The sequence below is a fragment of the Lagenorhynchus albirostris genome, chromosome 13 (assembly GCF_949774975.1).
Source record: "Lagenorhynchus albirostris chromosome 13, mLagAlb1.1, whole genome shotgun sequence".
NCBI classification, from domain to species: Eukaryota; Metazoa; Chordata; class Mammalia; order Artiodactyla; family Delphinidae; genus Lagenorhynchus; species Lagenorhynchus albirostris.
Genome location: NC_083107.1, coordinates 54,138,614 through 54,282,792, shown reverse-complemented (window position 1 = coordinate 54,282,792; position 144,179 = coordinate 54,138,614). Strand labels below are relative to the sequence as shown.

Below are 144,179 nucleotides of genomic sequence, written 5' to 3'. Positions count from 1 at the left end.
CAGTTCAGTTAACCAAAGGTGTTTGGTCTGGAGAAAAGAGGACTGGACGAGTGCCTTAAAAGAGCTGCTGTTGTTGGAGGACTGCTTTGGAGAAAGAGGAATAGATGTCTTCTGTCTTTTTTTTTTTTTTTTTTTGGCTGTACTGCACGGCTTGCAGGATCTTTTCTCTGACCAGGGATTGAACCCGGGGCCACGGAGTGAAAGCACCAAGTCCTAACTACTGGACCACCAAGGAAGTCCCAGATGTCTTCTATCTGAGATGGCTATAGAATTTGTAGATGTCTATAGAATTAGGAAATGTCAGTGCAAGCTTCAGGGAGGCCAGTTCCAGCTCAATACAAAGGAAGAACGCTATGGTTCAACTATAAAATGTGCTGCCTTTCAAAAGAGAATTTCCCAATGCTGGGAATACCCAAACAGAAATTGAATGAACCCTTTCCACCTGTACTCCTGCAATAACCTCCCAACTGGTCTCCAAACTTCCATTCTGCTTCTGAAGAGTCCATTTTCTTCACAGTCATCAAAGCAATTTTTTTCAAATCTAATTACTCTCTTTCTTAAAACTTTCCAAGGGCTTTCATTTTCACTTAGAATAAAATCCAAATTTGAGACTTTGGCCTTCAAGGCCCTAAATAATCTGGCCATGCTTTCCCCTACAGTTCATCTCAAATTAATCTTCTCTTCACCATCTAGGGGACTTTGCACTTCCTGATATCTCTGTCTGTTAGGCTTATTCCACCAAATCTTTGCAAGGCCAACTCTTCATCATTCAGGTCTCTTCTCAAATATTACCTCCTCCCAGAAGCCTTCCATGACCACTCTATCTAAAATGCCACCACTCCTACGCATATACAGACCATTTCTATTGCTTTATTTTCTTCATAGTACTTACTACTACCTGAAGTTACAAGAACTTGTTTATTTGCATATTATCTGTCTCCCCTAGTAATAAATTCCATGAAGGCAGCAACTTTAATCTGTTTTGTCCACTGTTTTAATTCTCAATTCCCAAAACAGTACCTGGCACATATCAGGTGCTTAATAAATATTTGATGAATAAACAAATGAGTTATTTAAAAAACATTTGTCAGTGATGTTCTAAAAGGTATGTATACTTTTAACAGCAGCAAGTGGACTACCTGTCATCTTAAGTAAATTCTATATCCAAATGACAAGCTAGTCCTGACACTGAAGAACCTTTGGTCCCTTTGCTAAGTAAGAGGTCAATACAGCAATGAAATGTGAAAATCCACTTAACAGAAAATGGTAATAAAAATGGACACAGTTAGAAAAGCATTGACAAGGTTAAGAATCTGAAAAGTGAAATGATTAGATCAAGGGGAATATCACTGGGGATCACTTCCTAGGTAAGTCACCAATATACAAAGCTTAGAAGGAATAGAGATAGACAACTGGGGAGGCTATTCTCTGGTGAATGGTGAGCAAATCTGCCCCGGGATTTGATCCTGGAACCCTCAAGACTGCACAAAGAGGTCTGGTGCTTATGCGTGCTCAATGGATGCCTAAACGTTTGTCCTGAAGAACTGGGCCTCCCAATAGCGGAAAATCCCGTGCCCACCTTAAGGTACTGCTTAAGTGGCCAGAAGATGCTCAGTAAATTGTACTCCTCCTGGGTCCCACTGGCTGCTTCCCTTCTGATTGCTGCTTACTCCCATCTACAACTTTCTGGCTGACTCCCACAAACATTATCTGGGCAATTTCCCAACCACGTGGAGACCGGGGAATGACAGGTAAAACAAAAGTGGTTAAAGTGCTATCTCCATGGAGACCTAAGCGACCGGAAATCAGTTTCAAGACCGTCAAATTCTCGCGTAACTGAAGGACGGGAATTGGTGAATATCGCCTGGCGGCCCTAGCAAAGTGGCCGAGCCGAATGGTGGAGAGTCGAACGCTACCGCGGATGGGACAAGCAGGACGCCTGGGAGCCAAACCTCGTTCCCGTGAGAGTCCGAGAAGAGTCGCAGCCCTCAGGACGAGTCCCGGAAGCTGGTCTAGTTCTACGGTGTCTCCGTGGCTCACAGCGTGGTCTGTAGTCGACTACCGGGTCGAGGCGACGGGAGGGAAGGAAGAGGACCTGGAGGGAGAATCATCGCGAGAATTGAGCCAATGAACTCCTCCAATCAGGAGTCCAGAGGGGTGGTGATGTCACCGGAGAACCGGTGTTAGTGAGTTTGGTCAGACCCTACTTTAAAGGGTGCGCGCGGTACCTCACTTGAACCGCTAGGGCGAACCCTGCCCGCCTCCTTACCGTTAGGTAAGCTTTGACAGTGGCCTCCACACCCCTGAGTCCCTGGGAAGCACTTTTGCCTTAACCCAGACGTTCCACCTTCTCCCTCTCAGCTTTCTCAGCGCAGAGACAGGGAGAAAACTGCCTCCGGGCCTTTAGAATCAGGAGCCAGATGACTTTAGAGCCTGTGAGAGGGGGTAGGGGATGGAACGGGCAGTCAACTGAAGCCACAGTAAGAATTTTGACTAAGATGCGAAGTACGGAAATGAACTAACGTATGCCACAGTACAGGTATTCATTCAGCAAACAGTTAATGAATGCTATTGTCGGAGCTGTTACCAGGCTCTATCCTTGAAAGTTATCCTATTTAGGGTATATATATTATGCAGAAAACCAAATTATCAGATGGCTCGGCCCTTTAAAAATACATAAAATAAGTAGGTGCCAACCTCTACACTAGGAGCTGGGACGGAGGTAAGATCAAGAAATAGACACGGAGGTTATGTTCAAGTGCAATTAATTTGGGAAATACAGAGAAACATTCCAGTTCCCCAAACCTTTAGTCAGATTGATGATTTTAAGTTTTTAATCATTACTTTTCTGAATTTTATCTCACCTTCGTTTGTTTTTCTTTGTAGTTTTATCACCTGTGTATGTATCACTAAACAGATCTTATTTTGTTTGATTTTGAGCTTTGTATGTGGAATCGTTTGTTTTCTCCAGGACTTTGCTTCTCAGCATTGCTTTTGGCATCCACAGAAAAGCAGATCTGTGTAGTTCTTTCATTCACTGTTGTATAGTATTCCATTGTTTAATATACCACATTTATCCATTCTAGTCCTGTGGAGATTTGGATTGTTTCCAGCTTTTGCACTAACAATACTGCTGTGAAATGTCTTTAACATGTCAGCTGATGAGTGTGTGTAGAACTTCCTCTACAGCAATTTTTTTCTAATTTTGACTGGGACTGATAGTAAGAAATACATTGTACCTTAAACCAAGTACACCTAAGTGCTCACACATATATAACTGAAACAAAACTTCCTTGAAATATTTGTTATTCTACAAGAGCTATGTGCTCTGATATGGTAAAATACACATAACAAAATTTACCATCTTAACCATCGTTTTTTTAAAAAAAGGAGAAGAAAGAAACAACAGGCTCAAGGTGGAGCCACTAGCCCCCAGGACAGCAGACCAAGATTTAATGGCAGTTTCAGCCTGTCTCAAGAACAGAATTTCTGGAATTGCTTATCAGCACTAGAGAAGTAATCTTACCTGAAACAATCCTTTTTTTTCCTTTACTCATAACTTCTTTGTCTCACCCCATTTCTATAAAAGCTTTCCATTTTGTACCACTGAAGGAGTGCCTTCCTATTTACTAGATGGGATGCTGCCTGGTTCATAAATCATTGAATAAAGCCAATTAGATCTTCACATTTACTTGGTTGAATTTTGTTCTTTAACACCATTTTTAAGTGTTTTCCTTTTTTAAATATATGTTTCAGTCTCACTGAAGTAACTTCGTAACGATCAATGGATTACAACCCTTTTTAAATTTTGGCCCAACCATTTGAAAGTAAGGGGCATTTGAGAGTAAGACGTTGTGAGTCTTCCCCCCACAAAATGAGAGCATGAGCTAGGAGGCAAACACACACAATTAACATGTATGTGCAAAGGTGGTAACTGCCATAGAAAAAATGGGGAATAGAAGAGAGTGAGGGGGAGATCTGTTGCCATTTTAAATAGAGTGGTCAGGGTAGGCCTCCTGGAGTAAGGATTTGCGAGAGATGTGGATACCCTGAGGAAGAGCATTCCATGTGGAGGGAACAGCCACTGCAGAGGTGTGTCAGGGCAGGAGCTTGGTGAGGAAGAACAGCAAGGAGGCCAGTGTGGCTAGAGCCAAGCCAGCAAAGGTATAGGTTATAGGGAATGAAACAAGGGAGTTTCAATTATGTAAAGCCTTACAAGGACTTTTACTGTAAGTGAAATGGGGAGTCATTTTGAGCAGAAGAGTGATAGGATTAATCTGCATTTCAAAAGAGTCCCTGGAGCTACTTTGTTGAGACTAAGACTTTAGTGGAAGTGGGAAGACTTCCCACTTCAATGAGTGAAGAGGCTATTGCTATAAACTAAGCAGGCAAGATGCTGGTGGCTCAGACCAGGAAGGTAGCAGTGGAAAGTGTGAAGGGTGGACAAATTCAGGATATGATTTGGAAGTAAGCCAACAGGATTTTCTGAAGGATGGGATATGGAGTATGAGGAAAAGAGTCAAAGATGATTCCAAGATTTCTGACCTGAGCAACTGGAAGGATGAAGTTGCCATTCATAGAGTGATCAGGGCAAAAGTTTGCTTGGAGTGGATTTGAATGAGTTTAAAAGAGACTGGGAGGAAAGGAATTGACAGTGACAAGATCAAGCAGCGACAATGGCGGTATAGTACACAGTGGCAAATAAATGGAATGGTAACTCCTAGGGGAAATAGAGGCAAGAGAAAGTTCAGGTTTTAAAGACTGAAAGAGTAACGTGTTTGGAAAAGAGCTTTTTTTTTGGAGTCAACTTGCACCACCAAATTGAGACCACTTTAAATTCTCTGCTTGGGTCTTTTCAGAACACAGCATGAATTTGGGCCATGAACCTTTTTTTAAGTAGCTGTATATTTTATTTGTAAAAATGTAGTCCAAGGGAATTTTTAAAGAATCAGTAATCCTTGATATATAAAAGTATAAAAGAAAACACTTAAATGGCATCTTATGGTAAAAGTGGACTACATAAAATCATGAAAAGTAATCAGTATATCTGTGTTTTGTTAAGTGTAGTTTTACTTTAAATATGTACCTGTTAAAGCAGCATTTTCCCTTCAAGTAGGGAAGGGAATTTTTTTATAGTTATTTAATAACACATTTTCACACATAATGATTTTTTTAAGTTCTTTTACATTTGAAAGGATGTTTGAATAATTAAAATTTCACCTTTTAAAACCACAAAAAAGGGATTTAATTGCCTACTCATTTAATACTTGTTCATAAACTTCACTCCAATCACAGGTATCTACTATAATAGGTATTGTTTTCCATAACTGAAAATCTCAATGGAGTCTGTCAGTCTCAGAGTCACCCTTACATTTTAAAAAACACACTTTATGAGAATAATCTGCCAGTAGTGTATGGTGATTTACATAATTAAGGAATCCCTCCTAATAAGCCCTATTTAATAGCTTCATGTCTAAAATGAAATCCAAAAGCATATACTATAGTATGAATATGAATATTTTATTGTTTGTTAATATAAGATGATATTTTCTGGCCAGGAGTCTCTCATGAGGTTGCAGTCATCCAAAGGCTTAACTAAGGGTGGAGGATCCATTTCCAAGATGACTTAACTCAGTGGTGCTTGTTGTTTACAAAAGGCCTTAGTTCCTCCCCATGTGGGCCTCTCCCCCAGGCTGCTTGAGCTTTCTCACAACATGGTAGCTGGCCTTCCCCAGAAAGAGCAAGGTAGAAGCTTCAATGGCTTTTATGGCCTAGCCACAGAAGTCCCACACCATGTCAACAATATCGCATTGATTACAAAGTTCAGTCCTATTCATTGTGAGAGGGGACTACACCAACCCATAAATGCCAGGAGGCCAGTATAGTTGGGGGGCCACTTTGGAGGCTAGCTACCACAGTCTATAACACATCTACAAATTTCTCTTGATACTTAAAATGTACTAACTAATAGATCACAACTAAGGAATGATTTGTTTACGAGTTGTTTGATTATAATTTCCACAGTATATCTTAAGGAAACACTAATGCTCATGTGTTCTTACAAACTTATTTGCCTTTAATGACATACATTTTCATAGAAGACAGCCACAGAATTTAAACATAAAACTAGGTTTACTAGATGCACGAGGATCCGTGGGGCCTGAGACTGGGTTTCAACCTGGCTTCCCAGGATGTTGGTAGCCTTCATACCAGACTGGCTGAGAGGCAGGGCAGAAGTCAATCAAAATGATCCAGTGGGTCCTAGAGGAGAATGACCAGCTGATCTGCTGTATCATGGAGTATCAGAACAAAGGCCAGGCAAATGAGTGCACCCAGTACCAGCATGTGTTACACAGAAATTTCATTTATTTGGCTACTATCACAGATGCCAGCCCAACCATTGCTTCAAAAGCAATGGAATAATCTTCCAGTTGACTGTTGTGAGAAGTCATTGAATGTAATTCATTTCCTATGAAGTAGAATCTTTACCATCTTAACTGCTTAAAACATGAATGAAACTTCTGTGACTCTCAAAAATGTGAAGAAAGCTACTAAGTTAACTGTATTCTCAATGTAAATATTTATTTTAATAATTAAGCAGATTCCCTAAAAAAACAAAAATAAAAAAAAGGTTTGTTATGAATGAGGCACATTTTAGATGTTCTTCAAACTTTCTTTTTTTATTTTATTTTGATTTAAAAAATTTTTATTTTTGGCTGCGTTGGGTCTTAGTTGCTGCGTGCGGGCTTTCTCTAGTTGCAGAGAGCAGGGGGCTACTCTTTGTTGCGGTGCACAGGCTTCTCATTGAGATGGCTTCTCTTGTTGTAGAGCATGGGCTCTAGGCGTGCGAGCTTCAGTAGTTGTGGCTTGTGGGCTTAGTTGCTCCGTGGCCTGTGGGATCTTTCAGGACCAGGGATCAAACCTGTGTCCCCTGCATTGGCAGGCGGATTCTTAACCACTGGGCCACCAGGGAAGTCCCAAACTTTTCCTTTCTAAAGAACTCTGATCTTATCCCTTCCCTACTTAAAAGCACATGATGGCGCTCTTTTATGTATTCTTTCTTTCCTTCACCAAACACCAGCCTCCAACTTGTGGGACCTTCTCAGTATTCCCTGAAAGCACTGATCTTTCATGCACTGTGCTCTCTGCTTGGAAGGTTTTTCTTGCTTTTTATTTTTCTCTTTAAGATTTTTTTTTTTTGGATGTGGACCATTTTTTAAAGTCTTTATTGAATTTGTTACAATATTGCTTCTGTTTTATGTTTTGGTTTTTTGGCTGGGAGGCATGTGGTATCTTAGCTCCCTGACCAGGGAGGGATAGAACCTGCACCCCCTGCACTGGAAGGCAAAGTCTTAACCACTGGACCGCCAGGGAAGTCCCTCAGAAGGTCTTTCTTATTCCCACCCGCAAAACTTCCTCACACTTGAAGATACATCTCACATGTCACCTCCTCAGTGAAACCTGACAAGAAATTCTTGTTTTTACTGCCAGTAGTTTTGTCTCAGCATTGTCACTTTGTCTCAGCATTGTCACTTTGTTGGGACATGCTAGTTATTTGTATGCTTGTCAGTCTTCCTATTAACTTCTGAACTTTTCCAAGACAGGAGCCATCTTTAGGTCCTTATTGACTAGTACAGTGCCTAGCGTGAGTAACTCAGCAAATATACTTGTTGGGTTAGGATAATAGACCATCAAGTTCTTTTCCAGTGTTAATGTGCAATGATGCTTACCTTACCACTATGTGGCAGCAAACTACAGAATTACTTCCACCTTTCAATAAGGAGTTCAGCCAGGATGAATGTTCACCAGACAATGGTTTTCCTGGAAGTAGAATTACAGGAGACCCTCACTTTCCATGTTGTTTATTTCTGCACCATTTGAATGATAGCATATTTTTTCATGTGGAATATAGAATTCATCCAGAAAAATACATAAAACAAATATTTACAAATAGATTTTAGCTTATTGACTTCTACCCAAAGTGAGATAGAATAGCTTGTCAGCTCAGTTTAAATGCTATATTTATTATGAAGCATAACATTCAAATAGAAAATTACTTTGTTTATGAAAATTGCTCAATATTATGTTTTTAAAATTCATAGTGCTGCTTATACTTTTTACAAAATAATCAAATATTTAAACTTTAAAAGAAAATTTCAGTGAGTAACTTAAAAATTAAGTCATAAGGAAAATAGTTATAAAATAATATGACCCAGAAATATTAGAACAGCAAATCATATATACATTATGTTTACAACTTGATAAAAAAATGTGGATACTGTGAATAAGAGTTGGAAAATAATGTGTTTTGAAAAGCAGTTAATCAGGCTGGTAACATTATGAGTGAACTTTTTTTCTTCTTAAACTTTAGTGTAACACTAGTTTAATAGAGTTTTCTTTTAAGGCTTGTTTTTGTAGGTTGTAGAGTTGCTAATTGGAACACCCTCAAATTACTGAAAAGTTAATATTTTTTACCAGCTGAATTTTATTATTGTCATTTTGAAGAAAGGTAGCAATTGTGTTGGGCACAGATGGGAAAACACAAAAATTTTAAATACATAGCATCATCTTTGATTAAAATGCTTTTGAAAAGAAAATATATTTTTTTAATTCTTGTTGCAAAAAGCAGTCTTATTTCCCCCACATTATTCTGCCACCCCAAAACATCTATCATTTGGGAGCCCATGTATGGACTATATCTGAGAAAGACCAATGAGGAAGATTTGCATCACCCAGTCCATATGGCAATCCCAATTCTCAGTCCTCTCCAGAGGAGGGGACTTGTAGATACCTACCACTGTTTCTTTGGGACATCTGGAGAAGAAATCTCTAGCACAGGAAGAGATGGAAAGTTTAATATAAATTTTAGAGAGTAGGACTCTGCTGGGTCCTGCAAGGGAAGAAAACAAAGTTTGTAAAATATAGAATCTCTTGGAAAAGGTAAAGATTGTGTTAAGTTTGTTTTCCTTTTTTAAGTATAGTTGATTTACAATATTGTGTTAGTTTCAAAAGTAAAGCAAAGTGATTGATTCAGTTATATATATTCTTTTCCATTATAGGTTATTACAAGATATTGAATATAGTTCCCTGTGCTATACAGTAAGTCCTTGTTGTTTATTTTATATATAGTGGTGTGCATCTGTTAATCCCACACTCCTAATTTATCCCTCCCCCCCTTCCCCTTTGGTAACCATAAGTATGTTTTATTTGTCTGTGAGTCTGTTTCTGTTTTGTAAATAAGTTCATTTGTATTTTTTTTAGATTCCACGTATAAGTGATATCATATAATATTTGTCTTAGTCTGACTTACTTCACTTAGTTTGATATTCTCTAGGTCCATCCATGTTGCTGCAAATGGCAATATTTCATTTTTCATTGCTGAGTAATATGTTCCATTGTGTGTGTATCCTGAGTAATATTCTATTCCCCATACACACACATACACCATGTCTTCTTTATCCATTCATCTGTCGATAGACACTTAGGTTGCTTTCACGTTTTGGCTATTGTAAATAGTGCTACTACAAACATTGAGGGATATATGCCCACGAGTGGGAATTCTGGATCATATGGTAGCTCTATCTTTAGGTTTTTAAGGAACCTCCATAGTGGCTGCACCAGTTTATTATTTGCACACTTTTTTTTTTTTTTTTGCGGTATGTGGGCCTCTCACTGTTGTGGCCTCTCCCATTGCGGAGCACAGGCTCCGGACGCACAGTATTTCAGTACCCCCAAATACTCTTTTTCAACTGCTCTACTTGTCATAAAAGGTACTTAAATGGCATAGTCATGAAAGGTACTTAAATGGATTTAAAAGATGACTAGGAGGCCCAATGGACAGAACTCAGTGACTAATTGAGTATAGTAATAAGTGAAAGACAGGAATCGGGGATGATTTCTAGGATTTTGTTTGGAGTGAAGACACTCCTAGTGGTCCTAGGCCTCTGGCAGGACTGAGTCGAGATCCAGCAGAGTAGCTGCTTGGAGCATTTTGGGGTGTGAGTAAACATAGTTAACACTCTTGCCCCTTTCAGGAAAAACCCAATTCACTTCCGTAGGCACTTTTGTTAGAAAGACTACAAAAAGGGCCATTCAACTTTATTTTAAATATCACACAAAAATCGTATCTTCTTTCAACTGAATGCTCCACCCTAGTGTCTCATGGTACCAGCTCTCCAGCAGCACACTAATTTCAGAGCTTACAGCCTACTTTTCCTGGGGTTACTTTGTCAGAGCTTCTGCCTACTTTGGGCAGAATTGGCTTAGAACTGGGTGAGGCTCTGCCTGCCTGAGAGAGGAGGGACTTGAGCCAGGAGGGACCAGGGAATGTTAGCTCTGGCAGATGGTAACAATAAAGGCCAGTGTTAATGGGGCACTCACCACAAGTCACACCTCTTCTCAGCCCTTCACAGAGGTCAGCTCACTTAATCCTCACACAAATGTATGAGCTAATTACTGTCTCCATTTTGCAAATGAGAAAACTGATTTTTCTAGAGGTTAAGAGAAAGGATTTGAGTCAGAGACCCAAGTGTGAAGCTTTACCACTCACTGACTAGTAAACTAAGCTCTTTCGGCCTCAGTTTTCTCATCTTTTAAAAATGGCTGTAATAATAGCTACTTTGCTACATTTTTGTGAGAATTAAATGAGATAGCACATGGTAAGTGCCTATCAGGGCTTCTGGAACAGAATACATGCACAATAAATGGTCTATTATTTTTCCCATTCATACTTGACTCTCAACCACAAGCCCTCTTGGGCTCACTGCCCCTCACTTAATTTTCAGTACTTCCTATGATAGGCTGAATAAAGGCTCCCCAAATATGCCCATGTGGTAATCCTCGGACCTGTGAGTGTGTTATCTTACATGGTAAAAGGGACTTAGCAGATGTGATTAAACACATTTTGAGATGAGATTATCCTGTATTATCCAGGTGAGTCCAGTCACAAGGGTCTTCATGAGAGGGAGGAGGATTGAAGTCAGAAAAAGATATGATAACAGAAGCAGGGTTTGGCGTGATCTGTTCTGAAGATGGAGGAAAGAGCCACGAGCCAAGGAATGCAGGCAGCCTCTAGAAACTGGAAAAGACAGGAACACAGCCCTGCTGACACCTTGATTTTTAACTCCATAAGACCCATTTCAGGCTTCTGACGTCCAGAACTATAAAAAAATTTTTAAGTGTGTGTTGTTTTAAGCTACCAAGTGTGTAGTGTTTGTTACAGCAACAATAAGAAACTAATACACTCCCTAACTGAAAAAGAAGAGTGTGGACACCAAGCTGCACACCTCCATTGACCTCAGTGTCAAAGCCAGACCAGCTCCAGGGTATTCACCTGGCAGGCTGCCCTCAGCCCCTTAGCTCAGACAGCCTTAGCGCTGGTGAAACTAAACCCTGTGTAGCTAGGATTTTTGTGTGGTGCTTTTTTTCTATTCTTTTTTTAATTTAAAGAATAGAAATTAAATATTTTTTTTTCATTACGCGGGCCTCTCACTGTTGTGGCCTCTCCCGTTGCGAAGCACAGGCTCCAGACGCACAGGCTCAGCGGCCATGGCTCACGGGCGCAGCCACTCCGCGGCATGTGGGATCTTCCCGGACCGGGGCACGAACCTCTGTCCCCTGCATCGGCAGGCGGACTCTCAACCACTGCACCACCAGGGAAGCCCTAAAGAATAGATTTTGAGGAGAGAAAAAACATGGGGCAGAGAAGTATGGAATAGAAAACGAATACAAATGCAAGCTGTTTTGCTAGTTGCTTTTTTTTTTTTTTTTTTTTTTTTTTGCGGTACGCGGGCCTCTCACTGTTGTGGCTTCTCCCGTTGCGGGGCACAGGCTCCGGACGCCGCAGGCTCAGCGGCCATGGCTCACGGGCCCAGCCGCTCCGCGGCATGTGGGATCTTCCCGGACCGGGACACGAACCTGTGTGCCGTGCATTAGCAGGCAGACTCTCAACCACTGCGCCACCAGGGAAGCCCTGCTAGTTGCTTTTTAACCACAACAAACTAGTACCGACAGCACCAGTACAAAAGATCACAGTAAAGGTTCAAAGATCAAGGTGTTCTCTTAGCAAGGCTGAAAGATTCAGTCTCTGGTCTTTGGAATTTAGGCTGCAGTCCCTATCTGTGGGTAGATCCCTGGGTGCCCGGCACAATCCACGTTTTCAGTCGGATTTGAACAGAAGAATGGCCACTTGGCCCAGAGGTAGAAGTGGATGCGGTGTTGGGTATCCTGTGTCACGTGAGTACCGAAGTTCCTCCCCCTCCACGCAGCGCCAGGTGGGGGTGTACTTCTTAGCAGACTCCTTGCGGTTTGGGGCCGCAGTGCCCTCCTCTAGGTCGTACTTCTCCGGCCCCCAGTACCGCACTCCACTGAGTCCTGCGGCATCTCCTCGGCACCGCCGCATTTTTCATCACGGCCTTCCGGTCGCAGGTGGTTCCTACAGGGCCAGGTCTGGCAGACAGCTGCGGTCTCCTACGGGAGACCTAGCGGGCACATGTAAGCCTGAACCAAGCTCTCGTGGCTTGGCTGGCGCTAGCCTCTGCCTATGCCTGGACTTTGGTGTGGAAATGGGTAAATTCGGGCAGTGAGGGTCCATCCCATAGCATTGTGAAAAATTTGTGCAAACCCAGCTACTTCTTCCTGGTCTGGTAGCCCACACAAGCAAGAAGGGCAGGAGTTGAGGATTCCTGGAAGAAATAAACCATGCACCGCAGCATGCAGGAAACATTTGTGCTGTTCTAGGAAGGGAGCATACCTCAGAGGACGCTACAAGAGGAGGAGTAACTGCACAGCCCAGGAGTCTGGCTTAGACTAGCTCCTCACCCTAGAAGCCAGGCAAAGTCCCTCCACCTCCTACAGGACGCCATCCTGGCCCCCCATACTCAGAGCTCTCCTGGACTAGGGAGGAACACATGTGGTCCCTTCAACCAGACCCCTTCCCTCAACCCCAGTCATTTTCATTTGTTCCTTAACCACAGACCTTTAAAGCAGGCAGGGCTGGGATTCTCATTTTACTGATGGAGAAGCATATTCAAATGGAACAAATGGCCAATGTGCAGTGGTTCAGATGCTTAGTCCAGGGCTCTTTCCATTATATTTGAAACCCTCCTTTTTATATGCAAATGAGGCCAAGTGTGTCGGTGACACTTTCCTACAAAATGAAACAATGCCGTAATAACAAGGTCTTGGGGAATTAATGGTACTAAATGGGTAATTTGGGTTTAATGTTAAATCCTGGAGTGGGTGACCCAGGGCCAGAAAGAGTGGCTTTCTGCGTGTCACCTCTGCCATCTGGTGACCAAATGACAATATAACTAAAACAACTGTGTATTGATACTGTCATCATAGAAAAGTCACGCATGACCCAGAAGCTGAGTGAATGATTTGAGTGTGAGCTCTGACTTTTAGGGCCTGAGATGATAAAAATAAAATGTTAAGTCTACAAATAAAGGTCAGAGTTTTCCACAATTATTTCTGCTCAGGGTGAGGAACCTCATAGTTTACAATGGAAGAACCCCTTCATCCATTTAGTCAACGAATATTTATTAAACATTATCTTAAGTCAGTTCCTAAGGAAACAGATTCTAGGCAGAGATTTGCATAAAGGAGGGTTACTGGGGAGTACTCTTGAGAACAACTTTTGTAAGGACTTGAGGGAAACAGAACTGGTCAGAAAGGGTGGAAAGGGGATGAATTTGCTACAGAGGCCTTAGCCAATCCTACTGAGAGCTCTGGCGTTGCCTTGGCAAGGGACAGAGCCTCTGTCCTGCATGAACCAGGTATTGGATCAGGTAATGAGCCATCGCAGCTGAGACTAGCCACATCTGAGGGAATGAATGCCTTGGTGGTAAAGTGGAGATCTGGGCAGCACGTCGCAGCATCCACTACAGACCCCCCTACTATGTTGTGTGCACTGTGCCATGGTCTAGTGGTATGATATTGAACAAGACAACATCTCTGCCTTCAGAGGTACCCACAGGTGTATAGTTAAAGAATAAACAAACAAATGTTGTAGAAAATTATCTTGTAACTAGAAAATGTATCCCATAAACTTAACAAAGAAAAATCCTTGCCTTTTATTGATGGCAATAAAAAGTTTGAAAATATTTAGGGTGAAAAGTGAATTCACTCTCTGCTGATATAAAAATTGAAGAAGAAAAAAAAGTCACCCAGGAACAGTTCTAGAGAAACTTGCCTAGTAAATGTAACTGAAGAAGCTGGAAATTACTTTGGTGTTTGTCTGTAATGGACTGTGGATCCCTTCAGCTCTACCCAAGAATAGGCAATGGGGCTTTATTTCTTTCCTGGGGCCTTCAAGTTGTCTTAGCTATTGGAAAAGAGGGCTGCCTTTGCAAGTGGGGATGTGCTGGCTACTGATACTGATTCTGCTCTGTCCACCTGGTGCCCCTGACGCAATCCCATTGTCCCAGCCATCCTCTCCCCTACGTCCCCTTTGTCCCTCCCTTTCTCCCACTTGAGGAATTTTTTATTTCGTCTCAGAGGAAAGCACTTGGACTTGCCGGTTATCCCAGCCTGTTACTTATAGCATGACAATGAACTCTATACCTTGTGCTCTTTAGGGCTTAAAAATTTGAAATACACAAAACTATTTCTCTGCCATGGGTTTCAGAAAAATCATGTGGGACTTAAAAAGCCAAAAATTGCCTTCTTTTTCCTCTGGTTGAGCTGTGGTGTCCATTCCCTGAAGCAGGAGGGGTGGAATTGTCCTAGAGGTTTGGGTAGGGCAGAGGACAATAATAGAGGTACCTGTTGACCATTCTAAACTCTCTCTATTCAGAGCTTCAGATGCTGGCCTTCAAATGAACATCTCTATTTGGATGCCCTGCCTCAAACTCCTATCTGTTTTTGCTTTACTTCTAACTAACTAGCTCCTTCCCCCGAATTCTCCATATAACTTGTGCCCTAAACAAGTGAAAACTCTGAGAATCTTTCTTTCCCTTGAACTCCACTCCCTCCCAGCTGACTAATCACCAAGTTCTAGATAGTTCCATATTTTCTATCATTGTCCCAATTCAAGACACTGCTAACAACCTCCTTACCCTGGCACCATTGACATTTTGGACCAAATAATTTCTTGTGAAGCTGTCCTGTGCATTGTAGGATGTTTAGAAGCATCCCTGGTCACTACCCACTAGATGTCAGTAGCACACCTTTGTCGTGAGAAAAATGTCTCCGGACTAGTACTGTGTTGGGCCGTGTTGGGCCATGTTGTAGCCTGAGGCAAAAGGAAAAATCTGTGCCCTATATACAGTTATCAAAATGTCCTCATATTTTGAACCACGTGGAACAAGTTAATGAAAGTCCTACAACAGCAAGAAGACTGAATTTCTTCTATGCTAATGTAAAATTTGAAGGAAAACAAAAAGACATCCAGAAACCATTCCAGAGAAACTTTGCAGGGCCCAGTACAAACTAAAACTACAGGGCCCCTTCTTTAAAAATTATAAAGAATTTCAAGACAGTGACAGCAGAGCAGTAAACCAATTGGGGGGCCCCTCTAAGTGTGGGGTCCTTCTGCATGTGGGGCCGTGTTCAACTGCACAAGTCTCACACCCTTGAAGCCAGGCCTGAACACCACATTACCCAATTCACCTGCTGGGAAATGTGACAGTTATGTGGGCCCTGGGAACCCCAAGCAGATTGGAAACAACCGTTCCCATTGCACAATAACACAGGGCCCTAAAACACAACATTGTGAATTTTTGGCATTCATTTAAATTTTTTCAAAATGTTACATTAACATATTATCTTGGTTACTGAGGATTTTGGCACCCTCTTAAATTTTGCACCCGAGGTGAATTCCTTCTTAATCTGAGCCCCGCTCCAGACTTTGTCAAATGTTCCTGCTGATTTAGAGCAGTGATTCTCAAACTTTGGCCTGGATCAAAATCACCTGGAGGACTTGTTGAAACACAGACTGGTGGGCCCCAATCCCAGAGTTTCTGATTCAGTAGGTCTGGAGTAGGGCCTGAGAATTTGCATTTCTTAGTCCTCAGGTAAAGCTGAAGCTAGTCCAGGGCACACTGAGAACCACTGCTTTAGAGCCATCCTCCATGTCATGCCAGTGAGAATGATATTTCAAAAATACAAGGCACTTCTCTGCTTAAAAAGTGGTCCCCATGTCCTATAGAGTACAATAGATGCTACTTGGCATGGCATATATTACTCCTATGGACCCCCTATTGTGCCCCCCGCATGATGCTCTAGTAATATGGAACTGGATAACTCTTATTAAACATCCCTTAACACTCAAATCAGCTGTCATCATCTTTAGAAACCTTTTTTAGGCCTCTATATTGAGTTAGGTGTCTTTTATTTGTCTTCTCATTGAACACTGAGTATAGCTCTCTATTAGCATTGAACTTGGTACAAAAGTCTACCACATCAGAGAGCAGAATCCTGGAGGACTGGGATTATCTTTATTCCTCTAGTCCCTGCTATAGTCTGTTGCAAACAAGTGCTCCAATAGCATCTAAAGAGCTGAGCTGGACTCACCCAAATGCCATTCTATTATAGCGGAGTAAAACAAAGAAAAAGACTATGACCTCATGTGACAGCTATAGATTTAAGTACACAAGGGGAGCACAGCTGAGTCTCAAGAGTCTTGAGGTTTAAGAGTCTGGCAGACAGTTTTCCAAATATCTATAAGAGTCGAATGCTTCTTTAATGGAATATTAACCCTTAATGTGTAACTGGTGACCTTTAGATCCTACTGATAGTAATATCCGTATAAGCTATGAAAGACAACAGCTAGGGAAGAAAAACTTGAAGCATTGGTTAGAACCAGTAAGAAATGCAGTCAGAAAGAAAGAGCAACAGAATAGAATGATCTAGGATAACGTGGATAGGAAAAAAAGAGCACAAGAGAAAAAATTCTTAGATTCAAAGGAAAAGTTTTTTTTTCACTAAAAGGTAATTTTTATAATGTTAAAATTCTTCAATAATATCTATTACTTTGAAAATATTTCAAGAAATCATTTGGCTTCATTGCTTTAAAATAAGTTTGAAGAATCATTTTATGGTTCTTTTATGATCAACACTAAACTTCAAAGTACAGAGCTACCATATGAATCAGTTTAAGTGAAGTTTGTTTGGATAGTTGGCTCCTGAGGTCATGGAAAAATGATGGGAAAATGAAATTCACAGCACCGCAAAGGAAAGAGTGCTCTGCAATCCGCCATGGAAAATGTTAGATGTCTTTTGGGACAAAGTAAACCAAAATTCTGACTTAAAGGTATTGCCATCAAACTTAAAGAAAGGAAGCCACATGGCAGTGCTTCAAATCCAGTAATACCTCTGAGAAAAATGTATTTGTAGTATAATTCCAATATACTGATTTCCATCATACACCTTTGGTGTTTTCCACACGTTTTTAGATACACATATTTTTGTTAGGGAAACTTGAATATAACCTACCTCATTTGAAATCATGACTGTACGTTCATGGAATAAGACTGTGGTGAATACAGAGGTCCTGCTTCAAGGAAGGACTTGCTACCCAGGCTGCTCGGAATTCAGTGACCAGACAGCTTCCAGCTGTCACTCCCATCAGGGTTTCCCTAAACCGTTTGCCATATCCAAGCTCACACCCTTCCATCTGAGTATTGATCAACTGATGGTGTTCTTAATATACTTGTGGTCACTGTGGAAAAACTCTGACTGGGGTCATGTGTGCTGTCAAACTCTCCATGGCGTTTCCTGAGCCTTAGGGGAGGCTACATTGCAGTTCTTGCTCCAGTCCTACATCCTCCCCTTCCAGCCAGAAGTTGGTCCCTAATATCGTGCACATCAAGCCCCGTCTCAGCTTCTGCTTTCATAAAACTAATTGGAGACAAATATTAATAAACTTATGGAATAAGACACATTTGTGGTTCTTCACCTCCTTTATTACTCAAGCAAGAGCTAGAAGATAGATAGATAAAATAGATAAAATCTATGTCTATATTTATATTAGTTTTTACTTTGCAGTCATTATTTTCTTGATGTAGGAAAGTCCTGGGATTTTCTAGTCATTGTCTTCTCCAAGTACTACTAGAATCAAGAAATTACATACAGAATCAGTACTAATTATTCATTCAACAAACATTTAGCGAGTGCCTACTCTCTGCCAGCCTCTTGGAGTTCCTAATGCCTAAGGATACAAAGTATATAAGACATATTTTCTGTTCTCTAGGGAATTCCATCTAGTGTTGAAGAAAAATATTGGTAAGGGCTAGAACCGAGGAAACACTGATTATAGGGATGGGACAAAGAAGCAAGTGACTGCATCAGCTTTTGTGAGGCAGGAGAAGCCACATAGCAAAAGGTTTTTCAGGATGTAAAGGTGATTAAGCTATAAACAGGGTGGCATTCCAGCCTTTCCCAGCACAGGGAACAACATGATGTAAGACATGACACAAATCGGTGCCTCTGGGGAGGGTAAATCTTTAATCTGACAACAGCCTCTCTCACTGTTCAACCTTTCTGGAGACCAATCTCTGCGTGAAACACTCTTGACTCTACTAATATTTCACTTGGAGTAACTCCTTGTCCTTCACGTCTTTGTTAGGATATTACTTCCACCAGGAATTCTTCCTTGATTCCCTTAAAGTTGGCTAGATGAGTCTGCTGTACAGTTCAGTGTCTAGTACTTCCACTATTGCAGCATTTATTACACCGTGCTCTAATTGTCAATTTACTTGTCAGTTTGCCTCTGAGTGGACCATAACCTCCTTGAAGGCTATCACTCGAGGTTAGTCACCTCGAAGTCTAGTCATTGTTCATCACCAGATCTCAACATACTGCCTGAAAGATAAAAGGTATTGTTTGTTTGATGAATAAATGAGAGAAGCTAAGTGCAATGGACTTAGGAAGGCGTACTTTCTTTATTGAATAAACACTTATTTGTGCCCATCAAGTGCCTACATCTCTAGGCACTGAAAATAACAAGAATGAAAAGAACAAAGAACCTCATGGAGCTTACATTCTAGTGGGGGAAGACAGACAGTAGACAAACTGCTATAAATATAAAGCAGGATGGGGAAGGAGAAGTTTGTTATTTCATATAGGGTGGTCAGGGAAGACCTCGTTCTTAAGGTTATATTTGAGAAAAGTCCCAAGGAAATGAGGGAATGAACTATAAATATTTGGCAAATAAGATATGCATTGGAAACATCATCAGCAATACTTCTTAAAATTACCCCATGAATGTTGGTTCTACATCATGGCTAATTTCTCTCAGCTATTTTGGGTAATGTCATGAAGGATTTTTGTTAAATTCTGACTTTTATTGTGGCTATCTCTTTAGGTACTAGCAAAACATCTCAAGGTTCTTTATTTCACAGTGCATTTTGCAAGGATTCCTGTAATGGTCAGGAAACTTCTTTGTTTCTAAAGCCTTTTAAAATCATAGACTAACCCAAACAATACCCACTATTTGTACAAATGTTTTATCTTTTATTACCTGGCACTGGGCAAGAGCAATTAATATGGCCATTGGAACTGATTTAATTTCCGTGAGAAGCTTAAATTTCAAGGGAAAATTCAAGACTGTGCTAAACTAGCCTGCTTGGCAATTTTTAGTTTTTCTTTTTAAGGATGAGCCACCACAATTAAATCAGGGGTACTCAAGAGAGTCTCTGTAAGGTCCATAAGGGATGTGGAGAGTTCCCTGATAGGGGTTAAGTAATCACAGGGTTCTCCTTTTTTCAGGTAAAGGAAGGAAGTGACTGTGTTTGTGTTGTAGTGATATGGGAGGAGAAATACAACAATATTTTATAAAGATTAGGTGACCAGCTGAAAAGGGATGAGCATTTTCTATCAATAGCAGAGTCTATATAGCACAGGAACCATCAAGGTTAGTGAAAACCTTAAAACAAAATCAGTTAACGTTTTCACACATTTTACTATTGCTGTCATACTTTTGGACAAGGTAGCTATGTTTTGGCTACTCAGTGAAATGCTGAAATGAGCAATAGGCCTCTGAAGATTACCATGTATTTGCATTAATACCACTAGTATTTATTCAGATTCTGTATGAACAAAAATGGAAATAGGAATTGTGGATCTAGAATCCTGGAAGACACATTTTTGCGGTACGCGGGCCTCTCACTGTTGTGGCCTCTCCCGTTGCGGAGCACTGTCTCCAGGCGCGCAAGCTCAGCGGCCATGGCTCATGGGCCTAGCCGCTCCGCAGCATGTGGGATCTTCCCGGACCGGGGCACGAACCCATATCCCTTGCATCGGCAGGCGGACTCTCAACCACTGCGCCACCAGGGAAGCCCTGGAAGACACATTTTGATAGGCAGTTATTGTACCAGTCTTTGTGCTTGTACGTGAGCATGTCATTTTTTTCCTTAAACTTGAAAAGTATCCAATCATAGAAAGTATTTTTATTTAAGAAATATATTTTACTTAAGTATAACTTGCATTAGAAGATAAACTCTCTTTTTATTGTCAGTTTTTTTTAAATTCTAAGTTTGTTAAACAAAAGAACTCATACAGGTTTTTTTTTTTTAATTAAGTAATTATTTATGGCTGCGTTGGGTCTTTGTTGCTGTGCACGGGCTTTCTCTAGTAGCCGTGAGCGGGGGCTACTCTTTGTTGCGGTGCGCGGGCTTATTGTGGTGGCTTCTCTTTGTTACGGAGCACAGGCTCTAGGCACACGGGCTGTAGTAGTTGTGGCATGCAGGCTCAATAGCTGTGGATTGCAGGCCACATGATCTTCCCAGACCATGATCTTCCCGGACCAGGGCTCGAACCTGTGTCCCCTGCATTGGCAGGTGGATTCTTAACCACTGCGCCACCACGGAAGTCCCCAGGTTTTTAATTAACTAAAATTTGGACAATTTTAGACAAACCTAATCATTCCTATTTTCCTTTCTTTTACTGAGGGATGGAGCAAATCTTTGTGCTACCTACGAGTCATTTTAGGGAACTGAAAGATAGCTCAGGCGTAAAAGGCATTTTAACAGTTCTATTATTCTGAATTTGAGGCCTGAATTTAGGAAAGGCAACATTGAGAGTGATTAAAGAGGCAGATTCATAAATATCTAAAGACAAAACAACTTGCAGCGAAGTTCTAAAAACATAGCAATAAACAACAATGGTTGATAGGAATTCAACTTTTTTTCAAAAGTAAAGACTCTTGAAAAATGATTTAAAACTGTGTCAAGAAGTACCAAAAGTTAGCAAAATAATTTTCTGATCTCCACTGATCTGTACATAAAATAACATTAATTTTATAGAAAAAAGATCCAAATTCTATTTTTACTCCCTATGTGTATTATTCATGTAACAATTTGCAGTAAAGGACTTATTTTTTCTTTTTAAGATTTTTTTTTAATGTGGACCATTGTTAAAGTCTTTATTGAATTTGTTACAATATTGCTTCTGCTTTTTTATGTTTTGGTTTTTATTTTGGTCCCAAGGCATGTGGGATCTTAGCTCCCCAACCAGGGATTGAACCTGCACCTCCTGCATTGGAAGGTGAAGTCTTAACCACTGGACCACCAGGGAAGTACCTAAAGGACTTATTGAGATGCATTAATATGTACTCAATCCCACATACTTAAACAGATATATAAATATTAAAATAGATCTTAATTTGAAGTCTTTATAGTTTTAAAATATAACTTAGTAGTAGAGTAGATAAAACAATTTATATAGCATAGTAAATTTGCCATCTGAACAAACTATAACTTTCTTAATAAAAAACAAAAAATCATATGTATTATCATTGTATATATATTTGTATTTAAAAATATTTTTGTATGTAGTGTAATTAAACAATTATATTAATTGCCATATTTAACCAAGGTAACCAACTTTACTTTCCTCAGACACAAAAGAAAACTAGAAAATTGAAAAACAAAATCTGTTTTTATCCTTTAGCATTTATTTCATATAATTCTAACAAATCTGAGGAGGCAAAAATAACTAAGTTGTGGGTGTGTGAGTAATATCATTTAAATGTATTTGCAAATTTTGTTTATCTATTGTCAATTTAAGTAATAAGGTAACTTAAAATTTTGTTTAGTGACCAATTTTTGTGTTTCTTTTTTTAGGAACTGTCTCTGCATCCAAAGATTTTTTATTAATTAACTTAGTCATTTGTCTAAGGTTTTAAAGTTAAAGATCTGGAAATCATAATTTAGCTAACACATTAAATCCTTATGATTTGTAACACTGTACAAACTTCATAAAACTAAACCCTTTGAACAGACATTGATCATCATTCCAATTAGCTGAATACGATTTTACATGTATAATTTTTTACTTAAAACAAGTTATGGAAACAGTGGCAATTTATTTAATTCATAAAACCAACGTGGGAAATTTAAGATATTTGAATCACAAGAAATGTGATTAAATGGTCTTAACTGACTTTATTTTTATAGGGTAAACTAATTTTTAAAGACTCAATCACAACAAAAATTCTTCTTTTAACTTAAAGTTGAAGGCTTTTCTTCCTATAGTATAGATGTTATGCAGGCTAATATGTAAATATACTCTTTAGTGTCAATAAAAAGAAACATGGTTTAATAACTTTTTTTTTCTTTTAGATCTTTTTGACCGCTTACCTGGACTATACTCCTAGAGTGGGCACATAACAACTGATGCGTCTTTTAAATTAATTCATCTTTAAAGTTTCCCAAGAGAAGGAAAAAGAGAGGAAAAGAAACAGAAAAAATGTGAGGGAGCTGTCATCAGATAAATACAAAAAACATTTTTTAAAAAAGCTAATTATGTTCCCTCAGTAAGGAGGGGAAGAAAGGTTAGATACAGAAAAATAAATGTGATGTATATACACATACAAGACAGTGATGTGCAGTTGGTTTTGACAGAACTTGATTCCTTGAAAATTTCTATCCAGCTATAAATGAGAACATCAGATATCATTAATCTGTAAGTTACAAAAAAAGGGGGGGATATTTCTTAAGCTAGACAAACTTTTAGACAAACAAGACAATCTTCTTAAGAAAGTTTCTTCTTTTTTTTTTGTTCTGAGGCACTTCTCAAATGAACAACCTTGTTCACGTCAAAAGTTCCCTTGATTGGCCACCACATTCCAAACTGTCCCTCGTGAAACTGTGCCAGTTAGAAAGTCAAGTGTACAAGTTTGTATATAAAGAGAAAACAGGAAGGCAGCAGGTGTTTAGTCTGGAAGAGGTGCAGTTTTATACCGAGAAAAGCCCCGAGAATGGAATGCTCCGTAAGGACGGTGCTTGGCTAACTGTCCCCGGAGCTTGGCCAAAGGCCAACTGTAGCTAATCCAGAGCTGAACAGAGTCTCCTGATTCACTGCAGGTGAAATTAAACACAGCAGTTCTCAGGGAAACAAAGACAAGACTGAGGAAGAAGTCCTGATAAGGTCTGTAAAGGTGACCCATGGAAAAGTTCATTTAAACTTTTTAAGCTGGTCTGTGGAGAACTTTGAACTCCTTAGCCCTCGAGGCTTGCTCAGGATGAACTTACAGATTTCTTCTCCCTACAAATATGAAACTGTTCTTTTAAAAAGCTAATTCTGTTCTCTCTGCGAGGGAAGAAAGTTTAGATCCTCTCCCTGTAGAGTTTTCCTTTTACAAACAACATTCAAAATGCTTGTCAAGCAGAAGCAGGTGTTGGCTAGAAAATAATTTTGCCAAAGAGCAACACAAAACTGGTTAGGTTTTTAAAAAAAATCTTAAGGGATCTTATTCCTATGAAAACAAAATAAACCCAACACTGAAGGGCTTCAGTGAAATACTGAAGCTCAATTTAGTATGTGCAGGTAGAGACACAGGGCTCTCAGATACACTCAGGATTACTGGGTTGAGGGTCCTTTGCGTGGTGCTGAGGGCTTCCTTGGTGGAACATCTACTTAAGTCAACTCCCTACAGCCAGAGACCACCAGGAACATACTTGTAGTTAAACAAGTTGGGTTTATTGCAGCTAAGATGGACACATACTATGGGGAACCATGATGTTTCAGCAAGTGGGTGTAAAGAGGTAAAAGTAAGTGGGTATAAAACAAATGAGGCAAAATATATAAGTAAAGTGATAATAGGTAAAGTCCATATGAGTTTTCTCTGTACAGTTTTTATTCCTGCAACTCTTCTTTATGTCTGGAATTATTTCTAAAGTAAAAACTTAAAGAAAATAATAAATCTACTTAGGCTTCAATCACGTGTGTGTATACATATATACTGAAAGCTAAATTTAACTAGATGTCAGCTAGGCCCTCTCAGTCTGTATCGATTTGACCCAGTCTCCTCTCCTTGCAGCCCAATCCCCCACTTCACCCAATTCCATAGCTGGGGAAGAATTAAGGCACACTGAAGATTTTTGTGATTTCTCTGGAGGCTGATATCCTTATGGTCACTTTGCCTCTGGGCTCCTGTTTTTCTGTTGTGTTTCTGTCCTACGTGTCAGATGTGAAATTTGGTCCCATCCTCTTACTTATGCAAAGCATTTATGAGCCTTGCAGGCATTGCAAAAGTTTTGAGTCTCCTGAGAGAAGCCACATCATGCATCATAGAGCAAATAACCTAAAATCACACAGTAGACTTCCTGTTCTTAAAAAGCCTTCGGCCACACCATCCCCTGGGATTTCTCATTGCCCCTTTACCCTATGCTGTGCCAGCTCTCTGCCATTGTGCCATCTGCCTTCTTCGTCCCTCTCTTTTCTTTTCTCTCTCAGGAGCAAAACCAAGTTCCTCTCATTTTCATATTACTACTTTCCTAGACCTGACACTTTTGCCTTTGTAGGCTCCTTCCTCAGGAAAAACACATTGAAAGTGATATTTTACCACTGTGTTGGTATGAAAATGAATGTATTAATACTGTGTGTTAAAACATTTCTTTGACCACAAAGTTCATTTTTTCTTTGGATTTTAAAGTTAAAATATTTTCATGGGGCTTGCCTGGTGGCGCAGTGGTTGGGAGTCCGCTTGCCGACGCAGGGGACTTGGGTTCGTTGCCCCCATCCGGGAGGATCCCACATGCCATGGAGCGGCTGGGCCCATGAGCCATGGCCGCTGAGCCTGCGCGTCCGGAGCCTGTGCTCCACAACGGGAGAGGCCACAACAGTGAGAGGCCCGCGTACCACACACACAAAAAAATAATAAATAAATATTTTCATGGGCCATTAAAGGTATTGTGGACACTGAGCACTGTGTCTATTTTGCCTCATGGATAAGTTGGCCTGAAGGAAACTAGAAAAAATAGATACTGTGTTAATGATACAAATTATAAATATTATGATATCACCAAAGTCTGATGTTGTGGTGCTCTTGATATGAAATTTATGAATGTGAATAGCAAATATATATTTTAATTTTCGGTGCTACCATACGTGTAGGTCATAGGGCAGAGACTGTCCATGCCCTACCCATATGCCTAAGTGCAAACAACAAAAGAAAAAACTGATAAACTGGACTCTGTCTAAATTAATTTTTTTTTCTTCAAAGGACATCTTCCAGAAAGTGAGACGACAACCCACAGAATTGGAGAAAATATTTGCAAATCCTATATCTGGTAAGGGACTTGTATCTAGAATATAAACCTTATGATTCAATAATAAAAAGACAAATAACTCAATTGAAAAATGGGCAAAAGACTTGAATAGATATTTCTCCAAAGGAGATATACAAATGACCAAAAAGCACATGAGAAGAGGTTCAACATCATTAGTCATTAGAGAAATGCAAATCAAAAAGGCAATGAGATACTACTTTAGCCATTAGGATGGCTATAATCAAAAAGATAAATAATAACAAGCGTTGGTGATGATATAGAGAGAGTGGGACCCTCAGTCACTGCTGGTGGGAATGTAAAATTGTGCAGTCACTTTGCAAAACAGTCTGGCAGTTCCTTAAAAGGTTAAACATAAAGTTACCATATGACCCAGCAACTCCAATGCCAAGAGTTGCTGCAATTCTTCCAATAGAATTGAATACCTAAGTCCACACTAAAACTTGTACACAAATGTTCATAGCAGCATTATTCCTAATAGCCAAAAAGTAGAAACAACCCAAGTGTCCATCACCAGGTGAATGGATAAACAAAAGGTAATGTATCCAACTCAATGGAATAGTATTTATCCATAAAAAGGAATGAATTGCTGATACATTCTATAACATAGGTAAATCTTAAAAACATTATGGTAAGTGAAAAAGGCCAGTCACAAAAGATAACATATTGTATTGTTCCATTTATATGAAATGCCCAGAATAGGCAAATCTATAGGAGCAGAGAGTGGATTAGTAGTTGCCTAGGTCTGGTGTGGAGGAGGGATTGGAAGGTGATGGCTAAAGTATATTGAGGCTCTTTTTGGATTGATGAAAATGTTCTAGAATTGATTATGGTGATGGTTACACAAATCTGTGAATATACCTGAAACCACTGAATTGTACACTTTCGATAGGTAAATTGTACAGTATGTGAATTGTATCTCAATAAAACTGTTATTAAAAAGTCTTCCAGGGACTTCCCTGGTGGTCCAGTGGTAAAGAGTCCGCCTTACAATGCAGAGGACGTGGGTTCCATCCCTGGTCAGGTAACTAAGATCCCACATGCCGCAGGGCAACTAAGTCCACGTGGCACAACTACTGAGCTCGTGCCTCAACTAGAGAACGCACGTGCTGCAAACTACAGAGCCCACACACTCTGGAACCCTCATGCCACAACTACAGAGCCCACATGCCCTGGAGCCTGCTCGCCACAACTAGAGAAGAGAAACCCACACGCCACAACTAGAGAGAAGCCCACGCACCGCAACGAAAGATCTTGCATGTCTCAATGAAGATCCCTTTTGCCACAACTAAGACCTGATGCAGCCAAAAATAAATTAAACAAATAAAAATTTTAAAAACAGGGCTTCCCTGGTGGCGCAGCGGTTGAGAGTCCGCCTGCCGATGCAGAGGACACGGGTTCGTGCCCCAGTCCGGGAAGATCCCACATGCCGCGGAGCGGCTGGGCCCATGAGCCATGGCCGCTGAGCCTGCGCGTCCGGAACCTGTGTTCCGCAACGGGAGAGGCCACAACAGTGAGAGGCCTGCGTACCGCAAAAAAAAAAAATTTTTTTAATAAAAATAAAAAAGTCTTCCAAAAGGTTATTATATTAGGGAAACATGAAAATATTGAAACAGTTATGTTGTTTTTTATACTAGTGAAAAATTGGAAATAAGCTAATTGTATAATAATAAGAGAATGGTTAAATAAATTGGGGTAAAATCTTATGGTAGAGTATTAACCAGTCCTTAAAAATGTTTTCAAATAACACATAATGACGAAGAAAATGCTCACAAAAGAATAGATATATGTATATGTACAACTGAATCACTTTGCCGTATACCTGAAACTAACACAACATTTAAAATCAACTATACTCCAATATAAAATAAGAATTTTAAAAAAGATAAAATGCTCACAAAATCTTAAGCGTAAAAGATTAAAAAGTATAAATTCAGCATAATCTTATAAGGGACTATCATTACGGGAAAAGTTTGATGATGAGAGAAAAAAGAAAAAGACTGATGATGGATGGTGGGTAATTTTAGTTTTCTTTTTTATATCTTTTTATATTTTCCAAAGAAAATTAATTTATGTTGCTTTTATAATCAGGAAACAGTATAAGACAAAAGTGACTATGGGGAACTTTTAAAAAAAAGTTTCTGTATTGATTTGCATAAGTAACAGGGTAACACAGCACTAAAGATCAAAGTCCCGGTCCACCATATGAATTCGGTTAAGTAAAGGAAAAGACTTATTGAAAACAAGAATGCAGGTAATTACTTTGATTCAATTGTTGGTTCAAAATGCTGTTGCCAAGCCATCTCACATTATTTCAGCTAGGCTCAAAGCGAACCCACCTCTTGAATTCAGTGAGACACTGCCTCTCTTCTGTTTCTACATATAGCCCTCTCTCATTTTTACACTTCCCTTGCTCCATCTGCCCACTCCTTCTCACCTCAACTCTTAGGATTTTCCTGCTATGTATCTGCTATCCTTCAAATAAATGCTCCATGCAAGCTTCCAATACCCATCAAACACATTAGGCTTGTACTTCATTCAGTGGCAATCAAATACCTGTTCAGTCACCCTGCCAGGTTTTCTGAAACATCCATACTATATTCCATAGGCAATGATTTTACAGTTATCCCAAGGCACATAATAATGTCCTTATAATGTGTCTTTAATTGTCATTGTCAGGGGATGTTGTGGTCAGTTTTGCTGTGTTTTCTGTTCCTTTACTTCTGGCTTAAGCTGTCCCTTTATACACTGTAAAAAGAGAGGGAAAAGTTTTAGTTATTAGCTGTAGTGAGGATCTGGACCAGAATAGCTGCCTCTACCTGGTAGGTAATGAGCCCAAATACAGTAAATCCTCTGTTCACATTTAATGTTTTTTTATATGGTTTGGGTCACTGTTTTCCTGTGTGACTCTCATGTGTGGTGTCTTTTTCTTTTTTTTTTTTAAACTTCATGGGTCCTGACCAAGTCATTGCTGACTATCCCCCTCAATCTGTTTCAATGGTCTGCTTCTCCTTTCACTTGCCTTAAAATAAGTGATCCGCAAAGCTCTGCCCTAGCTCTTTTCTTTTTCCTCTGTGCATGCTTGTTCTCTCTGTGGCCTTACCAGTGCCCATTAAACTCTCACCTCCACCAGTCTTGGCCTTGGCCTGGCCTCACCTACAACCTGCTGCCCACACCAGTCTGTGATAGAGGGGGCCCAGCTCACCTGGTGAGGCTGCCTTCATTCAGCCCCAAAGGACTGAACAGGCTGTTATGCCCTGGGCACTGGGGACACACCAGACAGGTCATCTTCCTGTCCACCCCTCTAGGAGGGCCAGGTTGTTTGTCTGTCTCCCTGGTTCTAGGGACACTTTGGTGTCCAGAGTTTTCTGGTCTCCTGAGTTGCAGGTAAACAGCTTGGGGTGCCTGGGCCTATACCCCACTTTGTACTCTAGTCAGCCAGTAAGAGCTTGATCCTACAAGCCCTAATTCTTTTTCCCAATCTTCTTCTCCTTGTCTTTGTTATATTTCCCCAAGTGCGGGGACATGTACTTTCTGAACTGGGGTTTCCAATATCTCTGTTCCAGAAGCCATATGCTCATTCTAGTGGGGCCAGTGTCTCCTTTCCCCTTGTTTCTTTTTGGATTTTATGTGCAGTTGGATTAAAGAGCCAGACTCTTCTTTCCTAGTATTTACCCAGCTCCCTTATCCCTGCTTCCTTCAACCTCTCTGCTCCTGTTCCCAGTATGCCAAGTGGCTATATGGTCAGCAATCATTCTGCAATTTACAAAAATCTCCCTCTGTGCAGATTACCTTGAAATGTATACTCAAACCCAAGCCTTTGTCCTCAACTCAGTCTGACTAATTTCCTGCTGGCTCTCTCCTCCTGGATATTTCAAAGGCACTTCAGGTTGCACTCAGCTCATCCAAGCCAGATCTCATTCTTCTTCCACTAAACTAATTCCTTCTTCTCCTTGCTTCTCTACTTTGGTTAGTGGGACCATCATTTCCCAGTTACTCAGAGCCTCACGTCCCTATGCTCTAATCAGATTTCAGAACTTGAAGATTCAATTTCTTGAAAGAAATTGAGGTGCAGTAGAGATGACTGTGAAGCCAGAATTCCCAGTCCTGCTACTTAATGTCTGTACAACCTTGTGACAGTTATTTTAACTGTGTACCTCGATTGCCCCTTCTGTCAGATGGGAATAACAATTGTACCTATATCGTAGGACTCTCCTTAGATTGTATATGCTAAAGCACTTGGAACAGCTCCCTATGCATTGTAAGTGCCACATGTTTGTTTACTATTTTTATCTGTTCTACCCAGAATCTAATTCCCACCATGGCCTGCATTTCAATCTCACCATGAGCACCCTACTTCAGATGTTCATTGAACTGTTCTCTTAGCCTCCTAATTGTTCCTCCCTCTAGCTATTCTCTCCAGCACACTAGATAGAGCTTCCTAAAGCACAGCTTTTGTCCCCCATTGCTTTTTTCCATCACCACCACTCCCCAGCTGCCACCATTTCTCACCGGGCTAACTGAAATACGTTGAATCCACTCTTGCTCTTTTCTAATCCACTCTCCGTAACTTGCCACATCTGATCTTATCACGTCCCTGTTTAAAAAACTTGAGTGGATTCTTAGGGCTCTTGGAATAATGTCGTCACAGCCTTGCTACTCAAAGCACGTCCCTGGGACTTATGAGAAATGCAGACTCTTGGTCCCCAGCCCAGGCTTATTGAGTCTGAACATGCGTTTTAACAAGATCCCCACTGAAGTTTGAGAAGCCCTGTTTCTTCAAGGGCCCACACGGTCTGACCCCCTTTCTTCTGCAGCCTCGTCCTGCTCTACTTGTCCCCTTGCTCCATATGCCTCACTGTGCCTCTGCCTCACTGGCCTTCATTCAGTCTTTTCAATGTCTCAGGCTCCTCCTCATTGCAGGGCCTGGCACCTGTGGCTCCCATGACTTGGGATGCTCTTCTCATTATCTCTTTGCTCTTGCCTGGCTTCACACCTGAGCTCAACTGTCAACTAAGATAAATACTACCTTAAGGTAAATACAACTAAGGTAAATACTATGCGACAAAGGTATATAGTGCCATGAACATTCATGAGGGCTGGTCAGAGATATTTTCCAACTGCCCCTACTTAATATGAAAACATAAAATTCAGCATGTATTTTTTAAAGAGCAGCTCTATTGAGATATAATTCACATAACATACAATTCACTCATTTAAACTGTACCCGTCGATAGTCTCTAGTATATTCACAGAGTTGCACAATCATCACCACAAACTTTAGAATGTTTTCATTTCCCCCAAAGAAACCCCTCTCTCCTTGGCCATCACTCCTATCCTCCCCAGCCCCTCATAACCACTAATCTACTTTCTGTCTCTATAAATTTGCCTATTCTGCACATTTCATGTAAATGGGATTCCACAAAACGTGGTCTTTTATGACTGGTTTCTTTCACTTGGCATAATGTTTTCAAGGTTTATCCATGTTGTAGCATTTAAAGGTACTTTTCTTTTTATTGCTAAATAATATTCCACTGTTCATGTATTTTTCTTAGCACAACCAGAAACAGGATACCGTTCCACTGTGTTCTCCAGAGCCAAATTCAGTTTGTCATGTTTCTAGAAAAAGGTGACAGTAAGCAAATGTTGGCAGAGCCTTACAAGAGTGGCAGCCATGTTTAGAAAGCTTCTTTCCATGAGTGACTTTATTCACTCAGCTCTCTTAGTCTATTTAGTATTCTGACTCACAAACGGAAGTGATTCTATTTTGGCATTCTTTCTCTTTCTCCTGAACTAAGCTCTTTGGTCTCTACTGACTTGCTGTGTTAAATTTTGCAAGTTATTTAAACTTTGTTTATTTAACTCCTGTGTGCTCTATAAAATAAGCCCAGTCCAGCCTGCTTGTTTGCCAAAGCTGTTTGGAGACAGATTTTCATATGCTATGCATCATCAGCTCCCACAGAAGGCAAAAGGAATTTGATGTGTGGGGGTAGTCTGGGATCCAGTCCAAAACTAGTGCTCATCTGGAAGAAACATGGAAGCCTGATACTCACTTGCTGGCCTTTTAGTCTTATTCGTTTATTGCCTTCCCTCTGTGGAACTTTGTAAATCTTTATCTGCTTTGTGCTTTTTCTATATAAGGTGAGATAAGCTTAAGGGTAAAGAAAAAAAGATTGTACTGAAAAAAGCCTCCTGCACTTTCTATTGGCCAACTGTGAACCAATGGGAGTAATTTGTCTGACCTAGCTTTGTGACCTGGGGAAGGATTACCCATAACATTCAGAATTCTCTCTCTCTCTTTTTTTTTTAACCCTGGGATTGGCCTCTCCAGACCCCATCTTGGGATGTAAAATCCAATTATGTTAAAATTATCACTTACTTACTCATGCAATGCGCTGTGCTAGGTGCTGAGGAGGATACGAAAAGAAAGAAAACAAATCCCTGGTTTCAAAGAGCTCACAGTCTAATGGGGAGATAAGGAATGGTACACAAGGCAGAATGAGCTAAGTGCCAAGGGGAGAAAAAAACGTAAATGCTCAGGGAGCAGAAACAAGAGAAGGGATTACTGCTAGGTGGGGCGACAAGTATGGTTACAAGCAGAAGATGATTTGAGCTGTGTCTTAGAGGATAGTTAGAACTTTTAAAGGTGGGCATAGGAAATAGTAGGTAAATGTTCCAAATGGACTTCCCTGGGGTGGGGAAGTGCACAGCAACAGTCTCAGGTGTGTGACGGGCAGCTGTAAATAATAAACCTGACAAAAGTAGGTTGGAAGCTATGAATGCTACACTAAGGGATCTGTTCTTGGTAACTTAAGCAAAAGGAAGCCAATGAAGGTCTTTGTCAGGGTGTACATCAAAACCGCACTTAAGGACAGTTAACCTGGCGAGAGGTTGAAGGATAGACTGGTAAGAGGAGACACTTCAGGCTGGGAGACCAAACAGGAGGATGCCGAGTCGAGGCAGAGGGAATGGAAGGGAGGTGAGCGCTACAACAGGCTCTGAGCTCTAAGTGTGCCAAAGGCCAGGGATAGAGACTCCTGGACAGAACTCCCTCCTGGGATAGGGACTAGGAGTAGTCAACACCCACACCCCCAGGTGACGTCAGGAGGTCGACTGAGGTCTCTGATTGGCTACAACGGCCGCCAGTCCGGGGAGGAGGCGGTACCCTGTCCCCCGCCCGCTCCGGGCTTGGTGTGAAGCGGGCGCAGGCTGAGAGCCCCAGGAAACCCGCACCAGACGCACCCAGGACAAAGGGCGCTGCCCCCGGGGGCCAGCGCAGAGGTAGGCAGATGAGACTGGCCGGGAGCCGAAGGGCGACCCCAGAGACTCCGGTGCCCGGGGATCCCGGCCCCCTCTAGAGCGCGCCGTCCCGGGTGGGCGCGTCGCGCGGAGGATGGGGGCGGCGGGCTGATCCGGAGGGCCGGGACCCGGGGATGGAACGGGCTGGCACCGGACTCAACTCCGCGCCTCCCGCCGCAGCCTCCGCACTCCACGTCGCTCCCCTTGCTGCTAGCAGGACTGGGGTCTCGTCTGGGAGCGGTGGCCGGCGGCTCCTAGCCCACTGGTCTCCCGTGACATTTTGTTTGAAAAGTCGGGGCCCGGGTTTGTGGCGCGGCGCGGGCAGTCAGGGGGGCACACGAGGCTGCTGCGCGTCCCCGCGCTGAGTGGCCCACGCAGTTAGGGATGCTGCGGCTCGGCCTCCGCTTCTTGGGAGCCCCACTGTGATCTCGGGGGCGAAACTTCTCAAAACTTTAAAGAACCATTTTCTACACCTTGAGTTGCCAGAATGTCAAAGTGCCCTTAGGTGACCTACCATGAAACTGCGCTGTCCCTCAAGTTATTCGGCCACTTTTTAAAAGATGGAACATTTCAGCCAAAATTTTTGACGTGCGAAACGCAGTGGAAAGAGAGGTTGAAACAATAACGCTGGAAAAGTCCTAGTGCTGTGCTACCTGCAGGTCACTGCTTTCTTTGTGAAAATGCCAGTCGCAAGCCTCGACCACACAGCTGTGTGTGTCCCTGAGGAGCTATGGAGTGAGGAGCACGAGTTCTAAGCAGTGCTACTGAAGGGGAGGCTTTGCCCAAGTGGTGCTGGGTGGTGGTCGGGAGGTTGCTTAAACAAGGCAAGCCTCAGTGTGGTCAAGAAAGACATCTTCTCTGCTTTAGAAACACACACACCTCTCTCTCTCTCTGTCTGTCTCTCTGCCTCTGTCTCTGTCTCTGTCTCTGTCTCTGTCTCTCACCGGGCCAAGTTAAGCTGTTCCTTAAGAGGGGAGAATTAAAGAGTATGAGTGGCTACCTTGGGCTTCATCAGGGGAAGCCTAAGTAGATGAACTCTTTCTATTCTTTTTCTTTCCCTTTAGGGATTTGGAAGAGAAACAGGAAGTCAAAGATTCAGAGAAAAGAGCATTCATTCCACAATCGTGTCAGTAAATGTTTCCCAAAGTCATTGGGGTATTTGGGAAACCAAGACTTTTTCCTGTCGGCTGCAGTAAAATTAGATTACTTTCAAATTCAAAATGTAGAAATGCTGTTTATTTAGCAAGTGGTATAGCTCCCAAAGCTATATCATTAGGCTCTATAAAATCAGTGGTAATGGAAAAGGATGGTGGATATTGTTAAAAATTAGAAGCTTTACTCAAGATGATGCATTAACACAGCAGTTACTTTATATTAACTGAAATTACAGAATGAAATGAGGAAATCAGGTGTCTAGACCTCAGGATAGACCATTAGCTAACCAATCTGTAGTTTTGAATTTTTAAAATTATGACTCTAGTAACTGGGAATGCAGACATGAAATGCCAATAATGTTCTTAAGGTTTTGCTACTTCACTGTAAAAATATGTAATTAGTATAACTATAGAAATGAATAGGTGTGTTTAACAGAATTTATTTGATGTGTCATTTTCATAGCACAGTACTCTTGGTAAAATATATGTCTGATACTTGTCATATTTGAGATTAACAATTAACTCTAAATTGTTCGAGTTAATGGTGGAATTCTCAGCAGGGATAACCACAAACAATAGATTATTAATATACATCCACTTAAACTGTTACTTTTTCTTCACTCATTTGTAAATATATGCTCTTTATAATTAAGGTATAATTCACAAATGAAAGTTACCTTTTTTTTTTTTTTTTTTTTGGCGGTACGCGGCCTCTCACTGTTGTGGCCTCTCCCGTTGCGGAGCACAGGCTCCGGACGCGCAGGCTCAGCGGCCATGGCTCACAGGCCTAGCTGCTCTGCGGCATGTGGGATCTTCCCGGACCGGGGCACGAACCCGTGTCCTCTGCATTGGCAGGCGGACTCTCAACCACTGCGCCACCAGGGAAGCCCGAAAGTTACCTTTTTAAAGTGTACAGTGCAGTGGGTTTTGATATATTCACAAGATTGTGCAACCAACAGCACTAATTCTAGAATATTTTCATCACTTAAGAAAGAAACCCCAAACCCATTAGTAGTTGATCACCATTGCCCTCTCTTCACAGTTGTTGGCAACCACTAAGCTACTTTCTGTCTCTTGGGATTTGCCTGTTTTATATAAATGGAATCATACAGTATGTTGCCTTTTGTGTCTGGCTTCTTTCACTAGGCACTTAGGGTAATGTTTTCAAGGTTCATCCATTGTTGTAGCATGTATTAGTGCTTTATTCCTTTTTTTGTGGCTGAATAAGATTCCATTGTGTGGATATACCACATTTTGTTTATCCATTCATCTGATGATGGACACTTGGTTTGTTTCCACTTTTTGGCTGTTTGAATAATAATGCTGTTAACATTTGTGTACAAGTTTTGGTGTGGACTTAGGTATGCAGTTCTCTTGGGTATATACTTAACATTGGAGTTGCTGGGTCATATGGTAACTTTATGTTAAAACTTTTTTTTTTTTTAACATCTTCATTGGAGTATAATTGCTTTACAATGGTATGTTAGTTTCAGCTTCACAACAAAATGAATCAGTTATATATTATGTTAAAACTTTTGAGGAGCTGTTAAACTACTTTCCAAAGCAGCTGTACTATTTTTACATTCTCAACGGCAGTGCATAAGAGTTCAGATTTCTCTGCATCCTCACCAACGCTTGTTATTACATGTCTTTTTTATTATAACCATCCTATTTAGTATGCAGTGGGAAGTCATTGTGGTTTTGATTTTCATTTTCCCTTATAGCTAATGATGTTGAGCATTTTTTCTTGTGCTTATTGTCCATTTGTATATCTTCTTTAAAGAAATATCTCTTTAGATCCTTTGCCTACTTTTTTTTTTTTGCGGTACGCGGGCCTCTCACTGTTGTGGCCTCTCCCGTTGCGGAGCACAGGCTCCGGTCGCGCAGGCCCAGCGGCCATGGCTCACGGGCCCAGCCGCTCCGCGGCATGTGGGATCTTCCCGGACCGGGGCACGAACCTGCGTCCCCTGCATCGGCTGGCAGACTCTCAACCACTGCACCACCAGGGAAGCCCTCCTTTGCCTACTTTTTAACTGGATTTTTTATTGATGAGTTGTAAGAGTCCTTTATATAATCTGGATACATGTCCCTTATCAGATAATGTGATTGGTTAATATTTCTTCCCATACTGTGTGTTATCTTTTCACTTTCTTGATTGTGTCCTTTGAAGCACAAAAGTTTTTCTTTTTAGGTTAAATTTACCTATTTTTTCTTTGATTACTTATGCTTTAGATGTCATATGTAAGAAACTATCGTCTATTCAAGGTCACAAAGACTTATGCCGATTTAATCTACTATGAGTTTAGAGCTTAGGCTCTTACGTCTAGGTCTTTGATCCATTTGGGGTTAATTTTTGTGTATGGTATGCAGCCAGGGTCCAAATTCATTCTTTTGCGTGTGGATATCTAGTTGTCTAGCACCATTTATTTAAAAAAAAACATTCATTTCACCTTGTCAAAAATCAGTTCTCTCTAAATGTGAGGTTTTATTTATGTACTTTTTTTAATGGATTGAATAGCTCCCCCACCCGCCACCAAAAAGGATGTATTGCAGTCCTAACCCCTAGTATCTCAAAATATGATCTTATTTGGAAGTAGGGTTGTTACAGATATTTTTAATTGAAATATAGTTGATGTACAATGTTATGTTAATTTCAGGTATACTACATAATGATTTAATGTTTGCATACATTATGAAATGATCACCACGATAAGTCTAGTGACCATCTGTCCCCGTACAAAATTAGTACATTGACCATATTCCTTATACTGTATATTACATCCCTGTGACTTATTTATTATATAAGAGGTTTGTACCACTGGATCCCCTTCACCTATTTTGCCCCCCGTCCTTATTTCTTATTTCCTTATTTCTGTACATGTAATTTTATTCCACTGATCTATATATATGTCTATCTTTATGCCAGTACCACACAGTCTTGATTACTGTACCTTCGTAGTAATTTTTGAAATTGAGTGTGTGAGTCATAAAACTTTTTAAGATTGTTTTGGCTATTCTGGGTTCCCTGAATTTCCATATGAATTATTGGATCAGCTTGTCCGTTTCTGCAAAAAAATGCAGTTGGAATTTTGATAGGGATTGTATTAAATGTGTATATCCATTTGCAAGTGTTGCCATCCTCACAGTATTAAGTCTTTTAATCCATGAATGTGCGATGTCTTCCATTTATTTAGGTCTTCTTTAATTTCTTTCAATGATGTTTTGTAATTATTTTTTTTTCATCTTGATCAATGATGTTTTGTAGTTTTCAGAGTACAAATCTTATACTTCTTTTGTTAAATTTACTCCTAAGTATTTAATTCTTTTTGATGCTATTGTAAATGGAATATATTCTTGATTTCATTTCTGGAGTTTCCTTGCAAGTATAAAGTAAAACAATTGATTTTTGTATATTGATCTGGTTTCCTGAAACTTTGCTGAACTCAAATAGTTCTAATAGTTTTTTTTAATGGATTCCTTAGAATTTCCTATGAATAAGACCATGACATCTTAAAATAGAAATAGTTTTAGTTTTTCCTTTCCAATCTGTGCGCTTTCTATTTTATTTTCTGGCACTGGCCAGACCCTCCAGTATGACGTTGAATAGAAGTGGCGAGAGCAGACATCCTTATGTTGTTTCTGATCTTAGGCGGATCAGTCATTTACCATTAAGTGTGATATAAACTGTGGGCTTTCATGGATGCTCTTTATCAGGCTGAGGAAGTTCACTCCTATTGCTAGTTTGTTGAATGTTTTTATCATAAAAGGGTGTTAGATTTTGTTGAATGTTTTTTTCTGCGTCTGTTGAAATGATCATATGGTTTTTGTTTTTTATTCTGTTCATATGGTTCATTACACTGATTTTCATTTGTTGAAAAATATGTTTGTTATTTTTAAAACTGTAGAAATTTTACAGTAGAACATAAACAGGTTATTTTAAATGTAGTGCAAAAATTAACCAACATGAAATAGACTCTTCTTGTTGCTTAAGATAGAGGAGTGTCCCTATATTTCTGTGCAGTGATATGAATGGTTCAAGACTTAAGGATGTCCATTTCAGGACTGCTTTTTATTTTTAATATTTCATCTGTATTTTATTCCTTGTCCACTCTAAAGCTAATGAGGAAAGAAATGAAATAGCAGTAGAATTGAGAAAAAGTTTGTGACTGACAAACTACCTTATTTACTTCTAAATCATTAATAGAAAATGCTGATGTGAGTAATGAAAAAAAGGTCATTAACAAGGCTAATATCCTTAGGAAAAACTCATAAAACAGTGGGGTGGGGCTTCTGTGAAAACGAAGAAATGAAGAGAACAATTTTTAGCTCTACAATAAGTTTCCCTTAAATTATGGCTAGAATTTAGGAGCATCTGGAGTCTTTGAGATGGTTGGGGAACTCTTAATAAAGTTGTAGCCTTTGTAGAATAACTTTGCTTATATTTATTTCTAAATTATTGAGTGATAATGTAAGTATTAATGTGAAAGCTGATCTAAGCACAAATCAATATTTATGCTAGGAAAATAATCTTTTGCAGATTTAAAAAACTGGTATAGATTTAAGAAGGGGTTATATTACACTAAATATTGGGAAAATAAACTTGCTTAATACGTGAGGGAGACATGTTTTTGTAAAACAGAAGAACAGAATAATACGCTTCAACTGCAGTTCTATCCTGGGGTTCTGAGAGTTTGCTGTCACATATATGCTATGATTAGGACTTGGCTTCTCCTGAAGAGCCATTTCTAATGCAGATTTTGTCAGTTCATAGCAAGGGCAATTCAGAAATACATTATCAAGCCATTTATGAAAATGGTCTGATGAAACATTAACAGACATTTAAAACTACTTTTATGAATCCCAGAGCTAAAAATAATTGTGCTTCCAAAGTCAAGCAATAGTTTTTTGCACTTTAGAATTTCAAAACCAGTTCCCCTGCCTCTTGGCTTCCCCTTAACCGTGCTTCTCCCTAGGATTAATCTCCTCCAAAAGGAAGGTTAGCATCATGGAAAACACTGATCCAGATTTACTTAATGTAGGTGATTCTAAATTTCATGTTTATATGTTTTCTCTTCTTACACCAAATAAAAATTATCTAAACTTGTCCAGGGTCATAATACTTTGCCCAGTTAAATATGCCAAAGGATTTTTGGTTTGAAAGACAGCCTTAGGGAAGAGATATGGGGACATATGTATATGTATAACTGATTCACTTTGTTATAAAGCAGAAACTAACACACCATTGTAAAGCAATTGTACTCCGATAAAGATGAAAAAAAAAAAAAAAAGAAAGCCTGGACCTGGACAAATATAGGGTGGTGGTAAGTAATAATTATAAGTCTAAGCCATAATTGTAGCACTGATATGAAGTTTCTTTAGGTTATTCTATGATGCTACCAATTGAATCAAAACTGTAATAATTCTATAAGTTTAAGAACATGGTAAAATTATGAACTGACAGATTTAAAAAATCTTACCTCAGCTGTTGGGCAGAGCTAAAATAATGACAGTACTCTGTTTGTGTGGTGCTGTTATATTGTCCAAAGTATTGTTAAGAACAGCAGTATTTAATTTGTTCCTTACAACCTACCCATGAGACGAATGGTTTGTTATTGCCACATTCCCCCTTTTTTCTAGATTGGATAAGCTGAGACACGGAAAGTTTAAGTTAAACAGAAAGTTTATGTAACCCAGTTGGGCCTCCAACCCTGGCCTCTTGTCTCCCCTAAGTTCTTTCCATGAGCTATCACCAGTTCTGGAATTTATCTTAGAATTCAAAACTTACGTCTAGATATCGTTAGATGGTGACTAGAATATGTGTGTTCAATGATTTAATGAATTATCCTGAATGCTAACTGATATTATGCCATTTGAATGCTTTCTTTCCTTCCTAGAATAAATATGGCAGAGCTTTCTGAGACAGAAGGACCAGTAGATTGGAAAGAACGATGTGTAGCCCTGGAGTCCCAGCTCATGAAATTTAGAGTTCAAGCGAGCAAGATACGAGAGCTCTTAGCAGAGAAGGTAAGCTTTTCTCCCTCACCTTTGTTAGTAAACGTCAGCTATTTGGGGCCCATTTCATTTATATTAAATAATCTCAGTACTTTAGGCTAGGGAAAGCATTTTAAAAATAATGAATATAAATTAACGTTTTGTCAGGGATCTGAAGCTATATTTGGCATATTCTTTTGCCAGTTTTATTTTATTTTTTTAGATCTTTATTGAAGTATAATTGCTTCACAATACTGTTAGTTTCTGTTGTACACCAAAGTGAATCAGCCATGTACATACATATGACCCATATCCCCTCCCTCTTGAGCCTCCCTCCCATCCTCCCTATGCCACCCCTCTAGGTCATCACAGAGCACCAAGCTGATCTCCCTGTGCTATGCTGCTGCTTCCCACTAGCTATCTATTTTACATTTGGTAGTGTATATATGTTGATGCTACTCTCACTTGGCCCCAGCTTCCGCCTCCCATCCCGTGTCCTCAAGCCCATTCTCTATGTCTGCATCTTTATTCCTGCCCTGCAACTAGGTTCATCAGTACCTTTTTTTTTTTTTTTAGGATTCCATATATATATGTTAGCATATGGTATTTGTTTTTCTCTTTCTGACTTACTTCACTCTGTATGACAGACTCTAGGTCCATCCACCTCACTACAAATAACTCAATTTCGTTTCTTTTTATGGCTGAGTAATATTCCATTGTATATATGTGTCACATCTTCTTTATCCATTCATCTATTGATGGACATTTAGGTTGCTTCCATGTCCTGGCTATTGTAAATAGTGCTGCAATGAACATTGTGGTACACATCTCTTTTTGAACTATGCTTTTCTCAGGGTATTTTGCCAGTTTTAGAATGGATTGGACATTAAGACAAAAAACACTTCTTTGCAAATAGTAGTGGGCTATGTAAGAATTGTGTGTATTTGATGAATGTGGAGTTCATTCATTCCAGAGAGAACAGCTATGATTTACTTGATTTTACTAGAGTAGTGTGACAACATTTTGATCTACTAAACGTTTAGGAAAATCATCTTTAAAGTGATTATTGTTCATTCCCTGTTGATAGTAAAATGTGTTTATACTGTATTTGGAAGTATACACCTATTTAGGAATTTGTGTTGACTATGTATCATTAAGCTATAGAATTGAATTAATATAATTCTATGCTTCTTTTAATAGTTCCAATCATGTAATTAAAATTTCATTTATGTCATAGGATTTAAAAAAATATATGTGTATAAAACTGATAGATTAATTCGTTTGTTTATTCATTCAACAAATATTCATTGAGGACTGATTTTGTGCCAGACACTGTTCTTAATGCTACAGTTACATCTGTGAATGAGACTATGCATGTTCCTATTTCCAGAGAACTTGGATTCTAGACCTGCACTGTCCAATGTGGCAGGCACTAGCCTCAAGTGGCTGGTGAACACTGGAAATTAGGCTAGTTCAAATTGAGATGTGTTGGAAATGGAAAATACACACCGGATTTCAAAGATTTAGTATGAAAAAAAGAATGCGAAATACCTAAGCAATAATTGTATATTGATTACATGTTGAAATGATAATATTTTGGATATTAGATTAAATGGAAAATAGTAAAATTAATTTTACCTTTTTTAAACTTTTTAAATATGGGTACTAGAAAATTTTAAATTATATATGCAACTCACATTATATTTCTGTTGGACAGTGCTGTCTGGATGGATGGATAAATGGTATTAATGGTCATTCAGAACTGATCAGAAGAATTTATAGGTGGTTTCTTAAACTCTAGTCTGTATAATCCTTTTAGGGTGGAGAAAAATCCTTTTGGAGATTTTTAACATCTCCAAAAATTGTGTTAAATCTTACTTTCATTGCTAGCCAAGAGTCTCTTAGCACAGAAGAATTGTAATAAAATCCAGTAAAACATCGTTCGGTTTAACCTTTCATATGTATCATCATAAATTTTTGTGTATTAACAGCTGTTAGATGGAAAGATTAAAGTTATCCTACTCACTTTGGGCCATAGGGTGACCCAGTAATAGGATTTGTGGAATGAATCCCCAATATCAATTTTCTTTATTTATCACTATTAGAAATAAAAATTATAACTTGAAAAAAAATCCCAGTTTGAATATCTCCAAGTTGGAGAAGCTTATCCTAACTCAAAGTTAGTGACTCATGCTTTGTCTTTTGCTCCTCTCTCTATGAAAATCATTTCCCACATCAAAACTACAGTGAGGTATCACCTCACACCAGTGGGAATGGCCACCATCAAAAAATCTACAAACAATAAATGCTGAAGAGGGTGTGGAGAAAAGGGAACCCTCTTGCACTGTTGGTGGGAATGTAAATTGATACAGCCACTATGGAGAACAGTATGGAGGTTCCATAAAAAATGAAAAACAGAACTACCATGACCCAGCAATCCCACTACTGGGCATATACCCTGAGAAAACAATAATTCGAAAAGAGTCATGTACCACAATGTTCATTGCAGCACTATTTACAATAGCCAGGACATGGAAGCAACTTAAGTGTCCGTTGACAGACGAATGGATGAAAAAGATGTGGCACATATATACGATGGAATATTACTCAGCCATAAAAAGAAACAAAATTGAGTTATTTGTAGTGAGGTGGATGGACCTAGAGACTGTCATAGAGAGTGAAGTAAGTCAGAAAGAGAAAAACAAATACCACATGCTGACACATATATATGGAATTAAAAAAAAAAAAAGGTTCTGATGAACCTAGTGGCAGGACAGGAATAAAGACACAGATGTAGAGTATGGACTTGAGGACATGGGGAGGGGGAAGGGTAAGTTGGGATGAAGTGAGAGAGTGGCATGGACACATATACACTACCAAATGTAAAATAGCTAGCTAGTGGGAAGCAGCCGCATAGAACAGGGAGATCAGCTCGGTGCTTTGTGAACACCTAGAGGGGTGGCGTAGGGAGGATGGGAGGGAGATGCAAGAGGGAGGAGATATGGGGATATATGTATATGTATAGCTGATTCACTCTGTTATAAAGCAGAAACTAAAACACCATTGTAAAGCAATTATACTCCAATAAAGATGTTAAAAATATATATGTAGATAGATAGGCACAAATCCTTAGGTTATATGATGCCTACCTCTCAATAAAGCTGTTTCATGATTTAAAAAAAAAAAAAGAAGAGAAAAAAAATCATTTCCTGGGTTGTACTGTGATTTATCTGGTATTTTCCACAATCCCAATCCCGTATGCAATGATTTTGTCAATATCACCAATTATAACCTTGCCTCTAAACCTCACTGGACACTTCCTAGGTATCCCAGGTGCCTTAGCCTCTCAACAGTTGGCCCGCTGTCGACCACAGCCTCCTCAAAATTTTCTTGGTTCCGTTGACTACTTACTCTCTTGGTTTCATTATGGACATTGTAAGAAGTTATGCCTATTTGGGTTCCAATTAATTGACTTTTAAATTCTTAATTTAATGCCAACATTTTTTTTGTTCTTCAGAAGGCTTATCGTAACAAATTTCTTTATGAGTGCCCATTTTGTAAATTTTAAAAGTGTCGTTTTCTCTGTAAGTAAAATTGTAAATAGTTTTTTGGTGATTAATTTATGTTATTAAATTTTCTTTTTTGTCAGTGAATGAATATTCACAGAGGAATTATAGAGGAATTCACAGAAGAATATTATTTCAGAATTGCTGTTTTATTTGTGGTTTCTTATTCTCCTTCTCCTTCTCCTCCTTCTTCTTCTTCTTCTTTTTTGTCTTCCATAATTTGTATCTGTCTTAAATCCTTTGACAGATCTCAGAGATGGAATGATTCAGATGTGTTTCATACAGTGGAAAGAGGATAAGCATGCCAAATTTACTTATGGTTTCCCAGTAAATAAAGTCAACACCAAAATGGGAATAACACTTTTCATGATATTTTCTGTTATTTTCCACTATGAAATATTTTTCTCTGGATTAAAAATTATTTTTGGTACCCACCCATGTTTTAATAAAAATACCAAATATTGATTTATTATGTACTAAGCACTTTACAGATATGATTTATTAGGCTCTTATAACAATCTATGAATTAATAAGTTTTATTGTTCCCATTTTACAGATTAGGAAAATGATGCTTACCGTGTGCCAGGCAATGTTCTAAGTGCTTTATGTATATCAACTTTTTTTTTAAAATTATTTTTGGCTGTGTTGGGTCTTCAGTGCTGTCCGCAGGTTTTCTCTAGTTGCCTCTTCATTGCAGTGTGCGGGCTTCTCATTGTGGTGGCTTCTCTCATTGAGGAGCACAGGCTCTAGGCACGTGGGCTTCAGTAGTTGTGGCATGTGGGTTCAGTATTTGTGGCTTGGGCTCTAGAGTGCAGGCTCAGTAGGTGTGGCGCGCAGGCTTAGTTGGTCCGCGGCATGTGGGATCTTCCCGGACCAGGGCTCGAACCCGTGTCCCCTGCATTGGCAGGCGGATTCTTAACCACTGCGCCACCAGGGAAGCCCATATATTAACTTTTTAATCCTTATAACAGCCCTATGAGGTAGCTATTAATATTATTCATATTTACACAGGAGGAAACTAAGGCACATAAAAGTTATTTATTTCCCTTGCCTGAGTTCATGCTGAAGTGTAAGTGGTGGAGCCAAGATTTGAAAATAGGCATTTTGTTTTTAGAGCTTGAATGTTTAGCTGTCACCCTATATGGCATCTCTAATATAGTTTTGTTACCACATTCTTTGCTTTCTCTGATATTCTTACCTACTCACCTATTCTGTCTTCTCTGTTCAGCCACACAGCATGTAACTCCATCTCTGCTTGGCAGCACACGTCTGCATAAGTTAGGATGCATTTATGGATGTAGTAATAACAGTTTACATAATATTACGTATTTTTCAAAGCAAACCCTCTTGCATTGCTTCTGCGTGCCAACACGACTTGAGTCACCTGTTGCGTTCTAGAGGATAGTCTGGTCCCATCTGTAACCTTTAGTTTTGTGTGAGAACCAGTCTGCCCCAAGGCTTCTTCCTAATAGTTCTCCATACCTTCCCTCCAGATGGTTGCAGGCCTAAGTCTGAAGATTCTTGAGGGAATATTAATTTGATTCCTCAGCTCTTTGTCAGAAATTCTGTCCAACTTTTCCTTTCTGCTACAGTTCTTGTTCTTAGTTCTGTTTTCTTGGCACTGATTTGAGGCATCTAACACTAGGTGCTTAACTATGGTTCCTAAGCCTTGACTACAACCATTAGCTAGTTTCAACCCTACAGTAACTCTATGACATAACTATTATTACCCACAATCTACAGATGCTGACATTAAGACTGAGAGCATTTGAGTAGTAGGCCCAATATTACACAGCTAGCAAATAGCAGAGTTGGCATGAAACCTTAGCTCTTTCATGCTTTTTTTATGATGCAGCTAAAAGAGTGCATGGCACATAGAAGTAACTCATTATTATTTTCCTGTATCCTTCTGATTGGACACACTGGTTAAGTGTACAAGGAGATGACTTAAACTAATGTAATTATAGATTGATGGGAGACATCTTTCTGAATTTTTTTAGGAAAAATGTATGAGAGGATCTCAGAGTATTTTTATAATTCAAGATGGATTTCAATTATATATACATTGTATAGTTTGGGAGATGGATTAGGAGAATACATGGGATTTTTTTTAAACTATTTTTTTCACCTATTTGTTTTTTCCATTACAATTTCCAAGTAACTTCGAATATTGAAGCTTGTGAAGAAAAAGGCCTTATTGAAGTCTTGGGCAAGTCCTGCTGTAAGTGGGAGAGGTCTTTAGAGGAATTTAAGGAATGGTGTTGGAAATATCTCTAGTATGCCAAACATAAACGCTTTAGAGAAGCTGAGATTTAAGTAATTTTCCTACTTTACCGTATTACTAGTTCATTTTTGGAGTCAGGGAGGGAAAGGGAAAGTTTCTTTTTCAGTTGAAGTGAATGTTATTTCCTACAGGTTAGATTTTCAGTGAAAAGGAAAAGGTGAAAAATATGAATTTTCCCTTTGGGCATCAGCATGGACCACATAACCTAATGCTGCCTTTACCTGATACAGCATTTCTGTCTGGCAGTTCCTGCCACTTGACCTTCCTCTTGTGAATATGATTCCCCTGAGGTGGTCGAGGATTCTTGTCTAAGAATAAGGAGTATCTGGATAGCATTGTATTTGCTTTCATGTAACGGTCCAGTCACCACTGTGATTGCCCTATTTAAACCACACATGCCCTGTTACTCTTTTGCCCCACCTAATATTTCACAGTGCCCAGTGAAAATTATACATATACTAATAATGAGATTTTTCAGGCTAATTTAAATTTCATTTTTGGGCTATTGACTGAGGATATTATTTTTAATAACAAAATTTTTAAATGGTGATAACGTCTTTCATGGGTTCTATGGGGAAAAGTCAAGAAGAGAGATACTTAATGAGGAATTTCTGTCCACATCAATGAGTTTGAAGGTTCTAAAGTATTCTGCCTGTAGTAACCAATTCATTAAATAAGTTTATCTGTATGCAATGCATGGAACAATGAGATCACTGAGTGTTACATATGGTGGTGTTATGTATGTATGTGTTTCTGTGTGTGTGTGTGTGTGTGTGTGTGTGTGTGTGTGTGTGTGTGTGTAAAATCTGGACCAGTGGCAGATTTCCCTCTGCCACTTGCTGCTGTGTTCACACTGGCTACAGAGGGCACTTTCACTGTGGTAAATCAAAGCACCAGGCTTAGAATTTGCTTCTTCATTTTATTATTGTATTAGTGGCCTGTTCATAAAAGACTTATTTTTGTCCAAAGCCTGATATGGATCATTTCAGGTTTCTTTTACTGACTTAGTATGGATTGGCTGTGGAATTGACCCAAGCTTTTCATTACAGTCTACACTGTGAAAGTAAAAACTTAATGGGTATTTCCCGCATTGCTTTTTTTTCACTTTTAGTATTTTGCAAAGTTATTACCCAGTTTGAATGATCATAAAAACAATCACTCGAAAAACAAAATATTGCTTTTCATCCTATGCTTATGTTTAAACTGATTTTTTTTAATTAATTTATTTTTGGCCGCATTGGGTTTTTGTTGCTGTGCACGGACTTTCTCGTGGCGGTGAGCGGGGGCTACTCTTTTGTTGTGGTGTGTGGGCTTCTCATTGAGGTGACTTCTCTTGTTGCGGAGCACAGGCTCTAGGCACGTGGGCTCAGTAGTTGTGGCTCGCAGGCTCTAGAGTGCAGGCTTAGTAGTTGTGGCACACGGGCTCAGTTGCTCTGTGGCATGTGGAATCTTCCTGGACCAGCGATTGAACCTGTGGCCCCTGCATTGGCAGGCGGACTCTTAACCACTGTGCCACCAGGGAAGTCCCTAAACTGATTTTAAAGTGTTCTAAACTTTATTGGATATACTTAATGTGTATTTACATTTATGCAGTGTGAAATGTTTGGTATGTATGATGTTTAACATAGATTGTGAAAATTTAGTGATTTTGTTTTATCAAAATGTATCTTTGCTTTTAAATAATTATTTGGAAAGAGTTGAAACCTTCATCCATTCATTCATTATTTTTTCCTTTCTTTTATTTGTTCAACACACATTTATTGAGTTTCTGTTATGGGGTATTCGTGATCTCTGCCACAACCAATGTTACGTAAGTAAATAATAAACCCCATATCTGGGGAGAGACTACTTAGGTAGAATTTGGTTAGAATCTCAAATTCTAAATTTAGCCTCTCTTGGTCATACCTGTGTCCCTGTGTTTCCTTCTGCAATAGGTTTCTTGAGAACATGCAACTTAAAGTTGTTCCTATTATGAATGTTAATGATTTTAAGTTACCAATAAAAGATTCCTAGGCCAAAAGAGTAGCATACAAGGGACAAAAATAAAGACAAATGCTTTCCAGCCAAAGATTTTGTGGTTTCACGTATTTGGGACTGATCTTCATATGGTTCTGTAGAGCTATATGCTGTGTGTGGAGTTTATAAATACCAAAGCTGCTGTGGTTCAACTAAAAGAGCAGTAGGGAATCTGAACATGAAGACTCACATCCCAGCCATGTCACTGGCTGGGAGCATTAGCTTACACGAGGCAAACTCATTCGAAACACCAATTTCCCAGTCTTTATAATGGGAATAATGATTTCTGTCTTATGACGTGACTGTGAAATAATGTATTTGAAAATTCCTGGTTCCTGAACACATTCTAATTTTTTAAAAGTTCTCTTCCCTGAATTATTTTTCTTTCCTCTGAGATTATTTTCCACTTTTTTGTTTGTTTGTTTGTTTGTTTTCAGGTTGCAAGCTTTTCTCAAACGTCTGATGATCTTTGGTGGCCCATTTATCTTTAAGAATGAGATATCTGAAAAGCTGACCAACAATTGTGTATAAATAGTCAGTGCTGGTCAACTGTCAATGTTTGCTTTGGAATGAGTGGGTGGGAGACTGCTTATTACACCATGAGCCCATAAATGCCACAGTTGTTGGACTAGAGCCCTCCAAGTAATTTATTCAGCGTTATAAGAGAAGAACATTTCAGTTTTTTAACAGGAAGTAAATGCTTAGCTGCTGCACATTCGGCACACGGGGATAAGTGAGAAGGTTTCAGGGAGTTAGTTGACTCTAAGGGCCACGTGTTTTCCATTAATACCCACTATTCCCAGCCCCACACTCACTTCCCCTTGTAGGTCTTTACAGGGTTGTGCAGGGCATTCAGCTCCCAGGGGAGAAGTTCAGGACCCTCCAATCCTTATTCTAGGCTGTGGTTTCTGTCACTCTGCTTCACCAAAAACAAGAGAATTAAGTGAAATATGTATATTTAATGGTGAACTTGTCCTCCCCCTCCCAGCCTTCTTCTCCTACATGGTTCCTAAAATGCTGACAGCCAATTCTACAGGAGGAGATTGAAAGTCTTTGGGCAATCTTATCAGCCCAGGTGGAAAGAGGTAATAATGCTGACATCAGTGGTTCTTCAACAGAAAGTCTAGCCAGATCACCTAATATTAAAGTTCATGATCAGCAAGCCCCATATATGTGTAAAAGCTTCTAGTCAGCTTTTTAGTTCCTTACCTTTAAACATCAGTGGGCATCTCATGAATGACCAGACATCTGATGAAGGCCTCTAACATGGAAGATAGAGAACAACCAATCAGAAAAAACCAATATCGCCTATGCAGGGAAAAAAGAAACAAAACAAATAAAATCCTATCATTTAATATTCCCAGAGAGAAAAGGTATTGCATTCATGAAACAAGGAATATTCAGGAAATAAAAAGAACCCTCAAAAAATTAAAATCATGATAGAAGAAATAGTCAATTTAATAAAGAGTTTGGGATATAAACTTAAGGTAAGTTCCTGGGAAGTAGAGAAAGATGTTGAAGAGATGGAACACAGGAGAGAAAAGAGAAATTTAGAGGACCAGTCCACTATGTCCAAGCTCTGGATAAAGGAAATCTAGAGGGGAGAATATCAGTGAAATGATGAATGGAGGTTTCCCAGGATTGAAGGATGCAAGATTCCAGATTGAGAGGGTCTACCAAGTGCCTTGCACAACAGATAAAAATAGTTCCACCCCAAGGCACATCATCATGAAAGTTCAGAATATATAGACCAAAGAAAAGATTCTGCAAGCCTTCCAAGAGAAAAAACATGTCACATACAAAGGATCAGGAATTAGAATGGCTTGGACTTTTCAAAAGCAACACTAGAAGTTAGGAGATAATGAAAAAATGCATTCAAAATTCTGAAGGAAAGTGACATGAAACTCAGAATTCTGTACTGAGGCCAGTTATGAATTTTATCTGAAGGTAGAATGAAGAGATTTTTAAGACATGCAGGGTCTGGTAACCTTTCTGAGGAATCTCCGGAAGGATATGCTCCATTAAAAGGAAGAAGTAAACCAAAAAAGAGGAAGGCATAAGATATAGTAAATAGGAGATTCAATGTGGGAGGAAGTTGAAGGGCCTTCCCAAGAAGACAGCAGTGCCCAGGCAGAAAGAGGAGCCAGTCTGTATTGACACAGGTCAGAGGCTTTAGGAGCTGCTTCAGGAAGATGAAATTGGTGGAAAATTAGATGTGAATGAGCATCCTGAGAGATGATTTAGACAGTGGTGTGAATTTGGAGTTGAACTATTAAGTTCATAGAAAGCTAAGTAAATAAAAGAACAAGACACTAGGGAAAAAAGTTATGTAGCAAAGGAAAAAGTAACCATAGTGTATTACATGGTTCCTCTTTGACTCTCATACATAGTCACAATAATACTAATGAAGAACAGCGATTTAACCAAGGGTAAGATATAAACGTATTGGAAGAACGGGAGTGTACCTGTGTTGATGGCAAGGAGATCAAAGAGCTAAATCTTCATTCTCCATGCAGGAAGTAAGTAGGAAATCACTAAACTGAAGAAGTCAACAGAAATAGAAGCATGTTATTTAGAACACTTAAGGAAATAATAAGAGCATTGACCAAAAGAGTACAATTATTTTATTAAAAAATCTTATGAAACTGGTTGACACAATGTGTATTTATGGCTTTGATCAACATAAAAAAACCAAAAATCAAATTGTGAAATAGATGGACTTATTCAGTCTTTTGGAAGGAGATCTTCTTAATAGGATGGTTCCATGGAAATCATTTTCTAAACAAAATAATTTATTTTGTGTTTTCAGAGTATATCAAAAATAATCAAACCTTCTGGGTTATATACTTTGGGTTTTTTTGTTTTGTTTTGAAGTATAGTTGATTTACAATATTGTGTTAGCATACAGCAAAGTGCTTCTGTTATATATATGCGTGTGTCTGTGTATGTATATACAGAATATATATATATGTATATATTCTTTTTCAGATTCTTTTCCATTATAGGTTATTACAAATATTGAATATTGTTCGCTGTGTCATACAGTAAATCCTTGTTGCTTATCTATTTTATATATAGTAGTGTCTATCTGTTAATCCCATAGTCCTGATTTCTCTCCCCCCCATTCCCTTTCCCCTTTGGTAACCATAAGTTTGTTTTCTCTGTCTGTGTGTCTGTTTCTGTTTTGTAAATAGATTCATTTGTATTAGTTTTTAGATTCCACATATAAGTGATATCATAATATTTGTCTTTCTCTGACTTCACTTAGTATGATAATCTCTAGGTCCATCCATATTGCTGCAAATGGCAATATTTCATTCTTTTTTTATAGCTGAGTAATGTTCCTGTATATATATATATGTGTGTGTGTGTGTATGTGTGTATACATACACATACACACACACACAGCCCACGTCTTCTTTATCCATTCATCTGTTGATGAACACTTAGGTTGCTTCCATATCTTGGCTATTGTAAATAGTGCTTCAGTGAACATTGGGATACATGTATCTTTTCAGATTAGAGTTTTCATCTTTTCCAGATATATGTCCAGGAGTGGGATTGCTGGATCATATGGTAGCTCTATTTTTAGTTTTTTAAGGAATCTCCATACTGTTTTCCATAGTGGTTGCACCAATTTACATTCCCATGAACAGTGTAGGAGGGTTCCCTCTTCTCTACACCCTCTCCAGCATTTATTTGTAGGGTTTTTGATGATAGCCGTTCTGACTGGTGATAACTCATTATGGTTTTGATTTGCATTTCTCTAATAATTAGCAGTGTTTTCTTTCCTTTTATTAACTTTGGACTTTGTTTGTTCCTCTTTTTCTAGTTCCTTGAGGTGTAGGTTGTTTATTTGAGACTTTTCTTGTTTATTGAAGTAGACATTTATTGCTGTGAACAACCCTCGTAGAATTGCTTTTGCGGCATCCCATGGATTTTGGTATGTTACATGTCCATTTTCATTTACTCCAGGTATTTTTTTATTTCTCTTTTGATTTTTTTCTTTGGCCCATTTGATTTTCAGTAGCATGTTGTTTAATCTCCACATATTTGTGAATTTTTTCAGTTTTCATGTAATCAATTTCTGTTTTCATATTATTGTGGTCAGAAGAGATGCTTGATGGGATTTCAACCCTCTTAAATTTATTAAGACTGATTTTATCACCTAACGTATGGCCTTTTTAAATGTATCTGAAATCACAATAAATGTATTATTTCTATATATCATATTGATGAAGTTTTCATTATCTCCCTGTTCCCATGCTTTTTTTCCTCTCTGATGCTTTGGAAGCTATGGACTGAATTTCTGTTCTTTTAAGTGATTGTCCTTAACTCTTTTTTTAAAAAAAGGCCAGCAAAAATACTTTATATTGTAACAATAAAACTTGAAACAGAATGTATCAAGGAAACATTAGGGAGGTGGTGATAATTACAAAAAAAAAAAAACTCTATATAAGGTGGCATTGTGGTAGGGGGTTGGTGAAGGAAAGGATGGAAACGAATAGCAATGGAGAGCTGAGCATCAAAACAGGAACTGCTGAAACTGTTAGGATGGCCAGCACTGATTTTTCTTTAGAGAGCACTCTTTAGAGAATGAGCATTTTCTAGAACTTAAAAAACAGCACTTCAATTTAAGCTTTCAGTCAAGCTCTTGGAATTTAGGTAATTATTTAGCATTGAAGATGCTAGAAGATGTTAAATGTGTAAGTCCAGTATAAGCCATAAAATGGGAGAATGTCAGGCAACCAGAAAGACTTCAATTGCCCCATCTTTCCTAAAGAGAACTAGTGGTTTTTCCAACATAATCATGAAACTGCCTACTTTGAAAGCCTGAGGTGGTGTGGGGATACGTTGGGATAGGGTGTGATGGAATCACATTTTGGGTAGAAATATTAATACAACTGAAGGAAATCTTTCACCTTGGAGAATAATTTAGCCCTCAGCCACTCCTTAGTCTGCCATGGCTTTGCAACAGTAGCAGACTTTTAATTTGTAATATATATAAATGTGTTTTCATAAAAAGAAAAAATATAAGTATAAATATGTTTTAAAGGCTAGACCCAAAATGGCACGATGTCACTTCCACTTCATTCTGTGTGTTAAGGCAGGTCACAAAGCCATCACAGAGTCAAGAAAAGGGACAGGAGACCTCACCTCTCAGTGAGAGAAGTGACATGTACTTACAGGGAGGAAAGGAATTGATGGTGGCCATTTTGGGTGGCTGTCTAACCCTAATCAGTCACTTTAATTCACTCAGACTCTTGCATTCCAACTTGTGTCCTTGCTTCCTCACATTACAACTGAACTCACAAAAGTCACTAATGACCTCTTAACTAGCATATATTTACATATATTATTCAGTCATACTACATTTCATTTACATGTGTCTTTCAGTATGTCATTTACGTATTTTTTAAAACTTTATTAAAGAAGTTTTCAAACATACAAAAGTGAGCAGAATATTATAATGGACCCCAGGTACACATCACCCAGCTTTAATGGTTATTAACTCAGGACCAATCCTGTTTCACCTATACCCTGACCTACTTCTCCTCTCCTACGTTATGTTGAAGCAAAGCCTCAATATATTATTTAATCCATCTGTGTATATTTTTAATGAATATATGGTATCTCTAAATATTTAGACAATCCGCTGTTTTGGGACATTCATGGCTTTTATTTTTATCATTCCAATTATAACACCACAACTGCTACCATGTATTTCTAATTAATGAAACACCAACAGCTCTTTCACATCACTTTTACATTTTTTTTGTTTTTTATCCTCATAACTTCCTGTTAGGTATGTAGAATAGGGTACATTATCCCTATTTTAATAGGGAATTAAGAAGAATTTTAGAGCCCAATGCCAAATTGTTGGTAAATAGTAGAATTAGAACTAGAACCCAGTGTCTTAAATCTATAGTTAGTTCATTTTCAACTAAACCTTGCTAACTTAAAGTTATTCATAAAAGTAATACATGTGGTAGAAATACACAGCTTTAAATTTTTCTGTATAAATATTCATTGAACACCCATTAAGTATTAGATACTATGCTGGACACTTTCCTGTTTAATCGTCACATAAATAGTATGAGATAAGTGTTATCTCACTTTACAGGTAAGGAATGCAGACTCAGGAAGGTAAATGTCTTACCCATCATTACACAGCTTAGAAGTAGTGAAATCTGGATTCTGATTTAGGCCTTCCTGCCTCCAAGTTCAGTGCTCTTTCCACTTTTCCCTATATTAATATTTCAAGGACTACCCCTTTTAAATTAAAAAAGCAAAAATACTTTTTAGACATATGCTTTTAATTAACTCACTGTATTCACATATCCATATAATTTTCACGTCCAGCAAATTCAGTTTATTTGTAACCTTATATACCAAGTCCTATGAAATGCTGTGTGTGTGTAATGCTTTTTATAATGGAAAAAATCATTTTTTGTAAGGTTATTTCTTGCTGGCAAGCTTTTAGAATTTTACTGAGTGACTGGTATGTGCAAAGATATGGTGTTACGGAGGATATAAAGGGTACTCACTCATGAAATATGTCTTCAAGCAACTTACAGTATAGTTTTGAAAATAGTACAAGGTAGAAAGTGAATGCCATAGGAACAGAAAAAAAAGTTATTTGACAGTGGTAAAAATAATGCTGCTATCCTTCATACAGGCATAGTGCTTTACAGATGTCATTTCATTCAATAATTTATAATACATTGAATACCTATTATGTATAAAGAGCTGTATTAGGGTATGTAACAGTGAGGCAGACAGACAAGGCTTCTGCCCTCACTGTTATCACTAAAAAGCAAACACTTCAGAAAGAGAAATCTGACAAGATATTTGTATAGTCCTTGTCTTAGTCCATTCAGGCTGCTATAACAAAGTGTCACAAACTGTGTGCTCATAAACAACAGAAATTTATTTCTCACAGTTCTGGAGGCTGGAAATCTGAGATCAGGGCACCAGCAACATTGGGTGAGGGTACTTTCCTGGGTTGCAGACTTATCATTATATCCTCACTCGGTAGAAGGACTCAGAGAGCTCTGTGGGATCTAGGGCACTAACCTCATTTGTGAGGGCCCTGCTCTCATGACCCAGTGACCTTCCAAAGGTCCCACCTTCTAACACCATCATTTTGGGTGTTAGAATTCCAACATGTGAAACAATGGGGACACAAACAAAAAAAGTCTAAAGAATAAAATTTCATATAAATACCATTTTTTGGGGGGGGACACAAACAAAAAAAGTCTAAAGAATAAAATTTCATATAAATACCATTTTTTTAAAAATTGAAGTATAGTTGATTTACAATGTTGTGTTAATTTCAGGTGTTACAGCAAAGTGATTCAGATATATATATATATATATATATATATATATACACATACACATACACACACATACACAACACACACACACACACACACACACACACATATATATATATTCTTTTTCAGATTCTTTTCCACTATAGGTTATTACAAGATATTGAATATAGTTCCCTGTGCTATCCAGTGGGTCCTTATTTTTTAATCTGTTTTATATATAGTAGTGTGCATCTGTTAATCTCAAACTCCTAATTCTAAATACCATCTTAATCAGATATGGGTGAGACTCAAGGTATGATTCATTCTAAGAAAATTCCCCCCTAGCTGTGATCCTGTGAAATCAAACAAATTATGTGCTTCCAAAATACAATGATGGGACAGGTATAGAACAGACATTTCATTCCAAAAGGGAGAAAGAAGGGGTAACAGATTCCAAGCAAATCCAAAACCCCAGAAGACAAGCAACATTAAATCTTAAAGCTTGAGAACAATCTTCTTTAATTAGATGTTCTGCTCTGTGGGACAAAGGTCTTACCTTCCAGACCCACCTAAGGCATGGTGTGGGGGTGGTCTTGCCCTCTGGACACACTGGGATATGCTCGCCTCCCATGGTTTTATTGGGTGTAGCCACACAGCAGCTCTCATGGGTTGCAATTGCATGCTGGTGGTTCTACCAGTCTGGGGCCCCAAGGGTGGCCTGATGACTTCACTGGCACTGCCCTGGTAGTGGCTCCCTTCAGCGACCTTGCCCTCAAGTGACCCTCTGCTTGGGTTGTGGGCCCATGGCTCCAGGTTGCTTCATCTTTCTAAATCTAGGTGAAGGTAGCCGTGCCCCCATGGCTCTGCTGGGCAGGATAGAGCCCCCATAGCTTTGGGCAGTACCACTTTGATTTAGGCAGAAGTCAGTCATCTGGCCTGTTGAAACCCAGGCAATAACCCCATCCATCTACCATGTTTTAAAACTGAGGAGGCAGCCCTAATGATCTCTCTCTCCTTTTTTTTTTTTTAATTTTTATTGGAGTATAGTTGATTTATAATGCTGTGTTAGTTTCTGCTGTACAGCAAAGTGAATCAGTTATACATATACATATATCCACTCTTTTTAAGATTCTTTTCCCATATAGGTCATTACAGAGTACTGAGTAGAGTTCCCTGTGCTATACAATAGGTTCTTATTAGTTATCTATTTTATATATAGTAGTGTGTATATGTCAATCCCAATCTCCCAGTTTATCCCTCTCCCCTTTGCTCCCTGGTAACCATAAGTTTGTTTTCTACCTCTGTGACTCTTTATACTTTGTAAATTAGTTCATTTGTACCTTTTTTTAGATTCTACATATAAGTGATATCATATGATATTTGTCTTTCTCTGACTTGCTTCACTTAGTATGATAATCTCTAGGTCCATCCATGTTGCTGCAAATGGCATTATTTCATTCTTTTTATGGCTGGATAATATTCCATTGTATGTACCACATCTTCTTTACCCATTCCTCTGTTGATGGACACTTAGGTTGCTTCCATGTCTTTCTTGGCTATTGTAAACAGTGCTACAATGAACATCGGGGTGCGTGTATCCTTTTGGATTATGGTTTTCTCCAGATGTATGCCCAGTAGTGGGATTGCTGGATCATGTGGTAGTTCTATTTTTAGTTTTTTAAGGGACCTCCATACTGTTCTCCATAGTGGTTATATCAATTTACATTCCTACCAACAGTGCAAGAGGGTTCCCTTTTCTCCACACCCTCTCCAGCATTTATTGTTTGTAGACTTTATGATGGTGGCTGTTCTGACCTGTGTGAGGTGATACCTCATTGTAGTTTTGATTAGCATTTCTCTGATGATGAGTGACGTTGAGCATCTTTTAATGTGCTTTTTGGCCATCTGTATGTCTTCTTTGGAGAAATGTCTATTTAGATCTTCTGCCCATTTTTTGATTGTGTTGTTCGTTTTTTTGACATAGAGCTGCACGAGCTGTTTGTATATTTTGGAGATTAATTCCTTGTCAGTTGCTCCCTTTGCAAATTTTTTTTCCCATTCTGTGGGTTGTCTTTTCATTTTGTTTATGGTTTCCTTTGCTGTGCAGAAGCTTTTAAGTTTACTTAGGTCCCATTTGTTTATTTTATTCTTTAAATTTATTTTATTTATTTTTGACTGTGTTGGGTCTTCGTTGCTGCATGCAAGCTTTCTCTAGTTGCGGCGAGGGGGGCTACTCTTCGTTGCGGTGTGTGGGCTTCTCACTGCGGTGGCTTCTCTTGTTGCGGAGCACGGGCTCTAGGTGTGCAGAATTCAGTAGTTGTGGCGCACAGGCTCAGTAGTTGTGACTCACGGGCTCTAGAGCACAGGCTCAGTAGTTGTGGCACACAGGCTTAGTTGCTCAGCGGCATGTGGAATCTTCCTGGACCAGGGCTCAAAACTGTGTCCCCCGGGCTTCCCTGGTGGCACAGTGATTGAGAGTCCACCTGCTGATGCAGGGGACACGGGTTCGTGCCCCGATCCAGGAAGATCCCACATGCCACGGAGCGGCTAGGCCCGTGAGCCATGGCCGCTGAGCCTGCGCATCCAGAGCCTGTGCTCCGCAACAGGAGAGACCACAACAGTGAGAGGCCTGCATACGGCAAAAAAAAAAACCTGTGTCCCCTGCATTGGCAGGTGGGTTCTTAACCACTGAGCCACCAGAGAAGCCCCTATTTTTGTTATAATTTTCATTACTGTAGGAGGTGGATCAAAAAAGATATTGCTGTGATTAATGTCAAAGAGTATTCTGCCTGTGTTTTCCTCTAAGAGTTTTATAGTGTCTGGCCTTACATTTAGGTCTTTGATCCATTTCGAGTTTACTTTTTCTTTTTAAATAATTAATTAATGTATTTATTTTTGGCTGCGTTGGTCTTCATTGCTGCACTCGGGCTTTCTCTAGTTGCGGAGAGAGAGGGCTACTCTTTGTTGCGGTGTGTGGGCTTCTCATTGCAGTGGCTTCTCTTGTTGTAGAGCATGGGCTCTAGGCATGTGGGCTTCAGTAGTTGTAGCATGCGGGCTCAGTAGTTGTGGCTCGCAGGCTCTAGAACGCAGGCTCGCGGGCTCTAGAGTGCAGGGTCAGTAATTGTGGCTCATTGAGTTTACTTTTGTGTATGGTGTTAGAGAGTGTTCTAATTTCATTTTTTACATGTAGCTGTCCAGTTTTCCCAGCACCACTTATTGAAGAGACTGTTTTTTTCTCCATTGTACACTCTTGCTTCCTTTGTCAGAGATTAATTGACCATAGGTGTGTGAGTTCATTTCTGGGCTTTCTGTCCTGTATCATTGATCTATGTGTCTATTTTTGTGCCAGTAACATACTGTTTTGATTACTGTAGCCTTGTAGTGTAGTCTGAAGTCAGGGAGTGTGATTCCTTCAGCTCTGTTTTTCTTTCTCAGGGTTGCTTTGGCTATTCAGGGTTTTTTGTGTTTCTATATAAAGTTTAGAATTTTTGTCCTAGTTCTGTGAAAAATGCCATTGGTAATTTGATAGGGATTACATTGAATCTGTAGATTGCTTTGGGTAGTATGGTTATTTTGACAATATTGATTCTTCTAATCCAAGAACATGGTATATCCTTCCATCTGTTTGTGTCATCTCTGATTTCTTTCATCAGCATCTTATAGTTTTCAGAGTAGAGGTCTCTTGTCTCCTTAGGTAGGTTTATTCCTACGTATTTTATTCTTTTTGATGTGATTTTCCTTGATTTCTCTTTCTGGTCATTCATTGTTAGTGTTTACAAATGCAAGAGATTTCTGTGTATTAATTTTATATCCTGCAACTTTACCGAATTCATTGATGAGCTCTAGTAGTTTTCTGGTAGCATCTTTAGGATTTTTTATGTGCAGTATCGTGTCATCTGCAAACAGTGAAAGTTTTACTTCTTCTTTTCCAATTTGGATTCCTTTTATTTATTTTTCTTTTCTGTTTGTCATGACTAGGACTTCCAAAGCTATGTTGAATAAAAGTGGTGACAATGGACATCCTTGCCTTGTTCCTGATCTTAGAGGGAATGCTTTCAGCTTTTCACCATTGAGAACGATGTTGGTTAGCTGTGGAGCCCTGATGATCTCTGAATTACATTTATGGTCCTTCTTTCCTTGTCTTGAAGAATAGCCCATGTTCACAGCCATATAGTCCTGTCCTGTAAAATCTAAGTCCAACAGCCTTCCTCATTCCTTCTTCTTCAGTTCAAACGGACTGTTTTCCTGCTGGGGTGGCTGATTCAGTCTGTGGTTCAAACCCATACTAATCTCTTAATCACAAGGTGGCTTGGCCACACCCTGTTCTCTCTGGAACAAGCTTTCTCATTTCTTTCAATATGGATAGGCCAAAAATTTTCCATTTCTGCATCCTCTTTGGTTAACAATTCCACCTCTAAGTCATTCTCTCTTTTCACATTTTACTATAAGCATTCAAAAAGAACCAGGCCACTCCTTAAACACTTGGCTTAGAAATTTCCTCAGCTATATATCCAATTTCATCACTCATAAGTTCTCCTTTCCACAAAACACTAGGACATGAACACAGTTCAGCAAAGCTCTTTACCACTTTATAACAAGAATCACTTTTCCTCCAGTTTCCAATAACATGTTCCTCATGTCTGTCTGAGACTTTAACAGAAGAGCCTTTACCATCCATCATTTCTACCAACATCCTGTTCACAATCCTTAGGTACACTCTCCAACAAGATTGAGGCTTTCTCTATAGCTTTCCTGTTCTCTTTCTGAGCTCTCACCAGAATTGCTTTTAATGGTTCGATCATGGCAATGTAGATTTTTTCTACTATGCACCTTAGAATTCTCCCAGTCTCTATCTGTTACCCAGTTCCAAAGTTGCTTCCTCATTTTTAGATATTTGTTACAGAGGCACTGCACTCTCAGTACCAATTTTCTGTCTTAGTCTGTTTGGGTTGCTATAACAAAATACAACAGACTCTGTAGTTTGCAAACAATAGAAATCTATTTCGCCCAGTTCTGGAGGCTGGAAGTCTGATACCAGGATTCCAGCAAGATCAGGTTAGGTCCCTCTTCTGAGTTGCAGACTTCCTGTATTTTCACCTGGCAGAAGGGGCTAGGAGCTCTGTGCGATCTCTGTTATAAAAGCCCATTCATGAGTGGTCCACCCTCAGGATTTAATCACCATTACATTGGGCACTCCGATTCCAACATGTGAATTTTGGGGAGACACAAACATTCAGATCACAGTGGTCCTCTTGAGAAACTATTAAATCTTTCTAAAAATTATTATTATTAAAACTTTGTCTTTTTAGAGCAGCTTAGGGTTCACAGAAAAATTGGGTGGAAGATACAAATTTCTTATATAATCCCTGCCCCCACACATGTATAGCCTTCCCTATTATTAACATCCCCCACCAGAATGGTACATGCTACAAATTGTTGACCCTACATAGACACATCATTGTCTCCCCAAGTTCATAGTTTCACTCTTGCTGTTGTACATTGCATGGGCTTGGACAATGTATAATGACATGTATCCATCATTATGGTATCATACAGAGCATTTCCACAGCCCTAAAAAGCTTCTGTGCTCTTTTTATTCATCCCTCCCCCACCCCAATCCCTGGCAACCACTGATCTCTTTATTGTCTCCATAGTTTTCCAGAATGTTATATAGTTGGAATCATACTTTATGTAGCCTTTTCAGATTAGTTTCTTTCACTTAATAATATGTATTTAAGTTTCCTCCATGCCTTTTCATAGCTTAATAGCTTATTTGCTTTTAGCCCTAAATAATATTTCATTGTCTGGATATACAAGTTTATCCAGTCATCTACTGAAGGAAGTCCATCTTGGTGGCTTCCAAGTTTTGGCAGTTATGAATAAAACTGCTATAAATATCTGTGTGCAAGTTTTTTTTTAAAGGTATTTTTTAAATTAATTAATTATTTATTTTTGGCTGCATTGGATCTCCATTGCACGTGGGCTTTCTCTAGTTGAGGCAAGCGGGGGCTACTCTTCATTGGGGTGCGCGGGCTTCTCATTGCGGTGGCTTCTCTTGTTGTGGAGCACGGGCTCTAGGTGCATGGGCATCAGTAGTTGTGGCACGTGGGCTCAGTAGTTGTGGCTCGTGGGCTCTAGAGCACAGGCTCCGTAGTTGTGGCACATGGGCTTAGTTGCTCCGTGGCATGTGGGATATTACTGGACCAGGGGTCGAACCCGTGTCCCCTGCATTGACAGGCGGATTCTTAACCACTGCACCACCAGGGATGTCCCTGTGTGCAAGTTTTTATGTGAACATAAGTTTTCAACTCCTTTGGGTAAATACCAAGGAGCACACTTGCTGGATAGTATGGTAAGAGTATGTTTAATTTTATAAGAAACCATAAAAATATCTTCCAAAGTGGCTATATCATTTTGCATTCCCATGAGCAATGAATGAGAGTTCCTGTTGCTCTACATTCTTGCTAGCATTTGGTGTTGTCAATGTTCTGGATTTTGGCCATTCCAATAGGTATGTCAGTCTTTTTTTTTTCACTAGCAAAATTTTACAGAGCAGCAATCTGTTTGTGAATTTGCCTGTTTTTCCTGGCAAAAATATTCAAAATTGAGGCTAAGGCTGCACAAGTGCAAAAGTTCCCCTGAAAACACAATGTAGTTGCTTTGCAGAGGTGATGATTATTAGCATATTGTCAGTAGTGAAAGAATGTGGTGTTGGCATGTACATGCCAGTTAGTTTTTTGGATAAGGAATATCCTAGACAGGAGACACCATGCTTGTCCAACTGCTTGACATAATGCTGCAGTCTGTAACAATGACTCAATAAAATGCTTTTAGACAGCAATACTTGCTTATTAAACATTTGAAATAGCTTCACAAAAATTAAAGGTGACATGATGTCCAGAGAATGCACTTGGGAAGTATCTATTTACATATCCAAATATTTGAAACCTCTTCCAGAACCTAGATCCCTACAGTAAACTTCCTTTTAAAAAATGCTGCCATGTGGACAGGAAGTTAAATTGACATATATGGTGATAATGGAATGTTTTACATTTTTATTATCCAATAGAAATATAAAGTAAGACACATGTAATTAACAAATTTCCTAAATAAATAAAATAACGCTAAAAAGAAATCTTCCATTAAATAAAAGAAAGATAAAAAAAAAATCTTCCATAGGGAATTCCCTGGCGGTCCAATGTTTAGGACTTGGCACTTTCACTGCCGGGTCCGGGTTCAATCCCTGGTCAAGGAACTAAGATCCCACAAGCCACACGGCACAGCCAAAATAAATAAATAAATAAAAGAATGCTAAAAATTTCTAATAACATGAATAAACTGTAAAAGAAACAGTTGACATTAATTTTAATGTTATATTTTATTTAATGCAACATATCCAAAATATTATCATTTCATTGTTGAGTCAGTATGAACAATTACTGAGATTTTTATACTTTTTATACTAGGTTTTCAAATAATATTATTGAATGGAGTGTGTATTTTATACTTATGCTACATGTCAATTTGGACTAGCCACATTTCATGCACTCCTGGACAACACAGTCCTATTATTTCCCAGCCCTCTGTCATTTTCTGAACCATTTGAAGGCAAGAAAATCCGTGTGTCATTGAAATAATGTCCAAATGCCCTGAGCTGGCACACACCATCCATCATTACTATCATCTTCTCGGGAGTCAGTCTACTAAAAGTAATAGCCATATCTGAACAGCAGGCTTCTGCTACTTGCTGAGGGTTACTAGACATTGTCTCTTGAATAAGACATGCAGTAGTTTTGTATTTATAAATAGAGTTCTTCCTTCGGAATCCTCTGCATTTTCTGCAAGAACTCCTGCATATTTCAGGCAGACTGCCAGTTGCTTATCTTCAGATAACTTCCAAATCACACTTTGATCTGCACACTTTTCAGACTTATTCAGAAGTCTGTTAAGTCTTTTCATAGCTCTATACTTAAAACAATTTCTTCTCCCATAGTCACATATTCAAGGTCACCAGACGTTATATTGTGGCCCAGATAGAAAGGTTGTGATGCATCCCTAGTAAACAGAAGATACTTTATTTTCAATGACAGTAAATGTAGTGGGATGTGGAGGAAAGAACCAGTTGTCGTTGTTGCCATGCTTCCCAAAGACATATTTGTACCTTTTCCTTATCTGTGTCCACATGTCGTTTTTTATCTTAAACAAACCATCATTTTTAGTACTGTAGCGCTCTGTTTTGTCACAGTGTTTGGCCTAAGTCTCTTTCAGTACAGCCCAATAATACTCATCATTGGGTTCTACAAGGATGGTAGAGTAAATACAGATACTTTTACTGAGCTCCGTGTGTTCCACTTCTGAAATGTTTAAGAAATCTTTTGTGTTAGGTGGGTGAAGGTGATGATGCTTATGGTCTTGAGTTTTATCTGTGTCGAATGGTAATTGGCCCAAACATAGTTATCAAAACACAGCAAATTCTCCCAACCAGTGTACCCTTAAAAAATGATACAGTACACTCATAACAGAAACCATCTTTCAGGCATTGAGAACAGAGCACACCTCAGTTGGGGTCCCTGTCACCCAGGCAGTCCAGAGAGGGCAGCTCCCTGCTGGGCTGTTGTAGCTACAGGAGGCCGCTTCTCTGTGGTTTTCAAGAAGGGGACAGGTCTGGAGTGTCGGCTATGGGGGTGGTACCCAGGGTGCTGTGAGTTTGAGATGTTCTGGAAGTTCAGGGCGTCTGGGAATATCAGCCAACAATAAAATTGATAGAGTCTGAGCCACAGACTGAGCCACAGACGGCTCTAGTGTTGACCAGACTTCAATACTCAGCAAAAAATTTAGTTTTACATCCTGGTTGTGTATGATGTTAACTGCATTGGGTCCTATTTAATACTTTTGTTTATTTTACTTATAATATTCATTTTACTATTTAACTCTCCAAACTTTTTTTAATTCCCCACCCTCTAAAATCTCCAAACTTTCTCTTCTCCACAGAACTTTAAAAATATACCCAGATATTTTTCCATTCTCTGTGCTGTATGCTTTTGTGGACGTGTGTGTTTAATCAGAGTATCTTCTATACTCTTTCCATCATGATCTGTAAGAATTAAAACTCCTCAGTTGTGACATAAACATACCACCTATGGAGCTTATGAGAATACAACACTTTCTGCTATCACTGGGACTTTTTTTTTCTATATTAAGCCTGTGTCAATGTATCTTTTTTTTTTTTTTTTTGCGGTATGTGGGGCTCTCACTGTTGTGACCTCTCCCGCTGTGGAGCACAGGCTCCGGACGCGCAGACTCAGCGGCCATGGCTCACAGGCCCAGCAGCTCCGCGGCATGTGGGATCTTCCCGGACCACGGCACGAACCCATGTCCCCTGCCTTGGCAGGCGGACTCTCAACCACTGTGCCACCAGGGAAGCCCTTTTATTCGTTTTAAAATTTTTTATTATTTATTTTTTATTGAAGTATAGTTGATTTACAATGTTGTGTTAGTTTCAGGTGTACAGCAAAGTGATTCCATATATATATTCTTTTTCAGATTCTTTTCCCATATAGGTTATTACAAAATATCGAGTGTAGTTCCCTGTGCTATACAGTAGGTCCTTGTTGTTTATTTTATATATAGGAATGTTTATATGTTACTCCCAAATTCCTAATTTATCCCTCCCCTGCTCATTGGGAATTTTTTTTTTAGCATCTTTATTGGAGTATAATTGCTTTACAATGGTGTGTTAGTTTCTGCTTTATAACAAAGTGAATCAGCTATACATATACATATATCTCTTCCCTCTTGCGTCTCCCTCCCACCCTCCCTATCCCACCCCTCTAGGTGGTCACAAAGCACCGAGCTGATCTCCCTGTGCTATGTGGCTGCTTCCCACTAGCTATCGGTTTTACATTTGGTAGTGTATATATGTCCATGCCACTCTCTCACTTTGTCCCAGCTTACCCTTCCCCCTCCCCATGTCCTCAAGTCCATTCTCTAGTAGGTCTGCATCTTTATTCCCATCCTGTGCCTAGGTTCTTCACGACCTTTTTTTAGATTCCATATATATGTGTTAACATATGGTATTTGTTTTTCTCTTTCTGACTTACTTTACTCTGTATGACAGACTCTAGGTCTGTCCACTTCACTACAGATAACTCAATTTCGTTTCTTTTTATGGCTGAGTAATATTCCATTGTATATATGTGCCACATCTTTATCCATTTGTCTGTCGATGGGCACTTAGGTTGCTTCCATGTCCTGGCTATTGTAAATACAGCTGCAATGAACATTGTGATACATGACTCGTTTTGAATTATGGTTTTCTCAGGGTATATGCCCGGTAGTGGGATTGTTGGGTCGTATGGTAGTTGTGTTTTTAGTTTTTTTCTTTGCGGTACACGGGCCTCTCACTGTTGTGGCCTCTCCCATTGCGGAGCACAGGCTCCGGACGCACAGGCTCAGCGGCCATGGCTCACGGGCCCAGCCGCTTCATGGCATGTGGGATCTTCCCAGACCGGGGCACGAACCCGTGTTCCCTGCATCGGCAGGCGGACTTTCAACCACTGTGCCACCAGGGAAGCCCTATTTTTAGTTTTTTAAGGAACCTCCGTACTGTTCTCCATAGTGGCTGTATCAATTTATATTCCGAGCAAGAGTGCAAGAGGGTTCCATTTTTTCCACACCCTCTTCAGCATTTATTGTTTGTAGATTTTTTGATGATGGCCGTTCTGACTGGTGTGAGATGATATCTCATTGTAGTTCTGATTTGCGCTTCTCTAATGATTAATGATGTTGAGCATTCTTTCATGTGTTTGTTGGCAATCTGTATATCTTCTTTGGAGAAATGTCTATTTTTGATCAACAAATCAAATATGACATTTGAGGTCTTACTATTCTCTTAGATTTAATTTATTGTTCTCAATATGTGTTTACCAGTGATTTCTAACATATAGTCCAATGAAGAAAATTCTATTGATGAATACTCATGTAGTATATATTACATTGTATTAAAAGTATCAAACCTTTGGTATTTTGTTTGATCCATTTTTAAATATGCCCTGAAAGAGCTTTTAATGTGCTAAATTGTATGAAATCATATTCACTGAAGTACTTCAAATGTTCTTAAAGAATTCCAAAAGGGAAATATGAATTTTTCTATTTTTTATATCTTTTCTCACTTTTCAGATGCAGCAGCTGGAGAGACAAGTTATTGATGCTGAACGTCAAGCAGAAAAAGCTTTTCAACAGGTAGGGTATAGTTTTAGTTAAAAAATTGTTTTCTGCCTCTACCAGTATAAACATTGTTTTGCCCAAAACAATCCTGAAAATAGTCTTCAGCTGTCCTCATTTTATCATTTTTTACTGTTCATGAGCTGGTTCCATAGAGAAAATGGAGAATCTAACTTTGTTTTGCCCCTTAATAAATTTTCAAAAGGACAAAAATGCTTCTATTTGGAAGTTTTATCTTACTTATGAAAAAAATCAAATATGACTTTTATGGTTATGCCTAACCATAATGACAGTTGATGTATAAATATGTTCATGGCAGCTTTATTTATAGTAATAAAGAGTTGGAGATAATATGAATGCCATTTTGTAGGAGAATGAATTAGAGAACTGTATCTATTCCATGAAATATTAAACAACAATTAAAAATAACTATTATGGGCTTCCCTGATGGCGCAGCGGTTGAGAGTCCGCCTGCCGATGCAGGGGACACAGGTTCGTGCCCTAGTCTGAGAAAATCCCACATGCTGCGGAGCGGCTGGGCCCGTGAGCCATGGCCACTGAGCCTGCGCCTCCGGAGCCTGTGCTCCACAATGGGAGAGGCCACAACAGTGAGAGGCCCGCGTACAGCAAAAAAACAAAAAACTATTACAAAGAATATATGCAAATATGGAAAAATGCTTAGTTATATTAGGAATAATATTTACAGATTTTTATATTTAACATGATGTTATATTTAACATTTTTATTTTTGTTTTTTTTTATTTAACAACAACAACAAAAAAAATTTGTGTTTGTGGAATTATGGATGATTGGTTTTTTTATTCTGTATATTCATACTTTCTAGTTTTTGATTTTGGTACTACTTTTACTTTAAAAAAATAATCTTTTGATAAATCACTTAACCCTTTCTGGGCCTTGACAACAGTAAAATGAGCAGTTTGGATGAGCCCACCAGCCTTAAAGTTTGTCTAAGGAGCCTAAATTGATAATTTCACATTTTATGAAAAGATCTCTGTCAGATTCAGTCAAGTCAAGAATTTCAGAAGTCTTAAATACAAAATTATTTCTTCCAAGGAGTGTATCTTCAATTTCTTATACTTGCTCTAAGTTTGTCATGTTTCTTCCTTCAGTTTGAGTATTACCATATCTTGTTTTCACCTAAAAGATTTAATTTTACTCCGTAGATTGTTTTAGTGGCTTGACTAAGTTAACCCAATTTAACCTAATCCTTAATTTTCTTAAATTAATTATACTTGAAGATAAAATCTTAAAACTTTATTATGCAAAATTTCAACCACTACAGGAGCAGAGAACATAGTATAATGAAGACCTGTGATCACCTTCAGCAGTTAGTTGATGCACAGCTAGTATATACCTCCACCCACTTCTTCCCTACCCTCACACTAGGTTATTTTGAAACAAGTCCCAGATATTATATCATTCCACCCAACAGTATTTCAGCAACTCATCTACAAACAAAGACTTAAAAATCATAGCTACAGTACCATCACCCCACCGAAAAATTACCAATAATTTTTTAAAACCTCAAATGTAGATTTTGATACAAGTACTAGTAGTAATGGTAAGGATGTATGATTTGCTTGTTTTTTGTTTTTTGTTTTTTTTGGCGGTACGCGGGCCTCTCACTGTTGTGGCCTCTCCCATTGCGGAGCACAGGCTCCGGACGTGAAGGCTCAGCGGCCATGGCTCACGGGCCCAGCCGCTCCACGGCATGTGGGATCTTCCCGGACCGGGGCACGAACCCGTGTCCCCTGCATCAGCAGGAGGACTCTCAACCACTGCGCCACCAGGGAAGCCCTGCTTGGTTTTTTTGTATTTTATATTCTTTAGTTGATGGGACCAAATAGTAATTACTCTACATATATCTATAAAAAGCCAATAATTAACAGTAAAGTCATTAAAGGTCACTTACATTCTAAAAGAAAGACTCTTGTGTTTATATCACTCTCTGTCACTCTATACCAAATGTCTTTTTCTGTGATGGGCCATATATGTGCGTCCCTATTCAGCCTTCAGCCTTTTGCAGCATACGTTTGTCATTTTGTTGACCTCTCTTTCATGTCTCCTTCCCTTTCTGACTTTGGCCTTTCCTGGTGACATCTCTCTTTATTTCTGTACCCATGGCTGTCTCTATTCGTTTCTCTGTCTATTCTTTCCTAGCTTTCTTTTCCCTTCCCTTCCCTTCCCTTTTTCTCCTTTAACTGCTCGTATTATAGGAAAAAAAAAAAAAAGAAGGAAATTGAAGATGGTTTTGTTTTGCCTTAAGTTAAAAGTCTAAATTTATATATGCAGCAAATTTATTTAGCTCTGAAAATTAAACTAAATGAAGAATTTTTTAATTTGTGATTTTCATTTTTTTTTACCCCTTTGGTTCAGTGGATCTTGAAAGAAAAAAGGAATCCCCATTCTCAACTCAAAGGAAGCAAACTGTGGCAGTTTGTAGCCATCAGGGCCCAACCACTGATCTCAATAAGTTAACAGGAAGAATATCTTATTTGAAGTTGTCCTTTGAGGATATCAAATGTAAAGTTATTTAATTCTATGTGCCACATTTTTAAGCAAAATTATACAATGATTGGTTATTTTAGATATACTGCCTTAAATCAACACCCCCCCCAAAAGAGTGAGAATTGAAGATCTCCCAGAGTTTCTTTATAATCTGTAGATATTTCTTTTTGTCATACACTTTAAATTTATACAGTACCTATTTTTGTTATGCTTCAGAAGAATTTTTTCTTAAATATTTCATAATAAATCTAAAAGTTAACAGGAAATATAAACAGAGAGCAGATGAATTCTAATGTACTGACTATATTACTTTTTTTTTTTTGCCTTTGCAAGACTAAGTAAATATTATTAACTTAGAGTAACTGAATCCTTCACTGTCTTTAACAGTTTCCATGGGACTATGGCCTATCTGCTGTTCATGTTGCTTAAATTCATAATTTATCCTTTGTCATTGAGCCATATCCTAAGACTTAAACTGTATTTATACTAACCTAGAAAGAATGTTTCACCACTAAAAGCAATAGTCAGCTGAAACAGCTCAGCTCTACACTTTAGCTTTGTACATTTTTCTCCTTGTTTATTAATGTGTGGGCATCACTTGCATAATCACTAAATAAGTTGCTGATAGAAAAAAGAATTAAACATTCTTCCAGAGAAATCTTGGCAGTCTTTTTACTTGATGCTGTAGTACATCTTTATTGTTATTGTTCACAAATTTTGAAAGCAGTATGTGCAGATCAACCCAATACTACTTATGAGAACTCTTGTGAGGCAGAAAAGCAGCAAATAGCACATTTGGGAGACACTGATAAACAGGATTCCTTCTCAAGTATCTGATTAGTTAGGTATATAATACAATCTAATACACTAATTTATGCTAACCAAAGAGGGCTAGATAATTTCCCCTGTAGGAGTTTGTCTTTTCAATTCTGTCTTTCTGGACCCAGTCGCTTGTGTGTATTTGATTCAGGCTTGGTAGGAGTTGGATTTAAATTTCCTTCTGACCATTCTAATATGTGGGCTCATCTGCCTTTTATAAAGTTGGTTCTTAGTATCCAAGTTATTTTTGGTTCTTAGTAAATGATAACTACTCAGTCATCCTAACATCCAAGACTGTGTAATGATTTGCTTCATTACATGGAAACCTACTTTATCCAGTGATGTTCCCTTTCACCTTCAGTGAGAACGGGCCTGGCCTTACTGCATAAATTTTGGAGCACTATGCTGAAATAACTATGTTTAAAATATGATTAGAATGATTAATTAATTTGCAATAAATTTTAATTAACTGGAAAATGGTCTGGGATTCAAAATACTCTTAACAGTTTCATCATTGTATTTTGGAATGATTAAGTATCTTTGTCATGTCACTGTGATACTTATACAGGAATAGAAACTTACACCCCCCACTCAAAAATATAGTCACATCTTGATTACCTGTAGTGGGGTAGGGAGGGATGAAGTTAGAAATGAGAAGAAGGAAATATTGATATGGATAGTTACAATGCAGAAAATATTTGCAGTTTCTGCTTTCTCCAGGATAGACAAGAAAATGGAAAATAGCATTGGAAGTTGTGTCAGGGTCCCCAAGACTACCCTCAGGTTTGATGATTCACCAGAAAGACTCATGAAATCCTGAAAAGCTGTTATACTCATGGTTATGGTTTATTACAGTGAAAGCATACAGATTAACATCAGCAAAGGAAAAATGTACATAGGGCAGAGTCCAGGAGACACCAGGTACGAGCTTCCACTTGTCCTCTCACAGTGGAATTGCATAGGAATGCACTTGGTTCTCCCATCAGTGATGTGGGACAACACATATGAAGTATTGCCAACCAAGGTTGTTCATCCGAGCCTAGGTGTCCAGGATTTTTATTGGTGGGTGGGGTGGGGAGGGGTCAGTCTTATAAGCACGAAATGCATGCATAACCCACCTTAGCTACTCAACTTCCAACCCCTCCAGAGGTCAAACTTGATACAGTGTGGCCCATGACCCAGGTAAGTAAACAAAAAAGGTATTCAGTATAAGTCACACTGTTAGCATAAACTATCTGGTGTGGCCCAGTATATCAGCTATATAAAGACAGTCTTATCAGGCAGAATATTCCAGGGGCTCAGAGGTTATTTCCCAGCAGACAGTCAAAGGCTAGTTCTTTCTTTGGAATGTACAGGGTTTGAGCACCCCAAGTCTGCTGAATTAACCCTTCATTGCACAAAAGCTCAGAATCAACAAGACTTTCGGGAAATAGCTGAGGAGTGTGCTGAGGGGATAGGTAGATGCAACCAGAGGCTCTCCTGGAAGTAAAGGAGAAAGGTAGCCTGAAAGTACAAAACATTCCTCACTAGAGGATATCCACATATTGGTAACTGCAAGAGTTTATTCAACAACTAATTTGAATTCATAGATGTGTGTTACTGGCCAGTCTCTGAGTCGTTAAATTGTATAATTCAAGTTAAATAAATGGTAAAAGATCTGACCTATGTTCTGTGTACTTGTGGTAAGATATTTTTAAAGGCTGCTTAGTTTTTCTGTAGGCCTCTTAACTTTTCTGCAGATTTCTTATTCATACTAATTGCCAAGGAAGGCTGGTGAATCCTGTGGAACTTGGTCCTAACAGGGCCAGCTGGAAGAAGGTTGCCTGTAACTGCTTTGTGATCTCTCTCCTGCAGAGATGTTGCCACCTTTGTCAATGTTTTTCTTGCCCAGGAAAGTTGTTTATCTAAAAGTAATAGTCGAATGAAACAGTTGCCCAAGGCAAAGGTGCAGCCAAGGAGCTCTGACTCTAGCATTCATTCGTAAAATGAGAACACCTTTCAAGTTGAATGTGTTTTTCAGGGAGGAAGAAGGTCCTGGAAAAATAGTTTTCCAGGACCATAGGCCTTTTCTAAGCAATAATAGGACAATTTTATATGGTAGCCCAATGTCCATAGGGTGGCTTGCTCCAATTTAATAAAAGGAGACTGTAGATGTAGGTCCGGTAATATTTATTTTTATTAATTTTGTCTTTCTGGAGTATTATGATCTCTTACTCCCTCCTTGATGGAGGACTACCATTTTGCACTTGGTCTCTGCTCTTCTTTCCCTGCTTCCACAGCTACAGAATACCCTGCATGGAACTGGCTGTACCATTTTAAGACTGACCTTTGGTATTTACTGTCCAGCTCTCTGTCCTGCTCTGGCTTTTTTCATGACAGCATCTCTGATATAGGCCTTTGTCCTTGACCTCTTGGTCTGAAGTTCCTGCAGAAAGCCTGCTATATTATGTTTAAAAATCTAAATCTTAAAATAACTTAAAATTATCATTTGGATAGTAGAATATATTTTTTCTCCTATTTTTTTGGATCTGCTTTTATTTTCATAGCTTCCAGCCATGTGGGTGGTATTTAAATAGGACAATTTTGGCATTTGAGTTGAATTTACATTTATACAGTGAACTCACAGATGAAACTTTGTATTCATAGTTAAAAAAACAAAACCAAACTAACCTTAACACCCTCCTTCTAGGAACCCTCATTAATCAAGTATTTTTGAGCTTTAAGTAAGTTCATTTTGATTTTTCAGAGATGTTTTATAAGACTTTTCATCTTAACTATCATCTTTAATTTCTCAAATGCCTTTACATATTTTTCTTCTTTGCCCCCTATAATCTAAAACATTACTAAGATTACATTTTACCTATTTGGAGTATATAGAATAAAAGTTTTAATATTGTATACAGTGCCCAGTACTTTATTTTCTTTCTTACTAACATTAACATCACACATATCTCTTCAAACATTTCATATGCCCAAATGTGTTTTGCAGAAGATCCAAGCAGAGCCAGTATATCTTAGATATTAAAATTGAGGCACCACAACCCCTAGCCGTACAGCGATCTATTTTATCTTGCTTTATTTTTCCCATTACCCTTATTGCCATCTGTAACAAACTGTGTGATTTTTAGTCATTACAATATTTGTGATCTCTCTTACCCACTAGAATGTAATTTCTATGCAGGTAGAGATTTGGGGGTCTGCTTTATTCACTGATGTCTTCCCAGGACCTGGTATAGACCTGGCACTTGGCAGGTGTTCATTGAATATTTGTTAAAGTATTGAATCAATAAACCCTCACGGAATGTACTCTCCTACCTATATCTTGACTGTCATACTTTTTTACTCTCTATGATTTCATCATTGGGGTTTTAAGCTTCTTTTTTGGTTTGTTTTTAATATTTATTTATTTATTTGGCTGCGGGTCTTAGTTGTGGCACGCGGGATCTTCCCTGCGGCGCTTGGGTTCTTCATTGTGGAGAGCGGGCTTCTCTCTAGTTGTGGCGTGTGGGCTCCAGAGCACGTGGGCTCAGTAGTTGCAGTGCGTGGCCTCTCTATTTGTGGCACGTGGGCTCCAGAGCGTGCGGGCTCAGTAGTTGCAGTGCGCAGCCTCAGTTGCCCCACGGCATGTGGGATCTTAGTTCCCCGACCAGGGATTGAACCAGCATCCCCTGCACCGGAAGGCAGATTCTTAACCACTGCACCACCAGGGAAGTCCCTTTAAGGTTCTTTTGTTTTACTTTTGCTTTCTGTTGTATATGTGTACCTTTTTCAGCTAAGTTCAGTTTTTTTCCCTAAGATGTGTTATTATACTAGGTCATCCAGTCTGAGTCTTATCTTACCACTCAATGTCTGTACTTGATATTCTTACTTTTTTATAAAGTATGAAAAAATGAGAGCTGGAAGCTTTCTAATTCTATGCTCACATGAAATACTTTGCATATTATCATTGATCTAGTTAACATGTGCATTTCTTTACATGATAGCAATATTATGAGAATCTTTCATGTACCCTCATGCACCTCAGGGTGCATCACTTAGCAAAATAGTCTTCAGACTTTATAATTGTTAAATACATTAAAACTTGCTGTTCAATGTTTTCCTTTTATGACGATACCTTTTAGGAATTTAATGTTAAAGTAAAATTCTGAATTTAATACTATGATAAATTAAGTACATGCATAGTTTTAATATTTTATCCTCTGAATTTAGGTACAAGTTATGGAAGAAAAATTAAAAGCAGCTAATATTCAAACCAGTGAATCAGAGACGAGGTTGTATAAAAAGTGTCAAGATCTGGAAACCCTAATACAGGAAAAAGATGACATCATTCAAAACTTGGAACTGCAACTTGAGGAGCAGGTTAGGAAGAATTTGATCATCAAAGAGTCCTAAATATGTGCATTCATTTATACATAATCGCAAAGATTAAAAAGAGAGTCAAAATTTCTAAATTTTGATCAGAAATCTTACTTGGTGACCCCCTAGGACTACATCACATTACTGGTGAAAGGTGCAAGTTAAATACATTCACTTTAAATCCGGGGTGATTCCAAGGCAGTATCTACCACTTTTTGGATGTGACAATACTCCTTAAGTTGGAAACACTTGGTTATCAGCAGGTATTTATGTCTGTAAAATGTTTCCAATAAATTTTTGCTTTAGATTGTTAGGGTGTTGGAAATGTTTATGGAAGGTTAAATTTTAAACATATGTTTGATTTGACTCTAATCCTTCTGCTTAGAAATGTGTATACTGTTTTTAAACCACTTCATTGAGATCAAGTATAGTATTTAGTTTATTTTTTTTTTAGTTTTTAGGAAAAAAATTGCACTAGGGTTATTTACTTAAAAGGTCATTTAGGGGCTTCCCTGGTGGCGCAGTGGTTGAGAGTCCGCCTGCCGATGCAGGGGACACGGGTTCGTGCCCCGGTCCAGGAAGATCCCACATGCCGCAGAGCAACTGGGCCCGTTTGCCATGGCCGCTGAGCCTGCACGTCCGGAGCCTGTGCTCCACAACAGGAGAGGCCACAACAGTGCGAGGCCCGCGTACCGCAAAAAAAAAAAAAAAAAAAAAAAGGTCATTTAGTGTCATTTAAACATGACCACTATAGAACTGTTCAATGTTTAATCATTTTTTTCACTTCTCTGGCATCAGTGTTCCTTTAGGTCAGTGGCTTTCAGCCTCCACCCACTAGGATTTATATGATAGTCACACTCTCAGTAGTTTTGTGACCATAACCAGATTTAAAGTTTGGTGGATGTGAGCTAGAGTTTCTCAATCTCTATTTTTTTCTGGACCTTCTAAAACTAGCACTTGAGGGGAAAATAAGCCATTCTCCAGAGGAGATTCTGATTCTCCTCTCCCCAACCTGGTTGAACTCTATTCCACTGTTCTAAACCTAGACTATTTCCAGAAATGGTTTATTTTGTTGATAAATTCAGTGGATTGATTTTGGTATATGATCTTTCAGAGAAAGGGAATAGCAGATGTTAAAGCTAGAAATATTTATGTATGCTTTTATTAATGTTCTGCTGGACAGCCATTCTTATTTTTTCCTATGTTTGGTAATTTAAAGGCAGACGTCTTAACTTGGAAACAGGTTTTACGTGGACTTGCCTTTTATATCTATGACTGTAACGTTTCCAGACCAGTGAGCTTCTGTTTGAACTAAACAAACTGCTAATGTTATTTCAGAAACAAATAAGGATTCAAGAAGCTAAAATAATAGAAGAGAAAGCAGCTAAGATCAAAGAATGGGTAACAGTTAAGTTGAATGAGGTATTTATTGCCATATTTGTCTTTTCTTTACCTTTTACTTCTTCTGAATAGATAAGTCATCAGAATATCTGAATGAAACAAAATTCTGATCAGTTGGTGGTGCTGCTGGCTTTTGGCAAACATGAGATAGGTAGCTTTCACTTTAATGACTAATGTAATTTTAAAATTAAAAATATTGATAGACCCATGGTAATCAGTGTTAAGTAGCCTCATTCTAATTAGTTGACTAGTTCTAATTAGTTAACTTTAAATAATTAGAGAATATATGTGCATAGCTCATAAAATTAATATATTCAGTATCTGAGAAGTAGACATTATTTAGTTTATATGGCAGATTAAATGCCAAAATAATTTGGTTTAAAATAACTTTACAGTGGAAAAGGCATAGGGGTGAAAAACATTTAAAACTTTTAGCTCTGGAAACAAATATTAAAGCCATAATTATCTAGGCTGACAATCTGTGCTGATAAATTCATCTGATATTTACTTATTTCTTTTGTATTTTGCTTGTGTTTAATGAGATATTAACATTTTCTAAATGTTTAATTTACTAGTACATTTTAGAAATGTTATCCCTGTATAAAAGAAAACCATTATGTTCTTTTAGCTGGAATTGGAGAATCAGAATCTTCGTTTGATCAACCAAAACCAAACCGAAGAGATAAGAACAATACAGTCAAAATTACAAGGTATGTGCACTTTGACTAAGATAGCCTAGTTGGATTTATTTGCTAGAATTTTACTATTGAGCGCTTGAAATATGATTTGTACAACTAAGGAACTGAATTTTATATTTTATCTAATTTGAATTCATTTAAATTTAAATAGCCACATGTCCATATTAGCACAGCTAGACAGTAGTGAATAACCCAAAGGGGGTAATTTGGATGTTTAATTTCAGGTATGTTTACTTTTTAAAAAATCAGTCTTGTTATTTTCTATTTTCATTTTGTAGCATTGTGCTCAATGGTGATTGAAATTCTTACAACCTGAATATTTTGAGCAGAATTTTATAATGTGAATAAACTCTTTGCATTTTCTAATGCTTAGGGCTATTTCCTTTCTTTTTAACTTTAAAGCCAAAGGATGGGTGGTCGAGTTAATGATAGAGATTCACTTAATATGCTATTCGTATGATAGCCACTCAAGTGCACATTTAGCTGAAGAGGAGGTAAGTCAGCAGGGTGTATGGATAGCCTGTGCTTATTAGACCCATGGCCTAATAGTGCTTTTTAAACTTTTATTTAGCAGCAGAACCCTTTTTAAACAATTTTTTTTTTTTCCTATAGAATCTCAAGGGATAAAATAGGTAAAAAACCTGTACTGGGTGATGGGTCCAGAGTTCTGTAGACTTGGTCTCACCCATGACTCTTCTTTCATTTCTTGCATCCTCTGCAACATTTCCATAAAGCCGTGGGGTTTCCTAGAATGCATTGGAAAAATACTGGCATGGCAGAAAGAACCTGGACTTTGAAGTCAACTTTAATGCCCTACAATTTAATAGCTGTGTTTATATCTCCAATTTTTTTTTTTTTACATCAGTAAAATGGTGACTGTACTAGTGTCTTACTGGTTTCATGGGGGGTTGTTGATTATAGGACATGTGAAAGCACTTTGTCTACTGCATGTTAGTACCTATTGCTGTCCTTTTGTTAAGGCAAAAAATCCTGTTTTCCCTCTCTTAATATTTCTGACATGAGATGTGTGGACGTTTTTCCTACACCAAGCAATTCTCCAATTCTCAACAGACACCGACTGGATGTCCTATAAATTTAACTCAATTCTGACTTATCTACTTGGATAGCACCAGATCCCTCACCCCCACAAAACTACCCACCAGCACCTCCGAGCAGGCACTGAACACACACACAAACACACACTTTGGACAGAGTCACAAGTACAGGGTGACATCCCTGCTTCTGTCCAACAGACTGTAAATCCAAGGTTCCCAAGATCCCTTCCTTGGGTTCAATAATTTGCTAGAGAGGCTCACAGAACTCAGTCAGACAGTTCACTTCCTAGATTACTGGTTTATTACAAAGGATGTAACTCAGGAACAGCTAGATGGAAGAGATGCATGGGGCAAGATACGGGAGAAGGGGCACAGAGCTTGCAGGTTCTCACTAAGTATACCGCCTTCCCAGCACCTCCACATGTTCACCAACTTGGAGCATCCTGAACACCATCCTTTTGAGTTTTTCTGGAGGTTTCACTATGTAGGCATGCATGATTGATGAAATAATTGGCCCTTGGTGATTAATTCAACCTCCAGCCCCTTTCTTCCTCACCTGAAGTCAGAGGTAGGAGGTGGAGGGTGAGGCTGAAATTTCCAACTCTCTTATGATTTGGTTGGTTCCTCTGGCAACCAGGCCCCATCCTGAGGCCATCTAGGGGCTTTCCAGAAATCACCTCATTAATACATACTCAGATGTGTTTAAAAGGGCTTGTTATGAAAACAAAAGACACTTCTATCGCTCTTAGGACATTCCAAGGGTTTTAGGAGCTATGTGCCAGGAGCCATGGATGAAGACCAAAATCTATTTCTTATATCACACATCACACATTTCCTCTACCTATATGATGAAAAAAATAGGTGTTCCTATAGTTGATCTGGAATTCCATGTTTATAATTAAAGTTTTAGGTCCTTGTGGTGTTCACCCTCTTTGAAATAGACTGGATGTATTAAGCCCCTTCACCAAATACTGTTTCCCTGATATTCTTAACTTACAATTCTAGTCTTCACTGGCAGCCTTTTAGTCTTGGAGACTAAGGATTATTGATCCTTGGAACCTCGGCTTTACTGGAGAAGAACAGATACAGCATATGTAGATATAATATAGTACTTTAAAAATGTATATGTATATATGTGATTACTAAAATATCATGAATTAGTTCTGTGAGCGATGGCAACATGAAAATATTAAAAGATACATCTGAAGGAATACACTATATAAAGGTATTTTTCTATACTCAATTATCAGTTGCTATTTAACTTAACCCTTTGGTGCTCTCCCAGAGTTGAGAATTTAATTTCTTTGGAAACTTTTCTTACTATCACTGGGATCTCCATGCTTTTGATCTTACAAGCAGCAATGTTACAATTCCTAGAAGATGAATTAAACCCATGATTAGGTGCTCGATTAGGTGCTCGATTAATCACTCACCTAGCTGTCTAAATTCTCAATCTAGAGACTGCCCCCTCCCCTTTTTGTTCCTTAATGAAGTGATAAAGGCTCTCCATGCTGTGGTCACCATAGACCAAGTCCCTTCATCTGCTTTCTTATGAGAAGCACACTAAAAACTAAGATAAGGGCTTCCCTGGTGGCACAGTGGTTGAGAGTCCGCCTGCCGATGCAGGGGACACAGGTTCGTGCCCCGGTCCGGGAAGATCCCACATGCCGCGGAGCGGCTAGGCCCGTGAGCCATGGCCGCTAACAGGAGAGGCCACAACAGTGAGAGGCCCGCGTATCACAAAAAATAAATAAATAAATAAAAACTAAGATAAGTAAAAGTTATTCCAGTGATCATGTGATATTTGCCCCAGTGATCGTCTAAATTTTCCTGGGTTGTCTTGGCAACCAAGACCTCAGTCCCTTTTTTCTCACTATTAGTAGCAATACCAAACGATCAAATTTTACCAGTACTTGATTGGTATTTACCAATAGTTGACATTGCAAGAAGCTATAACTTCCTAGTTGTTTATATCTGGATTTTGATTTGTTTGTTTGAGAACTAACTACTTTTAAAGGGATTAGAAATGTTTCTCTTTGCAGTTAAAAAATAGTTTGTGCATTCAGAATATATAAACAGATTTTAAACACTGGCGTGTGATGCTAGACATTGAGGGGTCATTGTTCCTATACATAAATAAAGATGAACTTCAGGCTTTTTTCTGGTTCAAGGAGTGATTTGTCCACGTTTTTATATGCTTTGGTTCTCTGTTTAACAAATTGTTATAAAAAATTCAGATCTTCCTTTTGATTAATGATCTTGCAGAAGTTCAAGGAAAGAAGTTGTCCACTGTCTCCACACCGAAGCTCACAGAAGGCCAGCGTCTGAGCAGTCTGACCTTTGGGTGCTTTTTATCCCGAGCAAGGAGTCCTCCTCAAGTTGTAAAATCTGAGGAAACGAGCAAGATATCATCTAAAGAACCTGAGTTCACTGAAGGAAAAGACATAGAAGGTATTTATGGACTAGAGGAATTTACTTTGACATTTTTTTTAAAAAGGAAAAATCATTTGCTAAGATTAATGCAAAGATAGCTTAATTTTCCTTATTTTTTTCCTGACAACTTGATGTTTTATGAGACTATTTCTAAAGAGCAAAACAGCATTTAACTCTGTGTGTCTAGTTATCTTGTGTGTTTTTTGAGACTCTCTGCCAATGATTTATAGGAAAAACTGGTTTTCCCTTCTTGATACTTTTTCCTGCAATAGGTAGCAGTAATAGTTAAAATTTTTAAATGTACAGTCATACCTACTTGTTTTAACTGAGTTTTAGAAGTATGAACTTTCTATTCATTATTTATTTAAAATATAAAAAGATTATCTGATATTCAATATGAAATTAAATGTGACACAGCAAACTTATAAAGAAAAAGAACACCAGGTGACAATTTAGTAACTGCTTTGATTTTCCCTTTATTGCCTCAAAGAGGAAAATATTTGCCAGATGTTTAAACTTTGGACCTGTGTGCAGATTTCTACCCTTCTTTTAGTCTTAAAGCCCCTCTAAATTTTGCTTAATTTTGCGGTTGCTGCTTTGCCACCACTAGTATGACTTTTCCCAAATATTTTTGAAAGACTTGAACTTGTATCTTCTCTATTTTCAGTTCCTGCTTCCTTCCTCCAAAGGAGAAAAATTATAGCCCTAAGAACTGTCTCTATGCTTGGTTTTGAAACTCTGAAAACTATATAATGTTTTTCCATTCAGAAGGCTCCTTTGGTATTTGTTTTCATGCCATTACATGGATTTTTTTTTTCTTTTTTGAGAAGTCATTTTAGTTTTTTTCCCACTTTCTAATAGTTGAGTACAGCTCGGTTCAGCTGAGGTTGCCTGTACTGCGGTTCTTGCTCATTTGCAAATTTAACAAACTGCCTGATACCAAATTGTGGAGTTTATTTGTTCAGCCTCTGTATCCTTAATTATGAAGCTCCTATCTATATTTTCATGTTTTCAAAGTTTCTTTTGTATTCTTCAATCTAAATTTTTAGTTCACTGTTTATAAAGTCAATGGTTCGTTCTATTAATTATGTTATAAACAATAATAAGCCATATCTAAAGATATTTTTAAAGACTGTTATTTTTTATTGTAGAGACATATTTTGTATTTATGATTAAACCAAAAGTAGAGTGAATAAAGCTTTTCTTTGTGTATGTTTTCCTTACGGTTTTGCATATTTCATGTAGTGAAGCTTGGGAACAAAGTTTTTTTTTTTTAAACTATAGCTTTATATTTATTATGTTTTAATTTATTTATGATAATTTTGAAGTTTAGTAGAAAGAGGGTGTCATTGTCTTTGCCTCTAAAATATAATTGATGATGTTCATTTTTTTAGTGGCTGCTTTCTTTGATAGTCAGTGTTGCCTTATTTTTCATTTTGCTTCTCGTATTATCTCGCCCTAGACTATTGTCAGTTTTATTTTTCCTTCATGTTTCTTTGTAAAAAGCAGTTTCATTTTGATATCATTCTATTGAAGTGTAAGGGCTCAGTGTTTTATAGAAAGCTTGTAGTTTTCAAACTTGGGTTTAAAAAAGGCATATGACTAAAAAAGGATAATGTAAATTAATTTGACTCATGTGGAAATTCCAGTTTGTACAATGTAGTTATATAAAGCTAAACATACAAAAAGATTGTATGATTAAAGGCAGCATACCAATATAATGTATGCTTTTCTAGAAATGGAAATACCAGAAAAGTCTGTCGATAACCAAATTCAAGAAAACAACCGAGGTCAGAGAACATTGCATCAAGTGCCTTGTGTCTCAGAGCAGAATCAGAAAACAAGGACAAGCTTTGTGACGGATGGTGGCATATCCCAGAATTCTGGGGCTCCTGGGAGTGACTGGAGTTCCGATGAGGACGACGGGGGCAAAGGAAGATCCAAGTCCAGGTATACGTCCACCCTTTCCAGCCACACATCAGAGGAGGGGGTCCAGTGTAGCAGAATGGGCAGTGAGACGTATCTGACAGCCTCTGATGACAGCAGTTCTATATTTGAAGAAGAGACTTTTGGCATAAAGAGACCAGAACACAAGAAGCTGTATTCTTGGCAACAGGAGGCACAGTGGAGTCCTCTCGGAAAGGGAAATTCTGAATCAAGTAAAAAGGAGCATGATAGTTCCTCAGACGAACTGAATAAAAAATTTCAGTCTCAGAGACTGGATTATTCATCTTCATCGAGTGAAGCCAACACCCCAAGCCCTATTCTGACCCCAGCTTTGAGTCCAAAGCATCCTAACTCACTCACTGGAAAAGGCACAGAACTAGTGCCCCCCTCAAGCCTGCCACTTCCCAAATTAAGGGTTCCTAATGTTTTCAGCTTAAGTGTAGCTCTAGCCAAAAGACACCTAAGCCAGCCACAGTTAAGTTCCGACAGGATGTTTGGTACAAACAGAAATGCTATAAGCATGATCCGGCCACTGAGACCTCAGGAAACAGATCTTGATCTAGTTGATGGCGACAGTACAGAAATTTTAGAGACTATGGACACTAGCTGTGATGATGGATTATTTTCCTACGGCTCCCTGGAGTCCCCGTGTTCAGACGACCAGGAAACCTGCAACTCAGCAAAGAAGGCGGCCTGTGGGAAACCTCCAACTCCTCCCCTGCACCGGTTTCCCTCTTGGGTAAATTATGTGTTGTGTGCAACGCACACACACTCGTTTTTGCTCAACGCTCATTTTCAGGTTTTACTCCACTTCTTCTTCTTTCTTTTCCAGTCCGGCTTTGTTCTGACAATTCCCAGTTTTTAGAATTCAATTTCCCCTTCTCTTTCCCCTGAACCAGTCGAGAAATAAGAGAAGGGTAAGACAAAGCAAGATCAAAATGTTACCTTTATTACTGATAAAACGGATTTTAGAGAATTGGTGGGCAAAGGAGCAAGTACTGCACCTAGGAAAAAGCTAGATTTATTCACCCAGGCCCAGGTAGCGCTTGACCAGCCACCACAGGCTGCCTCCAGTGAGGCCCAGCTCCTCTAAAGCTTACAGTCTAGAGAAAGAACAAATGGTTATTTCCTGCACACAGCTACTTCTCAATAGAAAGGAGAGGGGAAGGTGCCAGGCTTTGCATGTCCGGTTTCTCCTTCTAGGAATCACTGGCTAGAGATCAGGAATGTTCAATTTTTGGAGCTCCCTCCACATGGAAGGAAACATTGGGGTGGGGAAGAAGGGCTCTCTCTAACTGTATAATACTTGTGGGTAAATTCTGGATGAGGACACTTACTGGTCATCAAGTTCTGAACTTAAGTATTTACTTGATTGGCTTTAAGAGAAATTTAATTTTACTCTTCATGAACTTATAAATCTATTGCTTTAACCAAAAACATCTTCCTGTATATCTAGAATAGATTGAAATTTCTTCCATTGAAACACTGACCATTAATATAATAATTAACCCATTAATTGCGTGATTCTTCTTAGGAATCTCTAGATTAAAAAAAAATTCTTCCTATATTTGAAACAAAGTGAAATTATCTGTTTTGTAGATTGAAGTTTTCCTTCACATATTGACATAATTTAACCTTTGGCCTCCAGAGAATCATCTGGGTTGTGGGATTTTTTGGTTTTTGGAGTCATGTTCTGTTATTATTTTTTATTTAGTGACCAATGCAACTTTAAGCAAATGAAGGCAATTATGTTTTCCTAGTATAAATTCAGACCTTGAGATGTATCTGCTCTTATTTACTTTTAAAAGAACATTTCATTGCAAAGTCCATGTGAAACCGCCTGCAGTTTGTTACTAAACTCTGGATAGCATAAAAAATGGACATTATTGGCATGTGAATCTCTGGAATTCCAACTACGTTACCCTTTAGGCAGTTAGGAGTTGAAATTTTGCTTCTTTCATTATGTTGAGATTGGCAGAGATTTAGGTTAGACGTTCACTTTCATTTTATTTGGCAAACCATTTTTACTACTTTTTTGCCTTTTTCTCTTCTTGCCTTCTGAAACTATCCAGTCCTGAAAAAGTAGTACCGCTTTGCAAAAGCCTTCTAGCAAACTGGCCAAGTTTGAGGTTTTATTTCTGCTTGTTGGGTATTTTCAAGTTTCAAGTTAAAGAGATACATTCTAGTCACCTCAATTTATGAGAGTTTAAGGATTTTTAAGAGTTTACTTTAAGGCATAGCCCATTCTTATTGAACTGGAATATCATTCCAAAATACAGTAGTCACTCTAGCAGGACAGCATGTAATGATTCAGGAGCACCTCTGATGCTCAACTCCTTAGAAAAACAGGTGATACGCACTGTCCCTGGTCCCATGGCTCAGCTTGTCCTCTCCTGTCTACAGTGACTGTCTGCTTCTCTCATGACTGCTAACTACTCTCCTTCGCTCTCTCATGGCTTGTAAGTGCCTCACTTACTGCCTTATTTTTATATGTCTTTTTGTTCTGTCCACTCTGTTGTTTGTCTCTCTCTGTGTATCTCACCATCGCACTCTCGAAGCTGTGAGAGTGATTCATTCAGCCACTCTTCAATCTAAAGTGTCTCAGATGGTTAGAGATCTCCTGCCCATTGCCTCACACAGGCCCCTGTCTAGCGCAGTCCCAAAGAGGACTGCCTTAGTTGCCCCCTGTGCCCCGATCCAGATAACTGTCCAGGTTAGGTGTGTTACAAAGTTCAGGACATGGTGATCTATGCATTAGGAACAACCTAGAGTCCCTTTTCTCAGAGGGGGCAGGGCCAGTACCCATTTCAGAAATCTCTCTCAGAGAAGAAGAGAAAGCAAAATAACAACCTGCTTTTGGAACAAGATCCTATAAATTCCATTGCAGTTCTCAAATTCACTTATTATTTGACCTCAGGTATTTCTTCTACTTCATTGAAATGTACATTGAGATATGAAGGTGATAGCACTAAATGTTACTTTGTGTGTGCTTTCTGACTTCAAGTTTTGGCTTTCTCTTTTTCTTTAACCATATTCTAGAATGGTAGAATATTAAAGATAATATTTGTGTCTAGTCAATGATAATAAATGGTTTGTGGCTTCATGTTACAGCTATTCAGAGTTTTCCTTTTTTTTTTTTGACCATGTTGTGAAATGGTGGAATATTAATGGTGGTATTTATGAATAGTCAGTGATTGTGAATAAGCTTTCTCTTACTTTTTTCCTGTCTGTTCAAAAGAATTTAAAATACCAAGCAAAAATTTGGGAACAAAGATAAATAATGGAGTGACTAATGGATGGAAGAAAATTCTGCAGTGCTGTTCACAGTGGCATATTTTAGTTGGCACCGGTGACAGTTTTATAATAATTCTGTACTCTGGTGACAATTAAATGAAGCACAAATGAAAAACATGTGTATTGAAAGTAATTGTTTCTTCGCTTTAAATATCCAGCTTAAATCTCTCTTTTACATTAGGAAAGCAGAATTTATGCTGTAGCCAAATCAGGCATTCGAATGTCTGAGGCCTTCAATATGGAGAATGTTAATAAAAGTAAGTGATTTTGCATGCTGCAATGCAGGTGAACCTTGAGGACTTTATGCTAAGTGAAATAAGCAGTCACAAAGGACAAATACTGTATGAGTCCACTTATATGAGATATCTGACATAGTCAAACTGATAGAAACAGAAAGTAGAGTTGTGGTTACTAGGGGTTAGCGGGAGTAGGGGAAGGGGAGCAGTTGCTTAATGGCTATAGGGTTTCAGATTTTCAAGATAAAAAAGCTTTGGAGATCTGATTCACAACAATGTAAATATACTTAACACTAACTGAACTATGCACTTAAAAATGGTTAAGGTGGTAAATTTTATCTTATGTGTTTTTTACTACAATAAAAAATGTTTTAAAAAATAAGTGATTTTGTATTGCCATTTCATTAGCCAAGAACTTCCTAACTGTCTAAAGTCATTGGAAAAAATACAACTTTGCCAACTTCCAGAAAATGCTTTCTGAGGTTGCTGATTTATATTTTAAAATTGAAATTCATGTTACTCAGTATAGGGGCACATAGATGTTCAACTCTTATGTAGCAAATACCTCATGTTTTTACCCGAAAGAGGCTAAAGCTAAGAAACTGTGGAGTTTCAGCTGTTTAAAATTGTAAAACTATTGATCTCTATGTCTTCTTTTTCCAGAGTTTAAAACACATTCCTCCTTTCTTTCTTTTTTCAAAATATTATTATAGAAACAATGCATGTTCATTATGAAAAATAAAACCAAACAACAGAGAACTGTCTGGAATAAAAAGAAAAATTTTTCTGTGGTGCCTTCTACTGGCCCCCTCCCTATCCTACCTCTGATCTGTATCTTAGAGGTGACTATTGTTGTTCTATTCCTTTTCAGCTATCCTCTGTTCTTGCCACTCAGGAAATATATTCTAACCTTTCAATCTGAGGTTCACCTGATAAAGGTTTAAAAGTGACGATGTTTTAACACGTGTCAGTAATAGGTCTCTGAATAGTCAGAGAATATCTTCATAGGGTACTGCTCACTGAATCAGTCAGCAGGTGTTTGTACTCATTTCTGCCCATTGTGAGCTGGATGGAGATGCCAAAGAAATAAAGCTAAGATCCTTGCTCTCAAAGAGCTTACAGTCTAGTTGGGGAACTAGCACACCTGAGGACATAATGAACCATGTAAGAGAGTGTATAATTAAAACTGCCATAAATGCCATAATTCTTCAGGTAGACTGTGTAATGAATATTGTATGTTCATCCAGTTTCTCTTTAATTGGAAGTTTTGCTAATTCACATTCATAAGAAATAGACATAAGCACTAGTTAGAAGGTTTGTTTTCTTAATCATTTTGTTTTCTGTTTCAGATTCTGTTGCAGTGCTTTCCTATACCACATCAGGACTTTATACATCACTGATATACAAGAATATGACAACCCCAGTGTACACAACTTTAAAAGGGGTAACTCATTATTGTTACTGTTAAAGATGTGGGGCTCTTCATGATGAATCAAAGAAACTGTTTAGTCAAGCTCCAGATTCCATTCTTGACATTTTACACGGACTGTCCCTTTAAAGGGAGTTTTAGAAGTTCACACTAGCATATATTAAAAGAGAAGAAATGGAAAGATCTAGAGAAGATATTTATTTTTATTGGAGTATTAGAGGTCTGATATGCTCCGTTTTTGTTATGCTACATGTGAGTCTCCACCCCCTCCATAGCTGTTAATTGTTTAAAGGAAATAGTATTAATGATGTAATGAAAACTCCTAATATAGAAAGATCTTTGTATCACTGCCAGGGTTCCCCTCCTTTGTGTGAAGTACCTAATTAAAATAAATACCAGAAAAAAAAGTAGCATCAGGTATTAACAGGCTTATGTTCTTAGGAATATTTTATAATTGACAAATGCCTTGCTAATTGGAATTTGGGATTTAACAACGTGACTTTGATAATGGCAAAATATTTTCTTGTATTCCTTAAAAAAACTTATTCCATAACTTCTGGTAAAACATTCTATACCTAAAGACAGTGGTGACTTTAAGGATGGACACAGGGAGGCTGTTTTGCTTTTCTTCAGAAGGCGACCCAGATAAGCAGCAACCCATTCCTGGATGACTCCTCTGGGTCAGAGGAAGAAGATAGTTCCAGATCCAGCTCCCGGACTTCAGAGTCAGACTCTCGCAGTCGGAGTGGGCCAGGCAGTCCCAGAGCAATGAAAAGAGGTAAGGGAGAGTCTCAGGCATACAAGACAACTCCAAAAAATTCAGAATATTTAATGGGAATTTTATCTCTATAATAGGACTTAAAAAAAAAAAGCTGAGCTGCCTTCAACTCATAGTGAAAAGAGTATTCACCTAGGACTAAGGTGCTTATATTTTAGTCCTAATTCTCTTTTAAATTCTCTTTGTGATTCCAGACAAGACAGTGGTTTTTTTTGTTTTGTTTTGTTTTTTGTTTTTAACCTTATCTGTAAAAGAGAGATCACTTCGTTATAGGAATAAAGTGAGATACTTGGCTTAAATTAGGTTCTTCTTTTACAGTTACTGTGTGATTTTGGATAATTTATAGGATGGACTTATTTCAGCTAAATTTGTTGCACTGCTAAATGGCAGAAGAATATACCTAAAAATGTGGTGGTTAATCTGATATTAAGATGGAAACCAACAAAAACTTACTTTGGGCATGTCTACGATTTTTGTAGATTTTGAAGAAATTTTTGGCATACAGGTTACAGAGAGAGCCAGTCACATTAAATGACATCTGTATTTTACAAAAGCCTTTAATGCAGCACAGTATGTTGGTTTTCAAACTGTGTTCCATGGAACCCCTAGGTACTCCCAAACCCCTCAGCTTCAACAGGAGCTGTTCAGCTCTCATAGGTTTAATATTTTGGGCTTCCGTCAGTCCCTTTGCTGTATGACCTTGCCCCCTTGGCAGCCAGAATCAGGTTATATCACACTTTTGCTCAAAACACTGTGAGGACCTCTTATAAAGACTATAACATGTTATGTGATTCTTTGATGTCTTCGACCTCAGTTCCTCCTTTCTTCTCTCTTACTCAGCTCTGGCCATCCAGACCCTTCAGCTGTTCCCGGCACATGCCATTCATTCCTTTAGTTCAGGACCTTGCACTGATCGTGTGCTCTACCTGGTATTCTTGCCCCAGATGTTCCTTTGCCTTCTCCAGTTGAGACACTGCCTTCTCAAGGAGATCTACCCAGAGCACACCATTCAAATGTAGTCCTTTGCCCTTCTCTAATTGCTAGCTCTTTTTATTCCCTTAGTCCACTCTACATTTTATTTTTCCATGGCATTTGCTCCCTGTTTTTTGTCTGTCTCCCCCGACTAGAATCTGTGTTCCATGAGGGCAGAAATTTCTTCGTTTTGTTCTCTGCTCTGTCCCTAGCACCCTGGGGCTAGGAGCCTGAGATTTACACTCCAACATTGCCTCTGCCTAGCTGTTTGACTTTGGACAAATCCTTTAATCTGTGGACCTTAGTCTCCTTAGAGAATGAGGGCATGAACCAGGATGATCTCTGAGGTCCTTTGTAGATCTAAATTTCTGTTACTCTTTGAAAAATAAAGATATTACTATTATCACAGCCATTACTTGTCTTAGTCAAATAAATAAGAGGAATAATATAGTGACATTGTCCTAATGTTTCCCTTAAATGTTAATAAACACTTAAAAAATTGCCACATACTGTAATGAATAATGACTTAAGTCCTTGATTTTATTTAATATTTTCAAAATCTCCAATTTTAGTGACTCTCCAAATGTGGCTTGCAACTTGCAAGTTGTTTTCTAAAATGACAAGTGAATTATTGTGAAAAATGCTCCCTTGAATTTTACATTAGAGCTGCTGGCAAATGAAATAGTCTGTTTATATCTTTAAGTCTTATTGCATCTCTTTTATGAAAGATTTTCAAAATCTATAAACTAGTAGTATTGGGCTTGTTGTCTTTTTTAATGTGATGTTACTTTAAAAATGATTACATGTAAAGCAATTATACTCCAATAAAGATGTTAAAAAAATGATTACAAAAATTAAGTGCAGTAAAGTGTGATTGTACAAATCTTGATAAATTAAGGTTCAACATTTGTTTGCCTACATGCCAATATGTAAATACACATATTTTTAATCCTTAATAAAAGATATTGTTAGGCTACTGCATACATTTTATATATGTAAAAATAGCTGTGCTTATAATCATACCAAAATATTATTTATGTTCCTTTAACTTCCTTGGAGATTTGCATGATAGTCCTTACGCTTAAGTTCTGTTTTCTGCTTTAAAGGTACTTCATGGCCAAAGGTATGGACTACATCTAGTCTAGGAAGGTTTATGATTTGGGATTAGATGTATTTCTTAAGAAACCTGACAGTCAGCATTTGGACCACCCAATTATTAAATACTGACTTGATTTATTTCTTTTTTCATCTAGGTGTGTCTCTCTCTTCTGTGGCTTCTGAAAGTGATTATGCTATTCCCCCAGATGCTTACTCCACAGATGTAGAGTGCTCACAGCCAGAGCAGAAGCTCCCGAAAACTTGCTCGTCTTCCAGTGATAATGGGAAAAATGTAAACACTGAATCAGTATTTTTTTTTAACATTAATATATCTGTTAGTTTGAGCCTCCAAAGGGAAACTTAAATATTTTTGTAAAATCTCTTTAATTAGGAACCACTGGAAAAATCTGGCTACTTATTAAAAATGAGTGGTAAAGTCAAGACTTGGAAGCGGAGATGGTTTGTTCTTAAAGGTGGTGAATTACTTTACTACAAATCTCCGGTGAGTGGAAATTGCTTGTTATTTAGAACTGAATTCCTCAAACTATAAATCAGACTCCTGATTGATTTTCTTCCATGTAATGCAATTAATTAGACAAAGCATTTCTTATTATGACTATTATAGGTAATCACTTTGCATTGGTTTTCTTCCTTTCATACAGAGTGATGTAATCAGAAAACCCCAGGGCCATATTGAACTTAGTGCATCCTGCAGCATTTTAAGAGGAGATAACAAACAAACAGTTCAGGTACTTTTTTTCCTTTTTTTGTGTCATGCAAAACTCAGTTCTCAATTATGTAAGCTAATAGAGTGGAAATTGGGTGTTCAATTGTTTGTTTATTCCCTTTGGGGGTCAGTTTGATGCCCCAAAAATGTGTGAAACCCTAGGACTTCTTAGTTAAAACTATAATATAACCTGAGTATATGTTAGTAACTCTCCTCTACACTTTCTTTGCCCTTGATCCTTTACACGGTTCTTTCCCCACACTAACCCTCCCAGCCATTTTCTGTTCTCAAACTGTCAAGCTATTTTAGGGGAGGGTTATTTGATAAATGAATTCCCAACAAGATATTCATAATTTAATGTACTATTAAATTCAGAAATGTTTGCAATTAAATAGAGAACCGGAAAATGGCAGTTGTATGAACTTCAGAGGCTGTAATACCAAAGTGGGAAGGATATTGGTGAGCAGAGGGGCTGTCCTGGCTCCCACTGTGTCACATGGCAGAGGTAGCTGCTGACCATTTCACCCACACATAATGCCAGTCTTGCTAGAAACCTTTGTTAAGTTAAAACAAGCAAACAAAAAAAACAAGCTATCGGGCTTCCCTGGTGGCGCAGTGGTTGAGAGTCCGCCTGCCGATGCAGGGGACACGGGTTCGTGCCCCGGTCTGGGAAGATCCCACATGCCGCAGAGCGGCTGGGCCCGTGAGCCATGGCCGCTGAGCCTGCGCGTCCGGAGCCTGGGCTCCGCAACGGGAGAGGCCACAACAGTGAGAGGCCCGCGTACCACGAAAAAACAAAAACAACAAAAACAAACAAACAAAAACAAAAAAAAAACAAGCTATCGAGACAGTTTGGTATATGTGATTTAAAATTCAGATGCTTTATTTCTGAAATGCCTTCAATAATCATTATTTTCTTATCTTGTTCCTTTGGAGGGTAGAATACAATATTTTATTAGAAAGGTACATTATCAGTGTTTCCAGTAGATAATACCTGAGGACTGCCCAAAAATGTAGAAAGGAGAATCAGGGAAAACTTTGTCTTGGAGCATGGCAGATAAGAATCATTTGTAGGCTTCTGAAATATTTGGAATTTTTGAAATATGGCTAATTTGAACTTGAGAAATTGTGAGTTCATAATATCTGATTACATGTTTAAGAATTCCTCTTCTGCTGTATAGGTTTTCTTATTTTATTTATAATCATTTCTTCATTTCCATAACAAATAACTTACCTTTATTTGCTTAAAGTGTGTTATTTTATTACAGTCTGAAATCATTCTGCTCCTCATTTCAACAACCAGGAACCCGTAGCACATTTAAGGGAGAAAAGGAAAATATAATGAGTAAACAAGATAAAAAATCATGACCCCAAAGCTTAATACTATGAAGTTTTAAAGTAAACAGAAGTGAAAAAAATTATTTCAGAAAAAGTTAATTGTCATTCTCACAAAGTGGTTAAAATATGCTACGTGATTTATGGAATCATTTATTTAGAGCCTAGGATTCAAGGTTCAGCATGTTTGTTTCCATGTTAGGTAGTGATGTTTGAAGAATGGACAAGGAAGTGCTAATATCCTAAAATCTTCAGAGTTTCCTATCCCTTTCTTATCCCATTCTAGTTGACCACTGAAAAACACACATACTATCTGACTGCAGATTCTCCCAATATATTGGAGGAATGGATTAAAGTGTTACAGAACGTTCTTCGGGTACAAGCTGCCAACCCCCTTTTCCTCCAACCTGAGGGCAAACCAACGGTGAAGGGATTGCTCACCAAGGTGGGAACTCGTATACATAGCGGTATGCCAGGCAGCGATGGAATTAGCCCCCGATCATAAAAAAGTGGGCATCAGAGAATATAAATATTGAGTATTTATGTTATCTTGGGGTGGGGAAGAGTGTTTTAGGTATGATACCAAAGACGAAAACCATGAAGATGAAAAATGGTAAATTTGACTACTCTACATAAAAAATGTAAATGTTCTTGGGAGTTCCCTGGCATTCCAGTGGTTAGGACTCTGCTTTTCAGAACCTCTGCCGAGGGCCCAGGTTCAATCCCTGGTCGGGGAACTAAGATCCCACAAGTTGTGTGGCACAACCAAAAAAAAAAAAAAGTAAATGTTCTTACCATCAGAATTTCTCTAAGCAGAATTTTTAAAAGACCGATGAGAAGCTTTGGAAAGGTATTTGAACATGAAAAACAAGCTTTTTCTAATCAGTAAGTAAAGGATAAATACCAGTGAGGGGAAGGAACAAAGGACACAATGAGAGAAAAGTAGAGATAGTAGAGAGAAGAAATACAAATGATCAGTAAACATATGGGAAAACGTTCTACTATCAGTAGTAATTTTCTTAAAAAGCAAGAAATAATGGATATTTTAAAAAAAGCTGATCAAGGGAGGACCTCTTTTAAAAGTATGAAATGCAGTATCGACACAAATTAAGAAATTTGCTAGTGAGTTTATTACTTTAGAAGGCAGTTTGGCAATGTCTTGACTAAAGTGTTTACTCAATAAATATTTTTGAGTGAACAAATGAATGAATGAATATTAAATGTTTTATGAACATATATACGTACCCTTTGATCCAGCAATCTCAGTCCAAGAAATTTATGCTTAGGAAATTATCTTAATTTGCATAAGATTTAAGTATGAGGATGTCCATCACAGCATGGTTTTTCCTTTCCTATTTAAAACAAATGAGATATAATTAACATACATTGAAATGCAGATCTTAAGTGCAGAATTTGATGAGTTTTGACAGATATTTACTGTCACTCTCTCAAGATACAGAACATTTCCATTACTGCAGAAAGGTTACTTGCACATCATGGTTTATAATAAAGAAAAACTGGGATCAACTTAGATGTAGAGTAGAGCATAGTTTTAAACAAATATTTATGTAATCAGGTAATGCTTTACTATGCAGTCATTTTAAATGTTGTAAAAGAATGCTTAATGTTTTAGAAATAGGTTATGGATGTATTGTTAGGTGATAAAATAGCATATTACCATAAATACATAAAAATGTTTGTTATGCCATTTTTGGTAAACATGTTTGTAGAAAAATGTCTGACTAAGAAATATACTAAGGTATATTAGATATCTCTGGGTGGTTTTTACTTCATTTTTGCTTAGTTCTGCTTCCTAACATTTTTAGAATGAGGAAGTATTGATTTACGCTAAGATAAATATTATTTATAAATTTTTAAGGGTTCAATTGGTCACTTTTAGAACAAAACAATAAGATATTTATATGCAAAATATTACCCACAAAAATAACCTCTACGTCATCACTCATCACTCATGTGCTTTATTTATGTAAGAGGTGAAAAATTTAGCTGTAGATGAGCTATGCCACCATGTAATTTATACTTATTATTAATGTGGGAATGTAGGTGGGTGCTCTTCAGTAATATTTACAAAGACTGGAGAAAAAAATTGGAGAAAAAAATTACCAATACATTCAACAAAGAGATGCACTATGTTTTTTTCCAAAACATTACATTACCATGAAAATGTTTTTTCAGTTACTGATGGGCTTGAGAACTCCTTGGTATTGTGCTGATATATGTTTTCCAACGAACACAGTGCCACTTTAAATCACATTCTTATTCTAATTCATAGTAACTAGGTGTCCTCCTGTTTCAAGGGCTATGTTTATGAAACCCTTAAGCTTTAATATGATCTCATGGCTAAGGGTTTGTTACTTCTTTCACAATTAGTGTTTTTTGTTTTTTTGCTTATTTTTAATTGTTGGCATGGCTTGTCAGTTTCCACTCCTGTTACATTTGTGCTGTTCCCTGCTTCCCATTTCACAATTGCATTTTAAATGAGTATAAGTTGATGTGATTATCAGATGACTAAACCATTAGAATTTATAGACAGGATGCTTATTAGGTTTCCTTCCTACCATTTGTGAAGGCTTGTCCACCCCCATATTTTCACCTGCAAAGCCTTATAAGAGAAAAACTCATTCTGAGTGACTTGTTCTGAGCTCACGTTCAGGCTACAATCCCAGATATGGCAGAGCAGCATTTGAATACTTTGGAGGGGAGGAGGCTTTTCCAAGTTGTCACACTGTTATTATTAAGTACAGAAATATGTAGGTAGATATTAAGAACTTGACTAATTTGATTCTGGACAGTCACTCTTGCAACTTTTAATGCTTTGGAAGAACATTTCCTATATAAAAATTCATTTATTTTTAAAATATGTATTGAGCAGTTACCACATGTCAGGCAATGAGCTGCAGGGTATTAAGATGAATAGGCCACTGCCCCATCCCTCAGAGAGCCTCATATCTATTGGGAAAGAAAAGGACGTCCACATATTTATAATGATATATATAAAATACTATTGTTGACATGCATCATAAGGTCACAGAGAAACCTAATTTAGACTGTGGGATCAGGAACAACTTCTCAGAGAAGATTTGCCTGTGCCAAGTCTCCAAGGAGGAGTATGAATTAATTTTGGAAACGGACAAGGAAAGGTATCCTGGGCTAGAAAACAGCACGAACAAAAGACACAGTATCTCAAAGCAGTGCCACCTATGTGAAGAGCAAGTCCTTTGGAGAAAAAGTTGGAGGGTCCTGATCATGGAGGGCTTTTTTGTCTTGTTAAGGACTTTGTTCTTCATCCTGAAGGTGTTGTGGAACCCTTCAGGGTTTGTAACAGGAACATGGCTATATTCATGCTGTTAACAGATTACTCTGCTGAGAGGAAGATGAATTTGTGGGAAGCAAACTGGAGGTTCTAAGAAGAGTAAGTGGAAGTGGTTTTCCTCAAGAGGATGGGACTCTGAACTGGTCATGGGGAAAGAGACCAGAGGGTGAATCTGAATAATGCTAGGAGGTAAAATCTTCCGTTAGACTGAATTCAGCGACTAGGAAGTGGGAGAGTTAAGGATGGCTGGGTGAAAGACCATGCCAGATAATAGAGAGCTCAGAAAACAGGAGCAGTTTAGGATGACTAAAAGGTTATTTGGGGAACTGTCAACGTTTAGAGCTTGTGAAGACACCTGAGTTAAGAAGTCCAGCAGGCAGTGGCAACACCAGTCTCCATCAGAGGAGAGGGCTAGGGCTTCCCTGGTGGCGCAGTGGTTGAGAGTTCGCCTGCCGATGCAGGGGATGCGGGTTCGTGCCCCGGTCTGGGAGGATCCCACGTGCCACGGAGCAGCTGTGCCCGTGAGCCATGGCCACTGAGCCTGCGCGTCCGGAGCCTGTTGCTCTGCAGCGGGAGAGGCCACAGCGGTGAGAGGCCCGTGTACAGCAAAAAAAAAAAAAAAAAAAAAGAGGAGAGGGCTAGGTTGGAGAGAACGATATGGGGAATTATCATCATGGATATGATAGTTGAATCCACGACAGTGAGAGAAATCACCCAGGAAACTGTGTAGGGTGGGAAGAGCAGGGGACTGTTGATGGGACACTCGGGTTCCCAAAATTTGAGGGCACATAAAGGTGATGTATGAAGAGACCCTGGAGAGTACGTCCTGGAGGCCAGGGGTGGAGTGGTTGACAGGGAGGGAGTTATCTGTAGTGTCAGATGCGGTCAAGTGCTAGGGCAGAAAGTGCCTTGTGGTATGTTGAACAGTAACCGGGTGATGGGTAAGTGCAGTATTGAGTGTGGAGGACTGTCCATACTTTCCGGCACATGAGAAAGAATCAAGCTGGGAGGGAACATGGTGTCAGGAGAGGCACTTTTTCAGATGGGAAAGGCATACCTTGAGTTTCCAAATTGAAGGGAGGAAGCTGGGAGAGAGAAGTGGGAGGTTAAGAACAAAGTCCAGAAGAAATGGGTGATCGGGCATGGCGGGAGGGCACTGTGGAGGGGCTGGACTTGCAGAAAGGTGAGGAAGGATGAAAATACAAGTTTGTGGGGCAGTGAGTGAAATCATGTCTGATGTCCTCGGTTTTCTTTGATGAAGATTACTCCAGTGGACAGTTCCATGAGAGTGAAGGAAAGGATTGAGAATAAGGGAAGTAAGATATACCCAAGGACAGATAGAAGGATTGATTTACCGAGGGCCCACCTGACTTCAGTGATTTGAGTTCATATTGGTTATTCTTCTCTAAGATGCTCAGAAATAAGAGCAGAGACTTTACATTGTAGTGATGTGAGGATAGTCATTTTTTTCTAACATTTTATTATGTGAATTTTCAAATACGCAGAAAAGTTGGAAGAGTATTTTACAGTGAACACTCATATTCCAACCACCTAAATTCCACAATGAACATTTTACTTGCTTTATGCATATCAAGATGATGATTTTTAAATCATTCTTTTATTATGGGCACTTTCAAACACATGTGAAAGTAGAAGGAATAATAGAAAGGACCTTCATATATTCATTACCGAGTTTCAACAATTATTAACTATGGCTAATGTCATTTCTTAAAACCTCCCGTAACCTTCTTTCTCTTCCTACACGCTCCACTGGATTACTTAAAAACAAATGGAGGTAAAATTTTATTGTGTGGATTTGTTAGAAGCATGGGAATGCAACATAATCACAGGTTTTAGAGCAAGAGTTGTTTTGTGATCAAATATCAAATTCAAGGTTGGTGGAGAAGGAAGAGAAGCCAGGAGGGAACTGATAAACTGGAATAAAATGGAAGGGTTGGAGGACTTAAAAGTTTTGAATGAGGTCAAAGAATAGGAGTGGTGTGAGTAGGAGGGTGGGAGCTGGGGGGAGGTTGGGATCAGAGAGTAGAATGTAAATTTCAGAAGTGGAGCAGTTCCCAATGAAGGAAAAAGGACCAGGGTGTGGCCAAGCGGATGAATGGCAAAAATGGAAGGATAGCAAAGGTTTTTAGAAATGAAGAGAGCAAGGAACTGTGAGTTAAGATTGTAGGGAGGCAGTACAGCAAAGAGGCTAGGGCAAGAGTTCAGGGGCCAGACTGCATGGGTGCATGTCCTGTCTCTGACAGTTGCCACTTGTGTGACCTTGAATAGATTACTTAGAGGCTGTGTGCCTTAGTGTCCTTTTCTGTAAAGTGGGAATAATAATAGTGCCAACCTCACAGGTGCTGGGAAGATTAAATAAATTATTTAAGCATGTCAAGTGCTTTAGAACAGTGCCCGGCACATCATAAACATGCCAAAAGTGCTAGCTATTATTATCACAAGAGTTTTACCTAGATGCTGAAGTCAGCAAGACAGGTGGCAGGATTTGTGGTGGAGAAGGCTACAGGCGTGAAAATATAGGAGAGGGGAGAAGACCATGGGAGCTTATGTTTTGTGTGATGACAAAGGCCAATCAGAATATGATATACTATTTGTCATCAAAGTTTCAGAGAGAACTGATATAAGTAACATTGTCATGGATGCAAGGTAAAAAAATTTATTCTTTCAACTACTTAGTTCACCAAAGCCTTGAGGTTTGAGATTGTCTTTAAATCTTTGTGAGGATTCTTCTAGTGTAATTTGTTTCATTATGATTTTTTCAGAATAAGTCAGAATTGGAAGAAATCTTAACATAATCAGATGTACATAAAAAGATAGACTATGTTTTAAAACACAGCTTTTACTGTAAGTTGGCAGAAGTCTTCATTAATTTGTAGTTCCTCAAAGGCACACATTGTTCTCTTTAGAGATAAATCATTTCAAAAGTATACTCTCTATAGCCAGATGCATTATTCTTCAGTTTTGCTAAGACTCCTTTCTGGAGTTTGTTTAAAAGGAGAAAAAAAAAGCTGCATAACACAAGCTATTTAAAACTTCCAGGATATTCATCTGTAAATATATGTTTCTAAATTTAATTAAACCGAAACATGTCTTGCCAAATGCGACATTTTGTTTTGTTTTTCCTCAAGCAACATTTAAATCCATCAAACTGTTAGATGGTGGAGTTATTTGTTTGCTTAAACCATAGTTTTGAAAGCCCAAAGGCTGGCTGCATTTGTGGGTTTAAACGAAACATGTGTTCTACTTCTCCTTATGCATAGTGAGGAAGGAAGCATTTATTGAGTAACTACTAGTATCCTTTATTTACATTTTCTCCTTTGGTCATCACAACAGCCCAATGAATGAGGTGTACAGTAATCCCATGTTAACGACAGAACTTGGGAGGTCAAGTCAGTTGCCTGAGGACATCATCCATCCAGTATGTGGTAGAACTGGAATTTAAGCCTTGGTCCATGTGACCTCAGAATCCAGGCCTTTTCTACTGTCGTGACTTGCTGACTGTAAAATCCGTTGTGGCAATAATTTATATTCTTCTCATTGTACAACTGTCAGAGCAGTCCGTTTAAATGTTATGTCATTACAAGGGCCCTGCAAAATATGTGTGCTCCCCACCCCTATATGCTGCCCCTTCCCCAGTGACCTCTCCCCTTCCTCGCTTAGTCTCAGACACATGGGCACACACCGTCTCAGGACCAAGGAAGCTGGCTGCTTCCTTGCCCGGAGTGTTATTTTCTCAGGTGACTGCATAGCTCATCTGCCTCCTCCAAGGCTTGAATCAGTGTTGGTGATGCCTTCCTGACCACCTTATTTTAAATTGTAAAACACGTCCCTCCTTCTCCAGGCACTTCCTTCTCCTTTCCTGCTGTAGTTTTCTCCTTCGTATTTATCACCATGGGCAAGCATGACAATGGAATGTTGGGCTTTCGTTTTACCGGCCAGTGTCTTGGTTTCCAGGTGGTGGGCCACTCCAAATTGAAGCCCACTCTAACTATTGCAGGAGAGGGTCAAGCCTCAAGGCAGAAGTTGGCAGGGCTGCCAGGGTAGTGGGATTATAGGGCAAACTCAACCAGGCTCACCACATTCTAGGTCTGGGGCAACAGAGCCTATTATCAATCTTACCCACTGATGGGAATGGGGTTCTTGGTGTTTTTCTAGGCTTGAGCGTGTAGCTGGGACTGTCTGGCAAAGATCTTCAATGCCTGTACCTGGGCAGAACTGGGGCAGAGAGGAACTCACAGTGAGGATCTTCATAAAGCTACCAAACGATGAAAAACCTGTGGTATTCAGTACAAATTTTGGTAGAATGTCTTCCTCCAAAAAAACCCCCCCCAAAAACTAGGCTTTTAAACTCCTTGTGTTCTTGATGAAGATATGTAGCACGCTGCTGGGTTAGTTGTCTGTCTTCCTCACGAGGCAGTGAGCTCCTTGAGGAAGGAGACTGTGTCTTATTCATATCCGTCCCCCCAGTATCTAGACTAGCCTCTGACTATTCAGAGTCAGGAATCAGATTCAGGTTCCATCCCAATCACTTGACATAGTTCCTGACATGTAGGAAGTACTCAATATGTAATAATAGCTTTTAGTATTATTATTTTACAATTTTGTGTGTATCCTTCTGGAGAAGGTATCAAATGTGTTCAGTGTATTATTACTCTGGAAAAGGCATCAAATGTTTTGAATGATTGAATCTCTTACATTTTGGAAATCACTAGAATTCTTAGGTTTCAATCTTGTTTCTAACATTAGAGTGTTAACCCAGAGAGCCCCACAGAGTTATTGGAAATCTATGTAATATAAAAACTATGAAATATACTTACTTGTGAAACTGCATCTTTGAATCCTTAGTCCTAGGCATAGTACTTGACATATAGTAAACATTCGTTAAATGTTGAATGGTGAACACCAAAGCAAAACATACCATGCTATTACTATAATGGGTAAGTTTTAAATAGCATTTGGATAGTCTAGTTGGAATATCACTTACATCTCAAGCAAACTGGACAGCCGAACTTCAAATAAAGTGTATAAACTATACTTTAAGGTGTCAGAGTTCTGAGCTACATTTGTAATTCTTTGAAATATGATTTCAGGTAAAACATGGCTACTCCAAGAGAGTCTGGTGTACACTTATAGGAAAAACATTATATTATTTTCGTAGTCAAGAAGATAAGGTATGTATGTATTTTTAATATGCTAATTAGAGGAATTTTTTGTTTGTTATGGCTTCAAGTTTTCCCTTTCACTGTTCTGTTGCTAGCTCAAACTTCAGAATTTTTGATAAGGTTGAAATTTTGCATAAAATTTATTACTAAGGTAATCATAGACCTACAGGGTCTTTTTTTTTCTTTTTTGCGGTACACGGGCCTCTCACTGTTGTGGCCTCTCCCGTTGCAGAGCACCAGCTCAGTGGCCATGGCTCACGGGCCCAGCCGCTCCGCGGCATGTGGGATCTTCCCGGACCGGGGCACGAACCCGTGTCCCCTGCATCGGCAGGCGGAGTCTCAAACACTGCGCCACCAGGGAAGCCCCCTACAGGGGTTTTGATTCTTAATTATAAGCCTTAGTAACTTTTAATTAATTCTTCTTCTAAGACCTAGAAAAGTCTTCCTCTATCCCACTTTCAACCATCAATTTCTCATATTTTTCAGGTCTGACAGACTAGATAAGGTTGATTGAAGGGAACAGCAAGCTAGGAAAAAAGAGCTGGGAAGGGAAAAGAATCCAGTCCTGTCCCAGGCCCTCGAATCCCTAGATACCACTTATCTATCCATCCATCTGCATATCTATATCCCATTCGTTCATTTTTAACTAATCTCCTCCCCGCCAAAACTTGAGTTATTGCATTTTCAAAGTAAAAAGATGGGTATCTTCCAAACATGAATTGTATACCTAATTATCATTGTGCATACCCCATGTCATCTTTGGATTACTGAAACTATAAAAATTGAACTAACATGGACCAAGAGTATTTGCATAAAACAATGATGCCAGCTCCACAGAACAGCAGCCTGTGACTGATTACTGTGTTAATGAGACTAAACTTCTTGGTCCACTGACCATGTAGGTCAGTTAGTATTTCTCTGCTCTATTTTCATATTCTGCACTCTCAGTTCTGACTAGCCATATTTAAAATGCATGCCATTATTGTCAGTATCGCTCACAGGTTGGTACTTAACACAGTGCAGCCATTGAGAGTGATATCTCTGAAGTAATGTGGGAATATGCTCATAAAAATAATACAAGAATAAGCACAGTACAAAACTGCATATTCAGTATAACCCTAACTCAATTATCAGTCAGGAAAACAGAAGCCACTCTGTGTATTCCAGTTTTTAACAATTTTAATGCAGAATTAGGGACATACATAACTTTAGAAAAGTTGGGGGAGTAGAGGTCGGGGAAGCAGCTGCCACTGAAGATCTGAGAAGCCAGCACCAACGGTCTGAACACAAAGCACAGAGGCAGCTGGTACTCAGCAGTTTACTGAGAAGCCTCTGTGATACATCAGCCCAGGCATCTGACTGCAGCTGTCTCAGGAGAATCATGACTCTTCTTTCACGCTTACCTTCCACAGGAAGTTTGGGATTCTGAGTTTATAATTCTCAGTCCAGCACATCTATGTAAAGATACACATAGCAGAAAAGTCAGAAAGAACTATGCCAAAATGTTGAGTGGGAGTAGAATTATGGATGATTTTTTTCTTCCTTTTTTTAAAATAACTTTCTGCTTTTACCAAGTTTCTATATTCGTGTTTTATAAATAGAAAAATAATTTAAAATTTGCTGAGAGTAGAATTTAAATGTTCCTACTATTACTACTACTAATAATTTTGTTTTTTATTAAAAATGGATAACATTGATCACAGAAGGAACAAGTCAGAGGAATGTAGATAGCTGAACAGAAATCCATTATAATTACTGGAAAAGTGTTGAGAATGCTTGTGAATCGGTATTAGGCTTACTTCATTTTGTGCTATAGATGTTTCAGAAACAATTTGTCTTTATCTCAATCAGTGTCTTTTAAAAACTTCAGTCAAAATATTTAAAAGCACCCGGTCTATTCACTGTTTATAGAACCATGGTAAATCCTCTGGTAAAAGGAATAATCATCTTTAAATATTGGGGTGGATGGAACCTTGATTGTCATATGATTAGGTATGCCTAAAGCACACAATTAGGATAGTATTGTCATGTATTATCATAGTAGAATTAGTTTTCTTTATCCTATTTTTTAAAGCTTGCTTTTTATTTATTAATGTGAATTTTCTGCCCTATTATTTTGCTTTTGTTTTACTGCCTTTTTCTGAAAGTATAGATAAGTTAATTTCACATTTTTCCTTCAGAAGTAAATTTTATTCACTCAGTCCCCAGAATGGTGCTTTGCACATAGTAACTACTCAGAAAATAACTGTAATTAATTTAATGGGAAAAAGCAGTGTTTCTCGTAAAAGACAACACATTTAATCAAATGAATTAATTTTTTACTATTAATCAGCTATTAGGCAGATAAGATATCTAGGTAAGACCTCACTGAGAAGCCAACATTTTAATTAGGTTTTGAAGGAAGTAAAAGAGGCAAGAGTATTCCAAGCCAAAGGAACAGCGAGTGCAGAGGCCTTGGCAGGAGCATGCCAGGTGTGTTTGAGGAATAGTGAGAAGGTCAGTGTGACTGGACTGGACTCCGTTAGGGAGAGGATAATAGGAGGTGAGTTCAGGGAAGTAACGGGGACCAAATCGCAGGGGGCCTTATCATAGTAAGGACTTTAGCTTTTGCTCCAAGTAAGATGAGAAGCCATTTGAGGATTTTGAGCCGAGCAGTGACATGATCTGACCTGTGTCTAACAGGAACACTCCAGCTACTGTCTGAAGGGAATTAGGAGGAAACTGGTTAGGAGACTCTTACAGTAGTTCAGGTGAGAGCTGATTGTGGTTTAGTGTGGCAATGGAGGTGTGAGAAGAGACCAGATTCTGGGTATATTTTGAAAGATTTGCTGATAGGATTTGTTGACTAAAAGGGTATGGAATATGAGAGCAAGAAAAGGGGCAGTGACAATGCCAATCTTTTTGGCCTGAACAGCTGGAAGGATCAAGTTGCGAACAACTGGGATGGGAGAGACTCAGGAGAGCAGGTGGTGGGGGAGGACTTACCAAGTGACATTGAAATGCTATTAGACATCTAAGTAGAGCTAGTGTGAGTCAGGAGTTATAAATTTGGAAGTAGCTAATACCTGCTGATGCAAAAGCCATGAGCTTGGATGACATCACCCAGGGGAGTGAGTGTAGATGGGAAAAGAGAGTCCAAGCACTGAGCCCTGGGCCCGAGCATGGAAATGTAAGATGGTAAATGTCCTTGGAGTTACAATGAACTTTTTCAGGCTGCAATTCCAAACCTGACCGAATATTTTAGAAGTTGTACATCTGAAGCAGACTGTGTGTGTTGCTGGAATAAATGGACTTAATTAAAGAAAAGTTTTAAAACAAATATGCTAAATATTCTACACAGCAAATAATAGTTTTCATCAGTAAAAGAGTAGGTAAAATTTAATATAAATCATTTTTAGGATGTTTTTCTTACACTTAAATTAAGATGAAAGAAATCATGGCATTTTTTGTGATATGTTACATGTGTAATAAATCATATATGTGTATATAGCCTCAAAACACTCCTCATTTATTGGGGTTTAGAGTGATAGTTAATCACACTTCTTCACACCAGCTGTTTCACTTTGTTACTTTTTCTATGAATAGTATTGAGACTATGTCTACCCTTGTCCTTTTGATCCAATAACTTAAATTAATTCTGTGGGGAAAAAAGTCAAATGAATATCTTGACTGAATTGCTTGACTAGGTAATGTGTCATTTTGGTCCAAATGAATAATCCAAACCACTGTATGGAAGTGGCTTCTTGCTTTTTCCACAAAAGTTAAATGTCTAGTATTCAAATTGTTCTTCAGTATCACAGTTGGCATGTTGGTTGTGGCTACTACTTTTGTAACAATGTGGATAATCCAATTAGCTTTAGGCATTCATTTAAAAAAAGGTATGCTTTATAAAGGTAAGAATGAAAAACACTATGAAAAATTTTAGCAGGAAAATATTTAGAAAGTTCCTTCCTTACAATTACTAATATTTACTTTAGTTTCCTTTAGGTCAGATCAGACTCTGGGAGGCTAAAGTTGAAGAGGTTGACAGATCCTGTGATTCAGATGAAGATTATGAAGCCAGTGGGCGAAGTCTTTTATCCACACATTACACTATTGTGATCCACCCCAAAGACCAAGGTCCGACTTACCTCCTGATTGGATCCAAGCATGAAAAGGTATGTAAGATCTAATTGGTTGATTTAGAATGATTTAGACTAATACGATTAAGTATTGGTAATAATTTTCAAATGACCGTTAAGTACAATCAAAGATTTACGTATAGATTTGTTGGACATAGTATTTTTAAAATAATTTTATTTCTGATATATTTCAAACACAAAAAATATAACAGACACCCTTTTTTACTTAATAGATGTTAGATTTCATGGTATTTTTTTATCGGCATGAAATTAATAACCATCTAAGGGTTCAACAATAGGAAATTGATTAAATAATGTCCATATGATAAAATATCCTGCAGCCTTATATCTTTTTTATACTAAAAATAGATAATTATAATTTCTGAATTTTACTAACGTAGTATAAGCACGTCCTTAATATAATCTCAACTATGTGAAAATATGATGTACATATATATTTTAATAGAAAGAAAAAAGTCCAGTATATTTGGGGAGCAGAAAAATGGATTCTTTTCTTTCTTTCTTCCTTATATACATAATCAATGTATACAACCTGATGCTTTGGAAATTATTATGTGCGCATGAAAACATCACTGCAGTCTATGGCATAAACCTATCCATCACATCCAAAAATTTCCTCTCAACCTCTTTTTTAATTATTATTTGTGTGTGTGTGTGATAAGAACTACATAACATAAGATCTTCCCTCTTAGTAAATTTTAAAGTATGTAATACAACATTGTTAACTATAGGCACCATGCTGTATGATAGATCTCTAGGACTTATTCATCTTTTTTTTTTCCCAGGACTTATTCATCTTGTATAACCAAAACTTTGTACCCTTTGACTAATACCACCCTGTTTCCTCTCCCCCCTAGCCTCTGGCAACCACCATTCCCTCTCTGCTTCTATGAGTTTGACTATTTTAGATCCATCATATAAGTGGTATTATATGATATTTGTCTTTCTGTGTCTGGTTTGTTAGCAGGCAACAAACCTGATTGCTAAGAAACCAGACACAGAAATGTCCTCCAGATTCATCTATGTTGTCACAAATGGCAGGATTTCCTCCTTTTTAAGGCTGAATAATATTGTATGTATATACCATATTTTCTTTACCCATTCATCCATCGATGGACATTTAGGTTGCTTCCATGTCTTTGCTATTGTAAATAGTGGTGTGATGAACATGGGGGTGCATATGTCTTTTTGAGTTACTATTTTATATAAATTTATATTATAAAACTTCCTTCAGATAAATACCCAGAAGTAGAATTGCTGGATCATATAGTAGTTCTATTTTTAATTTTTTGAGGAAACTCCATACTGTTTTCCACAGTGCTGCACCAATTTACATTCCCACCAACAGTGTACAGGGCTCCCTTTTCTCTACATCCTCACCAGTACTTGTTATTTCTTGTCTTTTTGGGGTTTTGTTCTGTTTTTGATAGTTGCCATTCTAAAAGGTGTAAGGTGATAACTCATTGTGGTTTTCAGTTGTATTTCCCTGACGATTAGTGATGTGAGCTCCTTTTTGTGTACCTGTTGGCCATCTGTATGTCTTCTTGGGAAAAATGTTTTTCAGATCCTTTGCCCATTTTTTAATTGGATTGTTTGTCTTTTTGCTATTGAGTTGTATGAGTTTTATATGTATTTTAAATATTAACCCCTTATCAGAAATATGATTTGAAATATTTTCTCCCACTCAGTAGGTTATCTTTTCATTTTGTTGATGGTTTCCTTTGCTGTGCAGAAGCTTTTTAGTTTGATGTAATTCCACATGTCTATTTTTGCTTCTGTTGCCTGTGCTTTTGGTGTCATACCCAAGAAATCATTGCCAAGGCCAGTGTCCAGAAGCTTTTTCTCAATGTTTTCTTCTAGGAGTTTTATGGTTTCAGGTCTGATGTTTAAGTCTTTATTCCATTTTGAATTGACTTTGTGTACTGTGTGATATCAGGGTCCAATTTCATTTTTTTTAATATATATTTTATTTACTTATTTTTGGCTGTGTTGGGTCTTCGTTGCTGCGCATGGGCTTTCTCTAGTTGTGGCAAGCAGGGGCTACTCTTTGTTGCAGTGCATGGCCTTCTCATTGCGGTGGCTTCTCTTGTTGCGGAGCACAGGCTCTAGGGTGCATGGGCTTCAGTAATTGCAGCACGCGGGCTCAGTAGTTGTGGCTCACAGACTCTAGAGTGCAAGCTCAGTAGTTGTGGCATGCAAGCTTAGTTGCTCTGCAACATGTGGGATCTTCCGGGACCAGGACTCAAACCTGTGTCCCCTGCATTGGCAGGCGGATTCTAAACCACTGCACCACCAGAGAAGCCCTCCAACTTCATTGTTTTGCCTATGGATATCCAGTTCTCCCAACACCATTAATTGAAGAGACAATCCTTTGCCCACTGTATTCTTGGCAACCTTGTCAAAAATCAGTTGACCATATATGCATGGTTTTATTTCTGGACTCTCTATTCTGTCCCATTGGCCTAATGAAGCAATCATTAGGCCCATTGATGGACCTAATGTCTGTTTTTATGCCAGTACCATACTATTTTGATTACTGTAGCTTTGTAATGTATTTTGAATTAAGAAGTATGATCCCTCCAGCTTTGTTCTTCTTGCTCAAAATTACTTTGGTTATTTGGGGTCTGTTGTTGTTCCATGTGAATTTTAGGATTGTTTTTTCTATTCCTGTTAAAAAAAAATTGGGATTTTGATAGGGATTACTTTGAATTTCTATGGGTTGCTTTGGGTAGTATGGACATTTTAATAATATTACTTCTTCCAATCTATGACTGGATGTCTTTCCACTTATTTGTGTCTGCTTTAGTTTCTTTCATTAGTGCTTTATTGTTTTTGGTGTACAAATCTTTCACCTCCTTGGTTAAGTTTATTCCTAAGTACTTTATTCTTTTTTTTTGCTATTGCTTTGGGATTGTTTTCTTAATTTCCTTTTCGGATAATTCATTGTTAGTGTATACAAACACAACCGATTTTTTAAAATTAATTAGTTCATTTATTTTACTTATTTTTTGGCTGTGTTGGGTCTTCATTGCTGTGCGCGGGCTTTCTCTAGTTGTGGTGAGTGGGGGCTACTCTTCCTTGCAGTATGCAGGCTTCTCCTTGTGGTGGCTTCTGTTGTTGCGGAGCACAGGCTCTAGGTGCACGGGCTTTAGTAGTTGTGGTATGTGGGCTCAGTAGTTGTGGCTCACAGACTTTCGAGCACAGGCTCAGTAGTTGTGGCGCACAGGCTTAGTTGCTCCGTGGCATATGGGATCTTCCTGGACCAGGGCTCGAACCCATGTCCCCTGCATTGGCAGGCAGATTCTTAACCACTGCACTACCAGGGAAGTCCCCACAACTGATTTTTGTATGTTGATTTTGTATCCTGCAACTTTATTAAATGTATTAGTTCTAACAGTGTTTTTATGGAACCTTTAGGGTTTTCAACAAATAAGATAATGTCATCTGCAAACAGAGATAATTTTACTTCTACCTTTCCGATTTGGATGCCTTTTATTTCTTTTTCTTACTCTGTTGCTCTGGCTAGGACTTCCAGTGGTATGGTGAATAGAAGTGGCAAGAGTGGGCATCCTTGCCTTGTTCCAGATCTTACAGGACAAGCTTTCACTTTTTCACCATTGAGTATGATATTAGCTGTGGGCTTTTCTTATAAGGCCTTTATTGTGTTGAGGTATGTTCCTTCTGGGTATTATTTCCTTCTTTAAATTTTCTGGATTTCCTAGGTATTTTATATGTTCTATTTGTATGTACTAGGAGTCAGATTTTAAATTTGATAGAATTTGTTGTATTTCATAAAAGAATATTAATTGGTTGTATTTATTCTAGTCTCTTAATGTCACGTTACTTTCTTAATTTTCTTACGCTTTTCTAAATGTGAACAATGGGGAAAAGGTACTATGAGCACAATTCAAATAAGCTGGCTTCAGAACTCTTTAAGTGGCTTTTAGTTATTATTTAAAAATTAAGAGTGTTTTTTTTTCCATTGTCAAAGTTTTCTACTGTTTATGCAAGTTGTGTTTTTCCTTAAGTCATCAAAAACTGTCTCTTGGTTAACATTTCTATTAATATGTTTTGATTTTTAAGGACACTTGGCTTTATCACCTGACTGTTGCAGCTGGAAGTAACAATGTAAATGTTGGATCTGAATTTGAACAACTCGTTTGCAAATTGCTAAATATAGAAGGGGAACCTTGTAAGTTTATAACGTACAAGGCTTTATGGTTTATGAAATGGGCCCCTAACTCCCTTAGCCTAATAGAGTTTTCACTTTGCGGGTTCCTGTTTCCCTGAGATGTACCCATCTTCTCACAGGTTTTGCTTGTCATGGGCTAGGATTCTCATTGTGGTTCTTTGGCTCTAAGGACACCGTCATTCCTTGACATATCCATATCCTGTCACACCTCTCTGCCTTTGCTCACATTACTCCCTCTGCCTGGAACACCCTTCTTCCTTCACATTCCCCACCAACTTGATGAAATCCTACCTACCTTAGGAGCTCCCCCAGCCAACCCATCCCAACTCAGCATCTGGGTCATAAAAGGTGCCTAATAAATGTTAAAATTATATCCCAATGCACTTTACCATTTAAAACTTTTATAGCATTTGTTGCTTTGCACTGAAGTTTTTTTTATGGCTAAGGTTTCCCCATTGAGAGCCTAGATTCTAAGCTCTGCTTTACTTAATAATAGAGATCACATTTTATTTGCAGTATCTAGCATAGGAATTTAATAAATGTTGATTTTAGGAATGACTTCAAGTTCCTCTTTATCTTTCTGTCTCCTTCTGCTCTGGCTTCTCCTCTCTGTATCTTCCCCCAGCTCCCTCTCATGTACAGTCATCTCCCAACCTAGGTCACCAATCTTTAGCACATTTAAGCAACATGACAACGCCCTGGTAGACTTGTTTTGGCCTAGAATATTTGTACCAAACTCTTCTAGCTTTAATTTATCCAAAACAGAAATAGGAGAATCCCAATGGCCTGGAAACTGAAATAAAATAATGTTATCAGAGGTTTTTCATGACTTTTATGACTTAAATTGTGAGCCAAGCCAGAATGAGGTAATTTCTAAAGGACTGATTTAATGTGAGGCCAAAATAAGTGATTCTTTCTATTTCCTGTTCATATTTCATTCTGTGTTTAGCCTCTCAGATATGGAGACACCCTACTTTGTGTCACAGCAAAGAAGGACTCATTTCTCCTTTGACAACACTACCTTCGGAAGCTCTACAGACAGAAGCAATTAAATTATTTAAGGTAAGATTTTATATGGAGTTATATATTGTTAAAAAATTTAATAGGAAAAAATAAAACTTCAGATTATAAAGTTTCACTCTTTTCAAGAAAATTCAAAATGTGATGATGATTAAGAAAATCTACTGAAATAAAATTAGGTGAATTTAATATGCTTTCTGAGTGAGGATTTGAGATTTACTGCAGTAAACTATCTATGGTTTGGGCCATGGGAAACACTTAATATCAGAAGAATCATTTCCTCTTCAACCTCTCAAATGGAGAGACTCCTGACATCACTTGTACCTCAGTGTTGGGAGAGGGATCAATATCCTTCTTCTTCTCCAGTGCTACTCTCACATTCTTATTACTCAACCTCTATTAGAAATCCGTGGTGACTTGAAGCTTACCATTCAACTATATCACTCTTAATCCTCCACCCCCATCATCTCTGTCATCAGTCACCTTCTGGTAACTCCTCAAATTTCATTAAGGATTTTGGCTCCCAACTCACATCTTTCTCTCTGCCTCAAATCTTGCCATTACCCTGAATTACTTTACTATCACTTCACTCACCAATGCCACGGCCTTAAGATTCCTGACCTTCTCAATGTCAGTAAGCTTCCTCTCTACCCTGCTTCACCTTCCAATTCTCCATGTCCACACCCTGACCTCAACATTCCTCATAAGTACACCACTTCTAAAAGCTTAAATTCTAATGTGTCTTTCATTAACCATAATCTCTTAGCCCATGAGCTCTCTAATTTTCTTTCTTCCATTTCTCATCCTCACTAAGACATTTTTTTGAGCCATTTATTTTCTTTGAGATCAAGAGAGAGCACAATAACTGCTTCTTGGCTTTTCTTCCTTCTTTATCTAGTCTGGATGACTTTCATTAATACTCATAGTTCCTTGGGACCTGTAGTTCCATGCAATCTTCAGCTGAACCCCAACCGAGATCAATGCTGCTGTCTTGCCTGCTTCCCTATTAATCACATACATACTGCTAGAGAGCATCAAACAGCCGTATGGACTGGAGCCAATGTAAATCTGTGGTCTTCATTCCTTAGGGTCAACTGTCTCTCCTTTTGCTTGTCTTTGGTCACATCCCCTCAAATTCCCTACTTAGTAATTCTCCTCACAACAAAGTTACCTTCTAGTTCATTGGGAAAATTAGAGGGCATCAGAATTGATCACCTCGAATCTCCCTTCTCAACAGACATTCTTTCATCTATTTTTTTCCTCCATTACTCCAGTCTCAGAATATAATGTACCTTCTATGGATTCATGTCTTGACTCTGCACTGGGACCTTGGTACTTCATTTTCCCATAGTCTCTTAAAGTCTCAATTTTTGTCTCTCTTTTGGCTTTTTCTTGCCTACATTTCACCCATCTCAAAAAATTATATATTTACTAGATAATACTAAGGAATTGTTGTTAATTTGGGAAGGGGATAATGATGACATGATGGTTATGGGAAAAAAATCTTTATCAGTTGGAGAGCCCTACTGAAGTATTGGTAAAATAACATGATATACATTAGAATACTACAGAAAAAAAGTGGATGCAGGGGTTGAACGAAACAAGTGTGGCAAAATGCTTGTTGACAATTGTTGACACCAGATGATGGGTACATTATACTGTTTTCTCTACTTTTGTTCATGTTTTAAAATTACCATAATTTTAACGTTTTTAAAAATCCACCTGTAGAATACACAAATATCCAAAGCAAGAAAGACTTTATACAAATATATTTGAATATCTGGATGAAGTGATCAACTTTATAACAAAATATAAATGGTGAAAACCAGTTACACAGGTGAATGAAAATTTAAACAGGGAAATTTACTAAACTTTATAAGTGTGGTTAATTTCAATGCTGTTTAAACTGTCCCAAAGCATAGGAAAGAAGGAAATTTTGCAAAATTTTTTTCTTTTACTTTTTTGGGGGTAAATCTCAAACATATATAAGAGTAGAGAGAATATTATGAAGTATAAGATACTCATCATCCAGCTCCACAGTTGTCAACATATGACCAATTTTGTTTTATTCTCCCCAACCCCACTGCTCCCCAAGATTGGATTATTTTGAAGCAATTCTCAGTCATCATGTCACCAGATTCTTTTTGTGAAGTGAGTATTACTTTGTTACCAAACCCCAGAAAATATTGTAGAAAACAGAGCATTTCATACAAAAACTAATAAAGTATTAGTAAACAGAATCCAACATCATACTAAAAGAATACTAATCATGACTAAGAGGGATTTGTTCCAGGAAATCAAGGATGGCTAAATATTAGGATGTCTATTAATATTATTTATTATTAAGTTGACAGTCATCTCTATAGATGGTGAAAAGGCATTCATAAAATACTGATAGATATTTCCTTAACATGATAAAATATTCCTGCTTAGTAAAAACAAATGTCATGCTTTATGGGGAAATGCTTTAAACATTTTCATTAAAGTGAAGAACAAGACAATGATACTCACTCCCATTAATATTTTAAAAACTTCTTATTAAAGCATAATCTGTATAGAGTGTATCCCCATTATTATTAATATTATTATTATTTAGCATTCTATTAGTGGTACTAACCAGTTGCAATTAGGAAGTGAAAACAAATTAGAAGGGAACAAATTGGAAATGCAAATATTTACAGATTATGTAATTGTATACCTGGGGAAAAAAACTTAAAAAACTACTACAAACAAAAAAGATAATTCAAAAAAAAAAGATAATTCAATCAGATAGTGAGGTACAAAATTAATAAGCAGAAATCAGAACTTTTTACACGTACAAGCAACAACCAGTTAGAAGATAAAAGGAAGAACTTCTGCTTTTTGGCTGTGATGGAGCAACAGGAACTGGATTTACCCTACCAGTGGTTTTCAGACTTGAATAACAGGCTGTGCAGGACAGTGATCCTCAGGAAAACAAATGAAGTAAGCTTTACAATCGTTGCAGCTTAATATCTTGGAGAGAGTTTCATGACCACAGTGCATGGAGGGACACCCAGATGGTGCTTGGCAGTCTTCCTGAGTTACCAAGACAGAGTTTAGAATTTGAGGAGGCCAAGATGTTTAGAATTCACAAAACTGAGAGGAGTGAGCAAAAGAGAGTGGGAAAGTGCTCCACAGATTCACAGAGGGTTCCTTTTGAGTTTTTAGCTGAGAACTGATAATCATATGTGTGTGAGCAAACTACCTGAGGCTAGGGAAAGAATTACCAGAAAAGAATAGACAAAAAAAAAAAAAAAAAAATTCCTGGAGCTTACACATAGCTGAAAATAGTTTGTATTCCTATCATCCAGAATGGAAAGACCTCCTAATGCACTAAGCATCAAGTAGAGTACTCAAGATAGAAGTCACATTGATTTTTAATAACCTATCCTCAGAAATGGCATATCATCATTTCTGCCATACTCTACTGGTCACACAGACTAACTCTAGTACAATATGGAAGGGGATTGCCTCAGATATTGTCTGAATATCAATAGATGGAGATCATTGGGGGCCATCTTGGAGACTAGCAGCCATACTTCATATATTCAAGAAGGTAGAGGACAGCATAAGCATTTTAAGAAGAGTAATGGAAGATATTTAAAAGATCCAAATTGAACTTTCAGAGATGAAAAATGTAGTGGCTAAAATGAAAAAAATACCCTGGATGAGATTAACAACAGGTAAGGTAATGCAGTAGGCAAGACTAGTGAACTTAAAGACATAGCAAGAAAAATTATCCAAAATGAAACACAGAGTTTAAAAAAAACTGAAAAAAATTGAATACAGTACAGTAAGCAATGGTATATTTTCAATCAGCCTAACATATATGGAATTGGAATTCCACAAAAGGAAGGAGGGCAACAGAAAAATATTCAAGGAAATAATGGCTTAAATTTTCTTTTCCCAAATTTAATGAAAACTATAAAACTCTCAAATTTAAGAAGCTCAGTGAATCTCAAACAGAAGAAATGTGACAAAAACTACTCTAATATACATCATAATCAGTTGCTTTAGACAAGTTATAAAGAGGGTGGTGGTTTGGGAGGAATAACCTAACACATAGAGAACATAGATAAGAATGACAGCAGACTTCTTATTGAAAACTATACAAGTCATAAGATAGTAGAGTAACATCTTTAAAGTACTGCAAGGAAAAAAAATCTATCAACCTAGAATTCTATATCCAGTGAAAATATTTTTCAAAAACAAAGGTGACATAAAGGCTTTTTCAGATATATAAAACCTGAAAGAATTACTCCCCAGAAGACCAATACTACAAGAAATGTTTAGTGATGTCCTTTAGGCAGTCAGAAAATGATGCCAGATGGAAATCTGGATTTATGCAGAGGAATGAAGAGCACTAGAAATGGCAAATATGTGGGTAAATATATAAGAATTTTTCCTTATTATTTCAATCTCTCTAAAAGATAATTGACTGTTTAAAGGAAAGATAATAACATTGTATTGTGGGGTTTAAAATTATATGTAGAAATAAAATATATGACAATAATAGCACAAAGACTGAGAGAGGGGAAATGTAAGTATACTGTCATAAGGTTCTTATACTACAAGAAGTGGTATAATATTCCTTAAAGGTAGACTGTGAAAAGATTAAAATATATGCTAAAACCCTAAAGCAACCACTTAACAAAAGTCAAAGAGGTTTAGCTGATAAGCCAATAAAGGACATAAAACAGAATCATAAAATATACTCTAGTAATTTTTTAAAAGGCCGAAAAAGAGGAAAACCAAAAAGAACATATGAGACAAATATAAAACAAATAGCAAGATAGAAGATTTATTCCTGATCATACTAATAATTACATTAAATTTAAATGGTCTAAACACTCCAATTACAAGGTTGAGATTGTCAGATTGTATAAAAAAACACGATCCAACTATATGCTGTCACAAGCAGTACTTCTTTTGTTTTCTGACATTTGTTGTAAGAAAAAAAGACTGACATTTTAAAATAGCCTGCTCAAAAGAAACTGATTTTACTCTCAGAACTTCATTTTACTCCCAAATATCAATGTCATTAATAAGCCCAATATATTTAATTCATTGAAACAAATATATATTACACTATAACTACAAATTTATTTAATACATTATTACAATAATTTGGGGTTCAATTAGCATGCAAGTATTTTTAAGAATTCATAGATAGAACACTTTATGAGTATTGAAGTTGCTTCCCCTGCCTTTAGGCAATCCATCCTAAACTTTCTCAGGCAAGTGTACCTACTCCTCTAGTCAGGAACAAAACAAATTTTCACAGTTTTATTACAATGAACTGTTAAAATGAAGAATGATAAGTATTAATATCCTACTTTGGAAAATGTCTAGGAAAGATTATGCTATAACCTTTTACTAGTAACCTACTCCAAAATTTAATCTCTTTGGGGGAAAAAAGTATTTATTTGCATTCATTTTAAGTTATTTATTCTACTATTTCCCAAAATATTTTCCTCAGTAAACTAGTTTTTAAAGATGCCAATTGGTATTACTAGAAAAAAATAAAGATGGGAAGGGATTGTAGTCAAATAAGTTTAGAAATTCTGTGCTGTATAGAGAATACAAAGATAAATAAGAAAGAGTCCTTCTCTTTATGAAGTTTATAGTCTGGTAGACCAGGGACTATTACTGTTCCATATGCCCTTAAAATGAATGCATATTCTGCTCTGAGGTGGAGTATTCTACAAATGAGTTCAAGTTGGTTGATAGTGTTATTCAGATTTTCTAAATCCATACTGATTTTTCTGCCTACTTGTTCTCTCAAATATTGACAGGGGATATTGAAATCTCTAACTTTAATTGTGAACTTTGTCTGTTTCTCCTTATAGTCCTATAGGTTGTTGCACCATGTCTTTTGAAGCTATGTTATTAAAACATTTAGGATTGTTATGTCCTCTAGATGAACTGACCCCTTTATCATTATAAAATGACCCTCTTTATCTCTGGCAGAATTCCTTGCCCTGAAATCTACTCTGTCTGATATTAATGTAGCCACTCTGGATTTCTTTTGATTAGTGTTATCACAATATATCCTTTTCCATCCTTTTAAACAAAAGCTATTGCTAAGAAGAGGATCAGTATTTCATGCAGAATAAATCTGATCATTTCTCACCCTGAGTATATCTATTTTTTTCATTTAATTCAGACCTGCCAACTTTTTATAAATGCAGCAGTTGACTCTCCTGCAATTGATTACCACATATCTCTAGCCCAGAGTGCTTTGCAAATCTGTTTGACACATCCTGAGCTACAGAATGAAATTTGCTGTCAGCTCATTAAACAGACAAGACGGAGACAGCCACAGAATCAACCAGGACCACTGCAGGTATCTGTTGATACATATACATGCAATTTTAAATGATGTTGTGTTCCTGATTGTAAGAAAAATACATATTCAATACAGACATTTGGAAAATTACAAAAAGTATGAAATGGAAAAACAGCTATTAATATTTTTATGTATATCTTTTCAGTTTCTATATTTATATATAAATGCATATGTGTATATCTTTATGCACTCACAGTTTTTCACATTACTAGAGCTACAGTGTACATACTACTTTTTAAAAACTATAGAACATAATCATTTCCCCTATAGCCTTCAATAGTCTACAAAACATTAATACTAGTTGCATTAATATCAATTACTATACATTTAGGTTTTTCCAGTTATTTTTCCTATAATAAATACCACTACATTAGACATCTTTGAACCTAAATTTTGTGTGCAAGTCCAGTGAATTTCATTGAGTCCACTTCTAGAATTTTCCTATATCTTCAACAATGTTCAGTGTAATTCTTCTTTTAATTCCTTTCCAGGTAAAAAGTAGTATTTCACTATTGATTTTGGATGCATTTCCTTAATTATTAGTGCAGTTGAATTTATTTTCAGGGGGCTTTTGGTCACTTGTGTTTACTCTTCAGTGAATACCTCTTTTAATCTTTGCTTACTGACTCCCTGTCAACTACAGGATAAAATAGAAATTTCTTACCCTAGCCTGTAAGACTCTCAGGGGTGGATCCAGGTTTTGTGGGACTTGAAGCTTATGCAGCGAATACTCTCCAAGAAAAAGAGTACAAAATACATTACTTTTACACATTTTAAAAGAACGTATGACCATGTCATATGACTAGGACAGCTCGTCGGGCCTGTCCCAGGGACTTGGAGGGGACCTGTGCATAGAGGGGTTCTGAAGCTTAATCTTTATGTGAATCAAGGGCCCTTCATAGTCTGGCTCCAGTGGCCTCCTCTTTCTCCACTTCATTTTATACTTCCTGCCTCCAGTGTACAGTGAATGAATAAACTCTCCCCATTCTTCAAACATACCCTGCCTTTGCATTATCCTTCACCTTGCACCTGGCATTATTCCTGTTACCTGGATCCCTCTGCTTTCTTCCTACCTGTGACTTCACCGTCCAGCCCAAGCAACATCTCTCCCATATATTCCTTCCTGACTTCCGCAACAGTAAGTCATTCCCTCCATTGGTTATACTTAAAAAATATTATTACAATGTATTAGCGATATTATATTATAAATTACTGTTTCAATATATAATGTCTTCTCCTGGACTGTAGGTTCTTCAAGGGCAGGGCCTTTCCCCCTTCTCCTTTTTTATATGACATTTAAAAAATTATTGAAGTTATACTTGCTTAATTAAAAAAATTAAGATAGAAAATAGAATATAGTCCAGAGCAAGAGAAGAATAAAAATCACATACAATTCTATTACCTAGACATACCTCTGTTAATATTTTTGTACTTGCCCCTTATTTAGGTATGTATCTATATATGGGTAGATAGGTTTTGCTTTTTGTATAAATAATTTTTTTACTATTTTTCAATCTGCCCTTTCTCAGTGCCATTACTTATATTTCAATGAATGAGTTAATACATAAATGAACAAAAAGCAACAATTTCCCTGATCTTTGGGTGTGATATCAGAAAGGACTACCATATCATGTCTTCTGGTACCTCAGTTGTAGACAACAATATATACAACTAGATGGATTATGGTTCTGACCCAATAGGAAGCTTTTATGTTTTTATGTATTATAAACGCTCTAAGCAGATAATGCATATATGGAAAAAGCAAAAACATGTGGGGTCAAGTAAGACTGTCATCATCCCCTTGCTCTCACAGCCTCTGTCAGTCATACTTGCCCTGACTTGGATCTCTGACGACCACATGGTGTCTGACCTGTGATGCTTCTCTTTGCCCAGGGCTGGCAGCTCTTAGCGCTCTGTGTTGGGCTCTTCCTTCCCCATCATCCTTTCCTGTGGCTCCTCAGACTCCACCTAAAGAGGAATGCAGATTCCAGGTACGCAGAATTCTAGCCAGCTAAACCATTTATGTGGCCTCTGAGTGTCTACAATAAGTCAAAGGTATTCAGTAACCTGCCAGGTACATTTGTGGAAGAATGTGTGAAACAAATGTTGGTACAGGAAGCCTTTGGTTATCATTCATGCGGAGCTGGGAAAATATTTCCTTTGTTATGTTAAATCTCTTATGGAAGATTACAGTAAAAGCTTGAAAAACTGACAAAGAATATTTTAAGTGAAAAGTCTATGTACATTTCAAGTATGAATGTGTTATCATTAGTGGGTGTTCATTCAGTAAAAGCAACTATTTTGTTTCCTTATTTTTCCTATTACTATTTTCTTCACATTGAATTCTTTTATGTAGAAGACTTCTCTGATGGTCTTCCCACCTTTTATAATTGTATGTATTTGAATTACTTCAGAATTTTTACTCCTTTGAAAAAGACTCATAAAATTCAGCTGTCAGAGGGGCTTTCTTACAGTGAGACCCAGGGCACCCAGCCAAGGGTTTTCAGGATCATTTTGTCCAAGAGGTTCATATTAGGTTGTTTAAACAGACTCTGGGATTCAAACAAACAAACAAATGATGAATCAAAAAACAACTTGAAAGCAGTAGGAAAATATACTCCAGCTCATAATATATTTTGGAGACTCTGTCATCAAGGTCATGTGATTCCAATAGCAGTCACTGAGGACCCCCTACCCCTCCAGACAAAGGTGACATTTTAAAGTCTACCTAGAAGGCACTGGAATAAAAATATATTTAGAGATATTATCAACCTGCTTTTATAAACAGAATAAAAATTATATATAACAAATGAGGGCAAATAAGATCTCTATCCAGCTTTTACTGGATTTATTTACTCCACTGGTTTTGTTTAACATTTAACATTTTTAAAGAAGTGCACGTTTTGCAAAAAAGGAAAATATATTTTTATTTTTGTTTGAAGATATTTTCTTACCTTGCTTAGCAGGAATGGCATTAACTTCTATGTTCTTCAAAAGAGAACTCTCCTCATCATGCACTTCTTAAGTTATCCTGTACTAGTCTTTATACAGTTATTTTCCTTATGTTTGTTAATATAATCATTGTATATTGACCATAAAATGTCTGGTAATTTTAGATTTATTTTGTGACTATAATAATACAATAACAATAAAGATTGTTTTGTGGGGAAGTCTGGTTTAGTCAGTAGCAAAAGTAAAGACACTAGAATTTGAGAAAAGTGACAGCAGTTAATATCACTCAAAAAGAAAAATTGGGCTTCCCTGGTGGCGCAGTGGTTGAGAGTCCGCCTGCCGATGCAGGGGACGCGGGTTCGTGCCCCGGTCCGGGAAGATCTCACATGCCGCGGAGCGGCTGGGCCCGTGAGCCATGGCCGCTGAGCCTGTGCGTCCGGAGCCTGTGCTCCACACGGGAGAGGCCACAACAGTGAGAGGCCCGCGTACAGCAAAAAAAAAAAAAAAAAGAAAAGAAAAGAAAAGAAAAATTACTGTCAACATTAGCATAATACATTGTAATATTTGTATACCAAGGAAAGCTTTCTTAATGGTTTCATATATGTAAAAGGTTGTCTTAATTAAATTTGTTCTTAGGCTTTATCTTAAGTTTTGTATTATAGGACAGAATTTGGAAAATATGCCATTTACTGCCAACGATGTGTAGAAAGAACGCAACAGAATGGAGATCGAGAAGCAAGACCCTCAAGAATGGAAATTCTTTCCACCCTTCTTCGAAACCCGTATCATCATTCTTTGCCCTTCAGTATCCCCGTACACTTCATGAATGGGATATATCAGGTAGATTAGATTTTCTACCCAGTGAAAACATGCTTAGTCTAGAATTCTAAGTGCACTCTGTGGAACTGGGAAGTGAGACTGTCTCCCTATTTCTGTCAGCTCCTGGCAGTGATAAATATGCAAATGTATTAGACCTTCTGTCAGGACAGCTGAGTTGTGAAACAGTTTTGCTAAAAAGGATTCACACTAAAAAAATCCATAATTGAACCAAATAAGGGAGGAGTTTCACTACCATTATAATTCTGATGGAGAAAAACAAAAAGGTTGAGGCCTTTCCCCACCTGGGTACCGGCTAGGTGAGAAAATAATTACTAACGTGTGGGATGTGTACAGGTTTAGTCTCTTTAAAGTCTCCAGATCTGAGGAATTATCTGGGAAAACTGTCCAAGCCCTCCCAACTCAGATCTAACTGCTTGCTTATTAACTCAAGCAAACACGTTCCGAAGCTAACAATTAGTCTTTGTAGCTCTAAGCCTTTTATCATGGAATTCAGATACTTAACTGCATATTAAAGAAACAAAAATTAAATGTGCTTTTTTTTTTCCTTTGCTTAAAGATTACATATTGTACTGTAGTTCTTGGTTTGCTTCTAATGGGCAGGCATAATATCTCTGCAAGATGTTTGCAGCTGTCAAATGATCTTTCTACTTTGAATTCATGTCTGTTGGCTGAAGCCAAGATTTCTGAATTCTTACATCAAGCTAATGACTAAGATGACATTAAATTTCTCCAGCGGAGCTTTGGAAAAAAAGTTAAAACACCTAGATAAATATGTTATCATTAATCATGCATCAAGAATGCCCTGTTTCCCCCCTGGAATCTAAGTTTGAAATGTTTGTACCTTTTTATTAAGAGAACGACTTTGTTATTTCTGTTTAGGTAGTTGGATTTGATGCATCCACCACAGTGGAAGAATTTTTGAATACTTTGAACCAGGATACAGGGATGAGGAGGCCAGCACAGTCTGGATTTGCATTGTTCACAGATGATCCTTCTGGCAGGGATTTAGAGCATTGTCTTCAAGGAAACATCAAGGTAAAACCAACTCCTTTTAAGGAGGCAGACCCAGAAAACAGCAAAGAAGCTACTCTGCTATTTGCAAAAAGTTTAGCTCAAGAATTTTCCAAAAATTTAAGCAATCTAATTTTCATAATAAAAATAATATTGCAGGACTTTGTTGAAGCCGTAGAATTCTTAATACAATCTGCACACACACATACTCCATGTTAAAGAGAAGAAGAGGATTAATAATAGTAATAATACCCTAAATATTAGGGTAAAAAGAGTGGAGGTGTGGAAGGTCTAATAAAATGGCTTTCCATTTTATTCATTCACTCAGCAATATTCATGGAACTGTTTATTGTGTCCCAGGAGCTGGTCCAGACCCTGTGGGTAATATAAAGAAGGTCGAGAAATTGTCCCTGCACACAGTGAACTTCTAATTTGCTTAGGAAAGAGTAGCCTTATACACTGATAACCTTCAATCTGAAAGTGATAAATATACAAAGAGCGAGGTGAACATTCTACAAAGGGAGAGATTAAGTTCAGATTGGAAATTAGGGAAGAGCTCAACTGGTGTTTGAGGGATTGGTAGAATATGGACCTGTGGAAATAAAGAAGAGATTCCAGATATAAGGAAAATCATGAGCAAAGACAGAGAATTGGAAGATTCTTTAAAAATGTTTTCTAGGTCATAGTAAAATAACTGTAATAAAGTTTCCATCTAGCAATGGCAACAATTAAAAATATAGAATATAGAACCATAAGGAACCTTAGAGGAATAACCCACTTATTTTGCAAATGAGGAAACTGAAGCCCAGAGTGAAAAATGATTTATGGCAAATCAAACAGCTAGAACCAGGTCTGGACCCTCTTACTTGATGTGGTCCTTGATTGCTCTTGGGAATAAGTACCTTGTTATGGAGTAAAGGTATTTCTATGATTTGGAGATTAAAGAATTGGGGCAAAGCAAGGGACACACCCATGAGTTTAGAACATGTGAAATATCAGTACTTTCATCTAACTCCCAGAAGCCCAGCTCCACTTGCAGAACGATCTGTTGGGTGTCCATGGGGTTCCGCAGACTATGTTAAAGCTCATACTTAGTTCCTTAAGGAGTACTGGTCAGAAGATAGGATTTCCACCTCACTCCACCCCACCCCTGGCTTATTTCTTCAGCTGCATTTTGAGACATCTAGATAAATGAATGTCTTTTTCTTCTCAGCTCCAAGTATATCCTGTTTAGATCAACAATTCCAAATGTAAATTTTTGAGACAGACATTCCTTGAGCACTGTTAATAATTAGTCAATAAGATAAGCTAGTATTTTTGGTTGGCTTGAACTGAGTAAATATCAGGGGCTTTGGTGAATAACTGCTTACCCCATAATTCTGAAAACTGTTATTTATAATTCTCAAATGACCAGTTTAAAAAAAACAAACAAACATTTATTTGGTTCCTGAAGAATTTTTGTTCTTTCCCAATCAAAAATCTTAACATTATATTTCAGATTTCTTTGGTATAACATCAGTTATTCCCATCTTTATAAACTCAGAAGGTGGGAAGTTGCTTCTTCAGTGACTAAATCATGAAAAAATTCCTGGAATCTTCTTGTTTCCAGTCTCATGCAGTCCTTCATTAAGATTCCTTTTTGAGTAAAAAATTCATGGCCATAGTCCAAAGTTAATGTGTGTCCAAAAGGATAAGAGGACCAAAGAGTGATTTATAATTAAATTCTAAACTCAGAGCTGCAGAAGCTTAAAACAGAAAGCACCAGTCCATTTGGTTTGATCACATTAATTGAAAAATTTCAGTCTATAGACATGCTTGTCTTCAAAAAATACCCAATGTGAAAAATATTATGAATCTCCATTTTCCACTTCCCTTCTAGATTTGTGACATTATCTCTAAATGGGAACAGGCTTCCAAAGAACAGCAGCCCGGGAAATGGGAAGGTACGAGAACCGTTCGTCTCACTTATAAAAACAGGTGTGTAATGCCATTGCCAAGTGCCAAAGTGGGAGTATGCGTCTATGTTCAAATCATGCACCTACAATTTAGTTTCCTATTGAATAACCTTAAAAGTTATATTCATTTATATGTTTTCTTATAAATGGTAACTGTTGCTGTAGGAAGAAGAAACTGTCATATAAATTTTTTTCTCTAATTCTAGTTTGTTAATGTCATGAATAATTATATTTTATAAAAATATGCACTTGGACAAAGATTAGAAAAAAACTATAGGAAAATATAGCTGCTCTCTTAGGGTAGTTGATATAATTTTTCACTTTCAAAATTTCCTTTAACACTATTATTACATTTTTTCATAAGACTGAATACTCAAATACCCTACTGCAGATCTGTAGTAAGAAGTATTTGTTTACCCAAGTCTTTCAGAAGTGATATATTCATATCCATTCATTCCTATTCTTTCATATTCTCTCTTCCTCTGTATTTATTGAGCTTCAACTATAAGCCTGGCACTTAGCTAGATGCTCTGGATAAAATGATAATAAAAACAGACACAATCCCTGATCTTTTGGAATTTACAGGCTAGTGAGGAAGACGGTTGCTAATTTTACAATGACTCTAATGAGTATATAATAACATATTAAGTTCTCTGAAAGAAAAGAGCATGGCTCTGTGAGAGCACATGGCAAAAATCCTGACCTAGCCTGGAGACTTTGGGAGGCTTCTTTAAGGAAATGATGCTTATGCCCACGTCAGAAAGGCGCTGAGAGTGGAAATGGATGGAAAATGATGTTCAAAGCCTGTATAAGGAGGCTGTGCAGTGTTTCAGGAACTGGGAAAAAGCTGGTAGGGCTGGAGCACTCACTTTCTCAACTGATACAATTTTAAAAGACTTTGGCAAATGATCAGAAATCAGGTTTTCTTTCTTTTTTTTTTTAATATCTTCTTTTCTTCCATGTATTAGTAGAAGGTGGTATTTAATAAAGAGTGTTCACTGACCAGGTCATATTAACTGTACAACAACAGCAAAAAAACTAAAAAAAAGTATTTTCTTGTTTTATTTGACTCATATCCCATAAAGTAAGAAATCTAAAATATCAGACCAAGAGCCTGGTAGAATTATTGGTGAAGTGTTGACTTCTTTCAGAAGGCTACTTTTGGAATATGTTCATAGATCTGAAATTGGGATATGAGAAGTAAGGGTACTATGTAACATAAAGAATGTAACAGCCTTTGATCCAGTTCAGGATCTCTTTTTCTGACACTTTATTCCACAGAAATACCCGCACAAGTGGGCAAGAATATTCCAGTATGCTTTATAACAGTGAAAAATAAGTGTTGTAGGGGGCACTTAAGTTTGTCAATAGGGGAACAGTTAAATAAATATTGTGCATTCATATTGTGGATTCCTCTTACACACTCAGACATTGAAGGGTCACCACTGTTTGAACAGACTCCTTTGATCTGAATAAATGGTGGTTTTGAGCCACGAGAGCTTCTCTGTTCAGGGGTTCATGAGCTGAGGTGATTCGCAGGAGTTCTGGGTAACGAGAAGGTAACTGTCAAGCTTTGGTATCTAAGGTTTTAAAATCTCATATTCGTAGAGATAAGCAGGATTATTTAGATGCTAGAAATCTAATAGGCTCTACTCCCAGAGGAACCTGTCTCCACTGATGGCAGTCTTCATCTGTGGCCCTTTGGTGACTGGCAAGAACAGCAGCTGGAAGACGTGGACCTTCCAGATGATTGTTTTAGTTTTGTGATCGCTGGAGCAGTGGTTCTCAAAGTGTGGGTCCTGGATCTGCAGCTTCAGTATCACATGGAAACACATTGAAATGCAAATTATTTGGCCCCATGTCAGGCCTACTAAGTCAGAATGTCTGGGGATAAGGCCCAGGAGTCTGTTTTAACAACTCTCCAGGTGATTCTTACTCATGCTAAGTTTTGAGAAGCACTGATCCAGAGGTCCGTGTTGCTGCCTGTGTCTTTTGTGGAAGGAAGGCAGCTCCTGGACCTGACCTGCCATATATCTTTATGTAGAAGAGGTTCAGGAATTTTCATTTGGTTTTGTTGGGACTAAGTAGAATTACGTCCATGTCTAAGACTATTCCTAACACTGCATAGCTTATGAATGCTGAATACATACTGATTTTGACTGTGATGGCCACAGTTGGAACCAAAATTAAATGGATGAAATGGAGAAAAGTGGTCTGAAAGACGTAAGAATACTGTGCCAAGTCTAGCAAACAACACCAGGAAGGACAAAGACAGTCATGAATAACACAATGCCTTGTTAACAACAAAGCTTTATGACAGTATCTTTGACATCAGAGAAAAAGCAACTCGATCATAACGTTTAATTTTTAACAGAAATCTGAAATGGCTGGATAGCCACATCTATGAGAAAGTACTGTTTCTAAATGTGGTCGTGATTTGCACATGTGTAAAATGGCTTAGACAATGAGCCCTAATTTCCAGGGACACAGTTAGGAGGGGAGCTGGCTGTGACCTACCATGCAGCTGCGGAATTGATTCTTCATCAGTCAGGCAGCACTGTAATAAGCAAAACTAAAGCACCAGCTCTCTTTATCATGGAATTTTTGCTTATATTTAGTAAGTTATGGAATTTTAATTATTTAGATTTAGGGGTTAATGATCTAATTAATAGGTTTTGAACTTGTTCTCATAGAAAACCATTTGGTAACTAATGTTTAAATTCTATTCATATTTAAGCCACTTATTTAATTTGGTTTCTTACTGTCTATTTGAAATTGCAAAATCAAAGCATGTTTTTAACAAAACAAAACTGGCAAGGGTCTTTCTCTACAGAGAACAACTCTTCCTTCTCCCTTTTCAATAATTCTTTGTTATTGTTTTCTGGAACATAGTTTAACATTCCCATCTCTGCCACCCTTAGCTGACTGCAAGAGCACCTATATCCATTGGATCCTAAGCCAAGAAGCCTCTTCACAGGTCACCTAGTGTATCCCGTTTCTTCCAGCTGTGTTCACACCAAAAAAAAAAAAAAAAAAAATTCTAGTATGAAGAGACTCTTGTGATTCTAAAGACCTCTAGAGAAGGCTCATCATCATCATAATAGTAATAATAATAACTACCACCAATATGTATTGAGCACTTACCACATGCCAGGCCCTATGCTGAGCTGTTTATATGCGTCATCTCATTTAATCCTAACAACACCTCTAGGTAGGTGTTATCATTAATCTCCATCTTATAGATGAGGAAACTGAAGCTTTAGAGAGTTAACTCATTTACCCAAGGCTACAGAAGGGATTTTTCAGGGGTTTTTTGGCAAATAGTTTCCATGTGTAACAATTCTCACCACCATTCATTTATCCATTCATGCCGTAAACATCTATCCAGTGTCTGCCAGTGCCAGGCCTTGTTGAAGCCCTAGAGATTCAAAGGTGAATAGAATTTTCCTACCCTCTAGAAATCTTACAGTTTATAGGGAGAGACAGACATGAATTCTTAGCAATGTGATTAATACTGTAACAGTGACAGTATAGCAGAGTAGTGAAGAACATGGGCTCTGGAGAGAAACTGCTGGGTTAGAATCCTGGCTCCCCCACTCACTCTGTGACCTTGAACAAGTCACTCACCATCTCTGTGCCTCAAGTCCCCTCTACGTGAAGTGGAGATGAAAACAGTACCTACCTTTAGGGTTGCCTGAGGGACTAAATGTTGGCAAATGTAAAGCACTTGGATCAGAGCCTAACACATAGTAGATACCCCTCTTGTTGTGAATATAGCATGTCTGTTTACAAGCTGTTGTGCGAACAGAGAGGAAGGCTTCTCACAGTGGTGACTTCTGAGCACAGGACTTGTGGTAGCCGTAGAGGCTGGAGGAGAACAGGGAAGGGGCGTCACAATTGCAGATTTCGTAGTGTTATTAGCAGACCATGGTGGACAGAGGAAGGAAGGAAGGTAAATGGAGAGTGAAGGCAGGCTGCTTCCTCAGTAAGTTTACATGATGATGAGAAAGGCAACAGTAGGAAATAAATGCTCTGAGGTCTGAAATATGGAGCCGGTTGGAGGCAAGCAAAAGGATTACCCAGCAGTGCCGAGAGCTCTGCTGAACTTGGAGCAGTGTGTTTGCTGATACTGGTCCACATAGTGACATGATTTCCATCCCACAGTGTTCAGCTTCCTGGATGTCAAGTGAGGAGGTGGGCATTTGGGAATGCCCCAGCCTTCCAACGTGTGCCCTCCCTGCTGTGACAGAAGCCCCTTTCTCTGTTTCAGGCCCCTTTAGGATTGGAGAGCACCTGGAAGCTGGTCATATTGGGAGAGACTCAGATCATGTAACCCCGGCACCTTTCCTATTCAAGATCCATGGATTTGATTTTCTGACTTCCTGATCATTTTTGTGACTCTTTAGTTCCTCTTCACATTCTCTCCAAATCCCTGTATAGCTGTTGGAGCCCAAACTGTTCCATTAGGGGCTTGAGCCTATGATTCCTACAGGTTGTGTTCCTATATGTGTGTCTGGAATTGTTTTTCTCTTTTGTGCCTATAGTGCTTCATTTTCCCTTCCCAGGTGCAGTCTTATTGGCATGCCAGAAATGATAGAAGATGCACTTTAGCTCTTCTTGCCTGTAGCCATTTGAACTACAGGTTCTTTTTTCCCTCCTAGCTGTATTACTAATTCAAACTTTTACTAAGAACCTTCCAGTGGTTAACACTTAGCTAAAAAACCCTAGTGCATTATAGTGATGAATAAGACATAGTTCTTAACTTCAAGTGGAGAAAATAAGCTAAGTACAAAAACATTCACATGCCAGAAAGGGAGGACTTTCATCTTAAACTTTATTCTCTTTATTTTATATCCCTTTGCTAACACCATTTTGAATTTAGAATCTATTTCTGTTGCCCAGCCATATTCTCCTACCAGTTAACAATTTGCCATCATGCAGTCACAGATAATTATTTTATCAAGAAACCACTCTGGGGCTTCCCTGGTGACGCAGTGGTTGAGAGTCCACCTGCCGATGCAGGGGACGCGGGTTCGTGCCCTGGTCCGGGAAGATCCCACATGCCGCGGAGCGGCTGGGCCCGTGAGCCATGGCCGCTTAGCCTGTGCGTCTGGATCCTGTACTCCACAGCGGGAGAGGCCACAGCAGTGAGAGGCCTGCGTACCGCCAAAAAAAAAAAAAAAAAAGAAAAAGAAACCACTCTGAATGATGGCCCAGGCCAGTGATTCTTAAGCTGGTGTGAACGGAAAGAATAATCAGAACGATGGGGAGGAAAAGCTTTTCAAAGTACACCCCCCGTGCTTCCCCCAAGATTCTGACCTGCTGCCCTCTCATTCCTTGCTATTTGAGGTAATCACCACGAAAGATTCCGTAACTGATGATAGGGTGTCCTCTCCCTATCGTCAAGTGGATAGGGGAAAAAAGGCTGGAGATCCAGTTATAGCTAATTGAGCACACACTTAACAAATGCCAGATCTAAATATCTGTTTTCCTGCCCCTGTGTTGTCATGACAATATTAATGTATGTCACGGGGCTGCTTACCCACCCCACTGTCACGGCATTTACAGTGTTTACAGTGCTCTGTGCCTGCCCTGCAGCCTGGAATCAGAGCCCCAGAAGCCTCACATACCAAGAAACAGCACAGTGATTAAACACAGAGGGTCACTGAATTGAGGAAAACCTAGGCGAACAAAAGTCATGTCATGTTTCAACAAATAATAATGATAACATGTAAACTATTTTTGAGATCCTAAGGCTGTTTATCAGAATGTGGCATAAAAAAGTCAAAACATTTAAATATGCAAATATTATCTTTTAGATTCCCAGAGAAAACTGCCCCAGTTGACCATTCGATGTTGATTTTGAATTGAAACCTTCATTTTCTATTCCCTGGTGTGTCCAAGGTGTTTAGGAAAGATCATGGGTGTTTTGAAAACTGGGTTTATACAGCCCACTGGTGTCTGAGGTCCTTCCTCAGTAACATCTAAGGTATTAAGGTATTTCAGGGCATAAAGGTAGCATAGAAGCATCCATCAGCCTCAACTTCAAAGCAGTTTTTCCTCAGTTTGCTGATAAACGTTATAAAGAATAGAAATAGAGGTCATTAACCGATAGTAATGGTCTAAGTTTGTATCATTGAGAGAACTATTGTTAGAGCAACCCCATATCAGTCCTCTGGATTTCTCTTTACTTTTTTCCTTTGTAAGTAGATCATTTAATGAAAAATTTCCTCTTTTTTTACAGACTGTATTTCTCAATGCAAGCTCGTGGAGAGACTGATAGAGAAAAGCTGCTGTTAATGTATCAGACAAATGATCAAATAGTAAATGGACTTTTTCCTCTGAACAGGGACCTGGCGTTAGAAATGGCAGCTCTTTTAGCTCAGGTAACTTCCATGTTATATAGAGCGATGTTTTGTAATGATAAAATATTAATTTCTCCACTGAATTAAATGTAGTAAAACAATATACCTTTCGTAATTCTTTAAATTCAATTTGCTGTGATTAACACCTTAAAAATTACAGGCATTATAATTGCAGCCTGACTCCCATTGCTGACAATTGCGGTGATGTAGAATGAGACAATATTCCATAAAGGGAACCTAGTTTCTTAATCTCTTGAAAATATCCCACTAGGCTTTGCATTTAATAAAGGAGTTTGAGTGTTGAACTGTGGAGTTGCGGTTGCCATGCTAAAATCATTCAGTAGTCAAATAGGATCAGTCTTCTAAAAAGCTAAAGCACTTTCTTTTATTTACCTATTGTATCAATTAAGTTCAGTTGGCTGTAAACTACACACGCATGCAAATTAATAATGACAGTTAAAATGGAAGTGTTATTTGTCTCTCATATGGAGAGTGTTGGGGCCCAGGGCAGTGTGCCCCCAAATATGTCTCAGTGGCATATTGATTATTTTTAATTAAAGTTACTTGAGAAACAGCTGGTGAAAAAAAATGATATATATTTTAAAAACACTCTGACCTCCCTCTTTTCCCTTAAAAGCAGGAAATAAATCTTCCCATGTGAATGTATCCTCCCTCTACCAGGAGGATAAAAAGCATCCTTGTCAACAGAGTTAGGGAATTCAAGGCTAAGAAAGCTGTATAAACAAACTTTGTTGCTTCTTCACTAATCTGCTATCCCAAGCACAAACCCCTTTGTTTTGTTAAATCTTCATAAATAATTGTTTCTTTGTCTAAAAATGATGTATAAACAGCCTGCTTTGGTCATTTCAGGGGTCCCATTTCTATGAGACCTCTGTGCGTTCAATTGGTTTTTTTTCTCCTGTTAATCTGTCTTGTGTCAGTTTCATTATTAGACCAGCTAAGAGAACTCTAGAGGGATGTGGAAGGGGAAATCTGCCCCTCCCCAGCGAGAGATAGGCATGCTGGCACCTCTACAGGCATTAGGGGCATAGGCTTTATCCTGCCCTCCATTCTGCTGTCATCTTCACGGTCCTGGAGGTCTGCCAGAGCTCCAGCCATTACATCAATGTTCCAGGCATCATAATGGAGGAAGGACTGAAGAAGGGCATGCCCTCCTGCTTTTGAGAAACTTCCCAGCAGTTACACAGAACGCTTCTATTTATGTTTCTCTGTCAAAACTTAAGTCACACAACCCTGCCAACCTACAAGAGAGACTGGAGAATGTGGTCTTAGCTGGGCAGCAGTGAGCCCAGCTAAATTCAAGGTTTTTATTATTCAGAAAGAAGGAGAGAATGGTCATAAGAGACAACCCACAGTCTCTACCCCATCTGGGTCTTTGCACAGGTTACTTAAGGGAAAATGATGTGTCGTTGGCTTAGATTCCCCCGGGTTTTCAGTCTTCTCACTCACTCACTCTACGTACCATCCCAGGACATCTTACTCATTCTCTTAATTTTATCTACCACCTGTGCTGATGATTCCCAAATCTTTTCTCTCCAGCTCATATTTCTTTCATGGGCTCCTTAAATCCAACATATCGGGAACTAATCATCTTCCCTTCTTTTCCTTCACATTTTGCTTATTCACTGCCTCCATTCAGTCCGCCAAGCAAGCTTCAAATCCAGGAATCATCATTGACTCTGCCCTCCCTCTCTCCCTTTCCCCCAGTTAAAATGTGCCCTGCCCATTTTAACTCTGTTCCCTCCTCTCCATGCTGACCACCATTGCTATGGTTCAGACCATCATCACATCCTGCCTGCTCTCCTGCATCAGGCTTCTAAGTAATGTGTTTTTCTCTGGTCTGGTCCCACACACACTTCTATCCTCCATGCAGAATCTAGAGAGATTGTTCCAATTACCTATTGCTGCATGGCAAATGACTCCAAGACTCGGCTCAAAAGGACAGTTTGGGCAGGGATGTATAAGGGCAGCTTGTCTCTGCTTCATATGGCATCAGCTGGCATAGCTTGTAGACTGGTTGTGACTCTACAGCTGAGGGCTGGCATCATCTGCAGGCTCATTCACTCACACGTCTTGGGACTGATGCCAGCTCTTACTTGGATCTTCTGCTGGGGAATGTCAGCCAGAAGACCTACTCGTGGCCTCTTAAAGTGGTTGCTTGTGCTTCCTCACAGAATAGTGGTGGGGTGGCAAGAGCTGTCCCGGAAGAGACAAGATGTGGAAGCTGCCATTTTCTAAGGTCTGGGCCTAGAAACTGCCGTGGTGGTTTGTCAGGCAGCAGTAATATACAGTAACTGGAATGGAGATACAGCAAAAATGTGGATCTAGCTGTGTCATTCTCTTTACATGGAGGGACTGTCATGATCTAAACTCTGCCTGCCTCTCCAGCCTTATCTTTTAATACTCTCTACCTTGAACTTTATGGTCCTGAGTTGTATATGATTCACTTATTCTCACCTCTTAAACTTTACTTGTCTCCTCTGCTTGGAACACGTCTACTCCCATGCCTCTACCTGTGAACTTCAGCTTATCCTTTAATTTTCATCTTAGGGGTCACTCATTCCAGGAAAACCTTCTTGAATTCTGCCTGGTTGGGTTAAATGTTCCTCTTGGGGTTTCTGTAATGCCCTGCATGTATCTATTACTGTCCTGACCCCAGTGGTTTATTATTAGTTATTTGTTTCTGCTTTGCACCACTGACTGCGGCCTTCCTGAGAGCAAGGGCTCTCTCTGTTCATGTTTGTATCTAGCACAGTGCCTTATACACGGTCCATTCTCCATAAATGTTCTTGGATGAATGACTAGTTGATAATTTAGTTTACTTTCATAACAATTTTATGGTCATCCAGACTTTAAAGCGTTCAGTGCTACACTAAGTGTTCCCTTTTTGCAAGTGATAAAAAGCTGAAGAAATGAGAACTAGGTCACATTTTTTCTTGGTGATAGAATTAGGAATGATTTCCTATCACATGCCATTCTAGGCTTTGGTTCTCTAAAGGCACAGATGCTCTGTTAAAATCACTCTTATTTTTGCTAAAATTTAATAAGTTCATCTTCTTACTTTTTAATTTTCTGGGGAAAGCTTCTCCAAGAAAAATTATCATATCCTTTGGAGATACACACTTCTAATATTTTTTAGATGAATTTTTGGAAGGGGTAGAAAGGTAAAACCATATACCTAGAAAATTCTGAGCATATTACTAACTAAAAAGTATAATTTCTCCATCTACAAAAGGAAAATTAAATAATACCTCTGGTCTCTTCCTCAGAGCAGTTTTTGTGAAGATAAATGAAATATGCTAAGGAAATCTGAGGTCTGTAGAAGAAAATAGTTATTTCTGTTGTAGATTTGCATATCTATAGGGCCTTGTTGATATTCTCTGTCTTAATCAGGAAATTCTTGGAGCTGATGTTCTGATTGCTGTACATGGTGTCTGGTAAGGGGTCATGTTGATGTGAGGCATATTGGGGATTATCTGAGTTGATTCTCCAAACATTTGGAGTTGATTCTCCAAACATTAATTGTGCTCATTCTGTGCCACACAGTATGCCAGGAGCCAGAGAGGGACACCCTGAGTTTGAATATCCCACTACAGGGTTCCCTAACAGCCAAGCTTGCCTTAAGTGGCCTCTATGTTTGTAACTATTGTTTGTCCAACTGCCATATCCTTAGAGGTTAAATCCTGGTCTAAGGGTTCACAGCTAGATGTGCTGAGTACTGCCTGGTGATAGGTGGGGACAATGAAAAGCTTGCTCTGGGGGAAGGATTTCGATGTATTTGAAGAGCAGGTGGACAACTTTTATTTGGTGTGAGGAAATTAAGATGATACCTGACTAGATAGGAGATGAGGGTGAAAAAACTGAACAGCAAAGCCAAGCCAAGAAACCATCAAGTAAGGGACCAGGTCAAGGAAACTAAAAAGTCATAAGAATAGACGGTAAGGGCAAAGCTCAGCTGAGGAATTTAGACAGTAGCTGGTCAGATTAAGAACTAGATAAGGGAGGTCACAGGGGTCAGAATCTCAGAGGCTGGTGGTGCTAACAGCTTACTTGAAGGCAGAGGGCCCTTTTGAGATGGAGACCCAGGGCTTTCTGTAAGACCATCCCAGTCTTGATGGAACCCTCCATCTGCTTGCTGGGGAGTACTCTAGGTAAGGATGTGGATGTTCAGTATGTCCCCCACCCCATCTCACTTGTTGAGCCCTCTTTGGTACCCTATACAAAGCATTTAACACAGATTATCACAAGTATTTATTTATTCTTCAGTCTCCCCTACTAGACAGTAAACTCTTTGAGGATAGGAACTATGTTCAGCTTTTTTCTTTCTCATATAAATTAGCACAGTGCCTGGCATATAACAGGGACTCAGTATAGGTTTGGGTGAATGAATGAGTGGGAGAGTAGATGGAGAGATGGATGGGTGAGTGGTTGGATGGGTTGGTAGAGGATGGCATCTGTGTAGCCTGTTAATGGAAGTAAGGATTGAACATTGTTTCATTCAGGCAAAAGGGGGAATGAAGGGCTTTATTTCCAGAAATGACAGAATACTAGATTGAGGGGATGAATACAGTAACATTTATGGAGAAAATCTAGGAAGAAAGTAATGAGAAAATAGTACTTGCTCCCAGGATGTTCGGTAGAGATCCTGAAAAAGTCCAAGTAATACTATTTAAAGATTTTTCATAGCTTTATAAGTTTTTAATTTTTCACTTCTAAGTTCTATTTTGCCTTACTATTATCAACCAAAATGGTACCTTAAAAATGAAAAATTATCTGGTGCTGTTAACAGGAATGGTAGAGTAAGTGACCTTTAGCAAATACTACCAGATATTAACCTAGAGTGATTAATGTAGAAATGAAACTGGAATGTTTAAATTATAGATTATTTTCATAATTAGACTTCAAATGAAATTTAAATTTGAATAATAGTATTTATATATGATTATAAATTCCATAATCACACAATCATGACAAATAGATTTATATATTGTATGTTATAAAGAATGTTTAGAAAAAAGAAACTAATTTTCTATCTTAAAATTCTTTTTTAATATCCTGTATTTTCTCTTTTTTGGGTTTCCACTTAGGTGGAGATTGGAGATTTTGAAAGACCTTTTTCTACTCCAGCAGGGCATGTTACTAGTCAGTGCAAAGCAAATCAAACTATAAAACAACTCATAGAGAAATTTTATCCTAAAAGGTATAGAGATGACTCTTCTGAAGAACAGTTAAGGTAAAGAACTATTTGTAACTCTTGAAAAGGCAGATGCACACTAGTTTTTCAGTGACATTTTTCTGTTCAAATTTTAAAGATGAAAAAAATTGTACATAACAATTTTCTCAGGATTTTTTAAGTACTGTTGAATACCAGGAGGTTATAGTTCTTTTTATTTAAGATGTGCCTAGAAACTGTAGTATCTAGATTTAAACTTTTTTTAATGAGAAAAAAATCTACCTTAATTTAGAAGATCTACTTTTCATTTGACCTTATTCATTCTTGTCCAAATTAATCGTGCTAATAAAGAAAAGGAAAAAATTGGCTAATAAGATGTTTAATTATATTAAGTGTTTACCAAAAAATTTTTATCTCTTAGGGTATTCCATTATAAACAAATTGGAATAAAAATAAACTATCTTTTTGCACAAGATTTTTTATTATAATATAAAATTTTAATTAAACTGAACTAATTTGAAGTTTTGATTTTTGAGACCATATAAAGAAAAGCTGTAGATTCAAAAATAGAGGCAAATCCAATTCACCATGAATTTTTCCAAAACAGAAACATTTGAGATCAGTCTGTTGTCTGTGTAGAATAAGTGGCTGCCTTCGTACTTTTGTTTAAGAGGTTTCCCCTGCAGCTAGCATGTCTCCAAACCAGGAGTGGTAGCACCTAAAATTCCACTGTTGGGGATTCATTCTTCAGTCTTGACTTCTTGTACTTTTCTTTAAAAATGAAAGTTATTCCCTTTTAAACTAATTTATGCAGTTTGATGTTAGCTTATCAGATTTTAAAATTTTACCTAAAGGGGGTGGGGAGCGGGGAACTTAGGTCATACATACTGAGAGCACTAACCGTATGGGAATTTGGTGGAAGGAATGCTACAAAAAGGACAAGGGGTAGACAGTGGTGAGATGGGACTCACAAAACAACAGCTTCACCTAGGTTGTGAGTATGTCTCCCGGGGGTGCTTAGGATCGGCTCAAGGAGAGCTTTATCTTGGGAGGATCATACACTATTTATGTGTTTTTCTTTTGTGTTTGTTCTTTTTTTTTTTAGGCAGCTTTGCCAGCGACTGTCAACCAGATGGATGGCCCTCCGGGGACACAGTGCTGCTGATTGTGTGCGAATCTATTTGACAGTAGCCAGGAAGTGGCCATTCTTTGGTGCCAAATTGTTTCTTGCAAAAGTAAGAAAGAATGGGGGGTTATTCCGTTCAGTAAAATATAAAGTGATAAACCTGAGTAACCCCAGGTTTAGTACATTTGGCTTTTTAAAAGAAAATAAGGAAATTTCTAACAATTTAAAGAAAGCCATGAAGGGACACTAAGGAAAGGGAAGGAAAGCCATTAGCGTCTCTGTCTTTTCCCTTCTGTTCCACTTCCCCATACCGTAAATCATTTCTTACACTCAGTAGGCTTAATCATTAGACTGAAGACAACAGCTGAACTCTGCTTTCTTCTTTTTATTCATTCATCCATTCACTCATTTACTCTCTCACTCATTTGCTCATTCATTTAGTATTTATGAATTCTGTTTGCCAAACATTGAGCTAAGCTCTAGGGATACATCAGCCCATGGTTTCAGATAGGTTGTACTCACACTTCCAAGAACTCACAACCAGTATTGCAATAGGCCTGGAAACAACTACTGTGTGGAGAATATGGTTAAGGGTGACATGAACAGAGTGATGCAGGAACACTGAAGAAGGCGAGATGAAACCTGCTGGGGGTTAGCTTAAGAGGCCTGTCCAAATGCACACGTTAATAAATGGCAGATCTGGGTCTCAAACCCAGGTCTGCTAATTCACTCCTCTTTCCATTATACCACACTGCCTGCTCCCCAGGTGAGATTTTTAATAACAAGATGTTGTTGTGTTATTGCAAATGCTGCATTGCATTTACACTGAAAATTATTTCTGTAATTTTGCTTAGCATTTATTATGTAGTGTATTTTCACCTCTTCATAGCCCATAACCCCATCATCACTTGGAAGTACTTTCATGTGGCTGGCTATACATGAGGATGGTTTAAGCATCTTAGAATACAACTCCATGGTAAGATTAAATCCTTAAGTTCTGCATTGAGTCAACTATTTCCATTGCTCAGTGTACTGTAAACAGAAGGTATTGATATCTTTATCTGACTTTTCTCATACACAGAAAACACTCTGCCTAATACTATATAATGAATAGTTATTTTACAAATATAACTATGGTTACAATTTAATCTTTTAAATCAAGATTAGACAGGTTATATATTGTATATGAGAAAAATATTAAGATACCATGACTAAATTGCAATCATGGTTGTATTTGTAAAATGACTGTTCATTTATTGTGTTCGGAAGATTGCTTCCTGTGTAAAATGCAACTGTTGAAGATAACATTTAGGTAGAAACTTCAGTTACCAAAGTTTTAAGTTCAGTTTCACGAAGCCTTCTATAACAATTCTATACTATCCCATAATATCAATTACTAGTTCATTTGTACATAGACAGTATCTTAGAGCTTTTTACATGATTAAATGTAAAATCAAACTGTGATTTCTATTTACTCATTTATTTATCTGAAATTTACTTTATTTTCTATCATATTTTATATGTATCAGAGTACTTTTAAAATTTTTGTTCTTTTTTTTTTTTTAACCTGGTAGGCAAGGATTGCTAAATTCACCTGGTAGGTGTAGTGGGCTCTCCTACTTGTGGCTATAGTCAGGATCACTGAGAATTTCTTGGAAATGAGGTTATCCTTTAGTGTTATAGTTAACTGTTTCTCCTTATAATTGCTGAAAAACTTTTTTGAAGGCATTTATGTTTCCTGAATGCCTTTTAGTTCTTGAATAGATAATCTGAAGATAGATTATAAAGTCAGTGACTTAAAGTCAACAGAAGTAGTACACAAGTATTGAGTTAACTTAGCTAAGTAAACCAGTTCCTAGATCCCGGGAGATGGACATACAGGTCAGGAAGTAGACATTGCCAGCCTGCAGCACTAGAGGTGTTCACTGCTGGGATGGTCTGCTTAGAATCTTGCAAGCTGATCATTAGATACGCAGATTCCTTTCCTTTTAGGCTGTACATCTTTGACTTATATTATTTAAATTGTTTTAGTAACACATTGGGAAAAAATATTTGCTGCATGTATGTTGAAGGGTTGGTATCCTTTATGAATGTGGATGTTTTTTCAAACAGTAAGGAAATGATGAACACACCAATAGACAAATGGGCTGAGGCAATTCACAGAAGAAATACTAATGTTCAATAAATGTATTTTAAAATGTTAATCTCACCATCAAGCAAATAAATTCAGTTTAATACAGTGAGATTCTACTTTTCACCAATCAGATTGGCAGAGCTTCAAAAGAATAATGATATCCTGTGTTAGCAAGACTGTAATGCTGGGAATGTAAATGGGTATAACCTTTTTGAGTTTGGAAAGATTTACTTTTTTGAGATAGCAATTTTAGCTGTTGAGGTTTATAACCAAAGAAATAATTAGGCTATGCGTATTATGAAATATGTCCCAAAATATTCATTGGAATATTGTTTAAGATAGTAACAAATAAAAAAACTTAAATATTCTTCAATAGGAGATTAGTTAAATAATGTCTATGTGTCTATAAAATCCAAATAAATGTCTATAAAATCATTTAAAATGTTATACAAGTACATTTGTTGTCATGGAAGGATGTTCATAACATGGTAAGTTAAAAGAAGCAGAATGTTAAAAAAGAAGTAGTATGCATGATACTGTTTATGTTTACACATATCAAAGTTTATATATCAGGGTGAACTATGTGGATTTGCCAATATTTGACCTTTTTTTAACCTTAAAAAGAATCAGTTTCATATGGTTCAACCAGACAGATAGATAGATAGATAGATAGATAGATAGATAGATAGATAGACAGATAGAAATCTTAAGGACAAATACAGTGTAAATGCTATGTAAATAGTTGCTGGTACACAGCAAGTTCAAGTTTTGCTTTTTGGAACTTTATGGAATTTTTAAAACATATTTTCCATCTGCAGTGGTTGACCACATCATCATTTTAATGGAGATACATGTTATTAATCATCTCTCATCTTTCTTTGAAAATAAAGATTGTATAGCATACTTACTTTTATTTCTCTTTGAAGAGGTTAATAATCAGCTATGTGTACAAGAGTCTAATGACCTTTGGAGGTTATCAAGATGATTTTATGATAGTCATTAACAATGCACATTCAAAGGACAAACCAACAGAGAAATTACTTTTTGCCATGGCAAAACCCAAGGTGAGTAGAAGGCTTTATGCTAACTTTTTTATGCTAGTTTTTTTCATACTAAAACATATATTGTACAAAGAATAAGTTCCTCATGGGAAAACAGACTCTACTTACAATCAAACAGCCATAGGTCCAAATTCTGGCTTACCTTATCTTTCTAAACCTTGGTTTCTTCATCTAAAAAATGGTATGATGCTATGATGCTACCTTTTTTTTTTCCTGGATTAAGAATAAAATGAAGGAATTGTAAAGTATTTATAGCCCAGTGCCTGGTATACAGAAAGTTCAAAATAAGTGGTCCTGGCATAAGTTGTTATTGTCAGGTACTTTATGTACTTGTAGTACATTACTTTATGTACTTGTAGTAATTCACTTTATAGACTCATTATTGAGAAGAGTGAGGTTTTAAAATTAAGGCATACTTGTTTCTTTACTATTTTTAGCAAACTATGTAGTTTTAATGTCTCTAAATAAAAGCAGTAAATAAAAGGGCTGCATTCTAACATGTAACTCTGATTTTAGGAAAAAGAATGAGAAATTAATTTTTTGAAGACTTTGTCTTAAAATTCTCAACTAAAAGAGACTACTGTTTTAGAATTTGAAACTTTAAAAAATGACATATATGTTTCTTAATTAAATCTATACTTAAGTGAAGTCTGTAAGTGTAGAAGATCATGGTACACTCAGTGCTTTAGTTTAAAGAGTTGATATAATACACTGAATTTCTTATTCATGTATTCACAAATGTGGCTTTAGGATAACTGGTAGAATTGTACTACTGTCACATTTTCTAATGTTGCCACTAAATTTGATTTTTTTTTTTAAAGTATCACTTTCTGCTGGTTTAAGTAATGGGAAAATAGGTCAGTGCCTTGATGGTGCTGAACATGTAAGTACAGTTGACTCTTGAACAACATGGGTATGAACTGCACGGGTCCACTTACACATGGATTTTTTTTCAGTAGTAAATACTACATTACTACACAATCCATGGTTGGTTGAATCTATGGATGTAGAACTGCGCATACAGAGGAACCGTGGCTACAGAGGGGCACTGTAAAGTTATGCATGGATTTTTGACTGCTTAGAGTGTTGGGGCCCCTAACCCCTGTGTTGTTCAAGGATCAACTGTACTGCACTGCTTGATCTGGTTAAAAGGGAAGTCTGGTAGCCTGGGTACTTGCAGATGGAGACCACCCATGGCCAACACTTCACTCTCTTTTGGAAGTGACGAGAACTTCTCAGGAGAATAACAATTCCATTTTTCTTGTTTTAGATTCTTGAAATCACTCTTTTGATCGCCAGCTACATGAACAACTTCTATCAGCAGAAGGTGGTTCACCACCTCTCTGCTCCAGCGCTGCTCTCAGCTCGGACCCAGGGTCCTCAAGCCAGGGTGATGGGAAGCCAGCCCCTTCTGTCAAGCAGACCAACCAAAGGCCCCACTTTACTCTGAAAGCTCAGGGACCTGAACATTCACTCCCTGTTCTCTAACCAATGGCTGCCTCGGCTCCAAATAAGTTCATTTACATCCTGGCAACATGGCACACACACAGTGGTGGTCCATTCTTTAAAAATAATGAGGGTTACTCTCTTTCATTTGATTCATAAATATGCAAATGAATGCTAGTAATAAGACCTAAACACAGATTTTCCCACGTGCTGATTTTCTCTTAGCTTAACTGGGTTAGAATTTGTCATTTTTTTCCATCACCTTCTCCTTTGCCATCAGACACATCAAGGCTTTTTTCTCTTTTTAAAAAAAATATTCTAACAATCTTTAGAAAGTGAGATTCAAGGGAGTTTTTCCAAACTCCCATTTGGCAAACCAGTTGATTATTTGGCAATGCTCATTGCCAAAAAATTAAGTACTGTAATTAAATGTGCTTTTAATTAATGATATGGTGTTTAGAAAGAAGTAGAGTATACAGTTTAAGAAACAGCTGCAGGATGGCGTTGAAGGGTAAATTTTAGAGCAAGTGCAGTAAGTCTTCTGGCCCTATGAATCATTGTGTGAGAAAACAGGAGCTAGGTAACCAGAACCTCCTATGTGGTTTTAGAAAGTGTACCCTGTCACTTTTTCAGATCACTGGAGTGTAAAACTTAAAATGAGACAGTGATTCCTGACATTCTTTGGCTGTCAACATAACCCAAGTTCCCTGGAATATTGCCCATATTTCATTGCATTAGTGCTGGGTCATCTTGACCTTGCTTTGTTAAATAATAATATCTATGAAAACAAAGACCATTCTTAAAGCTTTTCCTCATACAGTCCTTTTTAATTATAGTTTAAAAATAAATTCCCAAAAATATTTTTTAAAAGGAAAGAGAAAGTAACTCTTCTGTCAAAGGAGGTAAATTTTTAGGTGAAAGAGTCTAGAAACGTATTACTTTACTAGGTTACGTAAGTGGTCAGTACATTCCGGTTTGTGTCAAAATACTTATTATTCATGATAAAAATGAAACTGTGATAAGACATGAAAATTATATTGCAAAAATGTTTAATTGAAATAGTAATCATGAGTATACTTAATTTTATTTATGTGTAGAATATTTTATATTTTGGACGTATATTTATCACTCTGTGTATGGTATTTTTTTAACCAATTGGGAAAAAAAAGTTAGCTGCTGAATTAATTTGTTGGCAGAGCCTTCATGTTTTCTTTTTTGCTGCTTTCTCCCTATGGCAATGTACTGTTCTCACTATAAGCCTTTTAAAAATGCTCCATCCCATGTTAGCGTCCTTCGAAAGGACAGAGCCAAGAAGTATACTGATCAAGTAAGATTTTGCTTTATTGGTAATGACAAAGGTAAAAAAAAAAAAAACATAGAAATAGATTGCCATTTACTATTTCTCCTAAATCTTTTGAACCACAACCACTCACTGGGTAAGCAAATTAATTTCTGAGAATAAATGGGTTACCAGTTTGAGATGACTCTCAGGAGCCTTTTGGCTGGGATACAGTAGTTTCTGAGTTCCCAGAAAACCATTTAATAATCATTAGTCGGTGAACCACAGGCTTGGCAGAGCTGTTACATACGTGTGAGGACTTTATTCTCAGGCAATAGTTAGTTCACCATCTGGTAAGCCCCCCGAAAATCTAATTTAAACAAGTAGTGAAGACTTAGCTTAAATGGTAGTACCCTAGACTTGGCATTTATTTTTGATAGAGCAGAGATAAAATATTTTGATGGAAAGAAATCAATTTTCTGTAACTGATGATGTGAAAATTTTATTTTCTGGGAAATTACTTTTATATAGCCATTTAAAAAATTCAAAGTATGTTATTATGATTGGTTACAAGAGAATAATGTTACATGTTTAATTGTAATATTTGTCTCCTATCATTTTCTTCCCTTTCAATCATAATAAATGATTTACAAAACCCATTTCAAGCATTATCTTTTGAATAATCTTCAAGAAATACCTAATGTTTTCATTGTCAAAGCTGAGCTGTACTACTAGTGAAAATGGTAGTTATTACCTCCTTCTCTTGCACTCATGCTTTGTCTTCTGTGTTGCTTTGTTTTATCCATATAAAAGGAAGCTGTTTTGGCAAATTGTAAGTTTCATATGTATGTACGCATATTGACACATATACAATATGTATAAGTCATGGGGTTCTCCCATGATTTCATAATAAGCTCCTTATAGGTAAGTTGATTGGACTGTGTCTAAAATTTTATTTTGAATGCTCTAGATTTCTGTGTGTGTCCTTAAAGTCAAATACTGCCATAGCTTAGAAATGAATTTAACTCTCAATTTACAAGAAAAGTTAGTCACAACTTATAAAGTATTTGCTTGAAAAATGTGTTTATCAGTGGTTGTTTGGACATTTTTTCCATAGGAAAAAAATACATGGTAGTCAGGTTCCTGTAACAACACTTGTAACCCATAATTGTACTGAAGTATAATCCTGAAGAATTAACCACCATGGATAACCATATTTCTCTAGAAAAAGGCTTTAAGTAGTCCTGAGATGCCGAGAACACATTTCACCCATCCACTCACCTCCTAGCTGTCATGGAATTTGGACTTCGCTGCAGAGTCTCTGGGCTGATTCCAGGGGAGCAAAGGCTTTGGGAATGTGGGGAGTGAGGAAGCAAAAGTGAGTAGCAGGACTAATAAGGTGGAGAAGCTTTTCTGCTAACTGGTTCATGCAGGGACCGCATCTCCTCTCACATTTCCCCCTATTCTCTTTTTCCTAAAGGAAAAAAGGGATTTTATTGCCACAAGAGTACTTCATTTAGCAGGAAATATGCCAATTTCCTCCAGAGAAGGAATGACTTGATTCTCCTAATTCTTGTTTGAAAATTTCCAGAAAAGGACTCTGACTGGCCCAACTCATGTTAGGTGTTTAACCTCAAACACTCATATTAGGAGAATGCTTAAGTAAATTATTAAAAATCTATATAGTGGAACCTTATGTAGCCATCAAAGCCTATGTTTATTATGGGTTTTTAAAAAATTGATATGGGAAGATACATGTTAAAATCAGAATGTTAACAAACTTTACAGTAAAATCTCAATTCTGTGAGAAAAAAGATTGGAATAAAATACATCAAAATGTTTAATAGTTGTTACTCCTGGTATTTGCTTATTATACCCTCTTAGTTTTTTCTGTATACTATTTTTTTCTACAATAAGCTCATGTAACTTTGAAAACAAGGAAAAAATATAAAAACTCTCACTTTCTGGGCTATTGTTAATAGCCTCCGTTGGACTTCTAAACTCCAAAGCATCCCTCACATAGCTGCAGAAAATTATCTCATTGACACTTAGGTCTAGTCATGGCACACCTCTATTTGAAATCTTATTTGGTTTCTCATCGCCAACACAGTAAAATCCAGACTGCAAGATCCTTCACTGTAGCTCAATCTACCTGTCCAGTTTGCTCTCCCACCTTAGCCCCACCAGGCACTTTATATGCTTCCACCCCAAACTATTCACAGGTCCCCAAATATACTCTGCACACACCTTTATCCTTTTGCACTGTTGTTCGTTTCATCCAGGAAGCAGCATAAAACTGTCTCCTCCTCCATCACCACCATTGAAATCTGTGAGTCTTCTTGGGCTGATTCAGAAGAAGAGCTCAAATCTTTGTATATTTTACCTTGAGAACAATTTTCATCTACCCAGGAAAGTCACTTTCTTCGTCCAAGTATGAAGCCTCAGGAGGCATAAGGGTAGAAAAGAGAACTCACCTGCTTAATCAGATCAAGGTGAATCAACTGAATCACTCCTGAATCAGTGCTGGTGATTAGGGCCCAGGCAGATAACCTTCACCTTCCTGGTTACCAGGCTCCCTCCCTGAACCACGTATCCCAGTTACCCAAATCATTATACTTTAAAATGCTAGTACTGTGCCTAGTCCACAGAAAACACCTGGCAAAATGTTAGCTGCCATTATTGTCCATATCAGTAGGGCTTCCCAACTAACATGCAAAGGGATTCTAAGGTTCCAGAACCCAAATCATTGCAATTCATTACAATTTGTCCCACATCAGTTTGTGAGTTTATAGGCAATGCTGATTCAATGATGGATGTATCAGCCTCACTTGCTACCATCCTTTCTCCATTGAAGTCCATTACTTCCCTTCCTATGTGCAACTGTAGTCTTCTATGTCTCCAAAATGCACCTACGTGTTGGGAGAATTTTGTCCCCAAAGATTTTATCTGAAGTGAATGCCTTTTATTTCCTATGAACCATCTGCTTCATTTCCTTGTGTTTCTTTCTTCAAAGTTGCTGATCAGCAGCTTACCTCACCATAATAACAAGTATTAAGCACTTATAATGTTTCAGACACACATAAGTTATGTTTTACATGTATTTATCTC

General features: G+C 38.0%; 3 protein-coding genes and 2 pseudogenes across 3 annotated transcripts in view; 2 read left to right on the top strand and 3 right to left on the bottom strand.

The window, feature by feature from the left end:
* The window catches only part of THADA (THADA armadillo repeat containing), a 312,573-nt gene extending 310,505 nt beyond the window's left edge, over positions 1 to 2,068 (bottom strand). Inside the window, exon 1 of the mRNA XM_060169844.1 lies at positions 1,953 to 2,068. The gene's annotated coding sequence lies outside the window, so the exon portion shown is untranslated. The remainder of the gene's footprint in view (positions 1 to 1,952) is intronic.
* A 4,123-nt stretch (positions 2,069 to 6,191) lies between these two features.
* LOC132531922 (SS18-like protein 2) lies at positions 6,192 to 6,442 on the top strand (annotated as a pseudogene).
* Positions 6,443 to 12,157: 5,715 nt separating this feature from the next.
* LOC132531276 (dynein light chain 1, cytoplasmic-like) lies at positions 12,158 to 12,863 on the bottom strand (annotated as a pseudogene).
* Positions 12,864 to 32,691: 19,828 nt separating this feature from the next.
* On the top strand, positions 32,692 to 142,884 carry PLEKHH2 (pleckstrin homology, MyTH4 and FERM domain containing H2). The gene is made up of 30 exons (XM_060169484.1): positions 32,692 to 32,789; positions 39,856 to 39,985; positions 66,316 to 66,378; positions 73,918 to 74,067; positions 75,403 to 75,486; positions 76,094 to 76,175; positions 79,484 to 79,669; positions 81,388 to 82,337; positions 85,074 to 85,149; positions 86,478 to 86,572; positions 87,191 to 87,335; positions 89,561 to 89,697; positions 89,797 to 89,907; positions 90,068 to 90,154; positions 91,754 to 91,912; positions 99,913 to 99,993; positions 103,962 to 104,141; positions 108,210 to 108,318; positions 109,268 to 109,380; positions 115,526 to 115,705; positions 117,602 to 117,699; positions 119,323 to 119,500; positions 120,380 to 120,535; positions 122,391 to 122,488; positions 128,711 to 128,852; positions 133,940 to 134,085; positions 135,131 to 135,260; positions 136,041 to 136,127; positions 138,212 to 138,349; positions 139,617 to 142,884. Exons 2-30 carry the CDS (start codon positions 39,863 to 39,865, stop codon positions 139,794 to 139,796), a joined length of 4,464 nt encoding a protein of 1,487 aa, XP_060025467.1. The 5' UTR covers positions 32,692 to 32,789; positions 39,856 to 39,862; the 3' UTR covers positions 139,797 to 142,884.
* On the bottom strand, positions 62,678 to 66,079 carry C1GALT1C1L (C1GALT1 specific chaperone 1 like). Its single transcript, XM_060169989.1, is given in 6 exon segments — positions 62,678 to 62,928; positions 62,931 to 63,098; positions 63,101 to 63,213; positions 63,215 to 63,562; positions 63,564 to 63,666; positions 66,064 to 66,079. Coding segments are annotated over 6 exon segments (999 nt in total).
* Positions 142,885 to 144,179: the final 1,295 nt, after the last annotated feature.

Excerpts from the sequence above, each read along its gene's own strand:
- PLEKHH2 (XM_060169484.1), top strand. The coding sequence starts at position 39,863 with ATGGCAGAGCTTTCTGAGACAGAAGGACCAGTAGATTGGAAAGAACGA. Across the intron at positions 122,489-128,710 it reads CGTCTCACTTATAAAAACAG|ACTGTATTTCTCAATGCAAG; the intron begins GTGTGTAATGCC and ends CTTTTTTTACAG. Across the intron at positions 135,261-136,040 it reads CCAAATTGTTTCTTGCAAAA|CCCATAACCCCATCATCACT; the intron begins GTAAGAAAGAAT and ends ACCTCTTCATAG.